Here is a 144,179-nt window from a genome sequence, read left to right as displayed (position 1 = left end):
ACTTCTTCAGAGCTAGTAAAAAAAACAAAACAAACAACCTAACAATTGCCACCAGATCCCTGGATCTTATTATCATATGTGGTGGACATGTGGAGAAGCAAAGAAATATTGGACAAAAGTTGGAAAAGATGATAAAACAATGTATTGAGTTTATACCAGAAATATTTTTGGGGGGGATCTTGCCTGAAACTTACAACAGAGAAAATATATAATTATTCATGTATTAACAGCAGCTAGAATTGTATTTGCACAATATTGGAAAAGTGAAGAGATTCCTACTGAAGAGAAGGTGATTAGGAAAATATTAGAATGTGCAGAAATGAATAGACTAACATTAACAATTAAAGAGAAAGAGCAAATTGATTATTATATGATATGGGAAGCATTTTACCAATGGTTAGAGAATAAAAAAGGAAATTGATTTTGGGGGGTCAAGGGAATAGCAAACTACTTTTATTCTGTTGCTAGGAAAACTCTGTCGTCAGGTCTGCTAATTTATATTTATATTTAATATTCCTTCCTCCTATTTTCCTCACAACAACACTGTGAGGTGGGTTGGGCGGAGACAGTGATGAACCTAAAGTCACCCAGCTGTTTTTCATGCCTGGGATGAGACTAAAATTCACTGTCTCCTGATGATTGTCAGCTGTCAGCTTTTGTGCCTAAGGAAAGACTAGAATTCACAGTCTCCTGGTGACTGACCCAAAGTCACCCAGTCGGCTTTCCTGTCTGATGCGGGACCAGAACTCACCATCTGCTGGTGATTGATCCAAAGTCACCCAGTTAGTTTTCATGCCTATGAAGAGACTCAAACTCATCAAGATAAGCCTTGCTAATTATTGTTTAGCCTGCAAATCGTTTCTCTCATGATCCTACTCAAACCACAATAAAAGCTACTCATTTTCCACCATGCGAGGTGCTTCTTGGCAATTTCTCATTCAGAATCCCAATTTGATGCCGTTCAAAAGCTTACAAATCCATACAGTTCAAGGGGATCTGCGGAACTCCTGGCCTCATGATGCAGGGATCCATCGGGGAGGCCACTGCTGGGAACAGGATACTCAACGGCTCATAATGCACTGCGGAGAAAAACGGTTTGTGCCAAGCAAATCCCAATATTTCATTTCTGTTCTGTTTAGAGCAGTTTTTGTCAACCTCAGTAATTCTAAAATGTGTGGACTTCAACTCCCAGCATGCTGGCTGGGGAATTCTGGGAGTTGAAGTCCACACAGCTTAAATTGATCAAGGTTGAGAAACACCCATCTAGACTATCATCTCCCAGAACTTAAATCCTAGAGGATTCCCAGATCCTCGCATGACTGTATGCACACTAGATCAGTGGTAACAATTCTTTACCAACATCTTAGAAATTTACAGTTCCACAATTAGCTGTCATTCGCATCACCTTTTATTTCTTAGTTTTAGCTTTCTGAGTTCCAATCACCCCAATGTTTTCCAAGGCTAGGAGAACAGATGGAATTCTTTAAAACAATAATTTTTAACTAGCTGTCTCCAATGACAGGGGAAAGAGAGGTGGGTTTAGGGACCCTTGCCAGCAGCCAAACATCCGTTGGCAAGCCCTGTCCAGAAGTTATGACAAACCATGGTTTGTCTATCTCTCTCTGTGTGTGTGTGTTTAATAAGCAACACAAGACACAAAACAGAGCAGCTAGACGTGAATTGTGATGCTTGGCATCAACGCAAAACTGTAAATCCTCTGTAGCCGTTAATGACGATTTCCTAACGCTCCAAGTTCAGCTGGAGTTTCGAACCTCAGAAAACTACAATTGTGCTTTGCAAATGGCAGGCTGAATATGTAGTAATAACAGAATAACAATGTTGGAAGGGACCCTGGAGGTCTTCCAGTCCAACCTCCTGCTCAAGCAGGACACCCTATACCCGTGATGGCGAACCTATGGCACGCGTGTCACAGGTGGCACGCGTAGCCATATTGCTGGGCACGCGAGCTCAGATCCGGCGCACATGCAGTCCCACCGGAAGTTGGCAAATGGGCGGTTTCCGGCCTCCAGAGGGCCTCCAGGGGGGTGAGGAAGGCCATTTTCGCCCTCCCAAGACTCCTAGAAAAGCTCTGGAGCCTGGGGAGAGCAAAAAAACGGGCCTACAGGGCCCACTGTACCAAAAGCGGGGGGAGTGTGGGGGGTGTTGCATGCACATGTGCGGGGGCAGGGCGCATAGAATTATGGGTGTGGGCACGTGCACTCGTGACCCCCCCCCATTGCTCCCCACACTTTCGGCACGTGATGGCAACAAGGTTCGCCATCACTGCCCTATACCATTTCAGACAAATGGTTGCCCAGTCAGAGCTGAAGAAGCTTCTTGGATGAGAAGTGAAACTTCTTCAAAGAAAAACCAGAAAGTTCAGTTGCCCCTTGAAAAATCACCTTTGGGACAACTATGACCTGGATGATTGACAGCCTCCATTGGCTGTCCAATCTCTTCTTCTTAAAAGCCTCCAGTGTTGGAGCATTCACAACTTCTGGAGGCAAGGTGTTCCACTGGTCAATTGTTCTTACTGTCAAGGAATTTCTCCTTAGTTCTAGGTTGCTTCTCTCCTTGATTAGTTTCCACCCATTGCTTCTTGTCCTGCCTTTGGGTGCTTTGGAAAATAGGTTGACCCTCTCTTCTTAATTTTCTTAATTTGATAGGGGTTTTAAAATGATTTTAGTTGGATGTTTTAAATTTGGCCGAATGATTGAATTATTTTAATAAGCTTTTAATTTTTGTTGTATATTGTTTTTACCATGGCTGTTCACCGCCCTGAGTCCCTCGGGAGAAGGGTGGTATATAAATATAATAAACTAACTAACTAACTAATTTTAATTAATTAAGAAGGACAGGATTAAGGATTAAGAAGGACAGGATATTATCTTTAGGACATAATAGGATTAACTCAAGACACAAGGCTCACTACATTGTACAACCCCCTGGAGCATCTCAAAGACAAAAATCAAAGACAAAATCCCAAAGAATGTATAAAAGCCCACCTCTCCCAACCCAATTTTGCCAGAACTACATGATGTTGTTAGTTCTGCTCATCAATAAACAGAGTCCTTTTTGTGCCAATCAGCCTCCATTTTATTTTCGGCATCTGGCTCCCGATTTGGAACCGGATCGGTTTTTTCATCCAACAAGGGGCTGTCACCGAGAAGTGAGGTGTGTGTGTCAATCTATTCTCCAAAGCACCTGAAGACAAGACAAGAACCAATGCTTTGAAACTAACCAAGGAGAGAAGCAACCTAGAAATTAAGAGAAGTTTCCTAACGGTGAGAATAATTCACCTGTGGAAGGACTTGCTTCCAGAAGTTGTGGGTGCTCCATCACTGGAGGTTTTTAAGAAGAGATTTGACCGCTATTTGTCTGACATGGTATTGGGTCTCTTACTTGAGCAGGGACTGGACTAGAAGACCTCCAAGGTCCCTTCCAACTCTGATGATGGTCTATGTGCGAGTGGGAAGTCTGTATCCCTGAAATAGATCGTAGCCAACCTTCTCAAGGCTCACCCAGAAAACACATCTGTGAATCCCGAAGAATCAAGTTGTTGTGTATGCTCCATCACTGAAGGTTTAAAAAAAGAAACATTGAACACCCATTTGTCCAAGATGGTCTAAGGTCTTCTGCCTTGGTCATAGGTTCGGACTGGAAGACTTCCAAGATACCTTCCAGTCCTATGATTCCAAGTAGGTTGTCTCCAACTATCTTTGCTTCCACTGATCCTTTTGATGGAGATTATCTCAATATCTAAAGTGACACTTGCATATAGACGGGGACTGTAGCTATAACTCTTCTGGCATAGATCACCTTGTGGTACCTTCTCCATCCTGGAAACCATTTTCAAGATGGAACACCTAAACAAGCAACCAGAGAGAGAAATATATATCAGAGAAATATTGTAGGGTCTCCTGCTAGAGCAGAGGGGTGGGGGGATTGGATTAGAAGAAGTTAGAAGGTCCATTCCGAGTCTGTTATCCTGTTAAATAAATTGCCCCCTTTCCCAGGGAGAATAGACTTTTGCTGGGAATTTAGCATGGATGATGATGCTCTTTTTCCCATTCCTTTTATGGAAAACATTTAACCAAAATCTGCAACTCCAGTTTTTACTTCTCATCACATTAGGCCCAGTGTTGAAATCCATTTTTTTTTTTACTACCGGTTCTGTGGGCGTGGCTTGATGGGCATGGCAGGGGAAGGATACTGCAAAATCCCCATTCCCTCCCCACTCCTGGGGGAAGGATACTGCCAAATCCCCATTCCCTCTCCACTCCTGGGGGAAGGATACTGCAAAAACTCCATTCCCTCCCCACTCCTGGGGAAAGGATACTGCAAAATCTCCATTCCCTCCCCACTCCAGGGGAAGTATACTGCAAAATCCCCATTCCCTCCCCACTCCAGGGGGAAGGATACTGCAAAATCTCCATTCCCTCCCCACTCCAGGGGAAGTATACTGCAAAATCCCCATTCCCTCCCCACTCCAGGGGGAAGGATACTGCAAAATCCTCATTCCCTCCCCACTCCAGGGGGAAGGATACTGCAAAATCCCCATTCCCTCCCCACTCCTGGGGGAAGGATACTGCAAAATCCCCATTCCCTCCCCACTCCTGGGGAAAGGATACTGCAAAATCTCCATTCCCTCCCCACTCCAGGGGGAAGGATACTGCAAAATCTCCATTCCCACCCCACTCCAGGGGAAGGATACTGCAAAATCTCCATTCCCACCCCACTCCAGGGGAAGGATACTGCAAAATCTCCATTCCCACCCCACTCCTGGGGGGAGGATTTTGCAAAATCTCCATTCCCTCCCCACTGTGGGGCCAGCCAGAGTCTGGTATTTGCCAGTTCTCCGAACTGCTCAAAATTTCCGCTACCGGTTCTCCAGAACCTGTCAGAACCTGCTGGATTTCACCCCTGTTTTAGCCTATAATAAGGACTGGGAAAACTGTGGGCATTTTGGAGGCCAAATTCTTCTGAAATCTTGAAATATCAAAAAGCGGGAAAGTTCCATAGCATTGCATTGGGGTTTTTTTTTAAAAAAAAAAACAAATATATTCTCAAAAAAGGAATGCCGGAGAACTTGGCCGATCGGATGCATTTAAAAGAAAAAAGACTGACCTCTCCCCTCCCCCATTCCTGTGAGTAAACTAATTTTTTGACCAATAATGTTCAGAAAAAAATAATATATGAAAGAGGCAACTTTGACCTCTGGAGTCTGGAAAAACCTGCCCCCTTGTTAAACCTTGCAAACTTTGAAGCTGGTCACAGTGGAAAGAACTGGAGGAACATGGAAAGAACCAACCTTTCCGTTCCAAAGAGAAAAATTAAAATGATGACATCAGCTCTTGTGATGCAACTATTTTGAGGTTTGGAAGGGATCGTGCCCCTTTTCAAGGCTGCAGACAGGTGTGAGGAATCTTACCTTCCGTGCAATTGAAGTTGCCCCGACTGCTAGGGAAGATACACCTGGTATTCCATAGTAGCCTCTTAAAACCCATGGCCGGATCGACCCTGAGGCCAATACCCCGTGAGGCCCCAGACCCCATGGTCATAGGGGGCTAGACCCATTATGAGGTGCAGCAAATCCTCAATTCGAGGTGGCACAGGAGACAACTCCAATATTTAATCAAGTGGAAGGGTTACCCCTTATCAGAGGCATCTTGGGTAAAGAGTCGAAACATCCAGGCTGATCACCTTATAGCCAAATTTCATGCAGAAAATCCAAACAAGCCAGGTGGGGGGGGTCACGTCCCTAAACTCTGCATCTGTACTCAAATTGTTTTGCTTTGCGCAGGTCGCCCTCGGGAAGTGAGGGGAGCCGAATGTCAACTTGCAAAGCTTTCAAGTTGCCATGAGCAAGAGGGAGGGAGAACTGATAGAGCTGATTGATTTCCCTAACTGAAGCTACATTCCATACATGCTTTCTTACCTCAATCAGAAGGAGGGTGTTGGATTTCACAGCCAGCCAAAGTGGTGAATTGGAGAATGTGATTTATGACATGGCCAGGGAGGAGGGGAGAGACAGGGTCATAGGGGAACATAAATCTATGTGGGATTAGTTCTAACTGCATCCGAATATTGCCGAAATGGTGCTCCTAATAAATGACTGTATTTCTTTTGAAGTTCGGCTCATGGCTCATGAATTAATTAGGGCATCTTTTGGAAACTTCACAGAAGGATTACTTTCCTTGAAATGTCAAGGATAGGTAGTCCTCGAGTTACAACCATTGGCTTAGTGACCGTTTAAGGTTGCAACATCACTGAAAAAAGTGACTTATGACCGCTTTTGTTGAGGCCTGTCGGCCGCCGGCCCCTCCAGCAGCCGAATCAGAGGAGGAGGAGGAGGCGTGGGAGTCAGGGCCAGCATCAAGGCAACCTGAGAGCTCTGAGGGGGGATGAGGGAATGGAGCTGGCAGAGAGACCGAGACCGAGACGGAGCCTGGGCCATCCGTCAGCCCTCAGATGGAGAGTCAACAGTCCCAAGGTCTGGAGGTGGCTGATGAGGAAGAGGAGGAATGGCTGGGTCCAGTGCCTGACACACGGATGCGCAGAAGGCAGAGGAGAGAAGAGCAGTGGAAATCTATGGGCCGGTCCTTGGGATGGAAGAGCCACTGCTGCTATCGAAGCCCCACCTTAGCTCTGGGAATAAAATGCAGGGGGCGGAGATGAATAGATGTGGCAGACAACTATTCATCTCCCTGCCGGACAGACTTGTTAGCCTGCAGTGAGAGAAAAACTTTTTGCCAGGGCTGCTGGCTCTCCTAATAAAGGAATCTTTGAGTTCACTTCAGAGGGTTGGCCGTGTTTGTCCCATTTGTCAACCTGTAGGGAAGGTAAGCGAATCCCACCTCTGTCAAGAAGCAAGAGAGGAACCTATCAGCTCCTGCAACAGCCAGACTGAGCTCAAGCCCAGCCCCCTTGCTAACCAATCAGAACTGGGATTTCTGAGGTTGCCTTAAGAAACAGTGACGAGTGATGCAGTGTGGGATTGTTCTCGGTTGTCTTATGTGTTTAATATTCAAAGAATGCACTAACATTCCTTTGGAGGTCCCCACCCACCCACCCCACCCCCAAGAGGCAACTGGACTTTCTGGTTTTTCTTTGTAGACGTTTCGCTTCTCCTCCAAGGAGCTTCTTCAGCTCTGACTGAATGGTGGGGAATGGAAGGATTGATACTCCTTGCAGACAGCTGGTCATTTGCATTTTTTTAAGAGAGTCATTGAGGTCACCTGGAGGTTTATTTGTGTCCTCAGGGTCACCTGAGTGGTGCAAATGGGTCGGTGGAATTGGAACTGCTGAAGGGACTTGTTCTGCCCCAGCTCCGGATTCCCAAGGATTGTGACACACACCAACGGTTCTTATCAAAGTTATAACATACCAAGAATAAACATACTCTGGCAAAGGTTGCCAACCAGCCCAGAAGACAAGATACGATAAGACACTCACTCTCCAAAATGCTCTGTAATAATTACACGTTGTTTCCAGCAAGAAATTACTAACTGTGTGCGACTTAAATAGGCTAAGGGAGTGGCCAATTATCCTCAAACCTTACTCTCAAGGAGACCTCCTCCTCCTGAGTAGCCACTCCTGCCTTTTGGCAGCCCTGCGTGCTCGTGCATTGAGGAGAGGCTCCTCCACTTCACTCTCTCCACTTGAAGGAGCCTCTGGAGGTTCTGAAGGCCCTGGCTGAGTCTCTGCCTCTGGCACCACATCCTCTTCAGCCTCCTTGCTGTCCAACATGAGCGCCGGCTGTGCAGGCTGCTGGTGCGACCCCACACACCAGCCTCCTCATTGTCGGGATCAGCCACAATCCGCGCAGGCCGCTGGTGGGCTACAACAGGACTGTGTTGTAGACTGGAGATAGATGATGTCATATCCCTCCCCCTCTGTTGAGGAGGGTTGTTCAATGTTGACATAGATGGCCTCTTTGATGGCACAGATAAACCTCCAAGTGGCCTCAATGACTCTCTAAAAGGATGCAAATGACCAGCTGTCTGCAAGGAATATAAATCCTTCCATTCCCCACCATCCTGTCAGAGCTGAAGAAACTTCTTGGATGAGAAGCGAAATGTCTTCAAAGAAGAACAAGAAAGTCCAGTTGCCTCCTGAAAAAGCACCTTTGGGACAACCATGACCTGGAGGATGGGGAATCTCCATAGATGTTCCTTTGGGGGTCTTCATTGCTCAAGGCTCCTCCGTTACGTTCTCCTTTTCTTCTAGCCTAACCATGGTAAGTCTTTGGGTCCCTGGTGCTCTCTGAGCCTGGTGGTTTCCTCGCAGACACTTCATTATTGCACTGATGAAGTTACCTAGTTTGGTAATGAAACGTCTGCGAGAAAACCACCAAGCTCAGAGAAGACCAAGGACCCCACAGTCCTCCTCCTCCTCCTCTATGCAAACCCACTCCCTTCTGCCACTGATGATGTTGCCTAGTTTGGTAATGAAACATCCAATGTAGAACTAAGGAGAATTTTCCTTACAGTGGGAACAATTAATCAGTGGAACAGCTTGCCTCCAGAAATTGTGGGTGCTCCAACACTGGACATTTTTTAAAAAGAGTCTGGACAGCCATTTGTCTGAAATGGTACAGGGTTTCCTGCTTAAGCAGGGGGTTGGACTAGAAGACCTCAAAGATCCTTTCCAACTCTGATGGCGCTCTGTTATTCTGTTATGACAGCTGCCTTTAACTCTGATAATATCTGTGTCCCTAAAACAGGCCTTGACCAACTATCTTACTGTATATTAGAGACATGGTGGCGCAGTGGTTAGAATGCAGTATTGCAGGCTAATTCTGCCGACTGCCAGCAGTTTGATTGTCACTGGCTCAAGGTTGACTTAGCCTTCCATCCTTCTGAGGGTCGGTTAAATCAGGACCCAGATTGTTGGGGGTGATGTGTTGACTCTGTAAACCACTTAGAGAGAGCTGTAAAGCACTGTGAAGCGGTATATGAGAGCCGAGGTGGCGCAGTGGTTAGAGTGCAGTACTGCAGCTACTTCAGCTGACTGCTAGTTCAGCAGATCAGTGGATCAAATCTCACCGGCTCAAGGTTGACTCAGCCTTCCATCCTTCCGAGGTGGGTAAAATGAGGACCCAGATTGTTGGGGGCAATATGCTATTTAGTATACTGTCTTTGGTGTAGGCCGCCCAGAGTCCTCGGAGAGTGGGCGGCATAGAAATGTGAATAATAAATAAATAAATATATAAATCTATGTGCTATTGCTATTAGCCCATTATGTAAACTCACGCCATGCAGTGATTTATGGTTCTGTGTATATCCCGTGAAGCCAGCAAATTGGCGCAGTTGAGTAAACTATGGTCCCATCCAACTATGCCAGAATGAACCAAGAGGTTAACTAAGAGTTTAATAAAAAGAAGGACTGGGGTGACATGATAGCACTGTTCCAATATCTCAGGGGCTGCCCCAAAGAAGAGGAAGTCAAGCTATTCTCCAAAGCACCTGAGGGCAGGACAAGAAGCAATGGGTGGAAACTAATCAAGGAGAGAAGCAACTTAGAACTAAGGAGAAATTTCCTGACAGTTAAAACAATTAAATCAGTGGAACAACTTGCCTCCAGAAGTTGTGAATGCTCCAATACTGGAAGTTTTAAAGAAGAGATTGGATAACCATTTGTCTGAAGTGTAGGGTTTCCTGCCTGAGCAGGGGGTTAGACTAGAAGACCTCCAAGGTCCCTTCTAACTCTGTTACTCTGTTAAGAGTCCTCGAAGAAGGGGCAAAACCTGGGAATTGTTTCTTCAAGAACAAAGGGAAGTAGATTGTGTCTTTGCCTTTGTGTGTGTTTATAGGCAGTTCCTTATTTATGACATTCCCTCCAGCGGTTCACCATTTTTGGAAAAATCTACCTTTTTACTACTGCTAGCAAAGCTTGTGAATGCAGCTGGCGCCCTCTGTTGGCTTCCTTTTACACCAACCCGATGATTTCCCAGCGTGGAGTAAAAACGCAAAAGCCAATGCTAAGCAAAAATTCACTCCCTCGCTAAATGGGAAAATGTTATTATTTATCCGCAGAACGTAGGCAATGAAGCCAAATCCCTCTGGTGTAATTTATTTGACAACAGACAAATGGAGTGCAGCCTTATTATTTATCAGCAGCTCTTTCTGAGATGGGTGGGGGAAAAAAATGTATTTATAGCTTCGGAGCCAGTTCTGCACTGCGGACTTAGCTGCTTGCCTCCTCCGCTGCTGTTGCTGCCGATTGTTTCATTTTGCCAACTTCGGAAATTCTAGGCTGGATAGTAATCCGGGTGGGGCTATTGACTGTTTCTTAGAATACCGCTTTTGGGTATTCTTAGAAACCCAGTTTTCATCAGAATAGAGATGGAAGGGACATTGGAGATCATCTAGTCCAGCTTCCTGCTCAAGCAGGAGATCCTGATCTATACCATTTCAGACAAGTGTGTTGTGGTCCGTCAGCAGCCTGCGGAGCTGGCAGTGGAGTCGGACAGTGAGGAGGCTGGGGAGGACAATGGGCCAGTCCTGGAGTCAGGGGAAGGCCCGGACGAGGACTCTGCATCGGAGGCAGAGATGGGGCCAGGGCCATCTGGGAGCGAGGCACAGACTCCGGAGCCTCCAGAGGCGGATAGCAGAGAGGCAGAGGAACAGGGGGAGCCTGTTCCTAGTGCACGCATGCGAAGAGCTGCCAGAAGGCAAGAGCAGCTAAAGCAAAAAGGACGACTCGGGAGTAAGGCCAGGAGATGATTGGCCCCTCCCAGAAGGCTTAAAAGAGCAGCAAGGGCTCTTGGACTCTTTGTAGGAAAGCAACGTTGCTACATTTGTTTCTTGTCAGCATCTCTTGCTTCTGAACTTTTGCCAAGAAAAGTTCAATCCTGAGCTACAAATATTCTCTTCTATTCGTATCATGGTGGACCAGGCCACTGAAGTTCCATGGCAATGAGACTTGACTTCCCTTCATAGAAGGGAAGCTGAAGATGTTTCATGGTGGCCTGGTCCACCATGATACCAATAGAATATTTGTAGCTCAGGATTGAACTGTGGAATTGTCTGGGGTATCTAAACTTGGTCTCCCGTGTCCTCTTCCTCTTCCTCCTCTTCTTCTTCCTCCTCCTCTTCCTCCTCCTCCTCTTCTTTTACTTCCTCTTCCTCCTGCTCCTGCTCCTCCTCCTGCTCCTGCTCCTCCTGCTCCTCCTGCTCTTACTCCTCCTGCTCCTGCTCCTGCTCCTCCTGCTCCTCCTTCTGCTCCTGCTCCTGCTCTTGCTCTTCCTCCTCCTCCTCCTTTTGCTCCTCCTGCTCCTGCTCCTCCTTCTGTTCCTCCTTCTGCTCCTGCTCTTGCTCCTCCTGCTCCTGCTGCTCCTGCTCCTCCTCCTTTCCCTCTGTCTTCCCTCTTGACTTTTCTTGTGGGAAGCTGACAGGAAGCATCAAAAATCACAATTGCACGATTGCAGCAATTTCATGACATTTCAATTTCATGGAAATAACAGCTCCTGGGCTTCGGGAACACTGTTTAAATTAGGCCATTTTGAGGTACCTCCCTTCAAAATGGCTGCCCTGTGATGCCCAGTTTCGCACCGTGGAAAGTCACACACAGACAAACAGACAGGAGCGTTTGAATAGCCTATCGATAAGGGATCGTGACTGCATTCAGAACGAGCCTGGGAAGGAGGGTGTTCTCCTTTTTGGCCCAGTTTTTCTAGAGAGACCGAAAGCCCATCTGGGGGTCTTCAGGGAGGGTCAAAAAAGATCAAGAAGGAAGCTTGAGTTTTTCTGACCGTCCCTCCCTCAGCTCTTCGGCTTTTCTTCTTCTTCCAAGGTGCAGTTTGAACAGATGCTAACCCGCCAGAGACGTGTAACCAGGCCTTCTCTGGATTGTTTGAACCACAACTCCCATCAGCCCAACCCTCAAGGTGAACCACAAGCATTTGGGGAGGGGGCACTTCAAACGAAACAGGACCTTGGAGGAATGGCTGTTATTTTCTTCCATGGGAATGAAGTGACTTATTGTATCTGGATCAATTTGTTTCTGTTTCTTCGTCATTGTGTTTTGGACACTTGTGCATCCATACACATACATTCATATGTCCTCTTCTAAGTTGCCTAGCAAGAGAGAAGAGGGAGGGGATGACAACGGGTGGAGTTGGCACCACTCGGAGTGTCAGGTTTCGATGCTATCTCAAAATAAATGAACTTCCAAACTGCCGATATTTAAGGAAATGTTCTCTTTATTCGAGCACAGCAATCTGATCCTGACTCTTTTCGCGGTCAGTACTGACCTTTGCCCCCCAATTCCTCCCTTTCCGATCCCCAATTCTCTGCTTCTCATTGGCTATCTTCCAAGTCACTTTCCTGATTCCTTCTCCGTCAGGTCACAGGAATGTCTCCCCCCTCCCCATCTCCGAGGAGACTGAATCTTCAAAGGGATTTAGCAGGCAAAAGTTCAGGCTTCTCCTCCCTTTTTTATGTCAGTTCTGAGACACTGACACAGAGATGCATTTGGGATTTTTCTTTTTCCCTCCGTACAAGGGTGAAATGTAAAATTTGTTACTACTGGTTCTGTGGGCGTGGCTTGGTGGTGGTGGGGTAATGTGACTGGGTGGGCGTGGCCAACTTTTTTTTTTTTAATTTTTCAAAGCATTTTTTCTGCAAATGCAAAAAAATGCTTTGAAAAGCCTCTGTCATCAGGCAACACAGCTGGGATCGTCAGAGCCTTTTCAAACCATTTTTTAAACCACTTCTTCCGCTGAAGAGGTTGCAGAAAAAAATGCTTTAAAAGTCTCTCTGACGATCCCAGCTGAGTTGCCTGATCATCAGAGAGGCTTTTCAAAGCATTTTTTAAAAAGCCTCTCTGACGATCCCAGCTGAGTTGTCTGATGTCAGATTTTTTTAAAAAGCCTATCTGACGATCAGGCAACTCAGCTGGGATCGTCAGAGAAACTTTTAAAGCATTTTTTTCTGCAACCTCTTCAGTGGAAGAAGTGGTTTAAAAAATGCTTTGAAAAGGCTCTTACGATCCCAGCTGTGTTGCCTGATCGGCAGAGGCTTTTCAAAGCATTTTTTAAACCACCTCTTCGGCAGAACAGGTTTCAGAAAAAAATGCTTTGAAAAGGCTCTGACGATCCCAGCTGAGCCGCGCGATCATCAGAGGCTTTTTTTTTTACTTTTAAAAGCATTTTTTTGGTAGAAGAAGTTGTAGAAAAAATGCTTTTAAAAGTAAAAAAAAAAAAAGCCTCTGATGATCGTGCGGCTCAGCTGAGCATGGTGGAAGAGGGGGGGGGCACAGGGATTTTTGCTACCGGTTCTCTGAACCACCTGCCGCCATCACTACCGGATTGGGCGATCTGGTCTGAACCGGGAGCATTTCACCCCTGCCTCCGTAGCAACTGATTTAATCGATGTCATTCATTTCCAGTTTCTCTATCTGTTCTCAATTGGTTTCCCTTTTGTTATTATCATTGTTTATCATCCGTTTATCCTTTTGATCAATCAATCAATCAATCAATCAATCAATCAATCAATCAGAATAGAGCTGAAAGGGGCCTTGTCCAGCCCCCTGTTCAAGCAGGAGTTCCTATACCATTTCATACAAATAAGATTAGATTAGATTAACAGAGTTGGAAGGATGGTTGTCCAATCTCTTTTTGAAAGCCTCCAGTGATGGAACCACACAATTTCTGGAGGCAAGCTGTTCCACAGGTTAATTGTTCTCACTGTTAGGAAGTTTCTCCTTAATTCCAGGTTGCTTCTCTCCTTGATTAGTTTCCATCCATTGTTTCTTGTCCTGCCTTCAGGTGCTTTGGAAAATAAATTGACCCCCTCCTTTTTGTGGCAGCCCCTCAAATACTGGAATCCTGCTATCATGTCCCACTTAGTCCTTCTTTTCTCTGGACTGGCCACACCCAAATCCTGCAACCGTTCTTCATATGTTTTAGCCTCCAATCCCCTAATCATCCTGATTGCTCTTCTCTGCACTCTTTCTAGAGTCTCAACATCTTTTTTGTAATGTGGTGACCAAAACTGGATGCAGGATTCTAGGTGTGGTCTTACTAAGGCTTTATAAAGAGGCCTTTGAACTCTGGTGCTGGAGAAGACTCCTGCGAGTCCCTTGGACTGCAAGGAGATCAAACCGGTCAGTCCTAGAGGAGATCAACCCCGACTGCTCTTTAGAAGGTCAGATCCTGAAGATGAAACTCAAATACTTTGGCCACCTAATGAGAAGGAAGGACTCCCTGGAGAAGAGCCTAATGCTGGGAACGATGGAGGGCAAAAGAAGAAGGGGATGGCAGAGAACAAGGTGGCTGGATGGAGTCACTGAAGCAGTTGGCGTGAGCTTAAATGGACTCCAGAGGATGGTAGAGGACAGGAAGGCCTGGAGGAACGTTGTCCATGAGGTCGCGATGAGTCGGACATGACTTTGCAACTAACAGCAACTAATACTTCATGTGATTTTGATTCTATGCCTCTGTTTATACAACCAAGGATTGTATTAGCTTTTTTGGCTGCTGCCTCACACTGCTGGCTCATATTTTAAGCGATTGTCCACTAGGACTCCAAGGTTCCTTTCGCAATTACTGTTTTTGAGCTGGGTTTCACACTAATACAAGTACCTTTGGTTTTTATTGCCCCAGTGCAAAATTAAAGGATGGAACCCGGAGTTCTGGCAGAATTGCTTTCCAACTTTTCATTGGCTTGCGAAAAGAATCAACAGTCCAGAAGGCATCAAGTCCTTACCTTCTCCATCCTCTCTATTTGTTAGATTTCACAGGGAGAAATTGTGTGTAACCCTTCAACACAGCCAGAAGGTGGCGTCACTCAACCGTCTGACAAAACTCCACAAAAATCTTTCGATCCCTTTTGTAACTACAGGTAGTCCTCGACATACGACCACAATGGAACCCCAAATTTCTGTTGCTAAGTGAGACATTTGTTCAGTGAGTTTTGCCCCATTTTACGACTCCTCTTGCCGCGGCTATTAAGTGAATCATTGCAGTTGGTAAGATATTGCATCGAAATAATTCAAAATTACAAGGGGGAATCTACATAATTATGCTACATAACGTCTCTGCAAAATGTGATATAGGAATGAGAATGGTGCCACACCAATCATTATACATTTATCCTTTTTTCGCCCAAGTTTTTTATTTTTTTAGAAACATATCAATGCACGAACAGCGTGGCACCTGGGTGTAATATATTCTAATACAAATAAAACTAGTAGAATTAATCATAGTTATTACATGCAATCAACTTATATATTTCTAATAATGATACACACTTATATTAAGTTGCCGTCTGTTATTATTCAGTAATTCCATGTTTTCTCTTGTTATTGCTTTTGTTTTATTATATAAAACTGTATACACTAATGTTCCCCCTTCTCTTATTTCTATCTCTTATTCTAACTTTTAATTGTGTCACCCTTTATTAAAAGACATTTTCTTTCTATCCCACTTAACTTCTAGTCATGTCACCTACCTAAAAAAAGAAAAGGGAGAGAAAAGGAAAAGCTAATCAGAACAACAACAACAAAAGGAGAACTCATCTATCCATCGTCTCTTTATACATTATACATTTATCTTTTTATTGATACCAAATAACACAACTTTCCATTCATTTAGAAAGTTTCGGAAGGCACTGAAGGCCTGATTCTGCCAGCGGGCCTGGGGAACCCAGAGCGGGATGGAGCCCATTAAATGGCTCGTGTGAGGTGCTGTCGCTTGAGGGGTGATTTTATTATATTAATTTATGATATGACTCTTCTTTTATTAGTTTTATTGTTTTTATATGAGGTTTTATGTTCTGTAACCGCCTTGAGTTGCCATGTGCGAATAGGTGGCAAAATAAATTCCATAAATGAATGAATGAATGAATGAATGAATAGGTTTTTCATGTAACGTTTTCATGCTTTTTTGCATGAAAAACTGACCAGCTCTAACATCATATTAAACAACAAGGTTCCATCTTTATTCGGTATCTAAAATGGGCTTTTTGGCTTTTCGCTTGTGAACTGCAGTAGGATGGGGAGATTCTAACAGTAATTGGCAAGCATGGATGGACTCAATTTTCCTTGGTACCCCATGTTACCCCCAAAACAAGACCGGGTCTTATTTTCTTTTGGGCCCCAAAATAAATACCAGGATTTATTTTCAGGGGTGTTTTATTTTTCCCCCATATACGGAAGGCCCACTTCTGCTTGCTCGCGGCGGGGCAGGTGGCCACGCGGTATGCTAGTGCCACTGCCGTGAGGAGGAGGGTGTGTCTGGAGCTGCCCCATGTGCCTCGCACCAGTTTACCTCAGGGACCTGAATGGCCACTGGCCCACTTCTTCTGCTTGCTTGTAGGAGGGCAGGAGGCCAAGCAGTACGCTGTGCCACAGCCACAAGGTGAGGCAGGGGTGAAGCTGCCCCACGCACCCCAGCTTACCTCAGGGCCCCCGAAGCTGCTTCCATCCATGCCCTGGCACCTGCCTCGCCTCATGGCTGCAGCACCAACATAACACTCAGCTTCCTGCCCCACTGCGAGCAAGCAGAAGAAGTGTGCCAGTAGCCATGTGGGCTCCTGCCGCACATGGGTGCTGGTGCTGCCGCCGTGAGGCAGGTGTCGGGGCGTGAGTGGCCTGGCTTGGGAGCCCTGAGGTAAGCAGGTGTGGGGGAGGGGCCAGCTCCACCATCACCTCACCTTGCCTCTTGTGGCTGCGGCACCACAAGCAACCAGACGGAATGAGCAGCTAGCTGGTTGTGCAGGCTTTTAAGTAGGTCTCATTTTTGGGATAGGTCTTATTTTCAGGAAAACAGAGTATCTTTTCTTCATGCCTGCAATATCCTGGTGGAATCTCTCCCTATGCTCATCACTCACTGCCCCACAGTTCAAACAGAAATATTCTACGTGCGAGTGTAAAAAGTGAATTTTCTTTTTTTAAAAAAATATTTATTAAATTTTCAAACATTAAAATATACAGTACAAAAAATAGAAAAGAGCAAAAAATAAAAGACTATAACACACAACAAAAACAAACAAATAAAAACAAACATCAAAATTTAAGCACTAGTAACAGCTTTTCTACATCGGTATCTCTATCCTAATTACCTTCCATACACAAATTCTACTTCTATCTATCACTATCTTAACTTATATCCTTATCTAAGTTACAATAACATCTATTCACAATTCGGTTTCGTAGCAAAATATTGCTTACATTTTAGATTTATTCTCCAGCCAGGAATACCATCTATTCCAAATTAAATAGTACTTGGTGTCTTCCCTTTCTTTAATTTCCATAAATAATCTGTCCATTTCTGTACAGTTGTAAATTTTTTAAATTATAATTTGGTCTGGGGGGGATATCCGGTTGTTTCCAGTTTTGTGCTATGGCAATTCTACTCGCAGTTAGTATATGTAATATGATGTATGTAATTTTTTTTTCCATTTTCCCTTCTAAAATACCGAGGAGGAATAGTTCCGGTTTTCTTTCTATCTTCCACCCAGTTATCTCTTCCAGCCATTTTTTTATCTTCCACCAAAATTTCCTAATCTTAGGGCAGGTCCACCACATGTGGTAGAATGTGGTATGGCTGCACCTCCAACATTCCGGGGACTTGTTTGAGAACATCTTGCTGGTGGCAGGTGCCATCGGTAAAAAGTGAATTTTCAGTAACGTATTTGCACCAGAGGTGGTATTCAGCCGCTATCGATTCACCCGAACTGGTCTGAACTGGCTGAATACTACCTCTGGTGCAAATACGTTACTGAAAATTCACTTTTTACCGCCCCCGCCCTAGCACAATGCTGTCCTATTTAGCTACATTTTGGAGGCTGGGCGCATGTGAGGAAAGGGCGTGCGCAAAGTGAGCGTGCATGTGCGCAGCAAACGAGTGGTAAGAATCTGTGAAACCCGCTGCTGATTTGCACCAAGTGCTTTAGAGGGCCTAAGCAAATTTTCCAGGTGTTTTTCAGAGTCATCTGCCTTGCTGTTCTCAAAGTGAAGGTAAAGTTATACACTTCCATGTGGTACCACTTTCATTGTTCTACCGTACTTTGTCGAGAAGTTACGAGGCATCGTGGTCATTAGACACCTCCCTCCCTTGCAGGCAAATATACTCGCCTAGGTATATTTTATTTTATTTTATTTTATTTTATTTTATTTTATTTTATTTTATTTTATTTTATTTTATTATTTTATTTTATTTTATTTTATTTTATTTTATTTTATTTTATTTTATTTTATTTTATTTTATTATTTTATTTTATTTTATTAAATTTCTATACCGCCCTTCTCCCGAAGGACTCAGGGCGGTGAACAGCCAGAAGATAAAACACAGAAATACAAAATTTAAAATAAATTAAAACGAATTAAATAATTTAGGCTGAATTTTAAAATACCCCATAATTAAACAGATTAAAATTTATGTTTAAAATTTAAATTTAAAAGAGGAGATGATTTAGGCCAGGCCAACTTGATGAAATAAAAACGTTTTAAAACTTTCTTGTGAAATACCTTGAACGCTTTAGCCAACCAGCACCTTTATCCCCTGTTTTCTAATCCATCTAATCAAAATATGTAAAATTAACATATTTTATCTTGGATCGGTCGATCATTTCCCAAAATTTGTAAGACCTGTGTAAGCAGAGGCAAAAGAAGGGAAGGGCTTCAGAACTTGATAATAGCAAGAGCAATAGCACTTAGACTTATATACCGCTTCACAGTGCTTTTACAGCCCTCTCTAAGCAGTTTACATAGTCAATTGCCCCCGACAATCTGGCTCCTCATTTTACCCACCTCAGGAGGCTGGAAGACTGAGTCAATCTTGAGCCTGGTGAAATTCATACTGCCAAATTGTAGGCAGCCAGCAGGTAGCAGAAGTAGCCTGCAGTACTGCACTCTAACCACTGCACGACCTTAACTCTGAGATGATGGCGTTTGTTTGTTTCCATGTCTCCTCCTTCAGAGGTTTAGCATTCGTTTGACTTCTTTGATGGCTTAGGCAGATGTAAGTTTTGCAATCCAAGCGGTCCTACGGGGAAAAAAAAATTGGGAACGGAAGGAAATCTGGTATTGTCTCTCTGCCTTCCTTAATGGATGGGAAGAGAGCTGTCTACAGATAATACAAGCTCTAAAGCAGGGGTCTCCAACCTTGGCAACTTTAAGACTTGTGGACTTCAACTCCACAGCTGAGGAATTCTGGGAGTTGAAGTCCACAAGTCTTAAAGTTGCCAAGGTTGGAGACCCCTTCTCTAAAGGACTTGTAAAAAGTTTAGGCTTCTGGATTCCGAAGTGGGGGGGGGGAAGCATTTTTGGAACATGGATTGAAGCGAGCCGATAGCATCTCCGAGAACCAGTTTATTTTGGCAGCTGTCGCAGAGCAACCCGAGGTTAAAAGTCAATGTTTCTCTTCAATCAGAAGCACGGCTCCATATCCTTAGGGAAGCTGCCTCTTCTCCTTGGAAGTTTTCCTATCTGCAGTGGGTTGCATGGAAGAACATACACTGCTGAGGGTCCCAAGAGTCAGTGCCCAGCATCACCTGGGAAAACTTGTCAGTAGAGATTCAGTCCCAAGAAAGGCTCCTGGGTCACTTAATCAGCATTGCATTGAGGAAGATATCTATCAGTCATATGGAAAGAGGGCAGAAAATTTGTTTGGTGTCTCTGGAAGGTCACTTGCATCTCAAACTAAGTCCTAGGCAAATGATCTTCGGAATGATGGAGGAGGAGGAGGAGGAGGAGGAGGAGGAGGAGGAGGAGGAGGAGGAGAAGGAGGAGAGGAAGGGGAAGGGGAAGGAGAAGGAGAAGGAGAAGGAGAAGAAGAGAAGGAAGAGGAAGAAAAGGGAGGAGAAGAAGACAGAGAAGAAGGAGAAGAAGAGAAGAAGAGGAAGAAAAGAAAGAGGAAGGAGGGGAAGGAAGGAGGAGGAGGAAGAGGAAGAAAAGGAAGAGGAGGAGGAAGAAGGAGGAGAAGATGAAGAAGAGAAAGCAAAAGAGGAAGAAGTAAGAGGAAGAGGAAGAAGAGGAAGAGAAGGAGAAGAGGGGGAAGAGAAAGAGGAAGTAGGAGGAGGAAGAGGAAGAAAAGAAAGAGGAGGAAAAGAAGTAGAAGAGGAGGAAGAAGAGGAGGAAGAGAAAGAGGAAGTAGGAGGAGGAAGAGGAAGAAAAGAAAGAGGAGGAGGAAAAGAAGTAGAAGAAGAAGAAGAGGAGGAAGAAGAGGAGGAGAAGAAAAAGGAGAAGAAGAAGAAAAAGAAGAAGGAGGAGGAGGAGAAGGAGAAGGAGAAGAAGAAGAAGAAGAAGAAGAAGAAGAAGAAGAAGAAGAAGAAGAAGAAGAAGAAGAAGAAGAAGAAGAAGAAGAAGAAGAAGAAAAGTTGTTAATGATCTTGCTGTACTTGGAAAGGGAATAGAATGATGTCATAGTGGAGGTCTAATTCCTGCATTCATTGTTATACTTCAGAAATAATAACCCAGACCTTCTGTTAGCTTAAGTCCTAGGCAAATGATCTTCGGAATGATGGAGGAGGAGGAGGAGGAGGAGGAGGAGGAGGAGGAGGAGGAGGAGGAGGAGGAGGAGGAGGAGGAGGAGGAGAAGGAGGAGAGGAAGGGGAAGGGGAAGGAGAAGGAGAAGGAGAAGGAGAAGAAGAGAAGGAAGAGGAAGAAAAGGGAGGAGAAGAAGACAGAGAAGAAGGAGAAGAAGAGAAGAAGAGGAAGAAAAGAAAGAGGAAGGAGGGGAAGGAAGGAGGAGGAGGAAGAGGAAGAAAAGGAAGAGGAGGAGGAAGAAGGAGGAGAAGATGAAGAAGAGAAAGCAAAAGAGGAAGAAGTAAGAGGAAGAGGAAGAAGAGGAAGAGAAGGAGAAGAGGGGGAAGAGAAAGAGGAAGTAGGAGGAAGAGGAAGAAAAGAAAGAGGAGGAAAAGAAGTAGAAGAGGAGGAAGAAGAGGAGGAAGAGAAAGAGGAAGTAGGAGGAGGAAGAGGAAGAAAAGAAAGAGGAGGAGGAAAAGAAGTAGAAGAAGAAGAAGAGGAGGAAGAAGAGGAGGAGAAGAAGAAGGAGAAGAAGAAGAAAAAGAAGAAGGAGGAGGAGGAGAAGGAGAAGGAGAAGAAGAAGAAGAAGAAGAAGAAGAAGAAGAAGAAGAAGAAGAAGAAGAAGAAGAAGAAGAAGAAGAAGAAGAAGAAGAAGAAGAAGAAAAGTTGTTAATGATCTTGCTGTACTTGGAAAGGGAATAGAATGATGTCATAGTGGAGGTCTAATTCCTGCATTCATTGTTATATTTCAGAAATAATAACCCAGACCTTCTGTTAGCTTAAGTATTAAAAACTTGTGTTTTCCTCGAACAGAGACAAATAACAAACACCAGACAGCTGTCCTTCCTTTACTCTGTGGAAAGGGCACGGTTTATAGTAAACAATGTTGTTTATTATATCTGCAGGTGTTTCGTAAATGTTAAAACACTATTGGTAGGAAATATGACAGTATTCCTCACCCAACATCGCAAGGAAAACACAAAGTCTGTTTTGGGCTGGATATTATTATTATTATAAAAGGGTTTGGTGAAGTAACAACTCACGTGCACCACAAGCCACAGCACATCTTGAGATGTGAGCAATCTTCCCCCTCTCACTGGAGGTGTGTCTTATCACCTGGGAAATCAAGGCCTGCCAACAGCTAAGCAAACCACATCCAGCCAAACATCTGTTGAAGCTGGGGCAGGGAGAAAACAGCTGTTCCATTAATGCACGAGAACAATAACATTGCAACAATCCGATTCCTAAGATATGGAGGAAGGGGAAATTGTGTTTGGATTACCACTCAGAATCGAGGTGGAAGGGACCTTGGAGGCCTTCTAGTCCAGGGGTCACCAACCTTTCGGACCTCAGGGACCACTAAATTCATAATTTTAAATCCCGCAGACCACTAATATGAGTTTTTTTTAAAAGATAAATAGTAGTTAGTGCAATATAAAAAATGCAAACAATTTTTCTGTAGACCACCAACATTTTCTCATGGACCACCGGTGGTCCACGGACCACTGTTCTAGACCAGCCCCCTGCCCAAGCAGGAGACCCAGAGGTGGGTTTCAGAAGGTTCTGACCAGTTCTGGAGAACCGGTAGCGGAAATTTTGAGTAGTTCGGAGAACTGGTAGTAAAAATGCTGACTGGCCCCGCCCCCCATCTATTCTCTGCCTCCCGAGTCCCAGCTGATCGGGAGGAAATGGAGATTTTGCAGTAACCTTCCACTGGAGTGGGGAGGGAATGGAGATTTTACAGTATCCTTCCCCTGCCACGCCCACCAAGCCACGCCACGCCCACCAAGTCACACCCACAAAACCGGTAGTAACATTTTTTGAAACCCACCACTGAGGAGACCCTATACCCATGATGGCGAACCAATGGCACGCGTGCCAGACGTGGCACACAGAGCCCTCTCTGTGGACATACGCACCTCACCAGCTGCTCTTCCGGGGTCCGTTGCGCATATGCGTGCTGGCCAGCTACTGTCTTCCGGGTTCCGGTGCTCCAGCACATGTGCATGCATGCTCCAGTTTCGGCATTAAAAGTTAGCTGTCACTGCCCTATAGCATTTCAGACAGGTGGTTGTCCAGTCTCTTCTTAAAAACCTCCAGTGATGAAGCACCCACAATTTCTGGTGGCAAGCTGTTCCACTGGTTAATTGTCCTCACTGTTTGGAAGTTTCTCCTTCATTCCAGGTTGCTTCTCTCCTTATTTAGTTTCCATCCATTGCTTCTTGTTTTGCCTTCTGGTGCTTTGGGAAATAAGTTGACCCCCTCCTCTTTGTGGCAGCCCCTCCAGTGCTGGAATCCTTCTATCATGTCTCACTTAATCCTTCTTTTCTCTGGACTGGCCACACCCAAATCCTGCAACCGTTCTTCATATGTTTTTTGGGTTTTTTTGAAAAAAGTTTTTTATTTTTATTTCTTATACACATATTGTAAATGTACATTCTCTTATCCATAATTGATCATATATATACATATTTTTTCTAACGAAAGCATAAAAATAAAGACATTTTAATCACATTTGGGGTTGCTCTTCTACTCTCTCTTTTCCCAACAAACCTACTTCTCCTTCTTTCTTTCCCCTCCCTCCCTCCCTCCCTCCCTCCTCTCCTCTTCTACTTTCTTCCTCCTCCTCTCCTCTCCACCCCTACTTCCCCTTCCTCTCCCCCACTCCTCCCCTTTCCCCCTTTCTCACCTTCTTTCCTGCTCTTGTCCCCTATCCTTTCTTCCTCTCCTTCCCCTTTCTTCCATTCCTCTCTCTCCCTCTCCTCCTCTCTCCTTTCTTTCTCCTTTGTTATGCAATATTTCCCTTATTTGGTATCCGAGCAATTCCAATTTTCTAATAATATATACTTTCTTTTCAATTTCTTCTTTGCTTTTGTTTCCAGCCCTTTAATCATCTTAGTAGCTCTTCTCTGAACTTTTTTCCAAAGTCTCGACATCTTTTTTGAAACGTGACCAAAACTGGATGCAGGATTCCAGGTGTGGCCTTTATAAAGCGGTACTAATAACTTCACATGATTTTGATTCTCTGCCTCTGTTTCCCAGCATTCCCCACTATTGAACAAGCTGGCAGAGGAGAAACAGGAATTCAAGAACATCAGGGTGACCTCGGATGCTCCCCAATCATCTGTAATCCATTCAGGAGGCTACAGATTTTATGACACGATGGGGCTACTTTAAATATGAGTCAGTCTGGGTTTAATCCGTTTTCATTTATTTCCATGATATATTGGAATGAAAATTATGTTGGATACATATATGTAAAGGTAAAGGTTCCCCTCACACATATATGCTAGTCGTTCCTGACTCTAGGGGGTGGTGCTCATCTCCGTTTCAAAGCCGAAGAGCCAGCGCTGTCCGAAGACGTCTCCGTAGTCATGTGGCCGGCATGACTCAATGCCAAAGGTGCACGGAACGCTGTTCCCTTCCCACCAAAGGTGGTCCCTATTTTTCTACTTGCATTTTTACATGCTTTCGAACTGCTAGGTTGGGACAAGTAACGGGAGCTTACCCCGTTACACGGCGCCAGGGATTCGAACCACTGAACTGCCGACCTTTTTTTTTTTTTTAATTTGATTTATATGCCGCCCTTCTCCGGAGACTCAGTGCGGTTTACAGTGCGTTAATCGACAAGCACAGCGTCTTAGCCACTGAGTCACGCGTCCCATGTTGGTTACATACAATTTAATGTAATTTAATGTAATTTAACTGCAGTAGTGGGAGTGGGAGAGTTTTTTTTACATTAACGGAATTAACAAAAATGTAAGTTAACTTTAACTAATTTAATGGGGGCAGCTGGAGAGGTCTTCGGTACCCACGATATCTTGGCAAATATTCCATCCAAAATATAGCAGCGAATCTTTTATTATTTACAACCTTGAAGGAGGTTGGCATCTTGAAGGTGGCTGGCTGCATTTGGATATTCCCGGGGAAGAAATTAAAAACTGACTTTGGTTCTTACGAGAAGCAGATTAATAACCCCTCTTTAAAAATGGCAAGAAAAACCCTTCCTTGGAAAATGTGTACTAAGTGGTTGGGTTATTAATGACACAAGGGAAACATTTTGAGATTATAAATACACACACACACACACACACACATATCTGTTTGTCTGTTTTCTATCTATAGGTGTCTATCTATAGTAGAGCTGTCAAACTCATATGCTGGCACGCCGATGCCCGGTTTAGGGAAGGGGGAAAGTCATGATATGTCATGTGATGTCATGACAACGTGAGTTTGACACCCCTGATCCAGTGGTGAAATCTAATTTTTTTTACTACTGGTTCTGTGGGCGTGACTTGGTGGGCGAGGCAGGGGAAGGATACTGCAAAATCTTCATTCCCATCCCACTCCAGGGGAAGGATACTGCAAAATCTCCATTCCCACCCCACTCCAGGGGAAGGATATTGCAAAATCTCCATTCCCACCCCACTCCAGGGGAAGGATATTGCAAAATCTCCATTCCCACCCCACTCTGGGGCCAGCCAGAGGTGGTATTTGCCAGTTCTCCGAACTACTCAAAATTTCCGCTACCGGTTCTCCAGAACCTATCAGAACCTGCTGGATTTCACCCCTGCCCTGATCTATAGGTATGTATGCATGTATGCATGTATGTATGTATGCATGTATGTATGTATGTATCCATCCATCCATCCATCCATCCATCCATCTCTGTTAGTCTATCTAATTACCTGTTGGCTGGGTAATTCTGGGAATTGAAGTCCACAAGTCTCAAAATTGCCATGCTTGGACACTAGTTCAAACTGTATTAATCAGAGAGACAGTGGCGAAGATCCGGGCTAGAAACCAGGAGTTTTATGAGTTTTAGGCCTACTTTTCCTGAAAACTGCCTGTGTGACTTTGGACCCCTCCCTCATACCCAGCCCACCTCACAGGGTCGGTGTGTGGAAAATAAGGAGGAAAGGCATTAGATATGTGTACTCAACTTGTGCTGACTGAACATTAAAAGGATAAACCCTGAATGAAAGGGGAAAAAAAAAAAGGGATTGGTTTCATTTCAATTTGGAGTTATCCAAAAACTAATTAAAAATATTTCAAAATCAGGATCTCACCCAACATCTAGATTGTAATCTAAATAACTAAATTTAATTATACCATATTTTGGGGAGGTAAGTGACAGGACTTCCCAAATGAGCAGGGCCTGAGTAATTGCTCTACTACTTTCCTAAGAGTCTCCTTGCGAGCCACCCACGCCCGCCTTAAAGTTACTCATAACATTTATCATTAAAAGCAGCGGCTTTATCTCAACGCTGTCATTTCAGCTGCACGCTTCTTCGGAACACGAGGCTTAGCTGCGCTGTGCAGCAAGCTACAACCACACTGCTTTCTCACGTCCTCTTACTGTTTTAATCACCGTGCATTTGGTTAAGCCCACAACCAAGTTCAGAGGCAGTTCAATGCAAGCTTAACTGCCACACTGACCTGCATTTCACAGTGTGGTGTTATGCTCAGGGATTTTGCCCCCATCTGTGCTATGTTGCTGTTCGAGATAACAGAAGAGTTTTAACAGATTAACAGAATTGGAAGGGACTTTATAAGTTAGTGATGGCTAACCTTTTTGCCATCGCATGCCAAAAGCAGGAGGAGCGTGGTGGGGTCACACGCACGCGTGCCCACATCCATAATTCTATGTGCCCCCCCCCGCTTTTGGCACATGATGGCCCGGTGGGCCTGTTTTTTGCTCTCCCCAGGCTCCAGAGCCTTTCTAGGAGCCTGGGGAGGACAAAAACGGCCTTCCCCACCCCCGCAGTGTGTTTCCTGACTTCTGGTGGGCCCAGAAGGCCCAAAAATCAGCTGGCTGGCACACGCATGCGTGCTGGAGCTGAGCTCACGTGCCCACCAATATGGCTCCACGTGCCACTTGTGGCACCTGTGCCATAGGTTCGCCATCACTGTCAGGGTGGCAATTAATCCCATTCTGCTTTTGGGTAATTACACCTTGATTTAGAGAATGGATCGTGACCTTTTCCTTGTGTATACCTTTGCAAGAAAATAAACCTGAAGATATATTTTCTAGGAAAAGCTCATTTATTTGTTATAAAGAAAATAAAACAAGATGTACTGTTTGCCAAGATGTACTGTTATATCTTGGCAAAGCTTTCCCGGCCACCTCTCCTGGCCGGAGAACAAAGGAAAGGTTTTAGAGAAGAAAGTGAAAGAATGTGGACATGCGCAGTTAGCTTACTGATAAGAACTTGGCAAGCTACGGTAAGTCTGAAAGTTCAAAAATAAGAGCTCATCTGGTAAATACAAAAACGCAGTGACAATCACAGTTATAGGTCATCTAGTCCAACCCCCCACCCCCCGCTCAAGCAGGAGACCCTACACCATTTCTGACAGATGACAGATGACAGTCCAGTCTCTTCTTGAAAGCCTCAAGTGATGAAGCTCCCACAACTTCCGAAGGCAACTCTTCCACGGGTTGATTGTTCTCACTGTCAGAAAATGTCTCCTCATTTCCAGGTTGAAATCTCTCCTTGTTCAGTTTCCATCCATTGTTCCTTATCTGGCCTTCAGGTGCCTTGGAAAATAGCTTGACCCTCCTCCTCTCTCTGGCAGCCCCTCGAATATTGGAACACTATCATGTCTCCCCTGGTCCTTCTCTTCACTAGACCAGCCATGCCCAGTTCCTGTAACTGTTCTTCATATATTTTATTTCATATGTTGAGTTTGAAGGGACCTTGGAGGTCTTCTAGCCCAACCCCCCCCTGTTCAAGGCAGGAAACCTTATACTATTTTCAGACAAGTGGCTGTCCAATCTCTTCTTAAAAATTTCCAGTGTTGGAGCATCGACAAATTCTGGAGGCAAGTGGTTCCACCGGTTAATTGTTCTAATTGTCGGGAAATTTCTTCTTAATTCCACACTGCTTCTTTCCTTGATTAGTTTCCACCCGTTGCTTCTTGTGCTGCCCTCAGGTGCTTTGGGGAATAGTTTGACTCCCTCTTCTTTGGGGCAGTCCCTGAGATATTGGAACACTGCTATCATGTCACCCCTAGTCCTTCCTTTCATTAAACTAGACATACCCAATTCAGTCAGCTTTTTGTTTTAGCCTCCAGCCCCCTAATCGTCTTTGTTGCTCTTCTCTGCATTCTTTCCAGAGTGCCCTGATGATGTTCCCTAGTTGGGTAATGAAACGTCTGTAAGAAAATAACCCTGCTCAGAGGGCCCCAAGGACCCCTCCTTTCAACCCCAAGTTACAAAAATCCTTTTATCGGTAAATGCTGGTTTTCAGCAAAAATACCCACAGAAAACAATTGGTTTGGTTAACAACCTGCACCAAAAAAAAAAAAAAGCTTGTAAAATCAAGTTGGTCATGTGGCAATCTTCTTTGACCTCTCCTGACTTACGATCCTAAAGGGGAGACTCCATTACAGCTGCAGGTCAAGGACTTACCTGCATGACAGATGCTATCTATTTTAAGCGGGGAAACATTTGATAAATGAATTACACAATTATTGTGCCTCCTATCCAGGGGTGGGATCGATAAATTTTAGCAACCCATTTTCTGCCCGGGTGCTGGGTGGGCGTAGCCATGGGGGCATGGCCTACTCAGCCTCCTGCACCACAGCGGGGTGTGGTGTGTGGGTTTCGCCCTCCCCAGGCTCTGGAGGCTTTTCTCGAGTCTCTGGGAGGGCAAAAATGGCCTCCCCCGGGAGGCCCTCCGTTTCCAGACTTTAGGACGGCCCATTTTTTGCCCTCCCAGAGCCTCCGGGCGGGCCCTATACTTACCTCGCATCCAAAACGGGCCGCGTGGAGATTCCTGAGAGGGGTGGGGGGAAAGGGGCCAGCCAGTCCTTTCAACTATCAGTTCGACGAACCGGATGGAAAATTAGCATCCATTTCGCCCAAACCGGCTGAATCCCACCTCTGCTCCCATCTGACAACCCACATCACCGATGAGAAAAACACACAGCCACACAGAGTCTCATATAAAACAGTGAAGCCTTTTATTTTATTTTGTTGTGGTTGGGAGGCCAAAAAGATCACCTTAAAGATGTTTTTCTCAAGAATTCTCTCACCACTCAGAAACAAAGGATTATTAAAAAAGACAATAGTTTTTTTCACAGGACTTGAGCAAAAACAGGTACATTTTATTTTATTTATTGGGGCGGCGGCAGAAGAGGGGAAATTGTTTGTCATGATTATAAAGTGTCAAGGTTCTAGATCTCATTGGCAGACCTCAACATCAATATTTACCTGATAAAAAAGAGCACCGGAAGAGTCATCCCCATTATAATTTAGCAGGGCTCGGAATATAGAGGAAAACAAGGTTTAAAATGGGAGTCAACTTTAGCGACTTTCGCCATGCTGGCTGGGGAATTGAAGTCGACAGGTCTTAAAAGTTGCCAAGGTTGGACACACCTGCTTTAAAATCTCAGCATCAATTCCTCATTTTGCGAACTACCGAGACTCAAGGAATTGTGTCATTGTGTGAGGCTCGATGAAGTCAATTAACAGGACAGTCCCGGAAATAAATAACGTCCATTGCAACGTGATCATTCCTCATTAAGAACAGTAAGAATAACCATCATGATTCTCCTGCACATTATAGAGCTAGTAATTTTTCCTCTGATTTACTGCCAGGTTCTGACTGCTGGATGATTTACGGACACGAAGCATTAAAATTAATTAAATCGTAATTTTTAGGAGACCGTCAACCACACGAAGGCCTCGTTTTGAAGAAGCAGATTGGCACCAACCTACTCAGCGCCTTCCTGCCTCGGTATTTCTCTCTCATCTTTTGCCAGAAAAAGGAACGTGTGAATGTGTCACAGAAGTACCACATCTTCAGTGTTCCTGATTTTCAATCAAGAGGTAGGGAAGTCAACGGAAAAAGCAGTTTCTAGCGATGTGAACTGGGTGTAAGAGGACAGGAAACGCTGGTGTTAAGAAAAGAGACGTACATTTTTCATTTTCCTCGCCGTTCCTCCTAAACCCACTTCAGATGCCCCTGGAATCGGCTCTCCTCTTTAAGCAGATGGTCAACTGACTTTGGGCATGTGGCCTGGAGAAGGAGAAGACTGCCTAGATGTTCTCCTGGGACAGTGTTTCTCAACCAGCAGCGCTGGCTGGGGGATTCTGGGAGTTGAAGTCCACCCATCTTCAAGCTACCAAGGTTGAGAAACACTGTCCTGGGATGTTATCTTTTGACCTTCATCCTTCTAACAGTTCAACCTTCTCCACCCTGAAGGTCCTCCAGATGGATGGACTTCAATTCAATTCCTCAGCCGGAAATAAAAACCCATTTGGCAAGAATTCTGGGACTCCAAAGTCCATGCTTCTGGAAAACCCCTGGGTTTTTAATACCTCAGATAAATTTGTGCATGAGTGGAGCATGGAAAGGAAAAAAAAATCCTTTCTGTACAGATTTCACTAAATTTCTGACATCCAAAATAACAGGAATGCCAACATAGACCCACATAATTCTCTTTTGCTACATGCAAATTTCACATTCTGGACCTATTAGAAGCTGCGCTGAAACAGGATCGAGAATAGATTTGGGATGTGGTTTTTTTTTTTCTTTCTATTTCCCAGGGTTTGATTTCAACAACCAGGTACAAAGGCTTGACAACTGCGTAGGAATATAACGTGTCTTCCTTTGCAACAGTTGAGAAGACACCCCATCCCACCCCCCCACCCCAAAAACAGAGGCATTGCAGTATTATTATTAATTTTTTTGTTGTTCATTTCTATACATATGTCTTCCAGCTAAGGTTACACACAAGCTTTTATTTTTATATTCAAAAAGTTTTTCACACTATAAGGCTATTAAAAATGCTGGTATGTTTGTAAATGACTAATTCTGAAATAATCTCTGAAAACCTTCTACGTGCTCTGGACGTTTGCTTTCGGTTTCCCCCCCATCAAAAAAAAAGAAACAACCACTATTATCTACTTTATAAAACTTTGGAGTTGCGCCTTTGAAAAGACATTCTTAACCTATGAGATGAGAAGTCGGCTGCCTCTTCTACCTCCTCTCTCTCTCTTCAACACCCAACGGAGGGGATTAAACCACGAGTGTCTTTCATTCTCCCTCTCTCTCTGTGTGCGTGAATGGCCCATGTGTCTGTTCAGACATCAGTTGCTTCTACGCCATGAGGTAATGGGCTTGGTGGAAGGAGGCACACGTGAGAATGGACTTGCCCTGAAAGATTTCCTCCACCAGCCAAACTCACTCTCTGGGAATAAAGCTATGAACACGATTGAATTCTGGTGGACCACAAATCATCTGAATTAATTGTTCTCCACCTGCTCCTAAGGCCAGTTGAAGCTGTTCTAGAGTGTTTCACCTGGTTTTGAGAAGGGAAGGAACTAGGTTTCAACATTCCTATCATCTACAGCAGGAGTGTCCAACTTTGGCTACTCTTGAGACTTGTGGATTTCAACTTTCAGCTGCCTGGGGAATTCTGAGAGTTGAAGTCCACAAGTCTTAAAAGTTGCCAAGGGTGGACAACCCTGATCTACAGGATGGGAAAAAGGAGAGGAAGCAGTGAATCAGAAATTCCAACCAGGGGTGAAATGCTACCGGCTCGGGCCGGATTGCCAGAACCGGTAGTAACAAATGCTACCAGTTCGCCAGAACCGGTAGTTAAAAAAATGTAAAAAAAAAAAAGTTCCGATGCTCCGGCAGCACAGCTGATTGTTGCACAGCTGATCGTCGGAACTTTTTAAAAAAACCTTTTAAGCATTTTTTTAAATTACTGGTTTATTGCAGTGCAAACCTCCAGGAGATACCCTGAAATAATTCAAACCCTTTCATGTCAGATTCTGCTCCGTTCCTACTCAAATTCAGCACCAGTTCTAGTTCAGCAGCAAAAGATGAACACACCGGATTGTACTTTGAGACACACACTATTCAACATGGGGTGTTATTTTCTTTCCCCCCTTTTTTTAAACTTTTAGGAGAAGTCCAAATCTGGGCAAGTCAACTCAAGAAGCCGATTTGCCTTCTTTTAGAGAGCTTCTGTGTCCCTCATCACAACCACGGTGAATCTGTCCACCCAGAAGAGCAGATCCTCAAATCCGAAAACACCAGAGATGACTGCGTATTTTACACTCAACTCCCAAGCAGAACGAAAGAACCAGAAACACTAAAAATCCCTAAGCCTCAGTTGCCGAGACATGTCAATGTTTATTTCCAGGTGTTATGGAAAAACCTGAAGCTTTTATTTTAAAAAAGAGGAAGCGGACTGCTCTGCAATTTCATGGCAATAAATAGAATTTCGCTTTTTTTGCATTGCTGAAATTTAGCCAGTTTCAGCCTGCTAAATATCTTTCCTCAAATTGCAATTTTAAAAATAATAAAAAAAAGATTTATCCATTATTTTAACACCCTCTGCTCTGCACAAAATTGTTTCTTACGCAATCACTGCTTCCTCAAAATGACAGAGATGTTACAGCCTGCCTGCCTGCCATTTAATTCGATGCCCATACACAAAACAGCCAAGAACAGGGAAGTGTGCAAAATATTTTCATCCCAAAACAGGCCAATTTTAGAACCGGCCATTCTTCTTTTTTTGGGTGGGTGGGTGGGTGGGGGAAATGCTGTTTCCAAACATCCCACTTTCAAAAGGGACTTGAGTGATCCAGCATTGTCTGAGGCGAGGATAACCTGCACTTTGCAACTCTTAAAATTATACAACTTTTTAAACAGCCAAAGCTTTTTCACAAAGCACGGAAGCTGTTCTTGTGAAGCACCCAGGAAAAGAGTTTCCCAAGCAATGAAATCAAGCCAGAATTCAACTGGCTCACCCATGCCAGGAACAGCACCAGTAGATTGAAAGAGGCACCCCAAAACTTTGCAGGAAGAACGCGCTTAGTCAAGCTTTAGCTCCCTAGTTGGAATGAGGAACAGATTGCAAGCCACGTGGGCAGTCACTTAAATGTCATCGTTTTGTTTTTGTTTTTTTAAAAGGGGGAAGTTTCTAGATCTCATGATCTTGAAGGAAGTGTCTGGACAATGGCTGAGGAGATTACAGTACTTAGTAAGACAGTTTATATCTTGGTAGATGAAAGCCGTCTTCAATGTATGCGCTAGAATCAAGCAAAGTAATTTTGAAAGGCTTTCTTTGATAGGAGTCCCCAATCTCAGGCTGCGGCCTGTTTACAACCGGGCTGCACGAGTTGTGGGCCAGTGAGCCTTCGCGCACAACTCAACTTGCAACTGAGCTGTGTGTGGACGTGGTGCACCGCTTGCGTGAGTCGAGCTGTGTGCAGATGTGCGCCGGTCCGCCACTCGCGTGGCCCCGTCCTACTCACACACACACCCCAAGCCGGGCTGCTGAACGGCAAAATATGGGGACCGCTGTTCTTTCGGACACATCATTTTGCAAATTTTTAATGGCCAGAGCACAGACCCCTAGTAGGAACAGGGTTGAAAGACCTCCCTTTGCCTCTGTTGCAACGGAAATAGGTTGCATGGAAAGAACTGCTTGTTTGTCACATGTTCAAGTTGGAGGATTCCAGTCCGATGGAAGAAACTTAGCAACTGCCAAAGTTTAGAAATCAGAGAAGGCTGAATGGAGAACAGTTGAGGAGAGACAACATGGTGGTTATCCAGACCGTCACTTGCTTCTCACAAGACATCTGGGAAACCAGAGTCTTTAAAACAACTACTTTCTCCTCCCTTTGATCAACAGGCCGCAGAACCAGGCCAGAGTACCAAGTCTGAGAAGGAACGATCCAGGTTACGTCCACATTCATATATACGCAATTGGTGAATTCCTAAAGCTGCTGAGATCACAGTTTTGAGGCTTATCAAAGATGGATGAAAGGCTAAAGGTTACTCTTGGGAGATTTTAACAACCGTCTAAAGTTCTAAATAAATCAGCTGCGTTCACTTGTTCATATTTTGGATGAACGTGAAGAAAAATGTCCCACCAGTAAAAACAAAAACAGTGGAACTAACGTTCCGGAGATGTGATGGCCTTCCTTTTGTTGGGTGGAAGATGGGACAGTTATCCATCTGAGATGCTTCAAGTTTGGATTCCTATGTCAGACAGGGCTGGATTTTATGACCTCAGTGGGCCTCTCTATGGACGGGTTTGCTAATAAGACTGGTAGGAAGGATGCTATCTGCTCCTGAACACAATGATGTTGGAAGCTTCCACAGTAATTTGGAGAAAGGAGAAGAAGTTCTTGCTCTACCAAGAATCCTTCTCCAAAATGAGATGCAAGGAAGCCATCTCTTCTACAAGGAAGACTTGGAGCAGTCCCCCTCTGGAGCACTGCTGAAGGCAGGGTGCATACAGATAAGTGAAAAAAGGATGTGTCTTACACCTAGAAAATTCAAATCTCAATTCCTCGTTAAGTCTTATTACGCTATCTTAGTGACAAGAATGGGAAAAGCCACGATCCAGAATTAGGCATTTGATGAAAGGGAGCTCACTTTTAATAGCTTTTTTTTTTAATTTGGAAAAAGCGTTACCACAGAATCCTTCTGATTTTTTTTTCTACCCAAAATTACAATCCGCAGGCAACATTAACAATAGTCCGTTATCTAACCGAAAGCCAAACCAGGTCCTTAGGAATTGGTGGATGGACTTGCGTTGACTTCACCTCACCCCTAAGATAGCTCTATCATGGGCTTCACTCAACCCAACTCTTTGGAAGGATATGGCTTTGCCAGAACATCCATGGATCATAGCAGCATGTTCAAAAAGAATAGGAAAGCAATGGAAGCTTCAAGATAGGATATTCCTCCTTAGAAACCAACCACAGGTCCCAAAGCTAAGCTAGAAAAGCAATTAGAGAGAGAGACCATATGAAGCAGCTCTGCAAAGATAAAGACTCTCCAAAATCCAGAAAACCTCTTGAAACATCAGTCAAGAGTTTGTGCAATGATACTCACAAGGAGAATATGCTTTGAGAGAAAGCAACATGTGGGTGACAATGTTTTGGGGGCTTCTAGGACGTCTCACAATCTGCAAAGAGCTAAATCAAACTATGATCCAAGTTCTCTGCTGAATCCTTGTCTTCAAAATCACATGTTCTCTGCAGGTTATCAAGGCAGGTGGCAAAACTTCACTTATTTACCTGTCTTCTAATACCACCAACTAAAATGAGTATCCTTCATCCAGAATCTAAGCTCATGTAAGTCTCCTTCTGGAACCATTGGATCATTGCTAAATAACCTAAAGCTGACGGATGACACCTTATTTTATCAATTTAAGGTTCTCCATTTTCAACCTCATGATTCCTTTTCTCTCTCCACAGAGGAGGCCCCCCGAGATGACTGTGGAAGAACATCACACCGGCTGGCAAAATTGGATTTAAGCTCGGGGCAGGAAGACTATGTTATAAAAGGAACTTAAAATGGCTCTGCCTTAAGAGAGGGAGGAGAGGGGAGATTAGTTACCCAAGACAGGATTTTAGGAAGTTTCTTCCACAATATTTTTCCAACCACATATCCAAAAGATGAAGATAAAACCCGAGGTCTCTAAGAAAGGGAGAAGGACACCAACTTCCTTGTCCACTTTGAGCTTTTACTGGATGGGATTTATTTCAGGGGTCAACTTTTCTTATTTTTCATTTCATCTCTTGCCTTTCAAATCCCAGCCCTCATCCATCCGCATTAAAAAAAAACCAGCCAGCGATTTCAAAAAACAAAATTATAAATATATAAACAGGAGGACAGATAAAAAAAATCTCAACTCCTTCATGAGTTCAAGTGGAGTTGACAGGCTGGATTGACTCAGGGAGATTTTTCTGGATTAACAGAAACAAGTCTCGGGCAGTTTTGGGGGGGACAGGAGATGCCCCCAGATCTATGCAGGCACCTGTGTTTCCATGGATAAAACACAACAACTGGCAGTTGAATATATATATATATATATATAGCAAGTAAAAGGATAAGGCCCAAATCAAAGAACTACACATCAGAGGCTGTAATCGGTCTCCTGAGTCACCAGGACTGAAATGGATATTATAGTTCTGGTGATTTGTGAGGACACACGTCTCCTCACAAGGAGTGTCAGGTGAGGAAGTATGTACAAATAAATGTTCGCTGCACACACATTGGAGAAAATTGTAAAAAAAGAGTCCCCTGTGGGCAACCATGGCCCCCTTTCCCATCTGTGGACTTCAACTTCCAGAATTCCACAGCTAGCCATGGTGGCTCAGGGATTCTGGGAGTTGAAGTCTACAGGTCGTGAAGGGACCATAGTCGCCCACCCTTGCTCAATGTCAGGGATGGGGAACCATGGCTCTTTTATGACTTGTGGACTTCAACTCCCAGAATTCCTGAGCCTGGCTCAGGGATTCTGGGAGTTGGAAGTCCACAAGTCATAGAAGGGCCATCTCCATCCTTGCTCTAGGCCAGAGGTCTTCAAACTTGGCAGCTTTAAGACTTGTGGACTTCAACTCCCAGAATTCTCCAGCCAGCTGTCCACAAGTCTTAAAGCTGCCAAGTTTGATGCCTTCTCCTCTAGGTCCATAAAATCACTGGGGATGTGAAAAGGCTTTATTTAAAAACATTAATTCCACAAAGTCAATACTGAATGCTTACGAAAAATGAGTCTCAGCCAGACACTTCCACAAGACAAAAAAAAAAAAAACCCTCCGGAAAAGGGATTTTCTTACCTTCCTCCTCAAAATGTCTGAACTTATTGCGGCCAGCGATACCGAGACCCCACCCAAATCAAGCGCCACTCCGTACGATCAATAACTCCCACCTCCTCCCGTTCCCGTTTTGCAATTCCCAAACCTCCTTTCCGCCACCTTCCTAAAAAAATCCCTTCGGTTCTCTCTTCACCTTTCCTGTCCCCCAACTTCCAAACCTCGACCAACTTTCTTCTCTCCAAGACATCCGAAATTAGCAACGCCTATCCGACCGATGGGGAAATTTGATGACTTCATGGGCTAGGATATAAAAAAGAAAAACAGCATATCGCTGGCAGTGAGGGGGATCGTGACACGTGAAGGAGGCATCAGGATCAGTGGATTCATCTCTACAGACCAGGTGATGTCCTACCTCCTCCTCAACGGGTTGGCCCACAACCCTTGCAAGAAAGGATGACCCAGCTACCTGTTCAAACATGAAAGCCAACCAACCAACCACAGCCTACCACAATAGCCCCTTGTACCCCCCAACTAACTCAGCTCCACGGTGTATCTAGGTTTATCTTATTTTAACTACAGGCCTGCCAATCCTACGTACTCCTACTTTAGCTAGTTCATTCCTTAAACTATCCATCAAGTTCTCCGGAGAAAGAAGAAGCTCCGGAGTTATTGCATTGAAAGTTGATGTCGTTACAAAGAGCTTTTTGACAAGACAAAATGTTTGGGAAAGGAAAGGAGAGAGGGAGGGGGACGGAGGGAGGGAGGGAGGGGGAAAAACCCACCGTTATTTCAAGCCTTTGAAACCAAACAAAGGGGGGGTGGGGGAGTGGGGGCAAACCAGCGTTCTCCTTGTTTTGGGGAACAACTCAAAAAAAAAAAAAAAAGAAGGGGGGGGGGGAGAGAGGTGGGAAAAGTCGTGACAAAAAAATGTCCTCTGCAAACTTCAGAAGTACAAGCCCTGTGTGCGTTTTGAGTGTGGTAGGGTTTCGTCTTCCCCTTTGGGTGGGGGGGTTCCGGCAAGGAGACACCCCGGAAGTTACATGATGCAGCATTTGTTCTTGTGGTTCTGGGGATCCTTGAAACGCAGGCGCTGCTTGGGCCGATATTTCTCCAGGTAGGTCAACTGCTTGCTGTTGATAGCTCCTCGGCGTTTCCTGCGAAGAAGAAGAAGAGGAGGAGGAGGAGGAAAAAGCATGCTGTGTGCTCCTCAACATGACTGAAAGAGAAGAGCACCTTGCCATGTAGGGAAGAGACACTCTGGTCTAGTGGTTAAGGCACCAGGCTAGAAACCAGGAGACGGGGAGTTCTAGCCCCGCCTTAGGCATGAAAGCTGGCTGGGTGACTGAGCCAATCACCAGGAGACGGGGAGTTCTAGTCCCGCCTTAGGCATGAAAGCTGGCTGGGTGACTGAGCCAATCACAAGGAGACAGGGAGTTCTAGTCCCGCCTTAGGCATGAAAGCTGGCTGGGTGACCGAGCCAATCACCAGGAGACGAGGAGTTCTAGTCCCACCTTAGGCATGAAAGCTGGTTGGGTGACCGAGCCAATCACCAGGAGACAGGGAGTTCTAGTCCCGCCTTAGGCATGAAAGCTGGCTGGGTGACTGAGCCAATCATCAGGAGACGGGGAGTTCTAGTCCTGCCTTAGGCATGAAAGCTGCCTGGGTGACTGAGCCAATCACCAGGAGACGGGGAGTTCTAGTCCCGCCTTAGGTATGAAAGCTGGCTGGGTGACTGAGCCAATCACCAGGAGATGGGGAGTTCTAGTCCCGCCTTAGGCATGAAAGCTGCCTGGGTGACTGAGCCAATCACCAGGAGACGGGGAGTTCTAGTCCCGCCTTAGGCATGAAAGCTGGCTGGGTGACTGAGCCAATCACCAGGAGATGGGGAGTTCTAGTCCCGCCTTAGGCATGAAAGCTGGTTGGGTGACTTTGAGCCACTCACCAGGAGACAGTGAGTTCTAGTCCCGTTTTAGGCATGAAAGCTGGCTGGGTGACTTTGGGCCAAACAGAATTTGGACTGCACACAGGAATGAATGCTTATCCCACTACCAGGTGAGATGCAACTCTACATGGAGAATTAGATTCTAAGCAGTTTCTGACGCTTAAGTTAATGCATGGATTACAATTTTGTTATGGATTGAGGAGGGGGGATTTTAAGCACTTCCTTCTCCTCCTTCTCCTTGTCTCTCCCTCTCCCCCTCCCCTTCTTCCTCTCCCTTTGTTCCTCCCTCTCCCCTTCTCTCCCTCTCCTTCTCCCTCTTCCCTATCTGTCTCCCCTTCTCTAGCTCTCGCTCTCCTTCTCACTCTCCCTCTTCCCCTCCTTCTCCCCTGCTCCCTCTCCTTCTCCCTTTGTCTCGCTCCCCTTCTCTCTCTTCCTCTCTCTCTCCCCTTCTCTTGCTCTCCCTCCCCTTCTCCCTTTCCCTCTCTGGGCTGTATCGAAGTGGTACACCCCAGGAGGACAGGTTCCTATCAACTATCTGTTCCTTTGGGATGTGCCAAGTAGTTGCCCACTGATCTGGGGTTGTTCGTCTCCACCAGAACAGGTGGCCCAGAGGTTTCTAGAGGAGCACTTACTGTCTAATGAACTGGATGGCATCTTCGTATTTCATCCCACTTTCAATCAGGGCCAGCGCGACCAGAACTGGAGCCCTAGACAGGAAAAAAATAATTCAGGACACCCAGGTTGAAGGGGAAAAAAAAAAAGAATTCCTGGTTGAAAAATTCCATGTTACGTTCTTGTTGTACACAAAACTGAACCTCTAGACTTGTGTTTTTCAAACTTGGCAATTTTAAGACGGGGCTGGGGGGGGGGGGAGACTTTGTTAGAGTTTGCCGCAATCCAACCAGCACACAAGTAAAGAATTCAGCAGGATTCATGTATAAAAGAACCTTCTTTATATACAGTAATATAAAGCATGATGCATGTATACAATACCCATGCAGCAGAAGCCAGAACCAGAACTCAGAATCCAGGAGCACAGAATCTATAGAATCACAGAAGCAATAATGCAAGGACAAACAAAGCTCTTTTATACGTTAACAGTCAAGCTAAGCCACGCCCAGGCTCCAAACTGTCTGAGTCACCAAACAGACCCCATTGGCTGACCTGTTGCCATGTCTATTGCAATTCATGAACTCTTATACACTGACAGACTTCAACTCCCAGAATTATCCCGCTAAGGCTGGGGAATTCTGGGAGTTGAAGTCGTCTTGAAGTTGCCAAGTTGCATCTAGACCAGTGATGGCTAACCTTTTTGCCATCACATGCCAAGATTGGGGGTGGGGGTCACGCACGTATGTGCCCACACCCATAATTCTATGCACACTGCCCCTGCGCATGCAACCCCCCCATGCTCCTCACGCTCCTGGCACGCGATGGCACGGTAGGCCCATTTTTTGTTCTCCCCCATCTCCAGAGCCTTTCTAGGAGTTTGGGGAGGGCGAAAATGGCCTTCTTAGACTCCTAGAAAGGCCCTGGAGGCTGGGGAAAGCAAAAAACGGGCCTTCCGGTCCCACCGGAAGTTGGCAAACGGGCAGTTTCCGGCCTCTGGAGGGCCTCCAGGGGGGTGGGGAAGGCTGTTTTTGCCCTCCCCAGACTCCTAGAAAGGTTCTGGAGGCTGGGGGAAAGAGAAAAACAGGCCTTCCCCACCACCCACCAAGGCCCTCCGGAGGCAGGAAACAGCCTGTTTCCCTACTTCTGGTGGGCCCAGAAGGCCTGAAAATCAGCTGGCCGTGCCGGAGCCGAGCTTGCGTGCCGACGAATATGGTTACGTGTGCCATCTGTGGCATGTGTGCCATAGGTTCGCCATCATGGATCTAGACCAAGTGCCAATCAACAAATGTTTCTCCATCACGTACATCTTAAACCAGGGAAGATAGTAATTCTCTTGGCCATGGATAACTGCGTAGTTTTGTGCAAAGGGAAACATCAACAACAAAAGACACAATTGTTTTTACTATATCTGCGCCCGTCAGGATGGCACTCACCGTCCCAGGCCAGCTACACAATGGACAGCGACGCAGCACCCGGGGTCTTCGCAGAATTTGGTTTTCAGCAGGTTGAGCCAGTCGTCCACAATTTTGTTGGGTGGTGGAGCTCCATCATCAAAGGGCCAATCCTGGAGAAGAAAACCAGAGACCAAAGGGGACATTTTCAACTAACAGCAAGAGGATTAAGGGAATATTTGAAGTGTTTGTTAAATTAAGTCCTCAAAATGGGAGTACAGGTAGTCCTCAAGTTACAGTACACAACCATTCGTTTAGTGACCGTTTGAAGTTACAATGGTACTGGAAAAAGTGACTTATGACCGTTTATCACACTTACGACCGTTGCAGCAATCACCTGCGGTCAGGTGATTAAAATTCAGACGCTTGGCAACTGACTCATATTTATGACAGTTTCAGCACCCCGGGGTCACATGATCCTTTTTGCGACCAAGCCAAGTCAATGGGGAAGCCAGATTCACTTAACAACCATGTGACTAACTTATGAAATGCAAGGATTCGCTTACCGACCATGGCAAAAAAAGGTCATAAAATGAGACAGAAGTCCCTTAACTAATCTCTTGCTTAGCGACGGAAATTTTGGGCTTGACTGTACCTGTACAGGCGCTGACCCAGGCAATTAAAGACGGTGGAGGGAGGATGGAGAAGACTTATGGGACACCCCCACCCCCCAGCAGTGTTTCTCCTTGTTAGGAAATAGCTATTGCCTAACTGGTTGGGTTGGCAATATATATATAAACCATCAATGCATGTTTGCAAGTCAAAATGTAAGTTATAGCTTTAAGACTGTAATGCTGTATTGCATCATACTGTATTCTGATTGGCTAGCTCTGTAGCCAACGTATTTAAGAGGAAGCTTGAATCATGGCTTATTGTTCTTATTACATTATTATTGCTACCTCTGCTCCTCTCTGCCTGTTCTCTCTGCATGATCACTGCTTGATCATTGCTACTTGTTGTTTTCTACTGTTTTACTGATTGTTTTACTGTACTTGTTCCTGTATGCAACTCTAAAAAGAACTGTTTTATTGCATATGACTACAACAAATGGTAAGAAGACTTTATTCTTGGAATATCCCTGGATTGACAAATTAACTATCTTTATCTGTGTATGACCTGGATTGTTTTTTGGACTTTGCTTTGCTTTTTCCTAAATGTAAAAGAATATCACAACTAGTGTGTCTGTATTCAAAATCACTCAGCCGTTTTCTCATGTGCACACCCTTGCTACTCAGGGGTTACTCTGCACATATTCCTTAACACTCCTGATCTTGATTCAGGTGGGACATTGCTGTGATATTACACTGAACCCTGGTGGCCTTAGAGCAGGGGTCTCCAACCTTGGCAACCCTAAGACTTGTGGACTTCAATGCCCAGAATTCCTCAGCCAGCTTTTTTGGGTGTTGAAGTCCACAAGTCTTAAAGTTGCCAAGGTTGGAGACCCCTGCCTTAGAGCCCTATGAGATGTCAGAGACCAAGGGAAGCTCTTAAAATCCCACTCTCGGCTTTCTAGCAATCTCTGGACCCCGGAAGAGAGTCCTGGAGGGGCGGGGGGGGGGAGGAGGAAAGGAATTTCGGAAACAAAGAAAGTTGCGTTATAAATGAAGAACTGGTGCCATTCCAGATCGACAGCTGGGATGAAGATGATGCAGGATACATGAAGCGGCTTGTGCTTTTTCAAACAAAATGTACATTTCTTTTGGCAACCCTCCCCCCCCGGTGTTTTAAACGGAAAGCCCAGAAGGTTAAGATTAAAGCACCTGCATCTGAGGCGTTCTTTGATCCCATCCTTCACCTGCAACTCAGGATTGGCACACGGTTGCGGGCAGGAAGCAACAGCGGAGAGGCTGCCCAAGTCCTCCTTTGCCTTACAAACTGCGCAACACAACTCACTGAAGCCAAAACTGGGGGGCTGTTGTGACCTCGGCTTCCTGAGTCATTAAAACCCACGAGTAGTCCCAAAAACCTCTTTTATTGCAACAGCTGTGAATTACGTTCATTCACAGCTGAGTCCCAATTAGTTGCAAAAAGTCCTTCGGGATAATCATCAACCTTTATCTCCCTTGACACGCTGCCAAAGACCTACTTGGCAAAGCCACACGGAGTCCAGAATCTAACAGAGATGCCGACTGGGAACAGAATTAACAACGTTGCTTTCCTGCAAAGGGCCCACGTGCCTTTGCTCCTCTTTTAAGCCTTCTGGGAGGGGCCAATCATCTCCAGGCCTTACTCCCGAGTTGTCCCTTTAGTCTTAACTGTTCTTGCCTTCTGGCAGCTCTGCGCATGTGTGCACTAGGAACAGGCTCCTCCTGTTGCTCTGCCTCTCTGATGTCCAACTCTGGAGGCTCCGGAGTCTGCGCATAACTCCCCAATGGCCCTGGCCAATCTCTGCCTCCGATGCAGAGCTCTCATCTGGGCCTTCCCCAGCCTCCAGGTCTGGCCCATGTTCCTCCCCAGCCTCCTCACTGCCTGACTCCGCTGCCAGCTCCACAGGCTGCTGGCGGACCACAACAGGGGCCTGATGGGAGATCTTCTGATGGGAGGTGGACCCACATAACTAAGAATTGGCTGGCTGTCACTGAAATTAGAAGTGGGCTTCACATATTGTAGCAACCGGTTCGCCCAGCACCGGAAATGTGCGTGTGTGCTATCTGCGCATGTGTGCGATGTCAGACACGGCAATTTGCTCGTGCACATCGTCCATACATGCGTGCGACATCAAAAACACAGTGAAATAGGACGGGATTGCGCCCAGGCCCACCCGCATGTCGCCACTACCGGTTCGCCCGAACCGGCTGAATACCATCTCTGATTGAAATGGTCATGCGTGGATCGATGTACCATCAACACAATTAGAGCGGCTGACTTTAATGAGCTTCCCCAATTGGGTGCCTTTCTTCTAAGTCGGACTACAATTCCCAACATCCCTCTTGGCATTGCAATGGCCAATCACAGTTGGGGACTACCCCAAAAGCATTTAATTACAGAGTAGCCCTTGGGTTATGACCATAAGGGACAAGGGTTGTAAAACAAGCCGGTCACACGATCGACAGCTTTCAGTGTCGTTGTAACTCCGAATGAACTGTTATAAATTGAGGACTTACATTTCTTCCATTTGGGATGCTTGATCCTCTCGGTGGCTTCAGATGATAAAAATAAAATAAAATTTCAAAGGAAGAGACTCACCATCACTTTAATGCCATCCTTTTCCAGGGGCGTCTTGTCGTAAGTCACTTCACACACTCTCACAACTGTGGTTGCGCCGTATTTCTTCAGGTCCTGGGGGGGTGGGGGAGAAAGAAAAAAAGGGAGAAAATATTTGGGATTACTTAGACCCCTTTTCACACTTACCACTGTGCTCATGTGATCAACATTCAGATTGCTTGGCAACTGGCATGTACTTATGCCTGTTTCAGGCTCCCGCGGTCATGTGATCTCCTTTTGCGAACTTCGGATAAGCCAAGTCAAGGGGGAAGCTGGAATTCACCAAACAACTTCGTTACGGTTAACTAGTGATTCCTTTAACAGCGGCGGCAAGAAAAGGTCGTAAAACGGGCCAAAACTCACTCGACACTTGTTTTGCTTATTGGTTGGAAGCAATAGGCCGACATTCGTAAATCACTCAAGAGGACGTTGTAAAACACTAGGGAGTGGTATACAGGGAGTCCTTGATGTACGCCACCGAGCCCAGAATTTCTGTCCTTAACTGAGACATTAAGTGACTTTTGCCCCGTTTTACAACCTTCCTTTCCACCGTTGTTCGGTGAATTCCTGCAGCCGACAAGTTTGTAACCCGCTTCTTAAATGAATCTGGCTTCCCTACCGACTTTTAACAGATTAACAGAGTTGGAAGGGACCTTGTAGGTCATCTAGTCCAACCCGCCCCCCTGAACAAGCAGCAAACCCTACACCCGTGATGGCGAACCTATGGCACATGTGCCACGCGGAGCCATATCTCTGGGCACGCGAGTGTTGGCGTAGCTCACCTCCAGCGTGGATATGCGCGCTGGCCAGCTGATTTTCGGGCCTTCCGGTCCCACCAGAAGTCAGGGAATGGGCCGTTTCTGCCTCCAGAGGGCCTCTGGGGGGTGGGGAAGGCTATTTTAACCCTCCCCAGGCTCCAAGAAAGCCTCTAGAGCCTGGGGAGGGCAAAAAACGAACCTACTGGGCCCACCGTACCATCGTGTGCCAAAAGCGGTGGTCGCGCGGTGAGGTTGTGCGCATATGCGCCAGGCACATTGAATTATGGGTGTGCGCGACCCCCCCCACGCTCCCCCCCCGCTTTTGGCACGCGACGGCAAAAAGGTTAGCCATCACTGCCCTACACCATTTCTGACAGATGGCAGTCCAGTCTCTTCTTGAAAGCCTCCAGCGATGAAGCTCCCACAACTTCCGAAGGCAACTTCTGTTTCATGGGTTGATTGTCCTGACTGTCAGAAAATTTCTCCTCATTTCTAGGTTGAATCTCTCCTTGATCAGTTTCCATCCATTATTCCTTGTCTGGCCTTCAGGTGCTTTGGAGAATAGCTTGACCCCCTCCTCTCTATGGAAGCCCTTCAAATATTGGAAGATGCTATCCTATCTCCCCTGGTCCTTTCTCTTCACTAGAGTAGCCACTTTGTTTGTTGGAAAGTCACAAAAGGAGATCACGGGACACAGCAATGGTCCTAAGTATGGACTAGTTGCCAAGGGCCTGAATTTTGATCCCAGGATCACGGGGATGGCTTCAGAGGCCGTCGCTGCGAAAAACGGGCTTAAGTCCCTTTGTAACTGAACAGTCACTAACTGAACTGTCATAATCCGAGGACTCATCATCGTCTTTTAATGACGCCATAATCCCTTGCGGGGTGGAGTCTGGGCAACTGAATGGAGCTCGCAGAGTGTTTGAGTGGCCGGATGCCTTTCCTGTTGGCAACACGGAGTTTTGTTCAGCAGATACATTCTCAGTGTGCCGAGAGAGAGAGAGATACCTGCCTCTACCTAGGATCGAACTCACAGCCTCCTGATTGTGAGGCGAGACCTCTAGGCCACCGCCCCACTCCTCGTAATCCGAGGACTACCTGCATAAATCTAGGTGCTATTGCTGTCAAAACAACGAAACGCAGGATCTATTGATACCCTGACATTAAAGTCCTGCCAGTCATAGTCCCTTTGGCCGAGAGAAGTTTTTAGAGCTATTTTCGGTACCTAAGGACCACACTAATTCTTCTTAACGGCCAAAACGTGGCCGGCAAGCTATGTGGGTGGAGAGGTTGACCACGGGGGAAACAGCGTGGCCAACGCTCTCGGGTTTCTTGGGCGAGAAGAATTTTGTTTTCGAACATCTCATGCTTAGTTTAGAGGTTACACAATCCTTTCCTTAGACTTCTCCTCTTGAGATGGCCCAAAGCAGATGCTGTTGTCAGATTCTTAGCAATCATAAGTCAGAAGACTTGAAGGTCCCGAGGTCATTATCCGAGTCGCCTTGGTTCCATAAAGGTGGGTCAAGTTAGGACACTTGCAATGCCTATTGAGATTGGTTTTTGGGTGATGGACCTGCCAATTTTGGAAGTAATTTAAACCAGGGGTCTCCAACCTTGGCAACTTTAAGCCTGGAGGACTTCAACTCCCAGAATTCCCCAGCCTGCTGGCTGGGGAATTCTGGGAGTTGAAGTCCTCCAGGCTTAAAGTTGCCAAGGTTGGAGACCCCTGGTTTAAACAATATGGGGGATAGTCCTCCACTTATGACAAGAATTGAGCCCCAATTGTCGGTGGCTTAAGCAAGACAGCTGTTCAGTGAGTTTCGCTCCATTTTATGACCCTTTTGCCCAGTGGTGAAATCCAAATTTTTTTTTACTACTGGTTCTGTAGGCGTGGCTTGGTGGCGTGGCAGGGGAAGGATACTGCAAGATCTCCATTCCCACCCCACTCCTGGGGGGAAGGATATTGCAAGATCTCCATTCCCACCCCACTCTAGGGCTAGCCAGAGGCGATATTTGCCGGTTCTCCAAACTGCTCAAAATTTCCGCTACCGGTTGTTAAGTGTAAAAACTGGTCGTAAGTCATTTTTTTTCCAGGGCTGTTGTGTAACTTTGAACAATTGCTAAATGAATCGTTGTAAATCGAGGACTCCCTAACTGAACAGGACACTGTTCCTTAAGAAACCTGGCTGAATCTTTCCTTAACCCTTAAAACCTTTTACTGCCATTTTGAATTTTGTCCAAATTTTGGACAGAGACCCAAATACCAGATGCCTGGCAGAAGGTGTGCGCGGTGGAGCTGAACTGGGGCAACGGCTTGCGTGCCCATAGAGAGAACAGTGCGTGCCACCTCTCCACCTCGATTTTACTTCTGCTCTTAAATTTTTGTATTCTATGTGTTTTATCTTGTGCCTGTTCACCGCCCTGAGTCCTTCGGGAGTAGGGCGGTATATAAATCAAATAAAATGAAAATGAAATGAAAATGCATAGTTTCGTCATCACGGCCCTACACCATTTCAGACAAGTGGCTGTCTAGTCTCTCCTTCAAAACCTCCAGTGATGAAGCACCCACAACTCCTGGTGGCAAGCTGTTCCACTGGTTAATTGTCCTCAACGTTAGGAAGTTTCTCCTTAATTAATTTCCCACCATTGTTTCTTGTCCTGCCCTCCGGTGCTTTGGAGAATAACTTGAGCCTCTCTTGTTAGATGTTAGAGGGAGAGCCATGGGCAATCTTTGGGGACAAGGCTGATTCTGATTCTTGCTACAGCCAACTTGCTATGGCCAACTCTCCATGGCTGCAGCACAATTTATCAATTCAATATAATTCTTTAAAAGAGATTAAAAAATTGTTTTAATTTTTGCCATTCGCATTTCATTCTGTCCCTCCTTTTGCATCCTTCAACGATTCTAATCCACCGTTTATTTGATATTAGCGTAACTCTTACACTAAGAAGGGACGCGGTGGCGCGGCGGCTAAGACGCTGAGCTTGTCGATCGAAAGGTCGGCAGTTCAGCGGTTCGAATCCCTAGTGACGCGTAACGGGGTGAACTGCTCCCGTGACTTGTCCCAGCTTCTGCCAACCTAGCAGTTCGAAAGCAGGTAAAAATTGCAAGTAGAAAAATAGGGACCACCTTTGGTGGGAAGGTAACAGCGTCCCGTGCACCTTTGGCGTTGAATCATGCCGGCCACATGACCACGGAGACGTCTTCGGACAGCGCTGGCTCTTTGGCTTTGAAACGGAGATGAGCACCGCCCCCTAGAGTCGGGAACGACTAGCACCTATGTGCGAGGCTGGGAACCTTTACCTTTTTAGTGTAACTCTAAAGTTACACTGCAGCGAGTTGGCTGCAGTGAATTTTCATAGACCTCCCGCAGCCGTTGCCGATTAAAAACGAGTTCAGGGAAGTTCAGCAGAGACTCACTGAACCCCTCTTCAGTACTAAGACGAACCCCCCCCCCCCAAAAAAAACAAATAACAGGTAGTCCTTAACTTACGACAATGGAGCCCAAAATTTACGTTGTTAAGTGAGACACCTGTTACGTGAATTTTATCCCATTTTATCCCCTTTCTTGCCACCATTAAGTGAACCACTGCAGTCGTTAAGTCAGTACAACGGTTGTTAAGTGACTCTGGCGTCCCCACGGGCTTTGCTTGTCAGAAGGTCGCACAAGGGGGTCACAGCCCCCCCCGGATGTGTGACCGTCATAAATACGAGTCAATTGACAAGCGTCTGGTTTTTGATCATGTGACCACAGGGATGCTGCAACGGTTGTAAGTGTGGAAAACGATCCCAAGTCGCTTTTCCCAGTACCGTTGTAACTTTGAACGGTCACTAAATGAACTGTTGTTAAGTCGAGGACTACCTGGGTGGGATGAAAAGCACGCCACTACAGAAACCTCCAATACAGATAGATCTCAACTGACAACCGTTCACTTAAGTGACTGTTTTGAAATTACGACGGCACTGGAAAAAGAAAAAGTGACTTAGGATCGGTGTAACATCCCCATGATTACGGGGCAACAGACTCATATTTATGACGGTTGCAGTGTCACGGATGCCCTTTTTGCGACCTTCTGACAAGCAGAGTCAATGGGGAAGCCAGATTCACTTAACAACCGTGTGACTAACTGAAGAGCTACCCTCCTCTCATTTTAAATTGTTCCTTTAGAATTTTATTGGTAATATGTGCTTGAACCTGTACGTTGATATGGCCTATAGGTCAATCAATCAATCAATCAATCAATCAATCATCTCTCTCTCTCTCTCTCTCTCTCTCTCTCTCATCTGTCTGTCTCTATCATATCTATCTAATCTATCTATCTATCTATCTATCTATCTATCTATCTATCTATCTATCTATCTATCATCTTTCTATCTACAGTATCTCTCTCTCATCTCTCTATATCTATCTATCTATCATCTTTCTATCTACAGTATCTCTCTCTCATCTCTCTATATCTATCTATCTATCTCTCATCTCTCTCTCATCTCTCTATATATCTATCATCTATCTCTATCATCTTTCTATCTACAGTATCTGTCTCTCTGTCTATCATCTCTATATCTATCTATCTATCTATCTATCTATCTATCTATCTATCTATCTATCTATCATCTTTCTCTCTATCTACAGTATCTCCCTCTCTCAATCTCTCTCTCATCTCTATATCTATCTATCATCTATCTATCATCTTTCTATCTACAGTATCTCTCTATCATCTCTCTAATCTCTCTATCTCTATCTATCTATCTCTCTATATCTATCATCACTCTCTCTTCTCTATATATCTATCTATCCATCTATCTATCAATCATCTTTCTAGATGATACACAGTATCTCTCTCTCTATCATCTCTCTCTATATCTATCTATCTATCTATCTATCTATCTATCTATCTATCTATCTATCTATCATCTATCTCTATCTATCATCTTTCTATCTATCTACAGTATCTCTGTCTCTCTCATCTCTATATCTATCTATCTATCTATCTATCTATCTATCTATCTATCTATCTATCTATCTATCTATCTATCTATCTATATATCTAAAAATATAAATAATAAACTTAATAGCTGCACTGATTTGCTTAACAACGGTATCAAGAGAGGTCATAAAACGGGACAAAATGCACTTCACAGCTGCCTCGCTTTCCAATTTCGGGCTCGGTTGCGGTCGTTAAGTCGAGGACTCTCCGTACGGGCGGATCGAAACAAATCTTTTTCAAGTGAAAATCTATCCCAGCCCATCCATCTCTTGCTGATTCAAGAGTAAACAAGGGCATTTATTTTTAATCCCCATCGGTATGCAACAAATTTTGGTGAGTTGTAACCTAGAGCAACCTCTGTGGACAACACAGCCTCATTGGAGGGAAGGCAGGGGAAGGTACGGCTATAAACAGCGCACCTTGGCCAAGAGCCAGGTATCACAGCATAAGAAAACAACAAACCTCTTACATATCTATGCGTTATGTGCACGCTAAAAAGGAAGAGAAGACCAGATGGGTAGGAAAATGCCAAAAAAACCCAACAAACCACACGAAGGGGAAGGTATCGTTTGGGCTAAGATCTTGACAGACTCAAACCCTGGGCCCTATCTAACCAAATGAAATTCAATGTAGAGAAAAGCAAAGTCTTACACTTAGGTAAGAAAAACCCAAAGTACACATGCACTGGGAGAAACCAGGCTTAATAGCAGGAACTGTGAGAGGGATCTTGGGAGTCTTGGTGGACAAACCAGCTAAATATGAGCCAGCAGCCAAAAAAGCCAATGCAATCCTATGTTGCATTAACAGAGGGATACAATCAAGATCAAGGGAGGTATTAATACCACTCTATAAAGCCTTAGTAAGACCACACCTAGAGTAATGCATCCAGTTTTGGTCACCACACTAGAAAAAAGATGTTGAGACTCTAGAAAAAGTGCAGAGAAGAGCAACCAGGATGATTAGGGGACTGGAGGCTAAAACATACGATGAACGGTTGCAGGAGCTGGGCATGGCTGGCCTAGTGAAGAGAAGGACCAGGGGAGACAGGATAGCAGTCTTCCAATATTTGAGGGGCTGCCAACAGAGAAGAGGGGGTCAAACTGTTTTTCAAAGCCCCTGAAGGCCAGATGAGGAATAACGGATGGAAACTGACCAAGGAGAGATTCAAACTAGAAATGAGGAGAAATTTCCTGAGAGTGAGAACCATCAACCCATGGAACAGACGTTGCCTTCGGAAGTTGTGGGAGCTTCATCCCTGGAGGCTTTCAAGAAGAGACTGGACTGTCACTTGTCAGAAATGGTGTAGGGTCTCCTGCTTGGATGCGGGGTTGGATTAGATGACCTCTGTTAAGGATATTGTTGTTGTGTTACCAACCAGCAGAGTGTAGAGCACAGAGAAACGTTGCTGAGAGCAATGAATAAGAGATGTGCAAACTGGTTTATAAAAAGTTTACTTTATAGTGGAAAACAATCTCATAGTCTTTAAATCAATCCAAGTCTTTGCCAGTTAAATCAGTCCAGTGATACAGAAATCTTCTTACCACACAAAAAGTAGTTGGCTAGAATAACAAACTCACTCTGGTTCACAAACCACGATGGTAGCAGATCCATCCAACGATGATAGCACAATGATAGCAACTCCTCACACAATGGTAGCATATCATCAAACTGAATACGTTACAGTACCTTAAATACATTCACAACCAGTGATTATCTAATTACAGCATGACTCAGCATTACAATGAATCAGCAGTAACACTTTAAAGTCACACAATACATATTCATATTAAAGTCACAGAACACATATATTGCCTGGACAACTTGTTAGGCTCAAACCATATCCTAACAACCTACAAGGTCCCTTCCAACTCTGTTAATCTGTAAAGTATGGAAGGTTGATGACAGCTATTGCGTGAAATCTCTGTAAAGCACTTGAAAAAGGAGAGGAAGAAACCACCAACCCACCTGGTCCAGGTAATCGTGCTGCACACCTAAACCTGTCCAAACAAGCTCAGTTCCGCCGGGAGAAAAACTCTGCAACTGTTTTCCAAAATAGAGTTGCTTTGAAACAGCTCTGGGATCTCAAGTGGGCCCCATGTAAACCTTCTCAAACCAGGAGCCTTTCTTGAAGATACAGGCGGTCCTTGACTTAACAACCGTCGCTTAGTGACCGTTCAAAGATACAACAGCCACCGGGAAAAAAAAGCGACTTGCGGCTCTTTCTCGCGCTTAGGACCTTTGCAGCATTCCTTGCTGTGGTGATGTAATCAAAATTCAGAGGCTTGGCAACTGGCATGGACTTGTGACAGTTGCAGTGTCCCGGGGCCATGTGACAAGCGAAGCCAGAAGGTCGCAAAACGGGAAACCAGATTCACCTGGCAACTGTGTGACTAACAACGGCGGTGATCGCTTAACCACTGGGGCAAGAAAGACGGGGTAAAACTCACTTAGCCACAGAAACGTTGGGTTCCATTATGGTCGTGAGTGGAGGACTATCTCGCCTTGGACAACTCTCTCTGGTTGCCTGTTTAGGTGTTCCATCTTGAAAATGGTTTCCAAGGTGGAGAAGGTACCACAAGGTGATCAATGGCAGAAGAGTTATAGCTGCAGCCCCGTCTACATGCAAGCGTCACTTTTAGATAATGAGATAATCTCCATCAAAAGGATCAGTGGAAGCGAAGATCGTTGGGAGACAACCTTCTTAGAATCATAGAACTGGAAGGGATCTTTGGAAGTCCTCTAGTCCAAACCGCTGACCAAGGCAGAAGACTTTCTCGGACAAATGGTTGTTTATTTATTTATTTTTTCTAAACTAAAGATATGGAGCATACAAAACAATTTGATTCTTCAGGATTCAGATGTGTTTTCTTGGTGAGCCTTGAGAAGGTTGGCTATTATCTACTTCAGGGATACAGACTTCCGACACTCACATAGAACATCATCAGAGTTGGAAGGGACCTTGGAGGTCTTCTAGTCCAACCCCCTGCCTAGGCAGGGAACCCTACACCGCTTCAGACAAATGGTTGTCCAACCTCTTCTTAAAAACTTCCAGTGTTGGAGCATTCACAACTTCTGGAGGCAAGTTGTTCCACTGGTTAATTGTTCTCACTGTCAGGAAATTTCTCCTTAGTTCTAGGTTGCTTCTCTCCTTGATTAGTTTCCACCCATTGCTTCTTGTTCTACTCTCAGGTGCTTTGGAGAATAGCTTGACTCCTTCTTCTTTGGGGCAGCCCCTGAGATATTGGAATGCTGCTATCATGTCTCCCCTAGTCCTTCTTTTCATTAAAGTACACATACCCAGTTCCTGCAACCGTTCTTCATGTTTTAGCCTCCAGTCCCCTAATCATCTTTGTTGCTCTTCTCTGCACTCTTTCCAGACTGCAGGTTGTCCTTGACTTATGATAGTTCATTTAATGACCAAAGTTACAACGGCACTGGAAAAATGTGACTTACGACCCTTTTTCCCTAGTCACCACCTTTGCAGCACCCTCACGGTTCCGTGATAAAAATTTAGAGGCTTGATGACTGGTTCATACTTGCGTCCCGCAATCATGTCTATCCTGCTATCTGGAATGAGCTCCCCCTGGAGATACGGAGGATCCCGGATTTACGCACCTTCCGCCGTGCCCTCAAGACCTTTTTATTTCAACAGGCTGGCCTGGCCTAACCTCCCTTTTTAATTGTAAGTTTTAAATCTGTTTTAAACTTTAAGGGTGTTTTAATCTGTTCCGGGCCAAACTATTAAATTGGGTTATATATTGTCTTTTAAATTTTGTAGTCTGTATATTTTATCTCCTTGGCTGTTCACCGCCCTGAGTCCTTCGGGAGCAGGGCGGTATATAAATCTAATAAAATGAAAATGAATGAAATGTCATCCTTTTCTTTGCAACCTTCTGATAAGCAAAATCAACGGGGAAGCCAGATTCACTTAACAACCAGGTCACTAACTTATCCACCGCAGTGATTCACTCAACAACGGTGGCCAGAAATGTCATAAAATGGGTGCAAAACTCAACAAATCCTCACTTAACTATGTAAATTTTGGGCTCAACTGTGGTCGTACGTAGAGGACTACCTGTACAATAAGCCTACAATGTTGGGATGTTCTGATGGTCTGTAAACCAGGCCAGAACCTAGTTTATCCTGAAATTTCACAAGTCCAAGTATCTCTATGACTTTTATTTACATCCAGCAGTGAGAGGCGCTCTCTCATCGGTGTCTTACCTCAATGAAAGTGTTCAGTGTGGCATTCGTCGGGTTGTGGGTTATCAGGAACCTCATATTCTTGTAGCACACTTCCACAGGGGCAGGCCTGTTCATGCGCGCCATGGTGGAGACAAACCGAGGTGGTCTCTCGAGAAAAAAACGATTCGCAAAGCCAAAAACAGTACCAAGTGACGAGAGCTTGACCAGACTCTCCTTCCCCTCACAATCAACACAAATGTTGTGCAAATAGGATAACGCTGGATTCTCTAAAATCCTCGAATTTTTTAAAAAAGGGACCCTGTGCTTGAGACTGAGTAATACTTTTGTTTTTGTTTTCCTTTTTTTTAAAAAAAAAAAATCCGTAGTGTGCAATTTTAAGTAGTCGTCCTTCAGTGCCACCCAACTTCCCTTCTTCTCCTCCTCCTCCTCTTCCTCCTCCTCACAAAGGCCTCAGCATTCAGCGAACACGCTGATGTTATCTCTTGGGCTTTCACGTTACCCCATCTGGATATGTGAAATATTTGGGGGCAGCGAGAGGAGCCCGGGGCAGCTCAGGATGGAGAAACTGCCGGTAGAAGCTTTCCGCGGACCTCAACAGCCATCCACGGGCTCTCTGAATGGTGAAGCCCAAGGGGCTCTAGGAGGCCAGGTTTGGCCAGGACACTGTCCTCGTTCAACGGGAGGGATGCTGTGCGTGGCAGTGCTCAAAAGTGCGCCCAGCCCCCTCCATAAATCCACAGGCGATCAGCATACAGGACGATCTGGAAGGACAAAAAGAGACATTCCGGTCAGCACTAGGATTGCGCCCAAAGGTTGCAAAACGTAGCGGAATCAGGCAATCGTATGCATTTAGGATCTGTGTGTCAAAAAATAGCAATAGCACTTAAGATTTACATACTGCTTTACCGCCCCTCTCTAAGCGGTTTACAGAGTCAGCCTATTACCCCCAACAATTTTGGGTCCTCCTTTGACCCACCTCGGAAAGATGGAAGGCTGAGTCAACCTTGAGCCTGCTGAGATTCGAACTGCCAAATGGCAGGCAGCCAGCAGTCAGCATTAACAGATTAAGAACAGAGTTGGAAGGGACCTTGTAGGTCATCTAGTCTAACCCCCACCCCACCCCACTGGAACACATGAGGTCCTAACAGAGAACAGGGAAAGGGGCACCCTCCCTCTAACCCATCAAGGCTCACCCCAAAACCAAGGTAACTCAAGGAATGGGTCAATGATTTTGGAACCGAAGGGGTCCAAAGGGACTAGAAACATGACTGAAGGTTAAGTTGACCATTTTGGAAAGCCTGGCGATTTTGGTCCTCTTTAATTTGGTTGTGTGAATGAGTGCTAGAGCAGGCCAGATCTCGGAGGAACATCAGAAGAATAAATCAGCCCATTTTATTAAGACCTCAGGGGCTTTCTTTTCAGATAGCTAGTTAACCGGTCTTCACAGCTGGAATGCGCAACTCAGCCACAGGTTCAAGACTGCCAGATGTTGACTTTTAAGCAGGGTGGATAAAAATCAATGATTTTTTAAAAAAAAATTGGATTTTTTTATTTAAATCAGATTTTTTTGATTTTTATTGAATTTATTTTAATAAAAAACTTTTGGGGTAAAACTCTATCGTAAGATAGTTTTCTATTTAAGATACATAAATAATTTAGTTTATTCAGCATGAAATGGAGCTTAGTTATGTAGCAGGAGGCTGTATATTCTGCAACACTGGGACTATCGGTGAGTCAACAGCGGGTCAAAGGAGTAGCAGAGATGACAGTTGCTCTTTAAAAATTATGATTTAAATCGAGTTGATTTAAATCAAGCCTTTTTACTAGTGATTTAAATCATGATTTAAATCGACTCGATTTAAATCAAATTCACCCTGCTTTTAAGTGCTGGAAAATTACCAGCACCTGCTCTGCAAAGAATTACAAAAAGACCAACTAGCAAGTAAGCAATTTTCAGCCAAGAAACTGCCAAAGAGCCATTAGGAAACAGCCCAACCAAAAAATCCCTAAGACCGCCCACCACCCACACAGACAGCCAAGACACCAGAATATAAACCTGACAGCAAACAGTACTCCTTACTAGCACTGATAATGTTACCTAGTTGGGTAAGGGAACGTCTGCAAGAAAACAAGCAAGCTCAGAAAGCACCAAGGACCCTTAATTACAGAAAGGCTGCGGTACTCCCATATCTCCAGCAAATCTGAAATAAGAGTTTCAGCCAAAAGTGTTAATGCAATTGTAGAGGTAAACCAGGAACAGAGCTAAGGCAGAGGTGGGTTTCGGCAGGTTCTGACCAGTTCTGGAGAACCGGTAGCGGAAATTTTGAGTAGTTCGGAGAACCGGTAAATGCCACCTCTGACTGGCCCTGCCCCCCATCTATTCTCTGCCTCCCGAGTCCCAGCTGATCGGGAGGAAATGGGGATTTTGCAGTAACCTTCCCCTGGAATGGGGAGGGAATGGAGATTTTACAGTATCCTTCCCCTGCCACGCCCACCAAGCCGCACCTCACCCACAGAACTGGTAGTAAAAAATTTTTGAAACCCACCACTGAGCTAAGGTCAGGGTGGATAAAAATCAATGATTTTTTAAAAAAAAATTAAAAAAATCGGATTTTTTTGATTTAAATCTGATTTTTTTATTTAAATCAGATTTTTTATTTTTATTTTTATTGAATTTATTTTAATAAAAAACTTTTGGGGTAAAAATCTATGGTAAGATAGTTTTCTATTTAAGATACATAAATAATTTAGTTTATTCAGCATGAAATGGAGCTTAGTTAGGTAGCAGGAGGCTGTATATTCTGCAACACTGGGATTATCGGTGAGTCAACAGTGGGTCAAAGGAGTAGCAGAGATGACAGTTGCTCTTTAAAAATTATGATTTGAATCGAGTTGATTTAAATCAAGCCTTTTTACTAGTGATTTAAATCATGATTTAAATCGTGATTTAAATCAAATCCACCCTGCTCTGTGGAGTTAAAATTTCCACAATTCAGAGCCAACACTAGTGGGCACCAGACTAAAAGATTGGCGCTCATCAAGACTGAATTGCTTAACCCATCTCTTAAAGGCAAGGATGTCCAACCTTGGCAACTTTAAGACCCCTGGACTTCAACTCCATGCTGGCTGGGGAATTCTGGGAGTTGAAGTCCACAGGTCTTAAAGTTGCCAAGGTTGGACATTCTGGTCTTAAGGAGAGGGGGAAAAAAATACTGTCTAACCCAAATGCGATGCAGATCTTTGCAAAAGAGAGAAGCTTCCAAAGCCCTACTGAATCTATGTTAAAAAGGCACTCTAGAAAAATATCCCAGAGCTTTGGGGAACATCAACAATAGAAGGAACAGAAGCAGATATGCAGATTATTGAGGAATAGAACACAATATATATTGAGCTCAGGGTTGAATTATGGCGTTTTGGGAGATTTCTGAGTCTGGTTATTTACTTGCAGTGCACTGATGAGGTTGCCAACGTTGGAAATCCATGCCTTCAGGAGAGGGAACGGGCTAAACCGTTAGAATGTGTAATTTTTGTTTTGACAAATAAATTAAAAAAATAAAATAGAGCCTTGGTAGTACAGTGGTCTAAAGCACCCTGTTATTAAGACCAGCTGCCTGCAATTACTGCAGGTTCGAATCTCGCCAAGGCTCAAGGTTGACTCAGCCTTCCATCCTTTCTAAGGTAGGTAAATTGAGGACCCAGTTTGTGGGGGCAATAAGCTGACTTTGTATAAATATACAAAAGTATGAAGGCTATTGCTTAACGCATTGTAAGCCGCCCTGAGTCTCCGGAGAAGGGCGGCATATAAATCAAATTAAAAAAAATAAAAAATAAAAATAAAATAAAATAAAATAAAATAAACGGTGGCTGTTAAATCAAGGATATATTTTTCAGTGATGTGCCTAGCCAGGAAGGAAACATTACAGATGTAGTGGACAAATCTCAGTCTGTAGACACAAAGCCATTTCCACCACTACTGATAAACCCTGCGCACATGATTTAATTCTGTGTTATAAGTCTCTTCTCACCTGTTCAGAAACCAGGGCACGAGGCGGGCCAAACGGGAACGGAGCACGAACTCTGTAATACGCTTAACAGCGTCCCAAGGCTCATTACGGGAATTCAAGGATTTATCAACGCTACTTTGAACTTTTGGTTGTTTGGCCTAAACTTGGTGGAACCCCAAATTTAGCTGCGACCGGCTTCCTTCCTTCCTCCCTCCCCCTTCCTCTGTTCCTTCTCTCTCTCCTCATGTGTCCTTCCTTTCTTCATCCCTGTTTCTCCTCTCCTCTCCTTCCTTCTCTCTCGTTTCATTCCTTCCTCTCTCCCTGTGTCTCCCCTCCTCTCTTCTCGTATCTTCCTTCCTTCCTTCCTTCTTCCTCTGTTCCTTCCCTCTCTCCCCTCACGTCTCCTTCCTTCATCCATTTCTTCCCTCCTCTCCTTCCTTCTCTTGTTTCCTTCCTTCCTTCATCCCTGTCTCTCCCCTCTCTTCTCACATCTTCCTTCCTCCCCCCCTGTTCCTTCTCTCTCTCTCTCCCCCCTCACATTTCCTTCCTTCACCCATTTCTCCCCTCCTTTCCTTCCTTCTCTCTCATCTCCTTCTTTCCTTCCTTCCTGTCTCTCCCCTCCTCTCTTCTCATATCTTCCTTCCTTCCTTCTTCCTGTTCCTTCTCTTTCCCCTCACGTCTCCTTCCTTCCTTCATCCCTGTTTCTCCCCTCCTCTCCTTCCTTCTCCCTCCCTCTCTGTCTCTCCCCTCTTCTTACATCTTCCTTCCTTCCTTCCCCCTCTGTTCCTTCTCTCTCTCCTCACGTCTCCTTCCTTTCTTCTTTCATCCCTGTTTCTCCCCTCCTCTCCTTCCTTCTCTCGTTTCCTTTCTCCCTCCCTCCGTCTCTCCCCTCTTCTTACATCTTCCTTCCTTTCCCCTCTCTGTTCCTTCTCTCTCTCTCTCTCTCCCCCCTCATGTCTCCTTCCTTCATCCGTTTCTCCCTCCTCTCCTTCCTTCTCTCGTTTCCTTCCTCCCTCCCTCTCCCCTCTTCTCACATCTTCCTTCCCCCTCTGTTCCTTCTCGCTCTCCTCACATCTCCTTCCTTCATCCCTATTTCTCCCCTCCTCTCCTTCCCCCTCCGTTTTTCTCTCTCTCTCTCTCTCTCTCTCTCCTCACGTCTCGTTCCTTTCCTTCAGTTTCCTCCTATTGCAGGTAGTCCTCAACTTACAACAACTCATTTGGTGACTGTTCGAGGTTACAACGGTACTGAAAGAGGTGACTTGAGACCGTTTTTCAAACTTACGACTGTTGCAACAATCCCATGGTCACTGATCCAAATTCAGACCCTTGGGGACTGACTCATACTTATGACCGCTGTAATGTCCCCGGGTCATGAGGTCCCCTTTTTGCGACCTTCTGACAAGCCAAATCAACGGGGAAGCCAGATTCACTTAACAACCATTTGACTAACCGAACCACTGCAATAATTCACTTAGTCCCTGTGGCGAGAAAGTTCGTAAAACGGAGCAAAATTCACTTAACCAATGTCTGTCTCCCTTAGCCACAAACATTTCGGGCTCAATTGAGGCCATAAGTTGAGGACCACCTGTCATATTAACAAATGCTACTTTTTCATTTCCAAGTCCATTTTGGGGGAGCCTCTCTTTTCCCCCAAAGAGAGAGGTCAGCAGGCTCCTTAAGTTGACTGGGGGAAAGGTGAGAACGGAGAAACAGGTTGTCTGCTCAGCGCCAAAATATTTCTCTCTCCACCCTGACCTCAGCTCCAGAAAATTAGGCAGTTATGTGCAGAAATATGTGCCCCAAAGTGGGAGGTAACACACTACCCAACCCAACGTGCCCCAAAGCACTGTAGGAAACATGTTAATTCGCCAGAATTATTTTGCTTCTTGAATGCAAACTAAGCTTTTCCCATCATCTATGGCAGTGGTGAAATCTGAACCGGTTTGCTGGCCATGCATTCGCGCTGCTTGCCAAGCGTGCTGTGCGGGCGCCAAAAGGAAGCTTGGGAAGGTAAGTAGAACGGCGGGGGGGGGGGATCAGCTGTGGCACGCGATCTTGGGAACCTTTTAAAAAAACCTTTAAAAGCATTTTTTACCGGTTCGGGCAAATAGGTAGTAAAAAATGCTTAAAAAAAATGAAATAAACCCCCCCCCCCCGACGATCGCAGCTGTGCCGCGCAATCGTCCGAGCCTTTTTTTTTTTTTTTTTTTTACTTTTTAAAAGCATTTTGTTTACTACCTATTCGCCCAACCCGGTAGTAAAGAATGCTTAAAAAATAATAATAATAAAAAAACGTTCTGAGGATCACGCGTTGTTCAGCTGATCGTCGGAACATATTTTTTTTACATTTTTTTTTTTAACTACCGGTTCGGTGAACCGGTAGCATTTTTTACTACTAGTTTGGGCGAACCGGCCCAAACCAGTAGCATTTCACTCCTGATCTATGGGCAGTCTTTGACTTACAACAGCAATTCAGCCCCAAATTTATGTTGCTAAGCAAGACAGTGGTTATGACCTTTTTATGACCTTTCTCGCCCTGACTTTTAAGTGAAGCCCTGCAGTTAAGTTAAGTCACACGGTTGTTAAGATCCCGTGAGCTCCGGGGTACACTGCAACTGTCATAAGTACACGCCAGTTGCCAAGTGTCTGAATTTTGATCCTGTCACCACAGGGAAAGCTGTGACGGTTGTGTGGAAAAGGTCACTTTTGAACTTTGAACCGTCACTAAACGAATTCTCTTGTAAGTCTACCTCAACAAAATTGGTTCAGGCCCCAAGACATCTTGCACTCAAAGTTTGTGGCACGTCGTTCAATTTAGGCATATATATATATATATATTATATAATATATATATAATTTTATTTTTTATCATCCTGCCTTCATTATTTTAATAAGTAACTCAAGGCAGAGAACATGCCTAACATTCCCTCCTCTGCCTGTTGTCTCCACAACAACCCTGTGAGGTGAATTGTGCTGAAAATGACTAGCCCATAGTCACTCAGCTGGCTTTCATACCTAAGGCAGGACTAGAATTCACAGTCACCCGGTGATTGGCCCAAAAAGTCACCCAGCCAGCTTTCCTATCTAAGGTGGGACTAGAATTCACAGTCGCCTAGTGATTGGTCAAAAATTCAACCAGTTTTCATGCGTAAGGGAAGACTAGAACTCACAGCTGCCTTAGGAATGGCCCCTAACCAGCTTTCCTGCCTAAGGTGGGACTAGAACTCCCCATCTCCTGGTTTCTAGCCTGAGTGCCTTCACCACTAGACCAAACTACCTTCTATCAACAGAAAAGTTGGAACAACTGGTTCACTGGCTGCACAGAAAGGCATCCATAACTGATGTGCAAACCATGTCAACATGCGAATAATACGCTGTAATCAACTCCTTCTTTTAATCCTGAACTTTAAAAAATCTTGTAAAAAACATTCCTTCCCCTCTGCTTGTTTTCCTCATGAGAATCCTGTGAGGTCGCTTGGCGTGAGAGCGACTGGCCTAAAGTCACCCGGTTGTTAAATTGAATGCTTGTTAAATTGACGACTACCTGTCAAGGTGCTTTTTTTCATGAGGTAACTGGACTTTCTTGGGTTTTTTTCTTTTGAAGACATTTTGCTTCTCATCCCAAGAAGCTTCTTCAGCTCTGACTGGATGGTGGGGAACAGAAGTATTGATATTCCTTGCAGACAAAAGCTGGTCATTTGCATCCTTTTAGATCAGACTGGATTTCTTCAAGGGCCAGATCAGCCTCGTAGTTCTCCTCCGTGGGCCGGCCATGGTGGGGGGGGGGGAGGGCAGGGGGAGAGATGGGATGGACACCTCCTGCAGCCCCCTGCTGGCCAAAACGAGGTGTGGGGGGCCTTTCCCCCCCACAACCCGTTTTCGGCCTCCATGGCTTCCTGCCGGCCAAAACGGGCCACTGGAGGGCCTAATGCGCCCCGCACCGTGGCCACTTTGGCCGGCAGAGGTATTGATATTGATATTTCTAGGCCTGCTCTGCAAGCCAGATCTAAGCACCCCGCAGGCCGGATTTGGCCCGCGGGCCTTGAATTTCACACCCGTTTTAGAGGGTCGTTGAAGCATTTGGAGGTTTATCGGTGTCCTCAGGGTCACCTGAGTGGTGCTCCTGGTTCCTGTAGTCTGCAATTTTTTCCCCTCTGGAAATCCGTTCCTACTTTCACCCCATTCAAAGGGTGTTCATCCCAAATTATATAGCTAAAACTCTGTAGAGATTGTCAGTCATCCAGGTCAAAGGTGCATCTTTGGGGCAACCATGACCTGGCTGACTGATAATCTCTACAGACTTTTACCTGTATTACCCTGTTTCCCCGAAAATAAGACATCCCCTGATAATAAGCCCAATCGGGCTTTTGAGTGCATGCGCTAAAATAAGCCTTCCCCTGAAAATAAGCCCTCCCCGAAAATATCTAAACGCAGAGCTGGAAATCAAGCCCCATCTTGCTCCATGCACCCCAAAATAAGACCTCCCCAAAAATAAGGCCAAGTGCTTATTTCGGGGTTCAAAAAAATATAAGACAGAGTCTTATTTTCGGGGAAACACGGTAGCATTAGGTAAGACCTCAAAAACACATCCTTGAAGACCGAGAAGTTCCCCGAGGATGGGCTCCCACAGGAATCCGAAAGGTTGGAAGAACCAACTTCTGGTCTCGGTGACTCTCTCAGATTGGATCCTGTATTACGTTCACCTTCATTCACAAGGCCTCAAAAATACCCAGGTGAATCCGTGTCCCCCTCCAGAAGACCACCAAGAAGGCATACAGATAGTTCTCGACTTACAACGGTTCGTTTAGTGACCGTTCTAAGTTACAACAGCACTGAAAAAAGGGACTTATGACCATTTTTCACACTTGTGACTGTTGTAATGGTCACGTGATTAAAATTCAGACGCTAGGCAACTGGTTCATATTTACGACAGTCGCAGCCACCCCGGGGTCACATGATCCCCTTTAGGGACCTTTGGACAAGCGAAGTCAATGGGGGGGGGGGGAACAGCCAGATTCGCTTAACAACCAGGTGGCTAATTTATCTATTGCAGGGATTCACCTAAGAAACGTGGTGAAAAATGTTGTAAAATGGGGCAAAACTCGCTTAACGAATTTCTCGCTTAGCGACAGAACTTCTGGGCTCCATTGTGGCTGTATGTTGAGGACTAGCTGTACTATTAAGCATAGTTGTGGGGTTTTATTTTGGATGCAAATTTTGCTGCCCTATACATTTCCTCACAAGTACTTACGACAGTTTGTTTAGTGACCGATCGGAGTTACAACGGCACTGGAAAAAGGGACTTATGGCCATTTTTCACATTTATGACCGTTGCAACAAGCCCCCGGTCACGTGACTTACATTCGGATGTTCGACAAATCATGCATGTTTATGACGGTTCCAATGTCCTGGGGTCATGTGACCCCCTTTTGCGACCTTCTCACAAGCAAATTCAATGGGGAATCCTGAATCACTTAACAACCGAGTGACTAATTTAACAACTGCAGTGACTCACTTAACCAATGTGTAGAGAAAAGTTGCAAAACGGGGGCAAAACTCACTTAACCAATTGCTCACTTAGCAACCTAAATTCTGGGCTCAACTGCGGTTGTTAAGTCCAGGACTTCCTTGACTTACGTAACGAGAACAGATTTTCGAGCGAACGATCGAATGAATTTAACAACTGCAGTGAATCACTTAAGCGTGTCGAGAAAAGTCGTCAAATAGGGGAGAAAAAAAACCTCACTTAACCGATTTCTCACTTAGCAACATAAATTCTGCGCTCAACCGCAGTCGTTAGTCGAGGACTTCCCGTAAAGAGAACATCTAATTTAGGAGCGAAACGATCAACTTTCAAGGACCCGGAAAGTGTCCAGAGAGAAACTTCATCTCCGAGGGTTGAGAAAATCCCTCTAAACCGTTTGTGCTATTTTGGGCACAATATTCTCACTTGGCAAATCAGGTATGAGATTAAAGAGCTAAAGATTGAATAACAAGTGCCAGAATGTGCAAGGAAGAAGGGGAAAATCCCCTCCATGCCTTACCTGAATTTGTCCAGAGATTCCCACACGACAGATCTAAAACCACACAATACCATCCAGTTTTGGTTAAAAAAAACCGAAAAACCAGAACGGGTTGCAATTCCTCGGGCTTCCAAGAAGCGCAACTATTACGGACAGACTACTCTTAATAAAACTTCTGATGTCACCTTCCCTTCCTGCCAAGCTGGTTTTGTCATTTCCTCGGGAGGACGCTTCTTCCTCCTTCTGGTTTTTACCTTCCTTTTGATACCCGGAGAGACGCTCTTCGTTGCAGCCGAAAACCTGTCTGTGCGTGACACCAGGACGGACAAGAATACGCCTGCGTGTGCAAACTAACTCCCGAAAGCTTTCGACACTCTTTAAGGAGGCAAGCCAGAGGCAAACACGAGAATTTGGGAAATCCCTCCTCCAGAAAGGACGGGTGTGCCGGGCATCATCAGCGAACAATTTCCTCTTTTTTTCCACCCTGAAAGTGTCACGCTGACAGAGAGAGAGAGAGAGAGAGAGAGAGACATCCGCGGACCAGAAAGCTAACAAAATCAAAAAAGAGGCTTTAGCCAACAATCCACGTGAGAAGCCGGCTGACCTAGGAAACCATGAGGCACAGCACAGGATGTTCCTTGAAGGACAAAGCTTTGGACCGTAAAACGAGGCGGTCAAAAAGACCGAGGAATATTTTAGCTTCGGACAAATAACTGCCTCTACAGGTGGTTCTCAACTTACAACCATCTGTTTAGTGACTGTTTGAAGTTACAACGCACTGAATGACCGGTTTTCACAATTACCACCGTGGCAGGAGCATCCCTCCATGGTTACCTAACCAAAATTTGGACGCTTGGTAGAATAAGGTCTCAGTTTTTAGACTTAGACTAACTTTATTGTTTTTTTTTTTTTAAATTTGATTTATATGCCGCCCTTCTCCGGAGACTCAGGGCACCTTACAATGCGCTAAGCAATAGCCTTCACCCTTTTGTATATTTTTTATACAAAGTCAGCTTATTGCCCTCACAACTGGGTCCTCAATTTACCTACCTTAGAAAGGATGGAAGGCTGAGTCAGCCTTGAGCCTGGCGAGATTCGAACCTGCAGTAATTGCAGGCAGCTGGTCTTAATAACAGGGTGCTTTAGACCACTGTATTACCAAGGCTCCTCCATTGTCACTTTGAATGTACCCCAATCGGCATACATTAAAATGAATTTTCGCTGCGTACAGCTCTTTAAAAAAAATGACATAGTAGTATATATTAACCATTTCTATATGTCTATGGAGATTCCATACCCATCATCCAGTCTATGGACATCCCCCCCACCATCCAGCCAGAGCTGAAGAAGCTTCTTGAATGAGAAGCGAAATGTCTTCAAAGAAAAAAGAAAAACAAAAAGTTCAGTTGCCTCTTTGGGGACAAACCATTTCTATAACGTAAGCCTATCTGGCAAACCCCAAAGCTTCATTTTCTCGTATCTCAAGCATAAAGCCCAGAATCGGTTTCCAAAACAACTGCAGTGCTGCACGGAACAACTTGTGGAAAGACAGGTTGTAAACGGGGACGCAAGTTACTTAACAACAGTCTTCCTTAGCAAGAGAAAGGTTGGGCTTCATTGTGGTCATAAATTAAGGATTACCTGAATATAGAGTCAGTTCCAGGTTACATACAGAATCCACACTGGATTTACATTTTGGCTTTTAGATTTAGTCTCTTGTAAGTCCACCTCGACAGAATTGCTTCGAAACCCGAGACGTCTTGCATTCAAATGTGGCACATCGTTCAATTTAAGCTTATTTTAATTTAAAAAAAGTTTTTTTTTATCATCCTGCCTTCATTATTTTAATAAATAACTCAAGGCAGAGAACGTACCTGACACACCCTCCTCTCTGCCTGTTGTCTCCACAACAACCCTGTGAGGTGAGTTGGGCTGAGAGTGACCGGCCCCAAAGTCACCCAGCTGACTTTCATACCTAAGGCAGGACTAGAATTCACAGCTGCCTGGTGACTGCCCAAAAATTCAACCATTTTTCATGCCTAATGGAAGACTAGAACTCACAGGCGCCTGATGATTGGCCCCAAAAGTCACCCAACCAGCTTTCCTACCCTAGGTGGGACTAGAACTCCCCATCTCCTGGTTTTTAGCCTGAGTGCCTTCACCACTAGACCAAACTGCCTTCTACCAACAGAAAAGCTGGAACAAAGGATTCACGGGAGAGAAAAAACACCAAGGGAGAGCAAAACCTCGCTTCTAGCCACCTGAAACACGCAAAGCAGGAATCGATCGAATGGGTGAAAAAAAAAAAAAAAGAAACAAAAAACCAAAGTAAGACCTCTGGAAAACGAGCTTGCTAAACATCTGGCCCAGCTCCAGTCTTCCCTGCCTCGGTTTTACCTTTTGCATGAAGAAAAGGACTTCCTGCTCGGCCGAGCGCCTTTCGCAGCCAGCGTTTCAGCTGTCTCCCTGGCTGGATTCCCCTCCGAGAAGCTAAGCCGCGGGTGTGATCTGCTCGAAAGCTCGTTTTGCAATGCTTACCTTCCTCCGGGGTCACAGGCTGCTAAGCGCTATGTGGCCGCGGCCTCAAAATAGAACATACGCATGTAAATATATGCAGGAGAGGGCAGGTTTTCGGCAGGCTGATGAAGCAAAGGGGACGCGCAGGGAAGCCCGTTGCAACTGTATATGCCACACGCTGAATCACAAACCAGCTGAACGTGTTTTAGCTTAGAGGGTCCTGTGCGAAAGTGATGAAGTGTCACCTTCTTCAGTAGGCGGCATGAAAGAGAGAAAGAGAGAGAGAAGGGGGAGGGAGAGAGAAAAAGAAAGAAAGAGAGAGAGAGGGGGAGAGGGAGGGATAGAGAGAGACGGATAGAGAGAGAGGGAGAGAGAGAGAAAAAAAGGAAGGGAGAGAGAGAAAATAAAAAAGAAGAAAGAAAAGAGAAAGAAAAAGGAAGAGAGACAGAAAGAGAAAGGAAAAGGAAAAAAGAAAGACAGAAAGAAAAAAAGGAAAAGGGAGAGAGAGAGAGAGAGAGGGAGGGAGAGAGAAGATGGAGAGGGAGGGGGGAGAGAGAGAGGGAAAGAGAGAAAGAAAAAGGAAGGGAGAGAAAGAGAAAATAAGAAAGAAAAAAGGAAAAAAGAAAGAAAAAGAAAAAGAAAAAGGAAGAGATAGAAAGAGAAAAACAAAAAGAAAGAAAAAGAAAAAGGGAGAGAGAGAGAGAGAGAGAGAAAGAGAAAGAGAAAGAGAAAGAGAGGGAGAGAGAGAAAGAAAGAAAGACAGAGAGAAGAGGGAGGGAGGGAGAAAGAAAAAGGGAGAAAGAGAAAATAAGAAAAAGGAAAAAGAGAAAGAAAAAAGGAAGAGAAAGAAAAAGGAAAAGAGAAAGAGAAAGAAAGAAAGAAAGAAAGAAAGAAAAAAGGAGAAGAGAAAGAGAAAGAGATAGAAAGAAAAAGAAAAAGGAAAAAAGAAAGAGAAAGAAAGAAAATAAGAAAAAGGGAAGGAGGGAGGGAGGGAGGGAGAGAGAGATTTACCAGAGCCTTGGTAGTACAGTGGTCTAAGGCACCCTGTTATTAAGCTGGTTATTAAGACCAGCTGCCTGCAATTACTGCAGGTTCGAATCTCGCCAAGGCTCAAGGTTGACTCAGCCTTCCATCCTTTCTAAGGTAGGTAAATTGAGGACCCAGTTTGTGGGGGCAATAAGCTGACTTTGTATAAATATACAAAAGGATGAAGGCTATTGCTTAGCACATTGTAAGCCGCCCTGAGTCTCCGGAGAAGGGCGGCATATAAATCAAATTTTAAAAAAAAATAAGACAGAGGTTCCCAAACTATCTGGGTTGATGGCATCCTCAACATCTCAGGAATTTTGTTTTTGTGTCACTCCTAGTGTCACAAACCCTGCCCCGTGGCACCCCAGGACTAGTTAGGACTATCATGTTTATGTAGTAGTAAAATAAACCATGGGTACTGCCATGAAGCTTGGGAACTGCAGCAGTAAGATAATGATGAAATTAAATCTTACCAAGTCCTATCAACAGCCCAAATCAGCAATAAAATATACCAGTGGTCCCAATCTGTTCCTCCAAAGCACTTGAGGGCAAGAGAAGAAGCAATGGATGGAAACTAATCAAGGAGAGAAGCCACCTAGAACTAAGGAGAAATTTCCTGACCGTGGGAACAATTCATCACTGCAACAACTTCCTTCCAGAAGTTGAGAATGCTCCAACACTGGAAGTTTCTTAAGAGGAGATTGGACAACCATTTCTCTGAAATGATATAGTCTCCTGCCTGAGTAGGGGGTTGGACTAGAAGACCTCCAAGGTCCCTTCTAACTCTCTTATTCTGCATTCTATATGGATGCAGAAGTGATGGTTTCCCTTTTTTCTTTTAAAGTCCACCAGCTGTTTAACACCAGCTTTAGCCTTAGGATGGATTCCTGTTCACATAACAGAGAGGAAATATTAAATAGATAAATACAAACAGCCATTTTCAAGCCTAAATACTTATGAAAATGTTTTTTACTTGGCTGGTAATGTGAGCTGTGCAAACTTTGGGGCCTCAAATCACAGAACTGATCTTTCTGATGGGCCTATTATTCCTCCGTGTAAGACTTATATTTAGGTATCATATTTAGGAACTGCTCATCTACCCTCACAGAGCAACTTTGGGGTGTGTAAAAATAGAGCAAAATAGAAATCTTATGTCTCTTGGGCCATTAGGATGTTGACAGAGGTGTGCATCAACACCTACACAAAACTAAAAAAGATTGCATATGCCCTGTCACATTTCCACTTGATTCAAGCCACATTGGGGAGAGTCACTGACTTTTTCTCAAATGTCTTCATAGCTTTCTGGCAACCCTATACAGTGGCCTACAAAAACCCGGCCTAGATTTATACGATGCATTCGTTCACACAGCATATTGTCTGGGTTCACCCAATATTCTTCTTGTGAGTGAACAAAATTGCTACGTTCGGAAATTAATTGATGCCTAAATTAATATATTTAGAATAGAATGAATGAGCTGGAAGGGACCTCGGAGGTCTTCTAGTCCAGCCCCCTACTCAAGCAGGAGAACCTATAACCATTTCAGACAAGGGGCTGTCCAGTCTCTTTTTAAAAACCTCCAGTGACCAAGCACCCACAACTCCTGGTGGCAAGTCGTTCCACTGGTTAATTGTCCTCAATGTTAGGAAGATTCTCCCTTAACCCTATGGTGTTTTAACAAGAGAGTCTAGGCCAGCATTTCAAAACCACAGCGACGTTATGAGGTGTGGACTTCAATTCCCAGAATTCCCCAGCCAGTATGGTTGGCTGGGGAATTCTGGGAGTTGAAGTCCACCTATCATAACGTTAACTAAGGCTAGTTGAGATTCCCACCAAATGCTGAGCCCTGGACACGACTTTACATCCCGTTTCAATACCCCGTTGTGCAAATCCAGCACACCCAAGTTGTGAAGCAGAATTTACAAACCACACAATGCAGTAAAAAAAAAAAAAAAGAACGAAATCGATCTGAAGAAGCTTCTTGGATGAGAAGCGAAACGTCTTCGGTTGATAGATCTTTATAGAAATGGCTTGCTCGTATTATGATGAAAAAATTAAAAATTGTGATTTGATGTTAAGGCCTTCTTTTGTTGCAACAGAGGGAGTCGGAAGTCCACATTCGTTTTTTCCTTTTCTTACCCTTCCTCACTTCCCTTCCCCCTCTTCCTCCCCACCATTTTCTTACTTACTTTACTTTTGTATTTTGTATCTTATTGTATCTTATATCTCAATAAAAACGTTAAACGAGGGAAGCGGAATGTCTGCAAAGAGAAAAACAAAAAATAAGTCCAGTTGCCCTTTGAAAAAAGCACCTTTGGCACAACTGAATAGAATAGAATAGAAAATAGAATGTAGAATAGAATAGAATGTAGAATAGAATTGAATAGAATTGATAGAGGCGTATGTAATAAAAGGTCAGGGAGATGACCTGTTCTCCATCATTCCAGAGACACGGAGTTTCACACTTGTTGTTGGCGTTAAAAGGCCAGTTGTGTAAAAAGGAAAAGGCATTGGGCTAAAACATCCACTTGACCAAAAGTAAACTTAAGTGAAGAATAATGTGCTGCATTAAGTCACAAAATGATGGATTTCCTTTATGTACACTGAGAGCGTATGCACCAAGACAAATTCCTTCTGTGTCCAATCACACTATTCTATTCTATTCTATTCTATTCTATTCTATTCTATTCTATTCTATTCTATTCTATTCTATTCTATTCTATTCTATTCTATTCTATTCTATTCTATTCTATTCTACTTTCTCTTCTCTTTTCTCTTCTCTTCCCTTCCCTTCCCATCCCCTCCTCTCCTCAACGAATTCTCTATTTCAGGCGATGCCTTGAGCTGCTGGCCACAATCTGAAGAAGGATGCCGTAATATCTGTTGCTACAAGGTGCTCGGTTTTGTGTTTTTCCACAACTCTCATCTTCAAAACTGCACAAATGCTCATTTTGTTTTGAGTGATCCAGGAAGAAAGCTAGCTTTCCGAGAGAGAAGGACTGGTATCTACTTAAGACGGCATGAAAAGTAAGCTCCTTGCCTCGGCTCTATTTATAACCGAAAAATCACATTACACAGGACAGGTCCTCCCCCCCGCCCCAAAACCCGGTCTGCAACGAGGATGCGGCTTCTCAGCTGAGGTTGCTTTGAAAAACATTTCCTGTGCAACGTTTTGGGGGCTGTTTTGCTAGTTGCACGGTGGTCCGTTTTCTCACAGCCACCTATCCTGCACCTGCTTTCTGTTTTCAAGACACAAACCACAGCACGCAACAGTTGGCGGGGGGGATGATAGATTAGTCCCCCTCTGCAAGAGATTCACACCAAGACTGAAGAATAGAAAGCTGTTCGGTAGGGTCAGTCTGAGCAGGTGGTACCAAGTCAGGGGCAACTTTTTTTTTTTAATTTTTATTTATTTCTTTGCAAACAAAATATATAACAACATATAGATCGCGGTGAGAACCTTACACAATACATTATCTTCAATACAAATAGAAAGTAAGAGCTACGCTAACCTTATCCTCTTTTTATTCTATTATTTAGCCAAGTATACCATTGGTCCCAACATTGAAAATATGCGGATTCTTTTTGACCTCTCAAAATTTGTGTTAGCCTATCGGCTTCTGCATATTCAATAATTTTCCCTAAAATCAAGTCTTCAGACGGTAGGTCTTTCCCCTTCCAATTTTCGGCGAGACATATTCTTGCTGCAGTTGTGATATATACAATTAAACACCATTTACCCGTGCCTATCTTATCTGGCCTGATATTTAATAGGTAATATTCCGGTTTCAGCTGTAATTTATATCCAGTGATTTCTAGCAGCCACCTCTGAATTAAGTTTCCAGAATTCTATTACCCTGGGACAGGTCCACCATACGTGAAAATAGGTACCTACCTCCCCACACTTCCAACAGTTTGGGGACAGTCCAGGAAACATTTTGGATAGTCGAGCAGGGGGGAGGTGCCACCTGTACAGCATCTTATATAAGTTTTTCCTTATAAGTGGTTGCCATCAAAAATTTCAGTTGTCTGGTCCAAATTTCTTCCCATTTCGTCAGCTCGATTGAGTGACCAATATTTCTCCCCCAGGCAGTCAGGGGCAACTTTTAGATTGGCTTCACATCCTCCCAAGAACTGGGACCTTGGAGGTCTTCTACTCCAACCCCTTGCTCAACGAAGGCAGAAGTCCTTATATCATTCTGGACATCCTTGTGTGAATTTAACTCAGCGCAACCTCAACTGAAGGATCTCTTCCACATGTCCTTTGGTGCCTGCCAGACCCAAATCCTTTGCATTGATGGGCCCTACACAACCACACTACACAACCACACCAGCTCGGCTACAAGATCAAAAGGCTTCGATCTCCAGGTAGACAACATTAGAGGACGTATAGCCAAAGCAGCACGTGCAACAACCAAGAGGCCATCAGGAATTCGGCCAAACAACAAGGAGGGCCTACTTTGTGACTTAATTAGTCCTCAACCTATGTCCATAACCAGGTCCAGAATTTTTGGGGCTAAGAAAGGCGGTAGTGAAGCAAATTGTGTCCAATTCTATGTCACCGTTGTTAAAGCAAATCACCGTCGTTAAGTGAATCATGCGGTTGTTAAGCAAACCCTGCTCCTCCCATTTGCTTTGCCATCGCTAATGGCAGTCCCGGTAAATAATGCTGGTTTTACCAAGTGCCCAAAATTTTGATTGTAGGGATGCTGTGTCCGTCCTAAGTGTGAGGAGCAGTCCTAAATGCCTGTTTCTGGTAGCGTTGTAACTTCAAAACAGTCCCTAAAACGAACGGTCGTTAAGTCGAGGACTACTCTATCGGGAAAGAAGATTCTGTGGTCATGCCACCTCAGTCTCTAAGTGTTTATTCTGAAGAGTTGGGAAAACATTCTTGGAAATGTCCTGCTAAGATGCAAATCAGGTGGGGCTGAGAATTGAATTCTTGGCTGGGGGAGTGGGAGAAATCTGAATGCAGGTGAGAGGAGAGGAAGGTGCCAGTATGAAAATCCTCAGGGATCAAAGCCCGGAAAGAGGAAAGGGGGAGATGGGGGAAGGCTGGGGCTGCCCCACGTTTGCATGCAGAATGGCAGCAGCTTGGAAGACGTTTCTAGTCATGCCCAACGCAACACAAAGAGAATGACTGTGTTGCATAACAAAGGGTGTGGGACTAGACAAGTTTTGTCTCCTCCAGAACATCTATTTGGCCTCTCTCGCTCTCTTTCGGCTTCTTTGATATGTGACTATTATGTCTATCAATCTATCATCTATATTCATCTCTCCCTCTCATACACATTTACTTTCTATCAATCTCTATATTCATATCTGTCTATCTTTATCATCTATCTCTCCCTATCATCTATCTACCTACCTACCTACCTACCTGTCAAGGCTACAGTTTTCCCAGTTGCAATGGATGGCTGTGAAAGTTGGACCATAAGGAAGGCTGAGCGCCAAAGAATTGAGGCCTTTAAACTCTGGTGCTGGAGAAGACTCCTGCGAGTCCCTTGGACTGCAAGGCGATCAAAGTGCAGGCCAAAAGGAGGCACACGCTAAGTAGAACAGCACGCGAGGGGGAGGGGGTGATCAGCTGTGGCGTGCAACCTTTTTTTTACTTTTAAAAGTATTGCTTTTAAAAGTAAAAAAAAAAAAGCCTCTGATGATTGCGCAGCTCAGCTGGGCATGGGGCGGGGTGCAAGGATTTTTGCTACCGGTTCTCCGAACCACCCGCTGCCATCGCTACCGGATCGGGCGATCCGGACCGAACCGGGAGCATTTCACCCCTGCCCTTGCACATATGTGTTAGTCCCTGCTATTTAGCCACGTTTTGGAGGCTGTGCTTATGCGCGGAAGGCCGAACATGCATGGAAGATGTGCTCACATTTGCGAATTGGTAGGGAAGCTAAGTGAATCCTACTTCTGCATCCATCCATCCATAACCCGAGGACTACCTGTATGAGGCATCTAAAGCCATGGGTGACCATGGGGAGACCACAACAGTTGTTAAATGTGAAAAATGGACTTTGGTCACTTTTTTCCACTTCTGTTATCACTTTGAAAGGTCACTTAATGAATTATTGTTAACTTAAGGACGACCTGCATTTCAGCCTTGGCAGGACCTGTCCAGACACGAGCTGACAGCTGATGTAAGTTTGGCTTTTCATCCTTCGGAGCCGAGACCTAAAATGAAGGAAGCCACACTTTGCTGTACGCTAGTTTTTCTCTGCTTTCCGACCTGGATTAAGAGAGCTTTGCAATTGAGGACAACGGCGGTGTGAGATGTAACACCTGCTTGCAACTCCTGAGAGCTGTTAAGTCGTTAGGTCCCCGTCACGTGGCTGATCTCTGCAGCCGCCCGTGCGTGCCCGGGGAATAAATGGGATTTGCTTTAAGGAGATGCGGAGAGCTGCTTTGGTCTCTGAGCTCCGTGGCACTTTGTCCTTTTCAAATCTGCAATGCATTATACAGCTGTAGAGATTAGAACCTGTGGGGAACAGACGGGGCAAGGAAACAACCTGCTAACCCCCGGTCCTTCACCTGCGCAGCCATCGTCCTTTGCTCATCCTTTCCTCCTGTCCCGTTAATGTAGCAACGTGGCTTTTGATGGCTCCCAACAGGAGGTTTGCAACCCGGGTTCAAAGTTAGCTTTCCACCTGGGAAACAAAAAACTTTGGTCCTTGAATAGCAATACCAATAGCACTCAGGACTTATATACCGCTTCACGGTGCTTTACAGCCCTCTCTAAGCGGTCAAGGTAGGAAGTCAGCCCAAACAGTCCCAAGCTCTTTCCTGTTTTTGGTACAGTTCCAAGGGCTACCAGGAAATTAATCATCTGACAGGCAACTGCAGATGTCCATATATCCTCAAGATGTCAGTAGCACCACCAACTCCCTACAAGTCTGTCTGGACTCCACACTAGGAAGACAACACGTATAGAGAGAAGACAAAAGTTTCCGGAGTGAGCTATAAAGCAACTGAGAAAGCTTCTTTGATCGGATCAAGTCTACCTGAGTGTCCGATCAACATGTCTTGAAGACCTTCCCTCCTGTAGTTTGGAAATCATTACTCAACTCTTGGGTAGGAGGCCTCAAGAGAACCACACCGGTGGAAGATAGAACGGGAAATACATCCAGGAAAAAGATCATGGCAGGTGGACTCTGTGGATGTGACCATCAAGTCAACTTGAAGGAGACTCTTTTCTGCCTTGTAGAACCTTCCCAACCTAAGGACCACATTCTATTTAGAAAACTTCCTAGACCTTCTGTATAAAAGAGGATTCCCTACTGGGCAAACCCAACCGTCATGATAGCGTTGTGCCTCTTCAACCTGATGGTGGGAGATCTTTGCTTGTCGCTCCTTGTAAAGTTTTGTTCCAGAAGCCTAGCGTGGTAAAGAGTTCCTAGCTCAGCCTGTTCAACACATGCCATTTCTCTTGGCCACACACAGATGAAATATTTTAAGGAGCATCCTTCTTTCAGCTTGAAGTGGTGAAGGCCATGTTCTTAGCAGAATCTGGTGCGTTCCACCACCACCCAAGTCTAGCAGCATCAAAGAAGAGAGGGTTCAACTTTGTTAGGAAATGATAATTACCTAACTTGTTGGGTTGGCAATATATAAACCCTCAATATAGCTTTAAGATTGTATTGCTGTATTGCATCATACTGTGTCCTGATTGGTTTGCTCTGTAGCCAATGTCCTTAAGAGGGAGCTTAAAACATGGTTTGTTTCTCTTTGCTGATCGTTACTGCTCTTTGCTGTTTGCTACTGTTTGCAAATACAGAAGAACTGTTACTGTGTATGACTACAACGACTGGTAAGAAGACTTTGTTATTGGATTATCCCTGGACCATTGTTTTACTATCTACTGCTTTATCTGTGTATGACCTGGACTGTTTATTGGACGGTGCCTTATTATTATTTCCTGAAAAGTAAACACAACTCAGTGTATCTCTGTGTTGGCTGTATTTATTCGCAACTGCTCTCAATCGCTTTCATGTGCACACCTTGCTCCTCAAGGGTTGCTCTGCGAATTCCTTAACAAAAGTCTTTTCCAAAGCAGCAGAAGGCAAGACAAGAAGCAATGGATGGAAACTAACCAAGGAGAGAATTAAGGAGAAACTTCCTAGCAGTGAGAACAATTAACCAGTGGAACAGCTTGCCACCAGAAATCCTGGGTGCTCCATCACTGGAGGCTTTTAAGAAGAGTCTATCTAAACAGTCCCACTTGTCTGAAATGGTATAGGGCAGGGGTGTCAAACACAAAGCCCATGGGCTGGATCTGGCCTGCGATGTGGTCAGATCCGGCCTGCGGGGCTGTCTTGGAAAATGTAAGGGCCTGGCCTGTATCGCTTCGGCCCGGTCTACCCAATGCTAAGAGGAAACATCGGGACAGTATGGCTTCGGCCTGGTCTACCCAGTGCAAAGAGGAAACATGCCAGCAGTTTGGGGAGTGGCAACAAGCTGGCCACACCCACCCCGTCAGCCGTGCCCAGTGACTGGAATCAAGCTGGCCGTGCCCACCCAATCGACCACACCCCCCACAAGATCAACCATAGCCCTGATGTGGCCCTCAATGAAACTGAGTTTGACACCTTTTGGGGGAAACAGGGTTTCAATGGTTAGATAACAAAATGGAACTTAGAAACAGGGAAACAAAAGAAAAAGACAAGTGAAATAAAGAAGATATGTTAAGAGAGAGAAGCCAATATTATGATGATTATGTTTAATATTATCATACTTGCGGGACCGCCTACTACCACCAATAGCCTCCCACCGGCCGGTAAGCTCCCATAGAGAGGGGCTCCTCCGGGTGCCGTCGGCCAAACAGTGCCGACTGGCGGCCCCCAGGGGGAGAGCCTTCTCTGTGGGAGCACCTACTATCTGGAACGAGCTCCCCCCAGATACGGAGAATCCCGGATCTGCGTACCTTCCACCACGCTTTAAAGACCTTATTATTTCACTAGGCGGGCCTGGCCTAATTTTCTCCCTCTTTCATAAAAGATTTTTAATTTTTAAATATCTTTTAGTATTTTATACATTCAATTTTAAAATTGGTTTTAAATAGTTTGGGATTTTAAATTTGTCGGAGCCAAAATTATTTAATTTGATTTTATTCTACTTTTAAATTTTGTATGTATGTGTTTTATTGTTTGGCTGTGCACCGCCCTGAGTCCTTCGGGAGTAGGGCGGTATAGAAATCAAATCAAATCAAATCAATAAATAAATATTATAGAATCAATGTTTAGGTAATGAATATTGTTGTAAATTTTGATTATTGTTTTATAAAGGTATCTGTACCTGGACGACACATTGTTTAATTGGAGGTGGAATTATTATATTAATTAAAAAAAAAAAAAAGAGAAATTTTTCCACCACGAATTCATTTCAACGATATGGAAAAAAGATCCTGAATTCAAACTTCTAAAAAAAAAAAAAACCACACCTTGATCGTAAACGTTTTACTTTTGGTGTGTTTATTCGGGATAATTGTTGAAACGCTGAAGCTGCCAAGTCAGCCTGGCACCGATTTATTATAAATGAACTTGTGAAATGGAAAGTTTTCTGCAGATAAATGAAGCACTTAAGATTAAAAAAAAAAAATCTTTACGGGGAGAGAAAGAGAGAGAAAAAAAGGCCAGTGGAATATTTTCCACTCTATTTTCCATGGATATTGTAGAGAGCCGAGATAAACAGAGCAATTCCATTCGGCATTGGACAAGCTGTATGCTACGAAATTTCATTTTAATGCATGCCGATTATTTATTTTTTTAATTTTTTTTTAAAAATTTTTTTATTTTTATATGCCGCCCTTCTCCGGAGACTCAGGGCAGCTTACAATGCGTTAAGCAATAGCCTTCATACTTTTGTATATTTTATACAAAGTCAGCTTATTGCCCCCACAACTGGGTCCTCATTTCACCTACCTTAGAAAGGATGGAAGGCTGAGTCAACCTTGAGCCTGGTGAGAATTGAACTCGCAGTAACTGCAGGCAGATGGATGTTAAATGCTGCCTTAGTAGGAGGCATTAGCCTCCTACGCCACTCAGGCTCATAGATTAGTCTATGTTCAAAGTGACAATTAAGTTATTCTAAGTCTAAGGCAGTTGAAACCAGCGAGCGAGGACGTTTGATCGGATACAAGAATGACACACCAGTAATCTCCAGTTTGAGAGTTGTTTTTGTAAGGGAGCCAGCTAATCACACGGCCTGGACCACCCAATGCCTTAAAATAAAATGTTGTGTACAATAAAGAAAAGTTGTTGAGACTCTGGAAAGAGTGCAGAGAAGAGCAACAAGAATGATTAGGGCGCTGGAGGCTAAAACATAATGAAACGTAAAGTCCTTCTAGTGAAAACTGTACGAAGAATGGCTGCAGGATTAGGGTTTGGCTAGACTAAAGAAAAGAAGGATTAGGGCTGACACGATAGCAGTATTCCAATATTTGAGGGGCTGCCACAAAGAAGAGGGGGTCAAATTATTCTCCAAAGCACCAGAGGGGGCAGGACAAGAAATAATGGTTGGAAACTAATCAAAGAGAGAAGTAACCTGGAGTTAAGGAGAAACTTCCTAACAGTGAGGAAAATTAACCAGTGGAACAGCTTGCCACCAGAAATCGTGGGCGCTCCATCACTGAAGGTTTTTAAGAAGAGACTAGACCAGAGGTCTTCAAACTTGGCAGCGATTTGTGGACTTCAACTCCCAGAATTCTCCAGCCAGCTATGCTATACTGGAGAATTTTGGGAGTTGAAGTCAACAAGAACCGGTTCGGGGGCGTGGCCAGCCAATGTTATTACCGGTTCTCGGAACTACTACAAAATTTTTACTACCGGTTCTTGCGAACCGGTGCGAACCGGAAGCAACCCACCACGGATTACTTGTAATCTAACATCAGCTCAGGTGTTTAAAAACAACAAAAAAGCAAGAACACACGGAAGCAGATTTTGTACGGAATCCAACGTGGTTGTGAGGGAAGAAAACCCACCCCTCTCCCCGTAAAACCAGAATTATTTCTGGATTATCTTATTATATGCTATGCAGAACCTGTGGGCAGAGGGTTGAGAGCCACAGAGTTAAGAGGGCATCGTCATATATAGATTTGTGGGTTGTAGAAAGTGTAAAATAAGACTCACTTCCCTTCCTATGGTCTCCAGCACAAAAATAAACCACTCTAGCCAGAAATACCTTTTTTTTTTTTTTTACTATTTACAGATTGCCAAATACAGATTTCCCAATACCTTTATTAAGACGAGATTCAAGCATACGCTTTAAATAAAAATGTCGGCTTTGTTGAGGGAAAGAAAACTTCTTTTTATTTCCTCATATTTACCCTAACAGGAATTCGTCTTAAGAACATTTATAGGCGGTCCTAGACTTACGACCAACAATTGAGCCCAATATTCCCTGTTGTTAAGCAAGATGTTCAGTTGAGTTTTGCTCCATTTTATGACCTTTCTTGCCACAGTTGTTCAGGGACTCCCTGCAGTTGTTAAGTGAGTCACTCGGCTGTAAAGTGAACCTGGCTTCTCTGTTGACTTTGCTTGTCAAAAGGGGATCATGTGATCCCCGGGACACTGCAACCGTCGTAAGTATGAGTCGCAGTTGCACAAAGTTTGAATTTTGATCACGTGACCACAGGGATGCTGCAAACGGTCGTTAAGTCCCCCTTTTCAGTGATGTTACAACTTTGAATGGTCACTAAATGATTGGTTTTAAGATTTCCAGAATTCGTTGCTTTCCAGAACCCATTTAAACAACCAGAAAACTATTGCAAAGTATCCACAGAGAAAATTATATACTTCGAAAGCAGGTTTTATTTTTTAACCAAACTCTACCATTTTAAAACACATGGACTTCAACTCCCAGAATTCCCCAGTAGGTCGGCCTACTGGTTGAAGATCTAATTCACGTTTTGCTTTTGTTCGGACAGGGAAAATTTTTTATTGTTTTTCCTGTCTTGTTATGAACTGGCAAACTTACTCATGGCTGGATGCTCCCTTCCTAAATCACATCCTGGAAAAAAAATATGGAAGCCCAACCATCATCAACGGGATCTCCAAACTGGTCCCCAACAGATCACCACAAAATGTCCCACTTCTAAAGCGAGAAAATTTGATCGCTTTCACTACGGATCAACCAAATAATAAATCTCTTTGAAGAGAATTATGATGTCCTGGTCCAGTGATGGGTGTTACTACCGGTTGTCTTCAAGCACTCGCTTCGCTCGCACATCAAACTTGCGCTTCGCGCAAACGTGTTGGGTTTCTGGCCAGCTGAGGTGCGGCAATCCACTCTGCCGCGCCTATCAGCTGGGCTAAAACCCAAGAGATAAAGTGGGAGCAGGCGGGAGAGCCCAGCTCCCAGTCACAGAGAACCGGTTCGGTGACGTCACATCGTTACCGCTACCAGCTCGGCCGAACCGGGCCGAACCGGGAGCAACCCATCATTGTCCTGGTCACCATCCTTTTCTCCAAAGGTTGAATTTGTCCCCAAACTCCTTTTCTACGTCCAAATCAAACAGCTGGTCGCGTGTCTTGGACAATGGTGGTATTCAGCCGGTTCGGGCGAAGTGGTAGCGGCGACCTATGGATGGGCACGCCCAACCAGCCCAGCGCTACGCCGTCCTATTTAGCCACATTTTCTAAGCCACGTGCATGTGAGCAAAGTGCACGTGTGGAAGGCCGCGCACATGCGCAGAAGGCGCACACGCGCTCACATTTTCGGTGCACGGTGAACCGGTTGTAAAATTATGTGAAACCCCGCCTCTGGTCCTGTAGATGTAAAGGATTTTTTTTTTTTTTTGCAACAGGGAAGATACGCACCTCGTACACTATGCTCCCAAAATAAGATGCCGACACCCTACAAAGTGTGCAAAGAAGAGCATCAAAGAGGATTAGCGGGGGCTGGAGGCCAAATTGTACGATGAGCTACGTCTAGTTTAGGATTGGGGTGGGGGTGGGGGAGGCATGATATCTATTTCCCAATATTTGAGGAGTTGTCAACACAGAAGGAGAGGGGTTGACCTAATTCTCCAAAGCACCTGAGGGCAGGACAAGAAGAAATGGGTGGAAGCAGAGGTGGTATCCAGCCAGTTCGGGCAAATCAGTAGTAGCGACCTGCGGGTGGGCGCAATCCCGTCCTATATCGCTATGGTTTTGATGCTGCATGCACATGTGGACGGCGCGTGTGAGCAAATTCCCGTGTCGTTTGACATCACACGCATGGGTGGATGCTGCGAGCAAGCGAATTCCCGTGTTGTTTGATGTCGCACGCATGCGCGGACGGTTATGCTTTCACATTTCCGGTGCTGGGCGAACCGGTGGTGACAAAATGTGAAGCCCACCTGTGGGTGGAAGGGTCACTAAAGAGAGATCCAACCTAGAAATAAGCAGAAATTTCCTGACAGGGAGAACAATGAATCAATGAAATTGATTGTCGACTGGCGGCCCCCAGGGGGAAAGCCTTCCCTGTGGGGGCACCTACTATCTGGAACGAGCTCCCCCCGGAGATACGGAGGATCCCGGATCTGCGTACCTTCCGTCGCGCGCTCAAGACTTTCTTATTTCATCAAGCTGGCCTGACCTAAGTTTTTCCCCTTTTTAAATGGAAATTTTAAATTTGGTTTTAAATCATTGGGGTTTTAAATTTGTTCAGCCAAATTATTTAATTCGTTTTATTCTGTTTTAAATTTTGTATTTGTATGTTTTATTCTATGGCTGTTCACCGCCCTGAGTCGTTCGGGAGTAGGGCGGTATACAAATTCAATAAAATAAAAATAAAATAAAATAAAATCTTGCCTCTTGGCAGTTGTGGGTTCTCCATCACTGGGAAGTTTTCAAAAATAAGATTGGACAAACCATTTGACTGGGATGGTACAGATAATCGAGTTAATTCCACAATTGAGATCAAAATTTACGTTGCTAAGCAAAACACTAAGGGACTTTGTCCCATTTTACGGCTTTTCTGATCACCGTCGTTAAATGAATTACTGCAGGTTTTTTTTTTTTAAAGTTAGGGACACGGTTCTTAAGGGGATCTGGATTCCCCGTTGACTTGGCTTTTCAAAAGGTCACAAAAGGAGATCTGCTGCAACCGTTATAAATAGGAACCACTTGCCAAGCGTCTGGATTTTGATTGCGTGACCATGGGGAATGCTGCAACGGTCATTAAGTGTGAAAAACAGTCGTAAGTCACTCTGAACGGTCACTGTTGCAAGTTGAGCACTACCTGTATAAGGTCTCCTTGCCTTGAGCAAGGGGTCGGACTAGAAGACCTCTGAGATCCCTTCCAACTCTTATCACAGGTAGTCCTCGACTTACAACCGTTTGTTGTGTGACCGGTCAAAGTTACAACGGCACTGAAAAAGGTGACTAATGACCGTTTTTCACACTTAACGACCGATGCAGTATTCCCCATGATCGAAATTCACCGACTCGCATTTATGATGGTTGCAATGTCCTGGGGGATCGTGTGATCTCCTTTTGCGACCTTCTGAGAAGCCAAGTCATGGGATTCACTTAACAACCGGGTTACTAACGTACCCGCTGCAGCGATTCCCCGAGCCACTGGGGCAAGCAAAGTCGTAAAATGGGGGCGAAACTCACCGAACCAACCTCTCCCACTTAAAACAACACAAAACGTCGGGCTCAATCGTGGTCGTACCCCGAGGACTGCCCGTATTCCATGTCGTAGGCAAGCCACAGGAAAGCAACATTTCCCCCCTCCTCCCCCCTCGCTTCCCAATGGTCGGAAGGGTGCGGAAAAGAAACAGGATACGAAGAACGAACGGTTGCAGGGAGGAGATGGGGGAAACCCATCTGCAAAAATGCACTTGGCTTTGGAAACGATGAGGAGGAGAAGCGGGTGGGCGGAAGCCACCCGGTGTCATCGGTGCAAGCCTTTTTCCTGAATGAACAAAAGTCACAGAGAGGGCCGGGTGAGTTGCAACCATCTGTTGCTCCTCCGGAGCTGGAAATTTTTGCAAAATTTGCAGACGGATAACAGATTCCCCCCCCTGTGGAAAGAAAGCTTCTGCATTTGGAAGGCAGGAGGAAGTGGCTATAAAAAGAAAGAGGGACGTGTCGCTCAAAAATGTCCTCTTCCGGTCCGTGCCTCCCCCCCTCCGCTCTTCCCCTTTCTCTCCTTCGCATTGGCGCTTCTGCTCGGATGGACGGGCGCTCTGCACGTGCTTAAAGAGTCGTCGGCGTTCTCTCCGGCGAAGATGAACAAGAGAAAAAAAAAAAAGAAAAAGGAGCGGAAAAATCTCTTTAACCTCACACCAGCCTTCTCCCCTCCTTTATTGCAAATGCAGAAGCAGCCCTGGAATTCAGGAGAAACTTCCCAACAGTGAGGATGATTAACCAGTGGAACGTCTTGCCACCAGAAGTTGTGGGTGCTTCGTCATGGGAGGTTTTTAAGGAGAGACTGGACAGCCACTTGTCTGAAATGGTATATGGCAAACCTGTGGCACGCGGAGACATATCGGTGGGCACGCAAGCATTGCCATAGCTCAGCTCCGGTACGCGCCAGCTGATTTTCAGGCCTTCCGGGCCCACTTGAGGTCGGGAAACAGGCTGTTTCTGGCCTCCAGAGGGCCTCAGGGGGAGTGGGGAAGGCCCGTTTTTTGCTCTCCCCAGGCTCCAGAGGCTTTCTAGGAGCCTGGGGAGGGCAAAAACGGCATTCCCCACCCCACCAGAGGCCCTCCAGAGGTCGGAAACGGCTCGTTTGCCAACTTCCGGTGGAACCGGAAACCCCGTTTTTCACTCTCCCAGAATCTTTCTAGGAGCCTGGGGAGGGCAAAAACAGCCTTCCCCACCCAACCCCCCGGAGGTCGGTAACAGCCCACCATGCCATCGTGTGCCAAAAGCGAGGGGAGTGGGTCACATGTGCATGTGTGGGGGCAGGACGCATTGAATTATGGGTGTGGGCACGCATGTGCGCGACCCCCCCCAATGCTCCCCCCGCTTTTGACAGCAAAAAAGTTAGCCTTTGTCAGGTTTCGAGGTCGTCTCAAATAAACTGCATTTCAAACAAAGTCTTTGAAGGAAAACTCCTATTTATTAAGCACGACATTCTAAAATCCGACTCCATCGAAGCCAACACTGACTTCCAGACCCAAAACCCTCCCTTTCTGTTCCCCACTCCCGTGCACTCATTGGCCATCTTCCAAGTCATTCTACCCCTAATCGACTGCTCCAGCTCAAAGGAATTTCCCCCTCCAATCCCATCTCCTAGGGGATATTATCTCCAGGGAAAATAAGTAGGTGAAAAGTCAAGCGTCCCTTTCCAGACGCCTCCTTTCTCCTTCTTATGTCAGCACTAGAGTAAATGCAGCTTGAAGTGCTGACAGCCATTACTGGTATAGGCTCTTCTGTTTGAGCTAGGAGGGTTAGACTAGAAGACCTCCAAGGTCCCTATCCAGCTCTATTCTGAATTTGAATTGGGTATGGCTAGTCTAATGAAAAGAAAGACTAGGGGTGATATGATAAGCAGTATTCCAATATTTGAGGGTTTGTTATGAAGACAAAACTATTTTCCAAAACACCAGATGAGAAACAGTGGATGGAAACCAGGGTGGATAAAAATCAATTATTTTTTTTAAAAAATAAAAAAAATCGGATTTTTTTTATTTAAATCAGATTTTATTATTTAAATCAAATTTTTTTGATTTTTATTGAATTTATTTTAATAAAAAAACTTTTGAGGTATAAATCTATCGTAAGATAGTTTTCTATTTAAGATATATAAATAATTTAGTTTATTCAGCATGAAATGGAGCTTAGTTATGTAGCATGAGGCTGTATATTCTGCAACACTGGGACTATCGGTGAGTCAACAGTGGATCAAAGGAGTAGCAGAGATGACAGTTGCTCTTTAAAAATTATGATTTAAATTGAGTTGATTTAAATCAAGCCTTTTTACTAGTGATTTAAATCATGATTTAAATTGTGATTTAAAGCAACTCGGTTTAAATCAAATCCACCCTGACTAGAAGACCTCCAAAGACCTCTTCCAATTCTGTTATTCCATTAGGGCAATTTTGGACCGAAAGGCTGAATCGAATAGGCACAGAGAGCATCCTTCCAATTAGTTCATCTTGCAAGAATTTCAGATCAACCGGGGCCAGACGCACTTCCCAATTTCTGTCTGGAATTAAGGAATGCAAGGTCTTCATTTCCCCAACAGCTTGGCTTCCCTGGATACAGACCCCTGCCAAATCTCGTCCGTAGCCCACTCCGGCTGCAAAGGGCCGGGAGACAGTCGAAATTTAACAACGTCACAGGCGAGGGTATCCCCTCTAAATCTTCATTCCTGCCTCTTTGAGCAAACCGCTGGAAGTCTTCAAACTTCCCTTATCCTGTCTCGAAAAATCCTACGCAACACCGCGCAATCTTCGGGAACTCCGAGGAGAAGGGGGGGGGAAACGACGGGGAATACAAGCCTCAGCTAAGAAGAATGCAAAATAGATATCCAGAAGCAGCTTCCAAATAAACTTTCATCCCTGCAAGAGGAAAAACAGAAGCTGGCGGACTCACCTGGTTTGGCTTCGGAAGGCAAAGATTGGGAAGAAACGTTCCAACCGTTGGAAGAGATGCTGCAGGAGGACAACCCCTGCCTGCCTTCAATTAGAAATCTCAAATGCCAGCGAGAGAGAGAAAAAAAGAAGAGATGAGAGAGAGAGAGAGAGAGAGAGAGAGAGAGAGAGAGAGAGAGAGAGAGAGAAACTCTAGGGGGAATCGTAATATCATTATTTAAACTGGCAGCTCTGCAAGGCATTGGACTCTCCAGCCTGGGTGGCAGGAAGCCAAGCCCTAAAGCCAGCCAAAAGCAGTGTGTGTAGTGGAAGGAGGGAAGAGGGAGGGGTGGGGGTAGCAGCAGCTGGAAAGCAGAGAAACTGGCCGGTGCGTTTTTCACTGAACCGAGATTGCTGGACGGAGAGAAGCTCTTTCTTTCTTTCTTTCTTTCTTTCTTTCTTTCTTTCTTTCTTTCTTTCTTTCTTTCTTTCTTTCTTTCTTTCTTTCTTTTTCCTTCCTTCCTTCCTTCCTTCTTTTTCTTTCTTTCTCCTTCCTTCCTTCGATTTATATGCCACCCTTCTCCGGAGATTTAATGTGTTAAGCAGTAGCCTTCATACTTTTGTGTATACCTGCTTAGTAGGGCTTTCGGCCCCCTCCAAGCGGTGTTCTTTTTTATACAAAGTCAGCTTATTGCCCCCACAATCCGGGTCCTCATTTTACCTACCTCGGAAGGATGGAAGGCTGAGTCAACCTTGAGCCTGTTGAGATTTGAACTCGCAGTAATTGCAAGCAGCTGGCAGCTAAGTGCTACTTAACAGCACTTTAGTCCGCTGCACCACCAAGGCTCAATAGTTTTGAGATCAGAATCAAGCAGAAGAAAGGAGGACGCCGACAGGAACCATAGAAAAGTCACTAGCTAGTTGCTAGAGAGATGTCCATGTTGGTTTGTCTAAACAGAGAGATGTGGGGGGTCCTGGGTGTCCCCTAAGCTTGGGGGTGTTCTTGTAGACATTTCACGATCCAATTAAGGAACATCATCAGTGTTGGGTGATGGAACCTCTGCAAGAAAACTGATCAGAATCAAGCAGAAGAGAGGATGCTGATACCACAGAACAGTCACTAGCTAGTTGCTAGAGAGATGTCCATGTTGGTTTGTATAGACTGAGAGCTGTGGGGTCCTTGGTGCCCCCTAAGCTTGGTGATGTTCTTGCAGATCTTTCATGACCCAACTAGGGAACATCATCAGTGATGATGGGCGATGGAACGTCTGCAAGAAAACTCCACCAAGCTCAGAGAGCACCAAGGACCCAACAATTCAACCCTGAGCTACAAATATTCTGTTCTGTCGGGACCAAGAGTCGTCCAGAAGGTTTGTGGCAATCCAGAATTCTCAGCCAACATCTCCTTTGGACCAGCTGAGCCAAAATCTTTGCTACTGTATTACATATACTCCAAAATCTAAGAATCTACAGCTACCAACGTAATCCCTCCCAAAAAATAGAATAAAAGTGTCAGGTTTCGAGGTCGTCTCAAATAAATTGCATTTCAAACAAAGTCTTTGAAGAAAAACTCCCATTTATTAAGCACGACATTCTAACTCCGACTCCATCAAAGCCAACACTGACTTCCAGACCCAAACCCCTCCCTTTCCGTTCCCCACTCCCCTGCACTCATTGGCCATCTTCCAAGTCACTCTACCCCTAATCTACTGCTCCAGCTCAAAGGAATTTCCCCCCTCCCCTCCCATCTCCTAGGGGATATTATCTCCAGGGAAAATAAGTAGGTGAAAAGTCAAACGTCCCTTTCCAGACGCCTCTGCTTCTCCTTCTTATGTCAGCACTAGAGTAAATGCAACTTGAAGTGCTGACAAAAAGCATTATCAATGCAGATTAAAGGTCCAAATAATAAAAATGCCACCTCCAAAATGTTCAGCCCCCTAGGTGTCACTTCTCTGGGCTCTTAAAGGAAGTTTTAGGAGGAAGTCAACATTTAAGCAAACCTGATAGACAAAGTGTTGTTAAGGGAATCACCTCAGTTGATAAATTAGTAACCCAGTTGTTAAGCAAACCTGGCCTCCCCATCGACTCTGCCTGTCAGGAGGCCACAAAAGGGGAATCACATGACCTTGGACACTGCCACCGTCATAAAGCTGAATGACCATGGGGAATGTGACAAAGATTGTAACTCTGAAAAATGGCCGTAAGTCACTTTTTCCAGTTCTGTTGTAACTTTGAACGTCGGTAAATGAACTGTTCTAAGTCGAGGACTACCTGTACTTGAAGGGCTGTCACAGAGAAGGGAGGATAGACTTATTCTCCAAAGCACCTGAGGGCAGGTCAATCAGATCAGAAAGGTCGGCTGTTCGAATCCCTAGTATAGTTCTCCTGTGTGAGCATGGGGTTGGACTAGATGACCTCCAAGGTACCTTCCAACTGTTACTATTATTAGTAATACTGTTATTATTATTATTATTGTTTACTTTATTCATTAAACATGAAACTCAGTCAATTGAACATTCAAAAATGCGTAATCTTACTATGGTTGGCAGAAAGCCCAGAAGCAATTTGCAGGGAACTGATAAGAGAACTAAGATCAGGACATGAAGGAGAGTGAACGAAGTTGTTCCCTGCAAATCGCCTCAGTCGTCATCCTTCCTTAAATAGGCTAAGGGAGTGGCCAATTAGCCCCAAGCCTTACTCTCAAGGAGACCTCCTCCTGAGGAGCCACTCCTGCCTTTTGGCAGCTCTGCGTGCCCGTGCATCGAGAAGAGGCTCCTCCTCTTCGTCCTCTTCACCCATGGAAGCTTCTGGAGGTTCTGAAGGCCCTGGCTGAATCCCCGCCTCTGGAACCACATCTTCTCCAGCCTCCTCCCTGTCCGACTCGAGTGCACAGGCTGCTGGCGCAGCACCACTCCAGCCTCCTCACTGTCAGAATCAGCTAGTAGCTGCACAGGCCGCTGACGGGCCATAACACCGTCATAAATACATGCCGGTTGTCTGAATTTTGACACCAGGGTTGCTATGGCAGTCATAAGCGTGACTTTTTCAGTGCCTTTGTAACTTCGGTCACTAAAATGAATGGTCATAAGTCAAGGACTATCTGTGTTAACCAAGTTCACTTACAACAGTTGGCTTAATGACCGTTCCAAGTTACAACGGCACTGAAAAAAGTGACTTATGACCAGTTTTCACACTTATGACCTGCAGCATCCCCAGGGTCACCTGATTTACGTTCGGAGGCTCGACAACTGACTCACCTTTATGACGGTTACAGTGTCCCGGGGTCAGGCGATCCCCTTTTGCGACCCCCCGGACAAGCAAAGTCAAGGGGGAAACTGGATTCACTTAACAACTGTGTGACTTGAGTTTAATGGAGAAAAGAAGAATTTTTGTATGTTCGTGGACTGTAACTTTCAGGTTGCAAAAGACATTTCTGATTACTCAGAGGCACCCTGGTTTCTTAATTGCTGGTTATCTCCAACCTTAATCATACTACAGGTTCAACAGTCTTCAGCTACAGACCTCAAAACCACAATTCAGCATTGCGACAATTCCCAAAGGAATTAAACAGGTCCAGAGAAGTTAATTACTTCTTCATGATGCAACTCGGTATCAAAGTGGGATCTTTGTTCTCGGTCTGAAGAAGCAAAAGCCAGCAGGAAACATAGAATTTTTATTTATTCAATCCTGCCTTTATTACTTTATAAGTAACTGAAGGCAGTACCAATCCTTCAAGCTCCCGTTTTCCCTGAAAACAACAGCCCTGTGAGGTGGATTGGGTTGAGAGTGAGGGACTGGCCCAAAGTTAACCTTTCATGCCTAAGGCAGGACTCGAACTCACACCCACTGGTGATTTGGCTAGAGTCCCCAACTGCTTTCATACTTTAAGGCTGGACTAGAACTTGGGGACTTCAAGTCACAGAATTCTTCAACCAGCATGGCTCTCTCCAAACATGGCCACTTTTAAGACTTGGGGACTTCGACTCCCAGAATTCCTCAGCTGGCATTGGCTCTCCAACCTTGGCCACTTTTAAGACTTGGGGATTTCAACTCCCAGAATTCCTCAACCAGCATGGCTCTCTCCAAACTTGGCCACTTTTAAGACTTGGGGACTTCAACTCTCAGAATTCCTCAGTGTTTACTGGCCGGATGCCCTTCCTGTCTCCAATGCGGAGTTTTTTTCAGCAGATTCTCAGTATGCCCAGAGTGAGAAATATCTGTCTCTACCTAGGATCCAACTCACAGTCTCCTTGCAAATATGTATGCCACTGCCCAATCTAATCTCCCTTCTTCTTCTTCTTCTTCTTCTTCTTCTTCTTCTTCTTCTTCTTCTTCTTCTTCTTCTTCTTCTTCTTCTTCTTCTTCTTCTTCTTCTTCTTCTTCTTCTTCTTCTTCTTCTTCTTCCCCTTCTTCTTCTGCTGCTGCTTTTGCTTCTGCTACTTCTGCTGCTTCTGCTTCTTCTGCTTCTACTTCTGCTGCTCCTGCTCCTTCTTCTTCTTCTTCTTCTTCTTCTTCTTCTTCTTCTTCTTCTTCTTCTTCTTCTTCTTCTTCTTCTTCTTCTTCTTCTTCTTCTTCTTCTTCTTCTTCTTCTTCTTCTTCTTTTGCAACACAAACACTATAATGAGCATTGTGGCATTTTACTGAAGGATCCATTTATCCTTGCGTAACTTTGGATGGATTAACAGCTCACTTTTAGAAAATAAAAAATGAAGAGCCCAGTACTCTTCAACATCTTCATCAATGATTTGGACGAGGGGATTAGATGGGGAACTCATCAAATTTTCAGATGACACCAAGCTGGCAGGAATAGCCAACACTCTAGAAGAGAGGCTCAAGATTCAGAAGGATCTTGGCAGACTTGAACATTGGGCGCTATCTAACAAAATGCTCCTTATGGACAATGGATTTGCTTAATGACTGCAGGATAACTGCTACAAAAAACACTGTAAAAGCAGGTGTGTTAACTTGGTGACCTGCTTAACAACTGTCACAACATATGACTGCAGTCCAGGATTCAACTACGGTCATATGTCAAGGACTACTGTCCCTGTACTTCAAAGATGCTTCAGTCAAGCAAATCTCCTATTTGTTTTTCCACACTGATAGGCCCAGGTTTAAAATCAGGGTTATCCAACACTGGCAGCTTGAAGATACGTTGGACTTCAACTCCCAGAATTCCCCAGCCAGCCATTCTGGCTGGGGAATTCTGGGAGATGAAGTCCACAACAGGGTGGATAAAAATCGATGATTTTTAATTTTTTTAAAAAAAAATTGGATTTTCTTTTTATTTAAATCAGATTTTTAAATTTTTTTATCAAATTTATTTTAATAAAATGCTTTTGGAGTAAAAAATCTATCTAAAGATAGTTTTCTATTTAAGATACATTAACAATTTAGTTTATTCAGCATGAAATGGAGCTTAATTATGTAATATGAGGCTGTATATTCTGCAATATTGGGACTGTGGGTGAGTCAACAGCAGGTCCGAGGAGCTGCTGTGGGACAGAGAAGACAGTTGCTCTTTAAAAATTATGATTTAAATCGAGTTGATTTAAATCAAGCTTTTTTACTAGTGATTTAAATCGAGTTGATTTAAATTGAGTGGATTTAAATCAAATCCACCCTGATCCACAAGTCTTTAAAGTTGCCAAAGTTGGACATATCCCTGGATTAAATGGTGTCTCCAAAAAGCTTTGTGACAGTTCTACCTGAAACCTGCCAGACAGCTTACATACAAGCCGTTTACGTATGTTCATAGAGGCTAAATCTCTTTTTTTAAAAAAAATAATTTGTTTGCAAGTTGCCTTTGCGGCAATTCAGAGAGACAGAGGGAGAATCAACCTCGTTGCCCTCTTGAGACACACCACGGAGGTTACACAACCTTCCTCAACCTGATGCCCTCCAGATTAAAGTTAGGATCACGCTATTTCCGTGGCGGCCTGCCAACACACCAAGTGCGTGCCAGGTTAGAGAAGAATGGCGAACGCTGGGAAACGGAGACAAAGCAAATGTGACCCTTGGGAGACTCAGCTGCCTTAGGAGGAGCACTGGTTGCCAGCCGGTTTCTAGGTATCACTCTATAGGTAGTCCTCGACTTACAACCACAAGTGACCCCCAAAATTTCTGTTGCTAAGGGAGACATCTGTTAAGTGAGTTTTGCTCCATTTTAACTTTCTTGCCAGTTAAGTGAATCAATGAATAGAACAGAATAGAATAGAATAGAATAGAATAGAATAGAATAGAATAGAATAGAATAGAATAGAATAGAATAGAATAGAATAGAATAGAATAACAGAGTTGGAAGGGACCTTGGAGGACTTCTAGTCCAACCGCCTGCTTAGGTAGGGAACCCTACACCACTTCAGACAAATGGTTATCCAACATCTTCTTGAAAACTTCCAGTGTTGGAGCATTCACAACATCTGGAGGCAAGTTGTTCCACTGATTAATTGTTCTAACTGTCAGGAAATTTCTCATTAGTTCTAAGTTGCTTCTCTCCTTGATAAGTTTCCACCCGTTGCTTCTTGTCCTGCCCTCGGGTGCTTTGGAGAATAGCTTGACTCCCTCTTCTTTGGGGCAGACCCTGAGATATTGGAACACTGCTATCATGTCTCCCCTAGTCCTTTTTTTCATTAAACTAGACATACCGAATTCCTGCAACTGTTCTTCATATGTTTTAGCCTCCAGTCCCCTAATCATCTTTGTTGCTCTTCTCTGCACTCTTTCTAGAGTCTCAACATCTTTTTTTACATCGTGGCGACCAAAGAATGAACTAATGAACAAACAAACTTAACAAATGAAATTGTTAAGTTAGTAAAACGATTGTTAAGCAAGTCTGGCTTCCCCATTGATTTTGCTTTTCAAAAGGTCGCAATAGGGGAATTGCATGACCCCGGGATATTGCAACCGTCGTAACTATGAACCAGTTGCCAAGCGTGCGAATTTTGTTCGACGTGAACACGCTGCCATGGCCTTGTGTTTGAAAAAATGGTCATAAAGTCACTCTTTTTTAGTGCCGTTGTTAACTTTGTATGGTCACTAAATGAACTGTTGTAAGTCGAGGACTATTTGTCTCGCTGATGGTCACCATAAAGTTCTACCTGCTCCAGGCTTGGTCATCTGAAGGATCGTCTTCTTTATTTATCTACCGTGTTTCTCCGAAAATAAGACATCCCCTGATAATAAGCCCAATCGGGCGTTGAGCGTATGTGCTAAAATAACCCCCCTTGAAAATATTTAAACGTGTGCGCAGCTGGTCCCCACCATTTCCTCTGGTTAGGGAGACAGAACTGGAAATCAGGTAAGACAGCAAGAGGAGCCCCGACTTGCTCCATGCACCCAAAACAATAAGACCTCCCCGAAAATAAGGCCAAGCGATTATTTCGGGGTTCAGAAAAAATATAAGACAGGGTCTTATTTTCAGGGAAACACGGTACCTCTCCAAGCAGATCCAATTCTCATCCATCCAAGAACATCATGGGATGTGTTGTGGCCCGCAAGTGGCCAGCAGAGCTGGCAGCAGATTCAGACAGTGAGGAGGTTAGGGAGGAACATGGGCCAGTCCTGGAGTCTGGGGAGGGTTCAGACGAGGGCTCTGCATCGGAGGCAGAGAGGGGGCCAAGGCCATCTGGTAGTTCTTTGCTGCCTCCGGAGTCTCCAGAGTCTGACATCAGTGAGGCAGAAGAACAGTGTGAGCCTGTTCCCACTGTGCGCATGTGCAGAGCTGCCAGGAGACAGGAACAATTAAGGAAACAGGGTCGACTTGGGAGTAAGGCTTGGAGATGATTGGCACCTCCCATAAGACATAAAAGAGAAGCGAACAGGACGCGAGCTTTTGCAGGAAGCAATTAGTTCATCTGGCCGATTCAAGATTGGAAACTTCTGTTTGTGACTCTGTGCCAAGTTTGGCCTTGCCCTGCGTCTGGAAATTAGCTCTCTGGCAGTGTTCCACGTGAGATAGGTGGGTGTTGATAACCTTCCTCTGAAAGACGGTTTATCAAGCCTTGCGGACTGTAAATGAAAGTAATTTACAGCCGTATGAATTAAAGAGGTTTGCCGGGACTAAATTTGCGCTGTTTAATGTCTAAGGACGCCTAGGTCAGAACAGAATGGGACGTAGGAAATGGACATTTTTTGGGACTTCCAGCCAATCCCCAGTAACTCCTTCCCTACACAGATCCAGTCTACCCTTTCCTTCCTGGACTCCAGAGATCAGTTAAAATATCACTCTTCTCCTAGCCCATGAAAAAAATATAATGATGATGTTGTGACTCCAGACACTACAACTGTTCTAAATACATGTCGGCTTCTAAGCCTCCAAATTTTCATCAACGTGATCTCCAGGACTCGGTGACAGTCGTAAGTGAGAGGACCGGTTGTAAGACTCAGCCCAGTTGTAACTTCAAGGTGTCAACAACAAACAGTTGTAAGCGGAGGACTATCCGTATTGACATAATCCCTGCAGCAGGCCTCAGTTTATCTATACCTGATATCCGGGATCTGACTGGAAGCAGAAATTCACCGGTAGACACAGGACTTTTTTTTTTAAAAAAAGACAACAAATATTTTATGATGCAGTTGTGGTTTTTTAATCATCCTCCCCAACCCCCTGTGGATTTCTTTATTTTTCTGTGATTGAATTGATTTATTCAACTGTGATTGAATGGATGTTTGAAATGCAAATCGTTCCGGTAAATTCTGTCCATTACAACATCCTTGCCTACGTCATACATAAAATCTCAGAGATATGCTTTGAAGAGAAAGTCTGGGATGAGAGCCAACGGGCCCGGTGAGCTATTGTCAACAGGCTGCTTAATCCCACAAGTTTACACAAAGCCAGAAAATGTCTTGACGTAATGAAGGGGAACTTCCGGATGATTTCTGTGCACCCAGATGGAACACAAGTGAGTAAAGACAAAACGTAAACCTCTCATTTCTCTAGTCCTGAGTGAGTTCAAGCCAACAGCTTTCATCCAGGAGCAGACACGCCCTTTATCCAACAGACGGAAAGAGAAATGTCAATGCCAAAGAAGAGCAGATGATTCAAATCATCTTCAAAGACGATTCCCAACTTTGGAGAAGTTACTGTACTGATGGTATTTAAATGATTCCACCTTAGGGACTGGTATTTGTTAAAGGGGATTATTTTTTCCCCCCTGCAGACGTTTTATTACCCAACTAGGTAACACCATCAATCATAGAAGGACATGGGGATTATGGGGTGGAGAAGATGGGCCTTTGATGTTCTTTGAGATTGGTTGTTTTATTGCAGACATTTCATGACCCAACTAGGGAACCTCAACAGGGCTAGAAAGGAGTGGGGTTTGCTCTCCTTAAACACTAGTGGCTCACCCTATCAGTGTGGGTGGGAGTGTCCTCCTTGATTAGGCTGTTGTTTAGTGTGGGCTTGTTTGTGTGAGTTAGTAATTCCTTAACTGGAGTATTATTTACTTCTTCATTGTTGGTCTAGTATTAATCTAGGCGTTAACCTCTGTTTATCTGGATGTTGAGTGCCGGAGGAGTCTTTTTGTTCCCCTCTTGGCTTTTCGACTGTCTCTTTTAAATGGTATGTAAACATTGTTCATCTCTATGTGCCAGTTGATGGCTGATTTGTCTTGAGTGCCAGGCTTTTGTTACCTCGTTGAGTAACAAAACATCTGCAAGAAAACCACCCCCAGCTCAGAGAGCGCCAAGAACCCCTCACTTCAATCCTGAGCTACCAATATTCTCATCTAACGTTTGAATGGGTCACAAAATCTTGGGAAAATAACTCCCCGTAGTTTGCATCCAAAACAGCTGGGTTGACGTTAAGCAGTTCAATGCGAAAAGCTCTCCTTCGCTCTACTGATGCTAAAATGAATTCTAAATGTTAAGATCACCCGTGGGATTAATCTGTAAATTAAAATAAGGAAGCTCCGCTCTGCTGGGTTTTTAAAGGAATGGAGACAATAAAGCTGGCGTCCTCCAGATGTGTTAGCGGGGCCGAAGGGTTGCAACCACAATGTATCTGGAAGATACCACGGCAGCAGAAATGACATCTGTTGAGGCCACAGCTGTAAACCATTTTTACCTCACACAGACTCTGCAGTCACCCAAAATCGCCAAGGAGACGAGTCAAAAGAAAAGGGCCTTAAAACAGGGAAAATTAGCTACAGGCAGTCCTCGACTTATGACCACAATTCTCACAAATTTCTGTTGCTATGTGAATTGGTTAAGCGAGCTTTGCCCCTGCTTTCCGGTCTTTCTTGCCACCGTTGTTAAGCGAATTACCTCAGTTCTTAAGTTAGTAAAACGGCTGTTGAGTGAAGCTGGCTTCCCCGTTGCTTGTCAGAAAGTCGCAAAAGAGGATTGCATGACCCCGGGACACTGCGACCGTCATAAATATGAAACCGTTTCCAAGTGTCTGAATTTAGATCACATGACCCTGGGGATGCGGAATCCGTCCTAAGTGTGAAAAATGGTCATAAGAAACTTTTTCAGTTCTGTTGTTAATTGCAAACGGTCACTAAATGAACTGTTTTAAGTCAAGGACTACCTGTATGACAATCCAAGACCAGCACAGAACAAGAAAAATATTCCAGAATCAATAAGCAGCAAAACACATGAAAGAAACGATAAAATTAAAGGAAGTGGCAGAACTGGATTTCATTTCATTTCATTTCATTTATTCGAATTTCTATACCGCCCTTCTCCTTTCGGACTCAGGGCGGTGAACAGCCAGATAAAAAACATCTATACAAACATCACAGTTAAAATAAAGTTAAAATAATTTATAAATTTGGCTCATAATTTAAAACTTGTCAATTAAAATAAATATTTAAAATTTTTAAAAAATTTTAAAACTAACCCTAAAATCAGGACAGACCGGCTAGCTGAAAAAAATGAGTTTTTAGGGCCCGACGAAAAATCCGGAGGTCGGAGATCACTCGTATCTCTGGGGGTAGATTGTTCCATAGGGTAGGTGCCACCACAGAGAAGGCTCTCCTCCTGGGGGTCGTCAGCCGGCATTGTCTGGCCGACGGCACCCTGAGGAGGCCCACTCTGTGGGAGCGAACCGGCCGGTGGGAGGCTATTGGTGGCAGAAGGCGGTCCCGTAAGTACCCTGGCCCTAAGCCATGGAGCGCTTTAAAGGTGATCACCAACACCTTGAAGCGCACCCGGAAGTCCACCGGAAGCCAATGCAGCTCGCGCAGGAGAGGAGTCACATGGGAGCGCCCCGTCGCTCCCATAATCCCCCGCGCAGCCGCATTCTGCACCAGTTGGAGCCTCCGGGTGCACCCCAAGGGGAGCCCCATGTAGAGAGCGTTACAATAGTCCAGACGAGAAGTGACGAGTGCTTGAGTGACCGTGCGTAGGGAGTCCCGGTCCAGAAAGGGGCGCAACTGGCGTATCAGGCGAACCTGACAAAAAGCCCCCCTGGCCACGGCTGTCATATGCCCTTCTAAGGACAGCTGCGCATCCAGGAGGACACCCAAGTTGCGGGCCCTCTCTGTGGGGGCCAATGATTCGCCCCCAATAACCAGCGATGGCGTCAGCTGGCTATACCGGGACGCCGGCAGCCACAGCCACTCGGTCTTGGAAGGGTTGAGTCGAAGCCTGTTTCTCCCCATCCAGACCCGCACGGCCTCCAGGCACTGGGACATCACTTCCAAGGCATCATTGGGATGGTCTGGGGTGGAAATGTACAGCTGAGTGTCATCAGCGTACTGATGGAACTCCACCCCAAAACCACGGATGATCTCACCCAGCGGCTTCACATAAATGTTGAACAGGAGGGGCGAGAGGACCGACCCTTGCGGCACCCCACAAACAAGGCGCCTTGGGGTCGACCGCTGCCCCCCTGTCAACACAGATTGCGACCGGTCGGAGAGATAGGAGGAGAACCACCGCAAAACAGTGCCCCCCACTCCCAGTCCCTCCAGCCGGCGCAACATGATACCATGGTCGATGGTATCAAAAGCCGCTGAGAGGTCTAATAGGACCAGGATAGAGGAATAACCCCTATCCCGGGCCCTCCAGAGATCATCCACCAACGCGACCAATGCCGTTTCCGTGCTGTACCCAGGTCTGAAGCCGGACTGGAGCGGATCCAGATAGACAGCTTCATCCAGGTACTGGGGAAGCTGTCGCGCCACCACACTCTCAACAACCTTCGCAATAAAGCGAAGGTTGGAGACTGGACGATAGTTAGCCAAAATAGCCGGATCCAGGGATGGCTTCTTGAGGAGAGGCCTCACCACCGCCTCTTTCAAGGCGGCCGGCAGGACACCCTCGCTCAAAGAAGCGTTAATAATCCCCTGGAGCCAGCCTCGTGTAACCTCCCGGGAAGCCAGCACCAACCAGGAGGGACACGGGTCCAATAAACATGTGGTTGCGTTCAGTCGTCCCAAGATCCTGTCCATGTCCTCGGGAGCCACAGGATCGAACTCCTCCCAGATAACACTCTCAAGGCCTGCCTCAGTCATCTCGTCTGAACTAACCCAGTCGGCGGCCAAGTCTTCCCGAATCTGAGTTATTTTATCATCCAGATACTGTACAAAATCCTCAGCTCGGCCCTGCAAGGGGTCCTCCCGCGCTCCCAGATGGAGGAGGGAGCGGGTCACCCTAAACAGGGTGGCTGGGCGGTTATCTGATGACGCGATAAGAGCGGCAAAATAGCTAGATTTCGCCGCTTTTATCGCCACTAGGTAGGTCTTAATATGAGACCTTACCAGTGTCAAGTCAGACTCGGAACGACTGGCCCTCCAACTGCTCTCTAGGCGTCTTTTCCGGCGCTTCATCTCCCTCAGCTCCTCGGAAAACCAAGGAGCTAAGTGAGTTCGGTGCCGGGTCAGAGGCCGCAAAGGCACGACCCGGTCCAAAGCCCCGGCAGCCGCCCTATCCCAGGCGGCCACCAGGTCATCAGCCGAGTCATGAGCTAGAGTCTCAGGAAATGGCCCAAGCTCCATCTGGAACCTATCAGGGTCCATCAGGCGCCTGGGGCGGATCCATCTAATTGGGTCCGCCTCCCTGCGGCGGGGTACGGCGGTCAGAAAGTCAAGTCGAAGGAGCGAGTGGTCAGACCATGACAAGGGTTCGATATCTACATCCCCTATATCAAGGCCACTCAACCACTGACCAGAGATAAAAACTAAGTCCAGAGTGTGTCCCCCCATATGAGTAGGGCCGTGAATTACTTGGGTCAGGTCCATGGCCGTCATGGAAGCCATGAACTCCCGAGCTACCTCAGATGTTTCACCGATGGATGGCAGGTTGAAATCCCCCATGACCACAAGTCTGGGGGTATCAGCCGCCACCTCGGCTATAACATTGAGGAGCTCGGGCAGGGTCGTTGCCACGTGGCAGGGAGCCAGGTACGTGATCAACAGACCCATCTGCGCCCCATGACCCCACTTCACAAAAAGGGACTCACATCCGGCTATCTGAGGTACAGTGGTCTCCCTCGGATCAAGACCTTCTTTTAGAATGACCGCCACCCCCCCCGCCCCTGCCCTGAGCTCTCGGCTGATGAAATGCACGGAAGCCTGATGGGCACATCTCCACGAGGGGAACTCCCCCCTCATGGCCCAACCAGGTCTCCGTGATACCTGCCAGGTCCGCTCCCCCCTCCTGAATAAGATCACAAATGAGGGGGGCTTTATTTACCACGGACCTGGCATTACATAACATCAGCCGGAGACTCGGGCGCTGAGACTCTAAGCAGCCTGGGGAACGGGAAGAGCTAAGGGGGCCGGGGCACGCAATCGCTCGAAAATAGCGAGCACGTGCCCCCACCACATATGGCCCCCTGCTCCCGCCATACCTGCCCCTCCCACTCAGCGTGTTAATAGAGAAGCCCTCACTAGAGGGCATTCTAACAGTCCCCTTTCCCCCAGAGTCCGCACCCCCTACGGCACCATTAATAGCAACCGGACTGGTCTGCAACCCCCGTGGGTTTTCCCCCAAACCCACATAACCACATAAAATTAAAGGAAGTGGCAGAACTGGATTTAATCTTGGGATCTTATATTAATCACGGAGTGGTGCGGTGGCCGAGAGGTGGATCTCTCGCCTCACAATCAGGAGGCTGTGAGTTCGATCCTAGGTAGAGGCAGATATTTCTCTCTCTGGGCACAATGAGAATATATCTGCTGAACAAAACTCCGCATTGGCGACAGGAACGGCATCCGGCCAGTAAACACTCAACTCCGTTCAGTTGCCCAGATTCCACTTCACAAGGGATTACGGCGTCGTTAAAAGAAGATGATGATATTATATTAAACTGCGATACCATCTCTTTCCTAGTAAGCAAAGTCTCTTAAAGCAATTTTCAACATCTTGAAGGTAGCATCTAGATTTGGGTCAGTTAAGAGTGATCTGAGGTAAATCTTGATCTGCCTGAGAAGTTACTTACAGGATAGGTAGATCCTTGTTTTGCAACAATTCATTTAATGACCCTTCGAAATTATAAAAATTTAATAAATGAAATGAAATGAAGTTACAATGGCACAGAAAAAGTAACAATTTATGACGATTTTGCACGCTTATGACCATTGCAGCATCCCCTAATCGTGTGATTTACATTCGGATGCTCGACAACGGACTCATATTTATGACGGTTGCAGAGTCCCGGGGTCACGTGATCCTCTGTTGTGACCTTCTGACGAGCAAAGGAGCCTTGGTGGTGCAGCGGACTAAAGTGCTGTTAAGTAGCACTTAGCTGCCAGCTGCCTGCAATTACTGCAAGTTCGAATCTCACCAAGGCTCAAGGTTGACTCAGCCTTCCATCCTTCCGAGGTAGGTAAAATGAGGACCCGGATTGTGGGGGCAATAAGCTGACTTTGTATAAAAAAGAACACCGCTTAGGGGGGGCCAAAAGCCCTACTAAGCAGGTATATACAAAAGTATGAAGGCTATTGCTTAACGCATTGTAAGCCGCCCTGAGTCTCTGGAGAAGGGCGGCATATAAATCGAATCCATCCATCCATCCATCCATCCATCCATCCATCCATCCATAAATAAATAAATAAATAAATAAGTCCACGGGGAAGCCAGATTCACTTAACAACTAGGTTACTAAGGCAAAAGCTGCACCGATTCAGTTAACAACCGTAAAAATGAGGCAAAACTCCCTTATCCTTCCATTCCCCACTATCCTGTCAGAGCTGAAGAAGCTTCTTGGAATGAGAAGTGAAACGTCTTCAAAAGGGGGAAAAAAAAAAACCCCAAGAAAGTCCAGTTGCCTCCTGAAAAAGCACCTTTGGGAAAACTCACCTAACAACTCTTTCACTTAGCAACCGGAATTCTGGGCTCAATTGTGATCGGAAGTCGAGAACTATCGACGTTATTGGTATCTTCGTACCGAAGGTTAACAACGCTGTAGCATCTGGGGCAGTGGTGGGTTTCGAAATTTTTTACTACCGGTTCTGTGGGTGTGGCTTGGTGGGCGTTGCAAGGGAAGGATACTGCAAAATCCCCATTCCCCCCCACTCCAGGGGAAGGATACTGCAAAATCCCCATTCCCCCCCACTCCAGGGGAAGGATACTGCAAAATCTCCATTTCCTCCCCACTCCAGGGGGAAGGATACTGCAAAATCTCCATTCCCTACCCACTCCAGGGGGAAGGGTACTGCAAAATCCCCATTCCCTCCCCACTCCAGGGGGAAGGATACTGCAAAATCTCCATTTCCTCCCCACTCCAGGGGGAAGGATACTGCAAAATCTCCATTCCCTACCCACTCCAGGGGGAAGGGTACTGCAAAATCCCCATTCCCTACCCACTCTAGGGGGAAGGATACTGCAAAATCTCCATTCCCTACCCATGCCAGGGGAAGGATTCTGCAAAACCTCCATTCCCTCCCCACTCCAGGGGAAGGATACTGCAAAATCTCCATTCCCTACCTACTCCAGGGGGAGAGATACTGCAAAATCCCCATTCCCTCCCCACTCCACAGGAAGGATTCTGCAAAACCTCCATTCCCTATCCACTCCAGGGGGAAGGATACTGCAAAATCCCCATTCCCTACCCACTCCAGGGAGAAGGATACTGCAAAATCCTCATTCCCTCCCCACTCCAGGGGGAAGGATACTGCAAAATCTCCATTCCCACCCCACTCCAGGGGAAAGATACTGCAAAATCCCCATTTCCTCCCGATTAGCTGGGACTCAGGAGGCAGAGAATAGATGGAGGGTGGGGCCAGTCAGAGGTGGTATTTACCGGATCTCCGAACTACTCAAAATTTCCACTACCGGTTCTCCAGAACTGATCAGAACTACCTCTGGTCTGGATCGCTGACTTGACGGAAGCCAACAAAAATAAAAGCTTGAAAATGAGCAAACTGCAAAGCTTACAACTGTGGAAGGTAGAGAGGACTTAGAAGGGAGGGAGAGAGTTCGTGTCGGAGTCACGGGGAAAACCCGGGTACATTTTGCACTCCAGGGCATTGGCACGGCCAGCACAGGCATGAGAAGGCCGCACCTGCAGCTGGCACCGGCTACAAGGTGGAGGCTAAACCAGGCCTTGCACAATTTCGACCTCACAGATCCGCAAGATCCCCAGCCTTTGGCAAACCGGGTCAACTCAGTTCACTCCCCGGCTCTCCGTGTGATCTTCCAATGTTTACTCCAGGTGTGCAAGGATCTGATTCCAAGGGATGTCCGTCCATCCGTCCTTCCTTCCCTTTCCCTCCCTCCCTCCATATTCCTTATCTTTCTTATCTTCCTTTCCTTTCATCCATCTATCTCCATCCATCTCCATTTACCCAACCATATCTATCTATCTTATCTATCTTATCTATCTTATCTATCTATCTATCTATCTATCTATCTATCTATCTATCTATCTATCTATCTATCTATCATCTATCTATATCTATCTACAGTATCTATGTACAGTATCTATCTATCCAACCAACCATCCATCCATCTATCCATCCATCTATCTACAGTATCTATCTATCTATCTATCTACAGTATCTATGTACAGTATCTATCTATCCAACCAACCATCCATCCATATCTATCTACAGTATCTATCTATCTATCTATCTATCTATCTATCTATCTATCTATCTATCTATCTACAGTATCTATGTACAGTATCTATCTATCCAACCAACCATCCATCCATATCTATCTACAGTATCTATCTATCTATCTGTCTATCTATCTATCTATCTATTCCTATCTATCCAAATACTCTCTCCATCCATCCATCCATCCATCCATCCATATCTATCTATCCATCCCTCCATATCTATCCATCCATCCATCCATCTCTATCTATCCATCTCTATCTATCCATCCATCCATCCATCTCTATCTATCCATCCATCCAACCATCCATCTCTATCTATCCATCCATCCATCCATCCATCCATCCATATCTATCTATCCATCCATCCATCCCTCCATATCTATCTATCTATCCATCCATATCTATCTGTCCATCACTCCATCCCTTCATATCTATCCATCCATCCATCCATCCATCCATCCATCCATCCATCCATCCATCCATATCTAACATCTGCCTGCCTGCCTACATATCCATCCATTACAACAGTTCGCTTAGTGACCATTCAAAGTTACAACAGCACTGAAAAGAGTGGCTTACGACCGTTTTTCACAGTTACATTTCCAACATCCCCATGATCATGTGATCAAAATTCAGATGCTTGGCAATTGGTTCATCTTTATGACCAGTTATGACCAGCAACTTATGTCCATTTTGATCATGTCCCAAGGCCATGTGGTCGCTTTTTGCGACCTTTTGACAAGCAAAGTCCACAGGAAAGCGAGGGCTCACTTAACAACTGATTTACTAAGTTATCAACTGCAGTGATTCACTTAACAACGGTGGCAAGGAAGGTCGTAAAATGGGGCAAAACACACTTAATAAGTCAAACTCGATTTCATTGAGGGCTGCATCAGGGTTGTTTGACCTCTGGGGGGGGGGAAGGGGGGGGCTTGGCAGGGGTAGACATAGCCAGCTTGACATCACTCATGTCGGGGGCACCTGTAGTCTCCAACTCCTTCCTTCCTTCCTTCCTTTCTCCCTCCCTCCCTCCCTCCCTTCTCCTTTTTTCTTTCTTCCCTTCTTTCCTTATTTTTCCTTCCTTGCTCTCTTCCCATCTGTCCTTCTTTTTCTTTGTCATTCCCCTTTCCCTTCCCTTCTTGCATGCTCAAATGCAAAAGGGGAAACATTTCTCCTTTTGGTTAGTTTTTAGTTTGTCTTGATAGCCCTCTGCCAGCAAAAATGCCCGCTCCCCCCCAGCTCTGTTTTCGCTGGCAAAGGGCTGCAGGAGGCCATCTACGCCAAAAGCTGTTTTCAGGATGGCCCTCAGGGCCAGATCTAAGCACCCCGTGGCCCCTGGGTCTTGAGTTTGAGTCTAAGACAAGAGCCCCCCCCCAACCTTTTGGGCATTGGGGACCAGTTCCATGGAGCGTTATTTTTCCGTGGGGAGGATTTTGGTTTTGCACGGTTGCGTGGACCACTGCTAGCCAGGCCAAGGACCGGTGTGCCGGACTCCGGACTCCGGGTCGGGGACCCCTGACCTAAGAAAAATGCAAAGTTGAAATCTTGATGTTCTCCAAAATTTTGGGAAGGAGGAGAGCTTTAAGTCACGCAGGGCAATGACACCGAGCAACATTTGAGGCTGTCCTACAGGATTCTCAGTTGGAATCTGCAGGAAACACCTGGACAGACCTTAATAACAACAACAACAACAAGGTGTCTTCATTACACACCTTCACGAAGGTGTGGCGCAGATCAAAAGAAAAACACAACCGTTGCAAAATTCTGCTTCGCCAAATTAGTTCACGGCTCAATTGTCCCCCCCACCCCAGTAAAAACCAATATTCAGAATTAAAACAAATCAAAAGACAACCACGGAACGCCTTAGGAGGGTTGAAGAGTTTGCAAACAGCCGTAATTAATATAAAGACAAATAGTATCTTGAGAGCTATCCATCTCCAGGAAAGTAAAATAATGTAATTAAAGCCTAGAGCCGTGATGGTGAGCCTATGGCATGCGTGCCAGAAATGTCATGCAGAGCCATCTTTATGGGCACGCGAGCCTTTGCCAATTGTTCTTCCGGGTCTCGGAGACAGCCAGCTGGTCTTCACGTGTGTGGGAATGCCGGAAACCAGAAGAGCAGCCGCCCGGTGGGCATGCGCGCCCCAGGCAGCTGCTCTTCCGGTTTCCCCCTGGTTTTCTGGTTTCTGGCGCACCTGTGCGCGCAAAGACCAGCTGGCCGGTGCTCATGTGTGCGCCAAAAACCGGAAGATCCTCTTCCTAGCGTTCGCAGGTGCACTGGGTGGCTACTCTTCCAGTTTCCGGCTTGCGCGTGTGCACCAGCCAGCTGGTCTTCGCACCCACATGCGTGCCAGAAACCGGAAGACCTGTTCTGTCCCCAATCACACGCACACATACCAACAGACGTTCAAGAGTTAAAGACCAAACCAGCCGGCAAAATCCTTTTCCTTATGATAACGGAACTTGGCAACAACCTAGTGGCTGCCTGCCAAGAGTTTATCATTTACGAAGAGGAGAGATAACTTCTCCCCACTCCTGGTACATCAAAAGAAACAGCTCAATAATTACGGAGTCAATCAAGTCCAGAGATAATCCAGCAAAGTCTATAGCAAAAAGTCCGGCAATGCAGAATGGCGTAGAAGTTTTCAGCTTTGTTGGTCACAAGGTTTGACTGGCCACTGCGCTCCCTTTTATATCCTGTGGGGTGTGGTCCAGTGACTCAGCCTAATCTCGGGCACGCCTTTTCTTCTGTTGCACGCGCTTATCTCTGCGACGCTGGCGTGGATCCAGCCAAGACTCATTACCCTCATTGTCCATCTGTGGCTGCGTGGACGTGCTTGGCCCCGGCCCTATCTCTTGCCCTTCGGCAGACACCGAAGGCATTGCCAGAGAGGAGGGTCCTGGAGAGGGAGGCCTTGCCAACTCCTCCCCTTCACTCTCGGAGTCCTCTCCTGCCGATGACACAGGCTCTGGTAACGGAGCCACAACAAAAAGAGCTTTGGAAGATCTTCAGGGAAATCCACACCCCAAAACCAAAAGTGGGAGAAGAACCCAGGAAAGGTCAACTCCTAGTCTTGGGATGTCCCCCTCAGACATCTCAAGTGGCCTGGAAGAGGTGGACCATCAGGCACCCTGGACACGTTCCAGAACCTGAAGCTTTCTTCCAAAGCTTCACGTTCTGGAACGTGTCCAGGATGCTTGATGTCCATCTCTTCTAGGCCTCTGTTCTGGCCTGCCAGGGGCCAGCGGATCTGGCAGCAGATTCGGACAGTGAGGTCGGAGAGGAACATGGGCCAGTCCTGGAGTCTGGGGAAGGTTCTGATGAGGGCTCTGCGTCGGAGGCAGAGAGGGGACCAGGGCCGTATGCCAGTTATCAGCTGCCTTCTGAGTCAGACATCAGTGAGACAGACGAACAGCTGGAGCCTGTTCCCAGTGTGCGCATGAGCAGAGTTGCCAGACGAAGGGAACAGCTAAAGAACAAGGGTCGACTTGGTAGTAAGGCCACAGGTGGACGATGGTCCCTCCCAGAGGAAATAAAAGAGGAGCGACCGGGGAGTGGAGCTTGCAGGAGACAATTAGTTCATTCCTGCATTCTTGCCAGGTATTGCGGCATCTGAAAGATATCGGCCTGGCCACTCTCCAAAACTGATAAAGGTCGGTAACTGTGAACTACCTTGAAAGACGTTGCTAGAGAGGAATTCACTGTAAATTAAATAAAAGAGGTTTATTGGGATGAGGATTCGGCTTCGTGCTGCTGGGGAAGCCTGGGTCAGAACAGCCTCTTCCAAAGCTTCACTAGGAGGAACAGATCTCCCTTAATCCATCGTGGGTCGCCTGGAAGCATTTAAAGCTGAGGGACTCATTTTGCTAACCGCTCTACCAGAAGAACCCCAATTGCTCGACGCAAGAAATTTCTTCCACTTTCAAGCTCTTCTGATGTGGTTGAAGAGCTGGCTTTGAAATGCAAATGGCTCAACGAGACCAGGGTGGTCCTTCTTCATTTCTTTGTGGATCATCCGGCTCTCCATTCTATTTCTCCCCCCAAGCTGAAAAAGTGGCCTTCAACCCCACATCCTCCTAGCTTCCCTGATGCACTGGAGGAACCCCTCCTCTTCCTCCAAGGAACCTGGTTTAAGTTCTCAAACCCATCCATTCGTGGTTAAGGACGTAAAATGGGCATGTTCTCCAAAGCCTGCGATTTTAGGCGGTATCCCCCAGAGTACTATGTTTTTTGGTCTTTTAAATGAAGCAAATCTGGGTTTTCTCCTTTTATCCCTCCATAAGGAGCATTGGTATACCGTATTTTTCGTAATATAAGACACACTTCTCCCCGCCCCTCCCCCAAGAGGCTGAAAATTTGGGTGCGTCTTATCCTCCGAATGTAATTTTTTCAAAGCTTTTTTTCATCCCTAACGAGGTGTTAGTGAGTGAAGCAAAGGCTTCGCCTGCTTTTCTCATTGCTTCTCTCTCCAAAGATCAGCTATGTTTTAGAAGCTGATTTTTAGTCCTAAAGAGGCGCTAGGGGGTGAAGTGAAGGCTTCGCCCGCTTTTCTCATTGCTTCTCTCTCCAAAGATCAGCTGTGCTTTAGAATCGTTTTTTCACTCTAACGAGGCACTAGCGAGTGAAGCATCTTCTATGCTTTGCCTGCTTTTCTCATTGCTTCTCTCTCCAAAGATCAGCTATGTTTTAGAAGCTGATTTTTAGCCCTAAAGAGGCGCTAGGGGGTGAAGTGAAGGCTTCGCCCGCTTTTCTCATTGCTTCTCTCTCCGAAGATCAGCTGTGCTTTAGAAGCTGTTTTATCCCCAAGCAGGGGATAAAAAGCATGTGTGCGTGCTCAAAATCAGCACACTAATGTGCTGGAGCTGACCAGACTAAGGACGCTAGCCAGATGAATACCTGGTAGGCAGATTTCCCCCCCCCACCCCACCTATTTTCCTACCCCAAAACTAAGCTGTGTCTTACACTCCGGTGTGTCTTATACTCCGAAAAATATGGTATTTTGTCTATCTTCCAACTAAATCTTCAGATTCTGGGTGGAACTATCAAATGTGGTGTAGGTTTTCCTGCCTAGGCGGGGGGCTGGACTAGAAGACCTCCAAGGTCCCTTCCAACTATGTTATTCTGTTAAATATTGTGGGGTGCTTTCTGTGCTTGGTTCTTTTCCTGCAGACGTTTCATGACCCAACTAGAGAACGTCATCGGTGCTAAGTGATGGAATGTCTGCAAGAAAACCACCAAGCTCAGAGAGCATCATGGACCCCAAAATTGTCCTCCTCCTCTCTGCAAACCACACTCTCTTCTAGCACTGATGATGTTACCAAGCTGGGTAATGAAACGTCTGCAAGAAAACAACCAAGCTTAGAGAGCCCTGAAGACCTTACTATCCTCCTCCTCTCCACAAACCCCACTCTTATTAACACTGATGATGTTACCTAGTTGGGTAATAAAAGGTCTGCAAGAAAACAACCAAGCTCCGAGAACACCAAGGACCTCACACTTCAACCCGGAGCTAGAAATATTCTATTTGTTCTATTAAATATTATTAAGTAGCTATTATTATTTATTTTATTTATTTATTTTATTCAATTTGTATACCGCCCTTCTCCTAGTGGACTCAGGGCGGTGCACAGCCAGAACTAAAACACAAACCAATACAAAATTTAAAATTTTTAAAAGAATCATATGACTTTGGCCCAAAATTTAAAACATTCAAACTAAAACCCATTGACAATTTAAAAAGCTAAAAAGAAAACAGGCAGTCCTCGGTTTACAATAGCGTCTCAAATAAAGCAGCTTCCCTCTGTTTGGGACAATCCACCCCATCATCCTTCAGCGCTGGGTGACTTACCAAAATTAGAACCGATTTCCAGAACGGTGCCCGATATAGCCCAACGCCGCGCCAAATAATTTCATCTCCGTTCTTGGATTTCCATCCTTGGCACCTTCCCAAGTCACAATGCGCCAATTGCACCTGGGAAGGAAAAGAAGACGGGTTGAAATTCTACAGCCGCCGAATGGAACCTTCAAACGGCTCAGTCCTCGAACTTACAACCATTCGTTTAGTGACTGTTCGGATTTAACGACGGCCCTGAAAAAAGTTTTTCCACTATAAATAGGAAAGTTCTGTTATGTTCATTACTTCAAGGACGGAAGACAAAACTTCTGGTCCCAAAGACCGACCCAGATTGGATCGTGGAACATAAATGACTATGCAATGAAATTGTGGGAAGCTCCCCCCCTCCCCGAAAAATGAAATATTTTGGGAAATATTAAAAAAATGTTATACTTCCCCAAAGGGAGAAACATGCTCTTAAAGACAGAAAGCAGACTCACGTCTTTCTGAATAGCCCCCAGCAGATATTTTGCGCCCATTAAGAAAAATTAGATTAGAATAGAATAACAGGCAGGAAACCAGTGACAGTGAACCCGTTTCGAGACCGAGTGCCCACACTGCAACCCAAAACCCACTTATTTATCACAAAGTGCCAACATGGCAATTTAACGTGAATAATGAGGTTTTACTACCTAAAATAATGATAAACAAGGCAAGAGTTCAGCTAATTGTTCTAAGAAAAACTTCATAAATGCACTTTTATGCTCCTTCATTTTTTTTCCTGCTTTTGAAATATTACGTTTAGCAACAATAAAAAAGAAAAACTTTTGTAATATCATTTCTCTTTACCTCCCTTTTTCTCTCCCTCTCTCTCGCTCCCTCCCTCTCTTCCCACCTTCTCTCTGTTTCTCTCTCTCTCTCTCTCTTTTTCCCTCCCTCTTTCTCCCGGGGAGGAGGGAAGGAACCCCTGAACTGGTGCTGGGTAGTGGGAATCTGACGTTCGGAGGCAGATGCAGCTGGCCGGTGGGGAGACGGGGCATCCCAACACAGGCAGCTCTGCAGGAAAAGCAACTGTCATCCGGGAGGCGAGAGCGAGCCCATGACGCAGGGTCGCATTGTGGCTCCATGTTGTAATGGGCTCCGGGAGGAGGGGACTCAGTCTCCCACATTGTTAAGCACGCTTATTGTCACTGTGCTGCGCGAGGCGCTGCGAGGGAAGAGGTCAGGCCATGGAGGCAGCAACAGCAAATGTACCGTGATGAAGGTGGAATGCTGTTTTGCGCAAAGGCAAGTGCAGGGATGCTTCGGTCCTGCACTAACTTTCGTTTCCCTGCAAACAACGCCAAGAAACGCAATGGAGCGGAGTTGGGGCAATGGCGCGCGTGCCCACAGAGAGGTCTCTGAATACCACCTCTGGCATGCGTGCCATAGAACGAATGCCATTTCAGACCAATGGTTGTCCAATCTCTTCTTAAAAGGGACAATTGACAACTTCTGGAGGCAAGTTGTTCCACTGGTTAATTGTTCTAACTGTCAAGAAATTTCTCCTTAGATTGGGCCAGCCTATTCCCAAAACAAAAGAGCTCCAGGGTGATGGGATAAAGGACAGGACATTGAGAAAAGTGGAAATAATACCTGTCCATAAAGAAAAGCAGGCTAGAGGTAAGACCCGTGTTCTCCCCAAAATAAGACCAGGTCTTATATTAATTTTTGCTCCAAAAGACTCATTTCTGGTTAGGTCTTATTTTGGGGAAAGTACAGTACCTCCGTCTGCTGACGATCTTAACTGGGGCTTATTTTTGGGGTAGGGCTTATATTACGAGCATCCTGAAAAATCATGCTAGGCCTTATTTTCGGGGAAAGAGGTTAGATAAAATCAATGACACATGTCCAACAGCATTAGGATTAAGGAAATGATAATTAAGACCCATCATGAGCCTTTGCGAAACAAGTAAAAGCCAAACAAATCATAAAAACACACAAGGCAAGTCTCCAGATTGCACAATTCTGTAAAAACCACGTGAAATCAAACTCAGTTGGTAAACTGGCCCAGAACCACAAACCCGGTTGGTTCTGCTTCATCAATAAATGGTCCTCCTTTCCAATCAACCTCCAGCCTCTGTTTTATTTCCAGCATCTTTCTCCTGGCTTGGAACTGAACCCAGTTGGATTTTCCTTCCAATACAATAATAATATTCAGACTAGGAACAGGTCAAGTCGAGATGCTACCCTAAAACCTATCACCGCTGGATTTTAAAAATAATCTTTCCAGGGAAGTATTGCTCATTATCTAATTATTATTATTTTTTTTAGCCTTCCAACCGGAAAGTTTAACAGGATGCCAAACTGAGCGGGAATCCTCCTTCATGATTTGTTAAGTCGGTTGGGCAAAGTTATTTGGCAGCTCGACAACATTTTGCACAAATCTGCTATTTAATGAAGCTCCTTTTAATTTAATCAACAGAGGAAGTCCGCTAAAAATGGAAGATCTAATCTCTGCAGCCACCTGGGTCCTTTTTCTTGTTCCTGAAAGCCAGGATTTAACTCCGCTAATTTTTTGGGGACAAAATTGTGTTTTTAAACCCAACGGCTAAGGGTTATATTGACGGAAATACAGGTAGCCCTCAACTTACGACCGCAATTCAGCCCGATATTTATGTTGCTAAGCGAGACATTTGTTAAAGGAGTTTTGCCCCATTTTACGACCTTGCTTGCCGAAGTTGTTAAGCAAACCACTGCCACTGTTAAATTAGTTGTTAGGATATGGTGTAAGCCTAACAGATTGTCCAGGCAATATATGTGTTCTATAACTTTAAATGTATTCTGTAACTCTAAGATGTAATGCTGAGTAATTGTACAGCTGAGTCATTGTAATGACTGACTGCTGACTAACTGCTAACTGCAGTTAGTTGTACTGTTGCCACAGTTGTACTGTTGAGTCATTGCACTGCTGACTTCACTTATCTTTTTTTTTTTTTTTTTTAATTTGATTTATATGCCGCCCTTCTCCGAAGACTCAGGGCGGCTTACAATGTGCTCAGCAATCTTAAGTGGATAATTACTAGTGTAAACTGTATATAAGGAGGAAGCCAAGCTATAGTCATTGTTGGAACTGCTCTCATCATTGCTTGACTTGCTGCTTGACTTGCTGGTTGAAACTGTTACTGTCGTGTGTGAAGAAGTGGATGGATCTGCTATCATCGTGATTTGTTACCAGCGTGAATTACTGCTGTTTGTCTGGTAAGAAGATATCTGTAACTTCGGACTGATTTGAATGGCTAAAGACTTGGATTGACTAAAAGACTATGCAATTGTTTTTCACTACAAAGTAAAAGCTTTGTTAAACCAGTTTGTATGTATTGTATTCATTGCTCTCAGTACTGTTTCTCTGTGCACTTACTCTGCTGGTTGGTAACACAACAATATCCTTAACATTAGTCACACGGTTGAGTGAATCTGCCTTTCCTTTGCTTGTCCGAAGGTCACAATAGGGGATCACAAGACTTTGAGACACTGCAACTGTCATAAATATGAATCAGAATTTCAATCACATGACCACAGGGATTGCTGCAACGGTCGTTAAGTGCGAATAACGGTCGTAAGTCACTTTTTTCAGGGCCGTTGTAACTTCCAACGGTCACTAAACAAACTGTTGTTAAGTCAAGGACCACCTGCACACAGTAAAGTCTTCATGTATTACAAGGGTGGGCAACTGTGGCCCTTTTACAACCTGTGGACTTCAACTCCCAGAATTCCTGAGGCAGCTGTCTCAGGAATTCTGGGAGTTGAAGTCCACAGGTTGTAAAAGGGTCCCAGTTGCCCACTCCTGATGTATTAAATTTGGTTTGATATTTTGTTAAATCAATCTATCACTGAAATAAAAGATATTTTGCAACAGGAGCGTCAAAGTCAAGGCCCACAGGCTGGATGCGGCCTGCAAGGGTGCTTAGATCTGGTCCACAGGGCTGGCCTGGAAATACCAAAGGACCGGCCCGTGGTGACTCTGCCGGCCAAAAACGGGCTGCGTGGGGTCCCCCAGCAGCCCGTTTTCGGCCAGCAGAGTGCTGCAGGTGGTCAAAAACGGGCTGTGTGGGGGTTACCCCACTTTGGCCAGCAAAGTGCTGCAGAAGGCCGTCCAGGCTGAAAACGGGACGCAGGGGGGGGCCGTGCAAAGCTGCTCTGTGCCCCGTTTTGGCCGGCAGGTGCTGCAGGAGGCATTCAACCTGTACCCGTGCGGCCGGGCCAAGGAGGGGAGCTACAATGCTGATCCGGCCCTCAAAGAAATCCAGTTGGGACACCCGTTTTTTTTTATTATTATTTTTTAATTTGATTTATATGCCGCCCTTCTCCGGAGACTCAGGGCGGCTTACAATGTGCTCAGCAATAGCCTTCATCCTTTTGTATATTTATACAAAGTCAGCTTATTGCCCCCACAACTGGGTCCTCAATTTAGAAAGGATGGAAGGCTGAGTCAACCTTGAGCCTGGCGAGATTCGAACCTTGCAGGCAGCTGGTCTTAATAACCAGCTTAATAACAGGGTGCCTTAGACCACTGTACTACCAAGGCTCTTTTACAGCTTCCTTCCTTTAGAAAGCTCGTGAAGTCAGTGCAATCTTATCCAAAACGTGCAATGTTTTTTTTCAAACGAAATGTTTACTTGTTCGTGGTTTGCAGAGAGCAGAAAGGATTTTAAGGGCGTCCTTAAAAACAAACCACAAGGATGTCACAAGGACCTTTGAGGAGCCCATCAGTTTCGCTGGACTCCATGGGGAGAGAGATTTGTCCCCAGGTAACCTCCTCACTGGCTTGAGTAGTTCTCATTTACTCGTTGTACAACGAATGCCTTGTCACCTACAACTGGTTGCCGAGAACTTAAAAAGGACTCGATTTTTGTCCTGAACAAATATTGAACTGAGATGATGAAGGATTGCAAGGTGAAAGAGAGTGTGTGAGAGACTGAGAGAGAGATCTTTATTACAGACAGTCCTCGAATTACAACTTCAAGGACTGGTCGAACCTGCTACTCATTCAGCACCATCATAACTCCAAATGGTCACTGAAAGGAACGGTCATTGAGGACTTTCTGTATCTAGAACAGGGGTGAAATGCTCCCGGTTCGGACCAGATCACCCGATCCAGTAGCGATGGCGGTGGGTGGTTCGGAGAACCGATAGCAAAAATCCCTGCGCGCCCCCCCCACCATGCCCAGCTGAGCCGCACGATCATCAGAGGCTTTTTTTTTTTTTACTTTTAAGATCATTTTTTCTACAACCTCTTCTGACGAAAAAATGCTTTTAAAAGTAAAAAAAAAAAAAAGCCTCTGATGATTGCGCGGCTCAGCTGGGATCGTCAGAGGCTTTTCAAAGCATTTTTATAAAAGCCTGACGATCCCAGCTGAGTTGCCGGATCGGCAGAGAGCAATTTTTTTTTTTATTGAAAAAGTTTTTCAAATACAGATTTTCCCCCCTTTTTTCCCCTCCTCCTCCCCTCCCCCCATGGCTTCTCCAAAAATAAAATCCAAATTGATATCAAATTATATAATACTTTACCATCCTTTTTACACCACCCCCCACATGCTAACCACTTCTTTCTAACATTGTTATTATATCCCCCCTATACTATACATTTCAAAGCAACCTTCAGCTATAAAACTATATAATAAATCCTAATTTGGCATTTATTCAACTCATAATCTACCCATTTCCTCCACCCCCATACATATATCTCTTAATTCAAATCTTTTACGTATATTTATATCTAAACTTAACATCCCTTTTCCTAAACTAAACAATCAGTAACCTAGCCTATCTCCTCCCATTTTCCTACAGGTCTACCGTACATATTATTTTTAATGTCTTTGTTCTTCTGCCCACACCACACAACTAAAAAATATTTCCATATATAAATAAAATCCTCAAATGACTTTAAATTTATAATCCATATAGTATCTTCTGTAATGTCCTTCAACTGGATTACTAATTCCATCGCCCATGTTAGGGTAACATCAGGTTCAGTTTCCAACAGTATATTCAGTATCTTCCATTACCATCTGCCCCCATCAATAATAAGTATTTTCATATATAAAAAACCACCCGAGTGACTTTATATTTATATTCCATGTAGTATCTTCTGTAGTGACTTTTATCTAAATTATTAATTCCAACCACATTTTTTAAAAAGCCTCTCTGATGATCCCAGCTGAGTTGCCTGATCAGCAGTGGCTTTTCAAAGCATTAGAAAAAATGCTTTGAAAAGTTAAAAAAAAAAAAAAAGTTGGCCACGCCCACCCAGTCACATTACCCCCTCCCACCAAGCCACGCCCACAGAACCAGTAGTAACAAATTTTACATTTCACCCCTGATCTAGAAGCTGTGGGTGCTCCATCACTGGAGGTTTTTTTTAAGAAGAGACTGGACAGCCCCTTGTCTGAAAAGGTATGGCATCTCCTGCTAGAGCAGGGGGTTGGACTAGAAGACCTCCAAGGTCCCTTCCAACACTATTATTCTATGTTCTATGCATGAGTAAGAATTAGGGACTGGCTTAAAAGGAAACATTCATTTTACAAAATGATACGCAAATAAGTTAGTCCTTGGCTTATGACCACAATTGAGCCCAACATTTCTGTCATTAAGTGAGACATTTGTTAAGTGGGTTTTGCTCCATTTTATGACCTTTCTTGCCCCGGTTGTTAAGTGAATCATTGCGGTTAGCAACCTGGTTGTTAAATAAATCTGGCTTTCCCATGGACTTCACTTGTCAGTTTGCAAAAGGGGATCACATGACCTTGGAATACAGTATTGGTCGAAAGTATGAACCGATGACTAAGCATCTGAATTTTGATCACACCATCATGGGGATGCTACAAAGGTTGTAAGTCAAGGACTAGCTGTATATATACATTTGTGCCAGGGGTGAAACGCTCCCGGTTCCAACCGGATCGCCTGATCCGGTAGCGATGGAGGCGGGTGGTTCGTAGAACCGGTAGCAAAAATCCCTCCCCCCCCCATGCCCAGCTGAGCTGCACAATCATCAGAGGCTTTAATTTTTAAAAGCATTTTTTCTACAACCTCTTTGGCTGAAAAAATGCTTTTAAAAGTAAAAAAAAAAAGCCTCTGATGATCGCGCGGCTCAGCTGGGATTGTCAGAGGCTTTTAAAAGCATTTTTTCTACAACCTCTTATAGAAAAAATGCTTTTAAAAGCCTCTGACGATCCCAACTGAGTTGCCTGATTGTCAGAGGCTTTTTTTTCCTTTTAAAAACATTTTTTCTACAACCTCTTCAGCCGAAGAGGTTGTAAAAAAAAAAAATGCTTTTAAAAGCCTCTGCCGATCAAGCAACTCAGCTGGGATCATCAGAGACTTGTAAAAGAAAAAAAGCCTCTGCTGATCAGGCAACTCTGCTGGGATCGTCAGAGGCTTTTAAAAGCATTTTTTTCACAACCACATATGCCAAAGAGGTTGTAGAATGGACGTTGACTTACCTCTGAACGTCCCTTTTCAGTACGCTGCGACTCCAATCCATTGATTGGGAAGCTCTCATCACGTTGCTGGGGAACTGAGTGCAGAATTCTCCTTGGCTGACCACGCCCCCTCTGTGTCACTCCCGTCAGTCTTTCCTCACGAAGATACAGGAGGTTCAAGTTTAACCAAATTCTTAATGAAATAAAACAGAAAAACGGAAGATAACTCTGGAACACGAAGCCCAAACCACGGGTGGGTATGGATTGGAGTCGCAGCGTACTGAAAAGGGACGTTCAGAGGTAAGTCAACGTCCATTTTCCAGCACGCTGCTCCTCCAATCCATTGATTGGGATATACCCAAGTTACAGATCCTGGGCGGGAGGCTGAGTGCTCCCCGAGTCTCGGGATTCGACAACTCGTTGCAATACCCTACGGCCAAAGGCGGCCTCCGCCGCAGCAAATGAGTCAATCTTGTAATGCCTAACAAATGTCGAAACCGACGTCCAGGATGCAGCACGACATATATCAAGAACAGATGCTTGGGTCGCCCAGGCTGTAGATGTCGCCGCACTGCGGGTGGAATGGGCACAAACACCTTTCGGAACAGTCTTGCCCTTGCTACAATATGCTGTCGAGATACAGGCTTTGATCCAACGACCTACAGTAGTAGGCGTTACCTTCTTCCCCATAGTGGACGGGTGAAATGAAACGAGCAAGGCTTCAGTACGACGAAACGAAGCCGTTCTCTTGACATATCTGCGGAGTGCTCGACGCACGTCTAGAGTATGCCAGTTTTCCTCCCTCGGGTTCTGGGGATCCGGGCAAAAATTCGGCAGAATGAGCTCCTGGGCCCGGTGAAACCAGGAGTTCACCTTTGGTGCGAAAGAAGGGTCCAACCTCAATACTACTCTATCTGGATAAAACTGGCAAAGATCACTGCGAACCGACAAGGCGGTCAGTTCAGAAATTCGTCTCGCCGATGTTATCGCTATTAGAAACGTAACTTTGAAAGTCAAGAACTTCAGTGGAGCAGAAGCCAGCGGTTCAAAGGGAGGCGAGGTCAGAGCTTGGAGTACTAGAGTCAAATCCCAAGTAGGGAAACGGTGGACTACCGGTGGAGACATATTAGAAGCACCGTGCAAAAAACTCCGGATGCGAGGGTTTTGTGTCAACGAACGGTGGGGTTCACACACAAGGACAGTCGCCAGTGCCGCCACTTGGCGTCTCAATGTGGCAGGTTTCAGACCTTTAGCCAAACCATTCACGAGGAAGTCCAATACATCTGGGACATCGGCCGAAGTTGGATCCACATGGTGTCCTGAACACCAAACGGCAAAAGCCTTCCAAGAAGCTTGGTATATACGAGTCGTCGACGGACGCCTGGCTGATTGGATAACCTGAATGGCCGAGTCCGATAGTCGGTCCTTCTTCAGCAGCCGCCTCTCAAGTGCCAGACGGTCAATCGGAGCCACTGGGGCTCTGGATGGACGATGACCCCCTGGCGAAGAGAGACGACATGCTGAGGTATTGTCCATGGAGGAGAAATGGAGAGGCTCCGTAGGTCCGCGTACCATGGTCTGCGCGGCCAACACGGAGCTACTAATAAGATTTCTGCCTGTTCTAGTAACACTTTCCGGATTACTTGAGATATCAAAGGAAGCGGAGGAAACGCGTACAGAAGGCCGTCCGGCCACTGGCATCTCAGGGCGTTGCAACCCTCCGCTCCTTGGCACTGATAGCGGGTGAAATATCTTGGTAGTTGTGCGTTGCTGGGAGTGGCGAATAAATCTACGAGTGGCTTTCCAAAACGCCGCACTATGTCTTGGAAGATGTCTGGATGGAGTTGCCACTCGGCCGGGTCGATGCGCTCCCGGCTGAGCCAGTCCGCTTGCACATTGGAAATACCGGAAATATGATCTGCTCTTAGCGATGCCGTGTGACGTTCCGCCCATGTCAAGAGTAATTCCGATTCGATCATGAGGCTCCGGGACCGAGTGCCCCCCTCTCGATTCACGTGAGCCTTGGTTGACATGTTGTCCGTCCGGATCAACACATGACGGCCCTCCAATATTGGCCGAAAATGCCGGAGAGCAAGGCGAACAGCTCTCAACTCCAGCCAATTGATGCTGTTCGCCTTCTCCGACTGAGACCAACGCCCTTGGACTACTTGATTCAGAAGATGAGCCCCCCAGCCCACCAGACTGGCATCTGATGTTAACACCAGTCTGTCGACTTCCAGGAAGACACAGCCCCGGAGAAGGGCGGGGGACATCCACCACAGCAGAGACGATCGAAGTTGAGGAGGGAGCCGAACTAATGTCGGAGAAGTGCTGCGATTGGTCTTCTGGAATGGAAGTAGAAACCATTGCAATGGTCTCGTATGTCTGCGTGCCCAGGGAACGACATTGATACAGGACACCATTTTCCCCAAGACTTGAGACAGGCGCCGAATTGGAACAGTTCGGTTGGTCGAAATTTGAACAATTGATGACTTGATGTCTTTGACGTGATCCGGCGACAGGAAGACCTGGCCCTTGGTAGTATCTATCACTGCCCCCAGATGAAGAATCCTTGTCGTCGGAACCAGATGACTTTTCTTGTGATTTATCGTGAATCCATGGCTTTGAAAGACTCTCAGTACTGTCTCTATGTCGCTCGACGCCTGATGCGGAGACGATGATACGACAAGGATGTCGTCCAGGTAACACAGAAGACGAATTGGTAGAGCTCTCAGGGATGCGGCCACCACGGAGACAAGTTTCGTGAAGGTTCTGGGGGCGGGGGAGAGACCAAAGGGCATCGCGCAGTATTGATAGTGGTGAGAGTTGTATTCGAATCGCAAGTACTTGCGATGCGTCCGGTGGATTGGGACGTGTAAATAGGCCTCCCTCAAATCCACCGACTGCAGAAGATCGTTTGGCCGGATGCATGCCAGAATCGACGAGAGGGACTGCATCTTGAACCTGCGATACAAGATGTATTTGTTCAAGTGCTTTAGGTTCAAAACACCTCTGTGCCCCCCCGAGGACTTGGGGACCAGGAACAAGATGGAATAGAATCCTTTCTCCCTCTGAGTCTCGGGCACTTGTTCTATGGCTTTGATGTTTAAGAGATGAGTAATCTCCGCCTCCATTAACTCTCTTTGGTGTAAAATTGGCGATATTGGGCAGCGACAAAATCGGTTGGGAGGAACTCCAACGAACTCTAGGCAAAGGCCGTATTGAATGGTGTGACGGATCCAGTTCTCGGTCGTTGACATTTGCCACTGATGATGAAACAGCTGGAGGCGACCACCAATGGCATCTGGATGGCGTGAGTCATTTGCCTCGTTTGTTGGAACGGGATCCGCCACCTCTGAAAGGGCGCTTGGAAGAAGGTTGTGAGCGTTGTCGGTCCCGAAAGGACTGCCGATCCTGAAAACGGTCTCCGCCGTGGCTAAATGGTCGTTGGGTATAGAGTCCACTGGAACCCGAATAGGTCCGAAATGTTTGTCGATTACTGTACGGTGTGTACCTGCGTTCCGGCCTGCGAAAGGAAGAGGGAAGAACCTTACGTTTCTCTTTATCTTCCACCAAGAGTGGGTCTAAGGCAGCCCCAAACAAGGCCGGAGCCTTGAAGGTGGATGAAGCTAGCTTCCACTTCGCCTTCGAATCGGCTTTCCAATTGCGAAGCCAAAACATACGTCTGTTAGTAACAGTAGAAGCCATAGCGCGGGCTGCAAATTTTGCGGCGTTTAATGAGGCGTCTGCCGAATATTCTGTAGCGGCCACTATCTTGTTAATATCTTGATGCACGCGTTTGTCTGCGGTGGGGAGACGCGCTTGCAATTGTTTGAGCCAAATTAACGTTGCTCGATTAAAAAAAGATGTTGCCGTTGCAGCTTTTATTGCCCAAGTAGCCGCCTGATGGGCCTTGCGAAATCCCATTTCGGTCTTTCTGTCATCGGCTTTCAAACTGTCCATAGCATCTGTAGATACTATTGAGGACGAAGAAAGGCTGGCCACTGGCTTGTCTACTGTTGGTAAGGCCAGGATATCGTCCAACTCCGCCGCCGCGCAGTAAAGCCGTTTGTCCAAGGTACTAGGAGCTGTTAAGGAGCCTGGTTGGCCGAAGGCACTCTGGACAACATCCGCAAAAAGCGGTGGACAAGGAATAGCGTCCTTCTCTTGTTTAGCCACCTGAAACAAAGCTTCATGCGTGGATGAGGATGGAACAGCTGAGTCAGATGGAGGGGCTGTCAATAAACCAAATTGAGTAGTCACCTTGGCTTTGTGCAGGAGCGATTTAAAAACTGAAGGACGAAATAGTCCGGTAAATGATGGCTTCTCCGGAGGCAGGCCTTCGTCCTCGGAGAATTCTGAATCCTCCTCACAATCCGCCTCCTGGTCAGAGGACCCCGAGGAGACACATCCGACCTGAGATAAATCTTTTGTTTTATGTTGAGGAGGAATTTGAGGCAGAGGTCTAGATGAGCTGGGCGTAGGTTGTAGAGTGCCCACGCTCTGTTGCAATCCGGCCGCCAAGATCTTGGCCAATGCGTTGGACAACACTGACTGTAAATCCACTTGGCCAGTGTGTCCCTCTGCTCTGAGCCCAGCAGCCATAGGCGTGAATGTGGCCGATGGATCTGATCTCGAATGTTCCGGTTGGGCCGCTTGATGAACTAAGGATACATTAGGTAAAGACATAGAAACTCCACGCACCGCCTCTAGATTGGAAGAAGTAGATGGGCGATGGTCAGTAGCCGCAAAGGCCTCCGAGCAAACTGAAGAAGCACTGGAATGGGCTTGGTAAACCTCAGACTCTCCAGAGATCATGGGACAGGTATTCTGGTCCCTTGCCTTTTTTGCTTTGGCAAACTGTTTTTCAAGCGCCTTGTGACGCTGTAACTCTGATTTATGCCGGCTTGCAAGTTGAGCGGTCTGAGAGGATTTGGAGGAAGTAATATGCTTGGTTTTGGAGCGTTTCTTCCCTCCTTTGCGCTGGTTTGCCTCAGTAGGCAGAGCAGCATCCTGATCCCCATCGGATGACAGCTCCAAATCCGCCATTAGAATACTATGTGCAGGAGTGTCTTCAAGCAGCGATAGTAATTTAGCTAGCGATAGACAGTCGTATAAGGGACCCCAGGCCAGTAATTAAATATTCCCCCTCGGGTGGAAAAATGTTCAAGCCCTGCAGCTAGCCAAAACTCCAGGTCTTACTAATCTGGCCTTGTGTCAGTGCCAGAACAGTCTCTCCCCAATGCGCCGTTACTGACTCACATTCAAAATGGCGGCCGCGAAAACACCGTCCTCTAAAATGGCGACCGCAGCGAAGGACATCAATTTACAGCCTTCCTGGTCTTCTTACGAGCTGGGCGCCGATTGACAAGGCTGCCGTGGGCTTGCTTCACAGGGCGCCAATTTTAAATTGAAGAAAGCGGCGGTAAAACGCCCGGCGCGATGGACGGCGGCGATTCAAAATGGCGGCCGGCCGCTCCGAACGCTGACGAGATGCCGGTAACGGCTCGGAGAGTGCCTGGACATCGGAGCCTGTCGGAAGCCTGGACAGACGCTCCGGAGCCGCCCAAAAACCTGGGAGCTGAGGCGCTCGTGGAATCCCAGCTCGCCAGGAATCCAACGAAGCGCCGGCGGCTAACGGTGTTCACGGATCCGCCCAGCCGGGTCGGAATCCGGATAGCTGCCTTGCTGGTAGATAGAGAGAAGGAGCGAAACGGCCTGGAGCCCCAGGCGCGTTATCGCTCCTCCAGCAGCCTCACCAATCCCACGAAGCAGCTCCAAGCGCACAGAAAGGGTGAAAAAATAACAAACTAAAATAAAAATTAATTCGATAAGGAAGCAATCAAGGAGTTTGAAAGATCTTTGAAAGAGCTATGCCAAACACGAGTTCCCTCAGTCACTGAGTGAGAAAGACTGACGGGAGTGACACAGAGGGGGCGTGGTCAGCCAAGGAGAATTCTGCACTCAGTTCCCCAGCAACGTGATGAGAGCTTCCCAATCAATGGATTGGAGGAGCAGCGTGCTGGAAAAAAAATGGTTTTAAAAGTAAAAAAAAAAAGTTGGCCACGCCCACCCAGTCACATTACCCCTTTCCACCAAGCCACGCCCACAGAAACGGTAGTAACAAATTTTACATTTCACCACTGATTTGTGCATGTTCTTCTTGACAATAACAGTAATTATCAGAGCTTATCGTGGAATGCCAGGCTGATCAGCTGACTTAGTTGATTATGGGAATGCTGTAGGTGTAATATAACTTGATTTTAGCCATGCACCTTAGGATATTCTGAACAGCAAGTTATTTAAATGTGGGTTGACTAGTATGCCATTTAAAGAGAGGCACAGCTGAAAAAACACACTCGAGTCCTCATCAATACTTCCTGATCGAAACATAATGAGAGAATTTGGATTTGCGGGGTCCTTGGGGACTCTCTGAACTTGGCTGTTTTCTCGCAGACATTTCATAGCCAAACTATGTAACATCATCAGTGCTATCAAATATTCAAATACTACATCAGCATGCATTTTTTCCTATTCTATTGCTTAGTTTGGATCCCTGCAACCTAGTAGATGATTGAGTTGATGCTCTTTTCCAACTGTTATGATTTGATATGGGAAGCAATACTTTTATTTCAAATTGTATCACAGATTAAAAAGAAGAATGGGTATAAAAGACCCCACTTAAAACTTGGCACCTGATTCCAAAGTGGGAAAATAACCCCAAGACTAGTCTGATTCACAAATCATCCAATGAGAGTTTCTAAACTAACTGCATAAACTCTAGAAAAAGTGCAGAGAAGAGCAACCAGGATGATGAGGGGACTGGAGGCTAAAACATACGAAGAAAGGTTGCAGAAACTGGGCATGGCTAGTGTAGTGAAGAGAAGGACCGGGGGATACATGATAGCAGTCTTCCAATATTTGAGGGGCTTCTACAGAGAGGAAGGGGTCAAGCTGTTTTCCAAAGCACCCGAAGGCCAGACAAGGAATAATGGATGGAAACTGATCAGAGAGAGATTCAACCTGTAAATAAGGAGGAATTTTCTGACAGTGTATAGATGTTGCCTTCAGAAGTTGTAGGAGCTTCATCACTGGAGGCTTTCAAGAAGAGACTGGACTGCCATCTGTCAGAAATGGTATAGGGTCTCCTGCTTGAGCAGGGGGTTGGACTAGATGACCTACAAGGTTCCTTCCTGTTAATCTGTAGCGACTATATCATTCAATAAATCACAATAAAACAAATAACAGCTTTGTGCAATGCGTGAATTACAACAGAGTGATCAAAGTTGAATTGGTACGCGTAGATATAACGTAAACTGGTCTTTGTGTCGGGATAAATAGCCTCCTGGGTTGACAAAGTGAGATTTTGCTATTCATGTACAAGGATTGGATTTTGTGTCACGCAAAAAAAAATGGGTTTCTGCAGGAGGTGTCACTCCTACGGCAGCTTATCTCGGTTTACAAATCCCTGGGAAAGAAACCAGAGCTGTCATCTGAAACCATGTTTACCAAATGCCCTGCAGAGATTCACTCCGACAGGAAGAAGCTCGATTAACCAAAAACAAGCGGACCACGAACCTCTTCGGAGCAAGCAGTCCCTTCTCCGCTCGTCCCCAAAATGGACCGGATTGTTTTACAGGTAGTCCTCGACTTATGACCACAATGGAGCCCAACACTTGTTGCTAAGCGAGACACTTGAGTTTTGCCCCATTTTACGAGCTTTCTTGACCTGGTTGCTAAGGGAATTGCTACTAACCAAGTTAGTAACATGGTTGTTAAGTGAATCTGGCTTCCCCGTTGACTTGGCTTCGCAGTTTACAAAAAGGGTTTTACAATGGTCATAAATCTGAGTCAGTTGCCATATTTGAATATTAATCTCACGAACATGAGTCATAAGTGTGAGAAAATGACAATCAGTATAACAGAATTGGAAGAGGCATATAAATTTAATAAATTAAATTATCTCAGGTTTACTAAAGTTCATTTAGTGACCATTAAAAGTTGCAACGGCACTGAAAAATGTGACTTATGACCGTTTTTCAGTTACAACGGTTGTAGCATCCCCAAATGAAACAAACAAAATGTTCAAAAGTTATGATATAGTAGTTACTTACCAAGCACATCTAAATTATATTAGGTAAAGGTAAAGGTTCCCCTCACACATAGGTGCTAGTTGTTTCCGACTCTAGGGGCCAGTGCTCATCTCCGTTTCAAAGCTGAAGAGCCAGCGCTGTCCAAAGACGTCTCCAAAGACGTGGTCATGTGGCGGGCATGACTCAACGCCAAAGGCGCACGGAACGCTGTTCCCTTCCCACCAAAGGTGGTCCCTATTTTTCTACTTGCATTTTTTACATGCTTTTGAACTGCTAGGTTGGCAGAAGCTAGGACAAGTAACGGGAGCTCACTCCGTTATGCGGCGCTAGGGATTTGAACCGCTGAACTGCCGACCTTTTGATTGACAAGCTCAGTGTCTTAGCCACTGAGCCACCGCGCCCCTTCTAAATTAAAGGAACCCAAATATCTTTACTATCCCCAAGGCATGTCAGAAACGTTTGAGCACCCTTAATGTTTGGAAATTGAAAACCTGAAAAGTTGGACACGCCCAAATCATAATCGTATGATCAAAATTCAGAAGTTTGGCAACTGGTTCATATTTATGACGGTTGCAGGCTCCCAGGGGTCACGTAATCCCATTTTGTGACCTTCTGACAATCCGAAAGCCAGACAAGGAACAATGGATGGAAACTTAACAAGGAGAGATTCAACCTAGAAATAAGGAGAAATTTTCTGACAGTGAGAACAATCAACCCATGGAACAGAAGTTGCCTTCAGAAGTTGTGGGAGCTTCAATACGGAAACTTTCAAGAAGAGACTGGACTGCCATCTTGTCAGAAATGGTGGGGGGTTGGACTAGATGACCTAATAGGTCCCTTCCAACTCTGTTGATCTATTAAGACTATTTTAATATCCTGTTTCCCCCAAAATAAGACATCCCCTGATAATAAGCCCAATCGGGCTTTTGAGCACATGGCAATAAGGCCAAGCGCTTATTTCAGGGTTCAAAAAAATATAAGACAGGGTCTTATTTTCGGGGAAACGCGGCAATAATTTAGGTAAGGGAATCAATTTGATAAATGTTTGGGATGCTTGTAAGACCACTGTGATACGAGGGCATTTTATAAAATTCAGCATTTAATTAAACTGAAGGAGAGGGAACAATCAGAATTCACCGGAAGATCCTAACATACTTAATCAACTAATCAACTAAAATGATTGCAACAACAAATTTCTTAGTTTCAGATATTGAAAAGAAACTGAAATAGACAAAACAACTATTTCTTGAACATGCAAATAAACCAGGTGGATGGTTGGCATACAAACTGAAAAAACAGACAGAAAAGAAAACTATAAAACAACCTTCAAGAGTAGAATAAGACTTATATGGACAGCAAAAGGATTCAAAGACCTTTTTTTAGAATTAATATGCCAATTTATATAAAAAATAAATTGGAAAGAAAAGATTCCTGGCCCACGATTAACCAAATCATTTCTAAGTGTAACAAGTAGTCCTCGACTTACGACCAAGATGGAAACCAGAATTTCATTTGCTGGAGCAAAATGGTTGCTAAGCGAGTCACGTCCAATTATAAGAACTTTTTTTAAAAAAAACCTGTGGTTGTTAAGCAAATCACTGCACTTAATTGAATCATGTTGTCGTTAAACGGATCTGGCTCACTTGTTGGAAGTCAGATGGGAACGTCACAACGGCGATCACACGATTCCAGAACGTGAGGTAAATACATGCCAGTGGCCCAAATTTTAATCACATGGGAATGCCGTGACAGTCGTTAAGTGCGAACAACGGTCATAAGTCACATTTTTGAGGGCCGTTGTAACTTCGGTCTCTAAAACAAACGGTCGTAAGTCAAGGAACTATCCGTAACGGATTAAAAAATGGTTCTGCATTTCTCCAGAATAAGCGTGTGGAGAGATTATGGCGATGTGTCCATCAACTGAAACTTTTGAGGAGCCGTCAAGGAGATGTAACGTTATCTCGATGAATTAAAAGTCTAAACCGAAGTCATCTCCGGGTTGAATTAATTTCCTGGGAATATGAAAATTTGGCAGTGGGGTTTTTCTGGCCCTTTTCCTTTCACACAAGAATCCAAAAATACCGCTCCCAGCTGCAATGTAGTTTTTCTCATTTAGTAAGTAGGGGCCAAGTTTCTCAACCTCAGGACAACACCCCAGGAAAGGGGTCAGCCGAGTCGGTGAACTGGCCTCTTCTAAACCTCTGGGATGCCAAATTTTGAAGGGAGCCAGGGGTTTCCTTTGCTTATTTGGGAAGCCCAAAATACATCTCCAAGAAGGAGCAGAAGAAAGCAAAACAGGAATGTGTGCATAAATTATCCCTGAATAGCACATCTTGGGGTTGATTCTCAAAGACGCATTATGCGGGTGGACAGTTTTTACATATACGTTGTTTGCTTTTATATATATATATATATTTATATTTATACCTATATATCTATAACCTCACAAAGGTACGATTTTAGTTTTCTAACTCTAAATATGTGTCTACAAATTTAATGTACATATATACACATGTGTATATACATATATATATATATACATATATTATTGTTGTATATTGAGATCTTACACACCAGAAACAAATTCCTTGTGTGTCTAATCACACTTGGCCAATAAAGAATTCAATTCAATTCAGTTTTGTCCTATTCTCTATTTTGTAATATATTCTCCATTCTATTTTATTCTACCTATCCTATCCCAATTCTATTCTCTCTCTATATGTATACGTACACACATACACATATATATATGTATGTATATGCACAAATATATACACACACATATACATATATGTATATATATGGAAAGCTTCTGGAGCCTGGGGAGGGCAAAAACCGGGCCTGCCGGGCCCACCGGAAGTCAGGAAATGGGCCATTTCTGGCCTCTGGAGGGCCTCCAGGGGGGCGGGGAGGCTGTTTTGGCCCTCCTCAGGCTCCAAGAAAGCCTCTGGAGCCTGGGGAGGGTGAAAAACGGGCCTACCAGGAGTCTGGAAATGAGCAGTTTCCAGCCTCCAGAGGCTTCAGGGAGGTCTGCTAGGCCCAAAATGGGGCATGGGGAGGGGGTCACATGCGCATGTACGGGGGGGTGGGGCTCATGGGGGCATTGAGTTATGGGTATGGGCACACGCATGTGCGACCCCTCCATGGTCCCCCCCATGGCACACAACGGCAAAAATGTTAGCCATCACTGGTATAGGGTCTCCTGCTTCAGTGGGGGGTTGGACCAGGACAGAGGTAGGTTTCACATATTTTTTACCACCGGTTCGCCCTGCGCATGCACTCTTGCTTCACACAGACGCCTTCCATGCGCAAATGCGATTTGCTCGCACGCATGGCTTAGAAAATGTGGCTATATAGGATAGCATGGCACCAGGGCTCACCCGCTGTCACCACTACCGCTTCATTTGAACCGGTCAGAACCGGCTGAATACCACCACTGGACCAGAAGATCTCCAATGTCCCTTCCAGCTCTGTGATTCTATATTTCATTGGTATTTACTGCCTTTGTGGAACTCAACAGGACTTCCACTAAAAAGCATCATGTCCTTGATTCGGTTATTTCTGCTAAAAAATAGCAGTTGCGCCCTTTCCTAGACAGAGATGCCCTCCGTACGGTCACTCATGCTCTCATTATTTCTCGGCTGGATTACTGCAATGCCCTCTTCATGGGGCTGCCCTTGGGGTGCACCCGGAGGCTCCAACTGGTCCAGAATGCGGCCGCGCGGGTAGTTACGGGTGCTTCCCATTACTCCCATATAATACCATTGTTGCGCGAGCTGCACTGGTTGCCGGTGGTCCTCCGGATCCGCTTCAAGGTGCTGGTGCTCACCTATAAAGCCCTTCATGGTATGGGCCTGGGGTACTTGCAGGACCACCTCTTACCAGCCTCCCACCACCCAGTGCGCTCACATAGGACTGCCCTCCTCCGGGTCCCATCAGCCAGACAGTGTCGGCTGGCGGCCCCCAGGATGAGGGCGTTCTCTGTGGTCGCACCGACCCTCTGGAATGGTTTACTCACTGGGCTCCGGACGGCCCCCGACCTCTGCACCTTCCGCGCCGACCTAAAGACATGGCTCTTTCAGCAAATTCCCTGATCTGCCATGCATTTTAATTTGGGGATTTGAGGTTTTTAAATCGGATTTTAACATTTTAATTCTATTTATTGTTGGGTTGTTTTATTCTGTGAGCCACCCCGAGTCCCTCGGGAGAAGGGCGGCATGTAAATATGACAATAAATAAATAGATAAATAAATAAGTAAATAAAACCGAAGCAGCTGGTGAAGAGGCTTCTCTTTGCGAGGGCCTGCAAGACAAAAACGAACCCAGAATTTGGAGGAATCGAACAGGAGCAGACAGGCACACGTGCAAACTTTCAGAGGGTAAGGAGAAGAGAGAAGGTGCCCGTCTGGCATGCCACCATCTTGCAGAAATCTCCTGCCCACCAGTTTGGGGGATGGAGTAGATGTCTGGAGGTCACCTTCTGAAGAACTTCAGATTCACAGGGCCATTGCCAGCTCGCCTCCCGTCCCACAAAAGCAGCTTTGTTCTTCCTGGTTTTCTCCCTCCCTCGGAGCCTCGCACCAGCAATTCCAATCTGAATTTTGCCAGTAATTCATACGAATTTTCTCCCCTTCTCTGACTAAAGAACAAGCCCAAATCTACATTTATACGACCAAACGTTCCAAGGCACAAAGGCTGTTTTTGAAGATGGGAAACGCAGGACAGTATTAATTGGGATCGAAGGTCACTCTTACCAATTTTCTACCACTGCTGCAGATGCCAACGTGACAAAGTTGGCAGTGTTGCTTTTGAAATTTGCATTTTCTTGGCCCCCTGCTAGGAAGATTGGGAAGCTCTGTCTAATAGGTAAAGAAACCTACTCCCCATTCGAAAGAAAAGACCTTTGATAATAAAACTTTTGAAATGGATTAAAGATTCAATTCTCTGGTCTGCACAGCCGATGTCGAACCCGAAATTGGCATTTGTGTAGCCACAATTGTGATGAAACTTGGAAACCTGACAGGATATACCAAAGGATATCCATATAAAGCGGGGATGCGGTGGCTCAGTGGCTAAGACGCTGAGCTTGTCGATCAAAAGGTCGGCAGTTTAGTGGTTCGAATCCCTAGTGCCGCATAACGGGGTGAGCTCCCGTTACTTGTCCCAGCTTCTGCCAACCTAGCAGTTCGAAAGCACGTAAAAAAATGCAAGTAGAAAAATAGGGACCACCTTTGGTGGGAAGGTAACAGCATTCTGTGCACCTTTGGTGTTGAGTCATGCCGGCCACATGACCACGGAGATGTCTTCGGACAGCACTGGCTCTTCAGCTTTGAAACGAAGATGAGCACCGCCGCCTAGAGTCAGGAACGACTAGCACATATGTGCGAGGGGAACCTTTTACCTTTATCGATATAAAACATGAAATTTAGAGGAGGCATTCTTTCATTCATTCAGAATAGAGCTGGAAGGGACCTTGGAGGTCCTCTAGTCCAACCACCTAATCAAACAAGAAACTCTATTTTATTTCAAAGAAATGGATGTCCAATGTCTTCTTAAAAGCCTCCGGTGATGGAGAACCACAACTTCTGAAGGCAACCTGTTCCATTGGCTAATTGTTCTCGCTGTCAGGAAATTTCTCCTTAGTTCTAAGTTGCTTCTCTCCTTGATTAGTTTCCACCCATTGCTTCTTGTCCTGCCTTCAGGTGCTTTGGAGAAGAGCTTGACTCCCTCTTCTTTGTGGCAGCCCCTCGAATACTGGAAGACTATCATGTCATCCCTAGTCCTTCTCTTCATTAAACTAGATATATCCAATTCCTGCAACCATTCTTCATGTTTAAACTTTCAGCCCCCTAATTACCCTAGTTGCTTTTCTTTGCACCCTTTCCAAAGTCTTGACTTTTTTTTTTTTTTTAATATCATGGTGACCAAAGCTGGATGTCAACTTGCAAAGCTTTCAAGTTGCCATGAGCAGGAGGGAGAACTGAAGTGAATTCCATACATTCTGTCTGACCGCAATCAGGAGGGTGTTAGGTTTCACAGCCAGCTAAAGTGGTTAATTGGAGAATGTGATTTATGACATGGCCAGAGAGGAGGGGAGAGACAGGGTCATAGGGGAACGTAAATCTACGTAGGATCAGTCCTAACTGCATCCGAATATTGCTGGAATGGTGCTCCTAATAAATAAATATATTTCCTTTAAAGTTTGGATCATGGCTCATGAATTAATTAGGGCATCTTTTGGAAACTTGACACTGGATGCAGTATTCTGGTCTTACCAAGGCCTTATAAAGTGGTACTAACACTTCACGTGAGCTTGATTCTGTCCTTCTGCTAATGCAACCTAGGACTGCATTGGCTTTTTTGGCTGCCGCCTCACACCGCTGGCTCATATTTAACTGGTTGTCCACCAAGACTCCAAGATCCCTCTCCCAGTTCCTGCTCTCGAGCCAAATTTCACCTCCTCTGTACCTGTCCATTGGGTTTTTCTCTGTGTAAGTGTCAAGACCTTACATTTCTCTACATCAAATCTCATTTTGTTGGATAGATCACAAATTTTCATTTGGTTAGATGCTGATGTGACAGCTCAGGGTCTGATGTGCGTCATTTGACAAGCTTCTTCACTCTTATCTTCCAAGCGATTGTGATGTGGCTGCAAGATTTGTGCTGAAAAACATGTGGGCTGCTGGACCTTGAGGGACATTTTCCTTCCTACTCAGCATTCTTCTGCATGGAAGCCTAGATTAAAATCCAGAGATGTCCTCAGTGAAATGTGACCATCATTGCAGATATGGGCACCCACCGGGCACTTCGCACGTTAAATGGAATCTGAGATGGGGAAGAAGATATCCGGTGATCTATAAGATATCCAACCAAGGGGGAAACATCTGGAAATCTTCAGCAAGATACCATGTCTCCCAAGGTCATCATGTTCCATGGTTGAATTGTTCTGACCATACACATTTCTTCCAATACTTCATAAACACTTTATCCACTTTTGATTTAAGCCTATTGAAGACATTTTTGAGCATTCATGCCTTCTTATATGGAGGACAATGAAGGTGTTCGGTGTTATCACCGACTTTTTGCAGGAGAAAATCTCTCTACGTGGTCTTTAAATGTTGACACGCACAATTTAATGGCAGATAATTGCTCAATTATTTTTTTTCTCTTCAAGGTTAACTGCTCCTTTTGGCCATCATCAGATGGTTTCTACAGACCCATTCTTCTCCTTGGTGCCAACCCAACTTGGTTCCATCACTGTTCCTCAAACAAGCATCCTCCAGATAGGTTCACGTTACAATTTCCAACTTAATTCACCGGTTGAGACATCTGGGTGGAATCTGCACCCCAAAATGGAGAAACCGGGCTCACATTTAACTTAAGACGTTTGACGCTCCTGAAAACTGGACATGCTATTTCAAAACGTGGAGTCCAATCTCTTTTAGAATTAGAATTATTTATTGGCCAAGTGTGATTGGACACACAAGGAATTTGACTTGAGTTTTTGATGCAATAAATTGCAGAACCATGCATTCAAAAACGCACGGAGGAAGCTGAACTACACACGCCCAAATTTTGCGGGCATGACGTTGTATTAAATCGTGGTTTAATAAATAAGTCAAAATTCTCTGGGCACTCCGATCATGATCAGTTTACTAGTCACAATTCAAAGTATCAACTATTATCCTAAGCTGAAAAAAGACACACCGTGACTTAAGTTATACAAGCAGCTCTTGACTTACAGCTATTCATCTAACAGCACTGAAAAAGTGACTTATGACCGGTTCTTGCACTTACGACTTTTACAATAGCCTCACAGTCACGTGATCAGAATCCAGCCACTTGGCAACATGGATGTATTTATGACGGTTGCAGCGTCATTCGTGACCTTCACAGCCCGTATCAATGGGGGAAACCATTCATTTAATGAACGTAACATTCACTTATGACCTGCAGTGGTTCACTTAACAACGGTGGCAAAGACGACCATAAACTTGGGCACAGTAAATGCCTTACTTAGATTCTGGTCATAACTGCAGTCATAAAGCGAGGACTACTTTCACCTGTGCATGCGGACAACCGGAATTTTTTTTAGAAAGCAACAACCTTGGGCCTAATAAGGTTGTTGCTTTCTACACCATGCTACACAATTTCTACACATTGTTGTTGCTTTCTACACAAATGCACTCAACAGTAGTCCTTTGTTGTGTTTTGCCAAGCCCACTTCAAGCAGAGAATTGAGCCAAACATTTAATATCTAACCCCAGATCCCAAGAAAAATAAGCTATGGCATTTTAAAATAGTTTTTCTTTTTTAAAAGAAATCTTTTAAAGACAGTTTTTTAACCCTTAAGATTCACAAAGGAAATGGGTCCAGTATCTGATTTTTTAAAAATTTAAATGATGCTGGTCAATGGTTAGATGGTCTAAGATATTAATATTTAAACATGCATCTTTTTGACATTTATATTTTATTGGGTTCCATTAATCTAGTAGAAATGTTAATTTATATTGCTTGTCTGTGTAGGATACGCCATGCGCAAAATAAACGAACAACTGACAAAGTTAAGATTTGCCAATTGGAAACTAGATAATCCTCGACTTACAACAGTCCATTTAGTGACGTCATCACTGAAAAAAGTGACTTATGACCGTTTTTCACACTTATGACCATTGCAGAATCAAATTTTATGATCAAACTTCAGCCCCTTGACAACTGACTCACATTTATGACTGTTGCAGTATCCTAACCCCTTTTTGCGACCTTCTGACCAGCAAAGTCAATGGGGGAAACCGGCTTCACTTAACAACCATGTTACTAATTTAAGAACTGCAGTGATTCACTTAACAAATGTGACATATTTAGACGTTTGGCAACCGGTTCATATTTATGACGGTTGCAGTTTCCCTGGATCGTGTGAACACCTTTTGCCACCTTTTGACAAACCAAGTCCGTGGAGAAGCTGGATTCACTTAACAACTGGGTTGCTAACTTATCAACTGCAGTGATTCGCTTAACAACCGTGGCAAGAAAGGTCGTAAAATGGGACAAAGCTCATTTAACCAATAACCAGATAAATTTCGGCTCCATTGTGGTCGTAACTCAAGAACTGCCTTGATCCATTATTATAACTTATTATTATATAATAATATAAACATGGTTTAACACGAGGCACAAATCTAGCTAGTGACATCATCATGAATTTCCCAGTTGCCATTCATCGCAATTTGTTGTTAAATGAGACATCTGGTTCAGTGAGTTTTGCCCCATCTTATGGATTTCCCCCTCTCCAATAGTTGTTAGGTGAATCACAATTTCTGTTGTTAAATGAGACATTTGTTCAGTGAGTTTTTGCTCAGCCTTATGAATTTTCTTCCCATAGTTAGGTCTGTGATGGTGAACCTATGGCACCCGTGCCACCTGAGGCACATGGAGCCATATTGGTGGGCACGTGAGCATTGCCCTAGCTCAGTTGCAGCATGTATGCGCGTGCCGACCAACTGATTTTCGGGCCTTCCAGGCCCACAGGAAGTCAGGAAACAGGCTGTTTCCAGCCTCCGGGGGGGGGGGGGGGGGGGTGAGGAAGGCCCATTTTTCGCCCTCCCCAGGTTCTAGAGGCTTTCTAGGAACCTGGGGAGGGTGAAAACAGCTCCCCCCACCCCCAGAGGCCCTCCAGAGCCTGGAAATGGCCTGGGGCGCATTGAATTATGAGTGTGGGCACGCACGTGCACGACACCCCCCACTTTTGGCACACGGCGGCAAAAAGGTTAGCCATCACTGTGTTAGGTGAATCACTGCAGTTCATAAGTTGGGAAGCCGGTTGTTAAGTGAATCACACTGGGTTAGGTCCACGGAGGCTGTTTTTGATACAACAGCCACACCAAGCACATCAGCTGTGTCAACAACCGGAGGAAAACTCCAAATTGGGCTTTTGGAGGGTGTGGTTCAGGACCACAGGTCTAAATTTGTGTGACTCATTTCACCGCAAGAACCATCTCCAGGTGGCTGCACGCAGATCTCAATCCTGATCTCCAGAGGTGTGTCCCGAAACATAATTAAGAATTAAAACACAATTAAACCGGCATTTGAAGTGAATCATGGGGTCCACATTCCTCTCAGATCAGAATCATGATTTTAGGGTTATGATTTTAGGCAACATCGACAGAGAAAGCCAGATTCACTTAACAAGACTAACTTAAAAGGAGCCTGGTGGTGCAGTGGACTAAACTACTGTTAAAGTAGTATTTAGCTGCCAGCTGCCTGCAATTACTGCGAGTTCAAATCTCACCAGGCTCAAGGTTGACTCAGCCTTCCATCCTTCCGAGGTAGGTAAAATGAGGACCCGGATTGTGGGGGCAATAAGCTGACTTTGTATAAAATAGAACACCGCTTGGGGGGGCCAAAAGCCCTACTAAGCAGGTATATACAAAAGTATGAAGGCTATTGCTTAAAAGCATTGTAAGCCACCCTGAGTCTCCAGAGAAGGGCGGCATATAAATCAAACTAATAAATAAATCAAACTAAATCAAACTAATAAAAACCTGAAGTGATTCACTTAACATCCGCAGTAAGAAAAGTCGTAAAACGGGACAAGATTCACTTAACAAGTGTCTCACTTAGCGACATACATTTTGGGCTCCGCTGTGATCATAACTCGAGGATTACCTGTAGCGTACAGATAATCCTCAATTTACAACCAACCTCTCTGAGGGCCCTTACAACCCAGATTCAAAGTTCTGACGGATTCCCTCCTTTATGGCCACATGACTGCACTTTGGCCACCAAGATCATGGCTATGGCCATTTGTAGCATCCTTCAGCCACATTATCTCATTTTATGACGGTTTTACAAAAAAACCCAAACAAACAAAAAAAAAAACAAACCCAGGAATTTGCTTGGGTTTTTTTTTTTGCACAATCATCTCTTAGCAAACCATCAAATTGGTTCACAACCACGTCAAAAAAAAATGCTCATAAAATTACATCACTCCCTTTGGGCAACTCGATTACGACCGCTATCGATACGGACCATTTTAGAATAGAATAGAATTCTTTATTGGCCAAGTGTGATTGGACACACAAGGAATTTGTCTTTGGTGCATACGCTCTTGGTGTACATAAAAGATATGTTCGTCAAGAATCATAAGGTACAACACTTAATGAGAGTCATAGGGAAACAGTCAATATAAATCTTAAGGATACAGGAAACAAGGTTAGTGTCATACAGTCGTAAGTGGGAGGAGGCAAGCTCCATTACGGTCATAACTCGAGGATTACCTGTTTAGTGCAGTTTTCGTGGTTAAAAAGACGCATGAGCTATAAACACAGCACCTGTCTGCACCACCTGAAACCAAATTTGTTTTTCCCCCAGGATAACACTGCAGATGTAAAACAGATGGTTGATCCCAGGAAGAAACACAGCCGAAGCAATGTTCTAACTTTGATCCCGGAGTATGGCTGTCCTAAAACTCTTTTAATGACCGAAAAACCGCCAAAGAGCAAAGCTCCAAGGAAGTTTTAAAATTCCTTCTCTTATAGGCCTGCAAAGATTATTTGGTGCATTCCTGTATTAAAAGTTACGAGGTGCAACATTCATGTATTAAAAGGTACACAAAAGCGCTTTAATTCCATGCATGTCAAAAGGCCACAGACAATTCTACAAAATGCCATGTCGTAACTACAGGCCTCTTTTGCAAGGGCTGACGCCGTTCGTGTATATATATATAGGTCAGACTGTCAAGGAAGGTGCCAGGCTGTCTGTGGTACAACAGTGGGCACCGAACTTAATCAAATTATATCAAACGCAGCCGCAGGGTAGGCAGGCGAAATCGTGTGGGACTCAGCAAAGCCTCCCAAGTATAAAGCTGGAAACTTCATATTTAAAATCACAGCCTTCGCCAGTCCGACTGCAACCGGCAGCGTGAAAAAAAAGATGCTTTAGAGCAGTCGTTTTCTAACCTGGCTACTTTTAAGATGGGTGGACTCCAATTCCCAGAATTCCAAGCCAGCTGGAGGAATTCTGGGAGTTGGAAGTCCACCCATCTTAAAGTAGCCAAGCTTGGAAAACAGTTTTAGATTAAAACTTCTCCTGTGCATTTTTTTTTTAAATATTCCTCAAAACCAGGGTGGATAAAAATCAATGATTTTTTTAAAAAAATTAAAAAAAATGGATTTTTTTGATTTAAATCAGATTTTTTTTATTTAAATCAGAATTTTTTGATTTTTATCGAATTTATTTTAATAAAAAACTTTTGGGGTAAAAATCTATGGTAAGATAGTTTTCTATTTAAGATACATAAATAATTTAGCTTATTCAGCATGAAATGGAGCTTAGTTATGTAGGATGAGGCTGTATATTCTGCAACACTGGGACTATCGGTGAGTCAACAATGGGTCAAAGGAGTAGCAGAGATGACAGTTGCTCTTTAAAAATTACGATTTAAATCGAGTTGATTTAAATCAAGCCTTTTTACTAGTGATTTAAATCATGATTTAAATCAAATCCACCCTGCTCAAAACATTTCTTCCTTGGGGGAGGGGCTTCCCACAAACTGCTATTATGCAAAGTAAGTTTTAGATCACACCCAAGTTGTTAAATCTCCAACACTGGAAATTTTTAAGAAGATGTTGGATAACCATTTGTCTGAAGTGATGTAGGGCAGTGATGGCTAACCCTTTTTGCCGTTGCGTGCCAAAGCAGAGGGAGCGTGGAGGGGGGGGGGGTTTTCCTGTGCGCGCATGCCCACTCCCATAATTCAATGCCGTCCCATGCCCAACCCCCCACGTATGCGCACAAGACCCCTCCTCCCCGCTCCCCCTGTTTTTGGCACAGGATGGCACAGTGGGGCCAGAAGGCCCATTTTTCATCCTCCCGAGGCTCCAGAGGCCTTGTAGGAGCCTGGGGAGGGCAAAAATGGCCTTCCTCACCCCCCACCCTCCCGGAGACCAGAAACAGCTCGTTTCCTGACTTCCGGTGGGCCCGGAAGGCCCCAAAATCAGCTGGCTGATGCATGGATGCGTGCTGGAGCTGAGTTAGGGCAATGCTCGCGTGCCCACAGATATGGCTTCCTGTGCCACCTGTGGCACGCATGCCATAGGTTCGCCATCACAGGTGTAGGGTTTCCTGCCCAAGCAGGGGGTTGGACTAGAAGACCTCCAAGGTGCCTTCCAACTCTGTTATTCTATTCTGTTCTAAATCAATCTTTTGCAATGGCTGAGGTTTTCAATAAAACCTTAGTAAGGCCACACCTGGAATACCGCATCTAGTTTTCGTCAGGGTGGATTTGATTTAAATCGAGTTGATTTAAACCACAATTTAAATCATGATTTAAATCACTAGTAAAAAGGCTTGATTTAAATCAACTCGATTTAAATCATGATTTTTAAAGAGCAACTGTCATCTCTGCTACTCCTTTGACCCACTGTTGACTCACCCACAGTCCCAGTGTTGCAGAATATACAGCCTCATGCTACATAACTCAGCTCCATTTCAGGCTGAATAAACTAAATTACTTATGTATCTTAAATAAAAAACTATCTTACGATAGATTTTTACCCCAAAAGTTTTTTATTAAAATAAATTCGATAAAAATCAAAAAAATCCGATTTAAATCAAAAAAATCTTATTTTTTTTGATTTTTTAAAAAAAATCATTGATTTTTATCCACCCTGGTTTTGGTGCACCACATTACACACACACAAAAAAAGAGAAGTTGGAAAAAGTGGAGAGAAGAGCAGCTAAGATGATTAAAGGCCTTTGAGTTGCAGTAAGTCTCACACACCTCTCCCAAAATCGGTAGTTTTCCAAATTAGACACCTCTTAAACACGAGCCAGCCATGTGCAGCAGCGGCCATAAAACCTAACACAATCCCGGGTTGCATAAACAGAGAGATAAGAATTAAGATCCCGTAAAGTTCTAGTAAGGCCATACCTGAAATACTGCATCCAGTTTTGGTCATCACATTAGAAAAAAAAAGATGTTGAGACTGGAAAAAGTGCAGAGAAGAGCAACTAAAATGATTAAGAGCCTCAACACAAAAACGAATGAAGAACAGTTGCAGGATTTGGATGTGTCTAGTCTAGAGAAAAGGAGGACTAGGTGGGACATAATAGCAGTATTACAGAATTTGAGGGGCTGCCACAAAGAGGAGGGGGGGTCAAATTATTTTCCCAAGCACCAGAGGGTAAGAGAAGAAACAATGGATGGTGAGAAGCAACCTAGAACTCCTAGAACCCCTCCTGCGCGAGCTGCACTGGCTTCCAGTGGTCTTCCGGGTGCGATTCAAGGTGTTGGTTACCACCTTTAAAGCGCTCCATGGCATAGGACCCGGGTACCTTCGAGACCGTCTTCTGCCACCAACAGCCTCCCACCGGCCAGTCCGCTCCCACAGAGAGGGTCTCCTCAGGGTGCCATCGGCCAAGTTATGTTGGCTGGCGACACCCAGGGGGAGGGCCTTCTCTGTGGGAGCCCCAGCCCTGTGGAATGAACTGCCCCCGGAAATACGTAAGATCTCCGACCTCCGGGTGTTTCGTTGCGCATTGAAGACCCTGTTGTTCCGCCAGGCCGGGCTATCAACATAATGATTTTAAATTGGGGTATTTTAATTTTTTGGGGTTTTAAACCGGCCAAATCTATTTAATTATTTTAATTTTTAATCATTGTTGTGTCTTGTGTTTTTAAACTGGCTGTACACCGCCCTGAGTCCTTCGGGAGAAGGGCGGTATAGAAATAAAATTATTATTATTATTATTATTATTAACTAAGGAGAAATTTCCTGACGGTGAGAACAATTAACCTGTGGAACAACTTGTCTCCAGAAGTTATAGATGCTCCATCACTGGAGGCTTTTACGAAGGACTGGAGAGCTACCTGTCTCAAATCGTATAGGGAATCCTGCTTCAGCAGGGGGTTGGACTAGAAGACCTCCAAGGTCCCTTCCAACTCTATTATGAATGAATGAATGAATGAATGAATGAATGAATGAATGAATGAATGAATGAACTGCAATATTCCAGCACTGGAGGGGCTGCCACAAATAAGAGGGAGTCAACTTTTTTTCCAAAGCACCAGAAGGCAAGACATGAAACAATGGGTGGAAACTAACAAGGACAGATGTCTATGGAGATTCTCCGTCATCCAGGTCATGGTTGTCCCAAAGGTGCTTTTTCCAAGCGGCCACTGGACTTTCTGGTTTTTCTTTGAAGACTTTTTGCTTCTCATCCAAGAAGCTTCTTCAACTCATCCAAGAAGCTTCTTGGATGAGAAGGGGGGGGGCAGAAATCCCAGTGGCTCCTTGAAAAAACACGTGGGACAATCAAGTAGAGAAGCAACCTGGAATTAAGGAGAAACTTTCTAACAGTGATGACAATTAACCAGTGGAACAGCTTGCCACCAGAAGTTGTGGGCGCTCCATCACTGGAGGCTTTTAAGACAAAACTGGAGAGTCACTTGTCTGAAACGTTATAGGGTCTCCTGCCTGAGCAGGGGGTTGGACTAGAAGACCTCCAAAGTCCCTCCCCAGTTCTATTCTGATTGATCTCTTTCCTGCTCCATCTAGACCCAACCTCAAGAAACAGGAAACCCCCCCCAAGCAGCTTCTTTTCCCAACAATAAAGTGCACCCCTCACTCATTTAGAATCAAGCATCCAATCCCTTCATCAGGCCATTTTCCCTGGTTTCGGAGAACATTTGACACGTAACGGGTGGCCTTAAAGGTGGTTTGTTCCCTGCCATGTCTCGTCGAGCCCCCACCCCTCCCTCAGGAGTTGAGTCGGTGGTCAAGGTTCCCAGTGCAAGCCCAGGAAGGAAGGAAGGAAAGGGAAAGGAAGGAAGAATATGGGAGGGAGGGAAGGAAAGAGGAAGAAAGGAAAAATAAGGAAGGAAGGAAGAAATGAAGGATAGGTCAAGGAAGGAAGTATATGGGAAAGAAGGAAGGAAGATCTGGGAAGGAAGTAATTATCAGGATAAGGATAAGGATAATTTTATTTCTATACCGCCCCTCTCCCGAAGGACTCGGGGCGGTGTAGAGCCAGGTAAAAACACAATACAAATATCACAATTTAAATTTAAAAAATTATTAAAAGCATTACATTTAAGGCCAATTAACTAAAAAACCCAAAAATTTTAAGAATTCCAAATTTAAAACTCAGGGAGGGAGGGAGGGAAGGAAGGAGGAAAAAAGGAAGGATAAGGAAGGAAGGAAGGAAGGATAGAGGAAGGACAAAGAAATGAAGGATAGGGAAAGGAAGGAAGTATATGGGAAAGAAGGAAGGAAGATATGGGAAGGAAGTAATTATCAGGAGGGAGGGATGGAAGGAAGGAGGAAGAAACGAAGGAGGATAGAGGAAGGACGAAGAAATGAAGGATAGAAAAGGAAGGAAGTATATGGAAAGGAAGGAAGGAATGATGGGGAAAGGAAGGAAGGAGGGAAGAAAGGAGGAAGGAAGGAAAAATAAGGAAGGAAAGAAGAAATGAAGGATAGGTAAAGGAAGGAAGTATATGGGAAAGAAGGAAGGAAGATATGGGAAGGAAGTAATTATCAGGAGGGAGGGAGGGAGGGAAGGAAGGAGGAAGAAAGGAAGGAGGATAGAGGAAGGACGAAGAAATGAAGGATAGGGAAAGGAAGTATATGGAAAGGAAGGAAGGAAGAAATGAATGATAGGGAAAGGAAGGAAGGAGGGAAGAAAGGAGGAAGGAAGGAAAAATAAGGAAGGAAGGAAGAAATGAAGGATAGGTAAAGGAAGTATATGGGAAAGAAGGAAGGAAGTATATGGGAAGGAAGTAATTATTGGGATGGAGGGAAGGAAGGTAGGAAGGAGGATAGAGGAAGGATGAAGAAATGAAGGATAGGGAAAGGAAGGAAGTATATGGGAAAGAAGGAAGGAAGTATATGGGAAGGAAGTAATTATTGGGATGGAGGGAAGGAAGGTAGGAAGGAGGATAGAGGAAGGATGAAGAAATGAAGGATAGGGAAAGGAAGGAAGTATATGGGAAGGAAGGAAGGAGAGAGAGAGAGAAAGAGGTCCATGCAAAATAATAAACCACGATTCGGATCATTCCAGCTTTCCCGTCTCGTCTGAATGCAACGGATACAGGGGGAGGAAAAAAAACCCCTCTTAATCGCGCTTGCTGCTCAGCCCGATGGGCTTTGGGATTGGGGTTCTTTGCAAGACACGGGGGGACGGGGGGGGGCGGTTTTGCACCACGTGCAAACAATTCAGACCCTGCAAATCCGGCATTGCTGCCCCCCCACCCACTCACCCACCCCCCCGCCCCGGGTTCGGGGTCTCGCCCTTCTTTTCCTTCCCACCCGGGAGGGCTGCTCCAGGATCAAGTCCGCAGAAATTGCAAAACCAGCAACCGGGCGCGCGTGCAATGCAGAAAATAAAAGAAATAAATAAGTAAATCCGGGGTTTAGGCGCCCTTTCGGGGCAATCAGGTTTGCGGGGGTGGGAAGCGATTTTTTTTTTAAAAAAAATATTTTTTTTTTGCAACCGCGCAAAGGCTGCCCCGCCCCGCTTGCAAATTCCCCAGGATCGCGGACCCCGCAGAAGGCAGGGCGAGGCCCCAACGCATTGCAAGAAATCCAGAAAAAACTCCCCCCCCCCATCACCACCCGGTATTCTTCCCGGGTGCACCCGGGACTTTTTGCAACCGACCCACCCACCCAGCCTTCCTTCCCGGCCTTGCACGTGCCCCCTTTGCACCAGCCCCCCCCCACCCTCCTTGCAGCAGTGCAAGGCCAGCCGAGCCATGCACGCTTCTCCCGGGGGTGGGAAAGGGGAAAAAAAAAAAAAGCCGGGGTGCCCCCTCCCTCCACTCGTGGGAGTGGAGCAGGGTGAGTGGGATGCAACCCCCCCCCCCGCGCGCGCCTTTCCCCACGAGCTCCTTACCCGTATTGGTTTTTTTTAATTATTATTATTATTTTTTTTATTTTTTTTTTTGCTGCAAATCCGGAGCAGCGCAAAAGCCTCGCGCCTCCCTCGTGCAAAGCCCGGACGGAAGGTGGGAGGGGGCGGGGGGGGGGGAGGGAGGAAAGAGAGCGAGAGCGAGAGGAGGAAAAAAAAAAGAGAGAGAGAGAAAAGGAGCGCGTGCGCGTGCGCGTGCGCGCAAGGCAAAGGCGTTCCACCGCGGGGGTGGGGGGAGAGAGCGCGCGCGCGCCGGAGCCAGCGAGCGAAGCAGCCAATCGGAGTGCGCCTTCCTCCTTTTTTTTTTTTTGCTTTGGGCCCCGCCCCGAGCTCGCGCGCCGGGGAGAGAGAGCTCCCCGGCCACGCCCCTTTCCTTGCCTCGCCGCCGCCTGCCAGACGGAGCGAGTCAGGCTGCGGGCTGATCACGTGATGCGGCGGCGGCGGCAGGCGGAGTGGGCGGGGCCGGGGCCGGGCTGCACGAGGCGCGCAGGGCGCAGCTTTTGCTTTTGCAACCGGGCGCTCGCGGGCACCTTTTGGGGAGGGGGGTCCCGGGTGCCTTGGAGTGGGGGGGGGCTCTGGCTCGGCTGATCCCGGTTGGGGAAATTTGGCTTTGCATCTGGCTTAGGCGAAGGTTAGCATCTCTAGCGTGGCAGGGTGGATACGAGGCACGCGTGTCCTACGTGCCAATACCGTGCGTGGTCTTGGCGTGGGAGTTTTTCTTTTTTTCTTTTTTTGAAATTTTTATTTTTTATTTTTAAACAAACATACATAAAAACATAAAACCATCTTCAATTACACACAGTGTGTCGGTTGGTTACAAGTCTTTTGTGCATCTTCACCATATTCATAGTTTACAGTTTACCTAAATTCTTATTGATCTAATATATATATATATATATATATTATTGTCCTCATTGATCATTTATTTATTTATTTATTTTTATTTGATTTATATGCCACCCTTCTCCGGAGACTCAGGGCGGCTTACAATTAATGTGACCAGATTTTAACATTGGTAAAGAGGGACATTGTGGGCGTGGCTTATTTTGTGGGCATGGCTAGCTGGTCATGTGACCGGGTGGGCGTGGCTAGCTGGTCATGTGACTGGGTGGGCATGGCTAGCTGGTCATGTGACCGGGTGGCCATGGCTATGCGTATAGGGTAAGGTGAACAGATTTTAACATTGGTAAGAAGGACACCATTGTGGGCGTGACTTGTTGTGTGGGCGTGGCTTGGAGGCCATGTGACTGGGTGGGCGTGGCTAGCTGGTCATGTGACCGGGTGGCCATGGCTATGTGTATAGGGACTACTCTGAGGACTGAAAAGTCATTTCTGACAGGTCCTCACACTTTTGACTGGTCCTCACACTTATGACCATCCTCACATTTATGCCCATGCAGTATTCTTAACAACCATGTCACTCATTTCACAACTGCTTCTCTTCACCATGGTGACAAGATAGGGCAAAAACGTAAAATGTGAGGACAGTCGTAAGTTCGAGGACTGGTCAAAAGTGTGAGGACCAGTCAAAAATAACTTTTTCAGCCCTCTGAGTAGTCCATATGCACAAAAGGACTAACCAGAGGGCTGAAAAAAGTCATTTCTGACAGGTCCTCGCACTTTTGATTGGTTCTCACACTTATGACCATCCTCATATTTATGCCCATGCAGCATTCTTAACAACCATGTCACTCATTTCACAACTGCTTCTCTTCACCATGGTGACAAGATAGGGCAAAAACGTAAAATGTGAGGACAGTCGTAAGTTCGAGGACTGGTCAAAAGTGTGAGGACCAGTCAAAAATAACTTTTTCAGCCCTCTGAGTAGTCCATATGCACAAAAGGACTAACCAGAGGGCTGAAAAAAGTCATTTCTGACAGGTCCTCGCACTTTTGACTGGTCCTCACACTTATGACCATCCTCATATTTATGCCCATGCAGCATTCTTAACAACCATGTCACTCATTTCACAACTGCTTCTCTTCACCATGATGATAAAATAGGGCAAAAATGTAAAATGTGAGGACAGTCGTAAGTTCGAGGACTGGTCAAAAGTGTGAGGACCAGTCAAAAATAACTTTTTCAGCCCTCTGAGTAGTCCATATGCACAAAAGGACTAACCAGAGGGCTGAAAAAAGTCATTTCTGACAGGTCCTCGCACTTTTGACTGGTCCTCACACTTATGACCATCCTCACATTTATGCCCGTGCAGCATTCTTAACAACCATGTCACTCATTTCACAACTGCTTCTCTTCACCATGATGACAAGATAGGGCAAAAATGTAAAATGTGAGGACAGTCATAAGTTCGAGGACTGGTCAAAAGTGTGAGGACCAGTCAAAAATAACTTTTTCAGCCCTCTGAGTAGTCCATATGCATTAAAGGATACAGCAATAGAGAGGGATGAAGGAATGGAAATTAGAGTAGGAGTGAGGGTAAGAGAGGGAGGAAGAGAGGAGGAGAAGGAGAAAGGAAGAGGAAGTAGGGAGGAGAAAAAGAGGGTGGGGGGAAGAGAAAGTAAGAAGGAAAGAAAAGAGAGTGGTGGTAGGTTTGAGGAGAAAGATTGCTGTACAATAAAAAAGATGAAAGGGAAGAAAGCCAACCCCAAGCAAATATAAAGATATTAAGATTAAGAATGAATTGTTAAACTTTAAAGAATAAAAGAGAACAAATATGAATAAATAGCAATAATTAGAATTTAGAAACACACATACAAACATGCAATGTATTTTCTTTGAACAGAATATTTGGCTGGTTCACAAATTTAAACAGCGTTTAGTCATTTCAATTAAATTTACAATTTCTATATTTCCTTTTTGCCATATTTATTCCTCATCTATTTTTTTAAAAAAACAATATTACCCTTCATCCTCATCTCTAATCTTAATCAAATTCAATTTTTCCCTTCTATTCTATATTATACCCCTTCCCATTGTCATCTATTTTTATATCCATCCTCACATTGGTTAATTATGTAATTATGTAATACAGTTGTTTAATACAAATTCAACATTTTAATATAAATCAATTAGTTATATAACTATATTTTTTTGTATATTAATCAATATGAACATGAATATTCCAATTATTTCCATGCAATCCAATTTCTTACAAATCAATTAATTATATTTACCAATAATAATAAACCAAATAATTTCCCCCATATATTCCTCCAAACCACAACTTAACCATTTCTGCTTTCAACACAATATACAATTATTAATAGTATGTCAATTATTACAATTCCCTAGTTAAATAGAGCTTTTTTTCTTTTGTGTTTTAAAATCCAAAATTTCCCATTGTTTGCAGTTTTGTACCTACCTTTTTTGGTGAGGAAAAAGAAAAAGAAAGAAATCTGTCTCTGCCTCATTTTGTCACGTTGCAGGTTTAGTTTCGCTTTCGCCTTTGTTTTCAGTATAGCTGGGGGGGGGGAAATCTGCTCCAGGAACTTTTTGCAGCTTTTTGCAGCTAATTAACCTAGCGGAAGCTGTTAACAGGGGCTGTTTTTCTATTTTTGCAGGCATGGGTCTATTCATTTTTTTTTTAACACTGATCAGCTGTAGGTCGGCCCTTTGAAGCCC

The 144,179-nt window shown here is 45.2% G+C and overlaps 1 protein-coding gene across 3 annotated transcripts; it reads right to left on the bottom strand.

Annotated features, from left to right (window-relative positions):
* Positions 1-30,146: 30,146 nt before the first annotated feature.
* On the bottom strand, positions 30,147-140,699 carry PTP4A3 (protein tyrosine phosphatase 4A3). 3 transcript variants are annotated; one of them, XM_070940297.1, is made up of 7 exons: positions 140,582-140,699; positions 107,152-107,274; positions 53,230-53,972; positions 43,241-43,333; positions 40,037-40,167; positions 38,624-38,698; positions 30,147-37,203 (listed from the first exon to the last, which is right to left on the bottom strand). In XM_070940297.1, the coding sequence occupies exons 3-7, from the start codon at positions 53,332-53,334 to the stop codon at positions 37,086-37,088; spliced, it is 522 nt and encodes a 173-aa protein (XP_070796398.1). In that variant the 5' UTR covers positions 53,335-53,972; positions 107,152-107,274; positions 140,582-140,699; the 3' UTR covers positions 30,147-37,085. The 3 variants fall into 3 exon arrangements, with proteins under 3 accessions (XP_070796398.1, XP_070796399.1, XP_070796400.1); XM_070940298.1 differs by lacking the exon at positions 140,582-140,699 and adding an exon at positions 136,620-136,660; XM_070940299.1 differs by lacking the exons at positions 107,152-107,274; positions 140,582-140,699 and adding an exon at positions 65,636-65,760.
* Between the last annotated feature and the right edge of the window lie 3,480 nt (positions 140,700-144,179).

The sequence above is a fragment of the Pituophis catenifer genome, unplaced genomic scaffold (genome assembly GCF_029215685.1).
Source record: "Pituophis catenifer annectens isolate HBS135680 unplaced genomic scaffold, rPitCat1.0.hap2 SCAF_3, whole genome shotgun sequence".
NCBI classification, from domain to species: domain Eukaryota; kingdom Metazoa; phylum Chordata; class Lepidosauria; order Squamata; family Colubridae; genus Pituophis; species Pituophis catenifer.
Note: the sequence above shows the minus strand (reverse complement) of the source record. Positions and strands in the feature narration are given on the sequence as shown.

Coding starts and splice junctions, on each gene's coding strand:
- PTP4A3 (XM_070940297.1), bottom strand. CDS start 53,334: ATGGCGCGCATGAACAGGCCTGCCCCTGTGGAAGTGTGCTACAAGAAT. Junction 43,334..53,229: donor CACTGAACACTTTCATTGAG/GTAAGACACCGA, acceptor CCACCCCCCCAG/GACCTGAAGAAATACGGCGC. Junction 38,699..40,036: donor TGTGTAGCTGGCCTGGGACG/GTGAGTGCCATC, acceptor TTTCCTGTCTAG/GGCTCCAGTTCTGGTCGCGC.